At 37.2% G+C, this 141,893-nt stretch overlaps 13 protein-coding genes and 2 long non-coding RNA genes across 27 annotated transcripts; 9 read left to right on the top strand and 6 right to left on the bottom strand.

Moving 5' to 3' along the window:
* Positions 1-9,651: 9,651 nt before the first annotated feature.
* On the bottom strand, positions 9,652-10,008 carry LOC140861791 (uncharacterized). The gene has a single exon (XM_073264797.1). It carries the CDS (start codon positions 10,006-10,008, stop codon positions 9,652-9,654), a length of 357 nt encoding a protein of 118 aa, XP_073120898.1.
* Positions 10,009-13,579: 3,571 nt separating this feature from the next.
* On the bottom strand, positions 13,580-17,242 carry LOC140866196 (uncharacterized). 2 transcript variants are annotated; one of them, XM_073271109.1, is made up of 5 exons: positions 17,112-17,242; positions 15,989-16,167; positions 14,270-15,158; positions 13,931-14,052; positions 13,580-13,830 (listed from the first exon to the last, which is right to left on the bottom strand). In XM_073271109.1, exons 2-5 carry the CDS (start codon positions 16,120-16,122, stop codon positions 13,722-13,724), a joined length of 1,254 nt encoding a protein of 417 aa, XP_073127210.1. In that variant the 5' UTR covers positions 16,123-16,167; positions 17,112-17,242; the 3' UTR covers positions 13,580-13,721. The 2 variants fall into 2 exon arrangements, with proteins under 2 accessions (XP_073127210.1, XP_073127211.1); XM_073271110.1 differs by having other exon boundaries at positions 15,989-16,125; positions 17,112-17,163.
* A 977-nt stretch (positions 17,243-18,219) lies between these two features.
* On the top strand, positions 18,220-19,261 carry LOC140867441 (uncharacterized). Its single transcript, XM_073272513.1, has 2 exons — positions 18,220-18,613; positions 18,696-19,261. The coding sequence occupies exons 1-2, from the start codon at positions 18,421-18,423 to the stop codon at positions 19,205-19,207; spliced, it is 705 nt and encodes a 234-aa protein (XP_073128614.1). The 5' UTR covers positions 18,220-18,420; the 3' UTR covers positions 19,208-19,261.
* A 16,287-nt stretch (positions 19,262-35,548) lies between these two features.
* Positions 35,549-41,417, top strand: LOC140863422 (glucosamine inositolphosphorylceramide transferase 1-like). The gene is made up of 4 exons (XM_073266850.1): positions 35,549-36,261; positions 36,714-36,836; positions 39,080-39,247; positions 39,447-41,417. Exons 1-4 carry the CDS (start codon positions 35,863-35,865, stop codon positions 41,127-41,129), a joined length of 2,373 nt encoding a protein of 790 aa, XP_073122951.1. The 5' UTR covers positions 35,549-35,862; the 3' UTR covers positions 41,130-41,417.
* Positions 41,418-42,323: 906 nt separating this feature from the next.
* On the top strand, positions 42,324-53,142 carry LOC140860054 (uncharacterized). 4 transcript variants are annotated; one of them, XM_073262816.1, is made up of 22 exons: positions 42,324-42,572; positions 42,676-42,719; positions 42,820-42,883; positions 42,992-43,106; positions 43,185-43,252; positions 43,355-43,452; positions 44,007-44,178; positions 44,688-44,910; positions 45,332-45,458; positions 46,510-46,616; positions 46,760-46,840; positions 47,269-47,400; positions 47,551-47,684; positions 48,631-48,711; positions 48,798-48,871; positions 49,830-49,905; positions 50,023-50,094; positions 50,872-50,911; positions 51,529-51,809; positions 51,930-52,107; positions 52,188-52,396; positions 52,741-53,142. In XM_073262816.1, exons 1-22 carry the CDS (start codon positions 42,513-42,515, stop codon positions 53,035-53,037), a joined length of 2,733 nt encoding a protein of 910 aa, XP_073118917.1. In that variant the 5' UTR covers positions 42,324-42,512; the 3' UTR covers positions 53,038-53,142. The 4 variants fall into 4 exon arrangements, with proteins under 4 accessions (XP_073118917.1, XP_073118916.1, XP_073118918.1 ...); XM_073262815.1 differs by having other exon boundaries at positions 48,631-48,717; XM_073262817.1 differs by lacking the exons at positions 42,324-42,572; positions 42,676-42,719; positions 42,820-42,883; positions 42,992-43,106; positions 43,185-43,252 and having other exon boundaries at positions 43,357-43,445; positions 48,631-48,717.
* Positions 53,143-54,483: 1,341 nt separating this feature from the next.
* On the top strand, positions 54,484-65,119 carry LOC140894611 (dihydrolipoyllysine-residue acetyltransferase component 1 of pyruvate dehydrogenase complex, mitochondrial). The gene is made up of 23 exons (XM_073303172.1): positions 54,484-54,723; positions 56,211-56,258; positions 56,881-56,932; positions 57,007-57,040; positions 57,913-57,962; positions 58,061-58,105; positions 58,267-58,340; positions 58,682-58,751; positions 59,624-59,812; positions 59,890-59,934; positions 60,050-60,123; positions 60,198-60,267; positions 60,395-60,793; positions 61,086-61,146; positions 61,230-61,274; positions 61,359-61,442; positions 62,596-62,672; positions 62,750-62,812; positions 63,451-63,521; positions 63,597-63,657; positions 63,897-63,957; positions 64,047-64,127; positions 64,672-65,119. Exons 1-23 carry the CDS (start codon positions 54,623-54,625, stop codon positions 64,728-64,730), a joined length of 1,914 nt encoding a protein of 637 aa, XP_073159273.1. The 5' UTR covers positions 54,484-54,622; the 3' UTR covers positions 64,731-65,119.
* A 514-nt stretch (positions 65,120-65,633) lies between these two features.
* On the top strand, positions 65,634-70,227 carry LOC140864538 (mRNA cap guanine-N(7) methyltransferase 2). Of its 3 annotated transcripts, XR_012144270.1 has the most exons (12): positions 65,634-65,824; positions 65,910-65,988; positions 66,119-66,213; positions 66,890-66,961; positions 67,061-67,170; positions 67,528-67,650; positions 67,749-67,841; positions 68,707-68,775; positions 69,167-69,255; positions 69,343-69,440; positions 69,670-70,069; positions 70,171-70,227. XR_012144270.1 is itself a non-coding variant. In XM_073268784.1 (11 exons), the coding sequence occupies exons 1-11, from the start codon at positions 65,717-65,719 to the stop codon at positions 69,808-69,810; spliced, it is 1,077 nt and encodes a 358-aa protein (XP_073124885.1). In that variant the 5' UTR covers positions 65,634-65,716; the 3' UTR covers positions 69,811-70,202. The 3 variants fall into 3 exon arrangements, 2 of the variants coding, with proteins under 2 accessions (XP_073124885.1, XP_073124884.1); XM_073268784.1 differs by having other exon boundaries at positions 69,343-69,444; positions 69,674-70,202; XM_073268783.1 differs by having other exon boundaries at positions 69,670-70,197.
* A 568-nt stretch (positions 70,228-70,795) lies between these two features.
* Positions 70,796-74,080, bottom strand: LOC140863712 (uncharacterized). Its single transcript, XM_073267326.1, has 2 exons — positions 73,862-74,080; positions 70,796-72,997 (listed from the first exon to the last, which is right to left on the bottom strand). Exon 2 carries the CDS (start codon positions 72,909-72,911, stop codon positions 71,127-71,129), a length of 1,785 nt encoding a protein of 594 aa, XP_073123427.1. The 5' UTR covers positions 72,912-72,997; positions 73,862-74,080; the 3' UTR covers positions 70,796-71,126.
* An 18,648-nt stretch (positions 74,081-92,728) lies between these two features.
* Positions 92,729-94,563, bottom strand: LOC140861790 (uncharacterized). The gene is made up of 2 exons (XM_073264796.1): positions 94,047-94,563; positions 92,729-93,924 (listed from the first exon to the last, which is right to left on the bottom strand). The coding sequence occupies exons 1-2, from the start codon at positions 94,561-94,563 to the stop codon at positions 92,729-92,731; spliced, it is 1,713 nt and encodes a 570-aa protein (XP_073120897.1).
* A 3,346-nt stretch (positions 94,564-97,909) lies between these two features.
* LOC140863616 (uncharacterized) lies at positions 97,910-102,396 on the top strand. Of its 2 annotated transcripts, XM_073267154.1 has the most exons (6): positions 97,910-98,396; positions 98,890-99,525; positions 99,638-99,726; positions 99,966-100,065; positions 101,094-101,319; positions 102,019-102,396. In XM_073267154.1, exons 1-5 carry the CDS (start codon positions 98,238-98,240, stop codon positions 101,259-101,261), a joined length of 1,152 nt encoding a protein of 383 aa, XP_073123255.1. In that variant the 5' UTR covers positions 97,910-98,237; the 3' UTR covers positions 101,262-101,319; positions 102,019-102,396. The 2 variants fall into 2 exon arrangements, with proteins under 2 accessions (XP_073123255.1, XP_073123256.1); XM_073267155.1 differs by lacking the exon at positions 102,019-102,396 and having other exon boundaries at positions 97,911-98,396; positions 99,638-99,682; positions 101,094-101,232.
* A 4,427-nt stretch (positions 102,397-106,823) lies between these two features.
* On the top strand, positions 106,824-117,167 carry LOC140865460 (transcriptional activator DEMETER). Of its 2 annotated transcripts, XM_073270116.1 has the most exons (22): positions 107,273-107,342; positions 107,444-107,500; positions 107,663-108,546; positions 108,881-110,671; positions 110,751-111,113; positions 111,862-111,952; positions 112,031-113,055; positions 113,126-113,445; positions 113,530-113,609; positions 113,723-113,807; positions 113,885-113,976; positions 114,048-114,116; positions 114,212-114,248; positions 114,362-114,444; positions 114,569-114,997; positions 115,378-115,414; positions 115,497-115,554; positions 115,857-115,996; positions 116,101-116,166; positions 116,343-116,457; positions 116,537-116,575; positions 116,690-117,167. In XM_073270116.1, exons 3-22 carry the CDS (start codon positions 107,742-107,744, stop codon positions 116,797-116,799), a joined length of 5,835 nt encoding a protein of 1,944 aa, XP_073126217.1. In that variant the 5' UTR covers positions 107,273-107,342; positions 107,444-107,500; positions 107,663-107,741; the 3' UTR covers positions 116,800-117,167. The 2 variants fall into 2 exon arrangements, with proteins under 2 accessions (XP_073126216.1, XP_073126217.1); XM_073270115.1 differs by lacking the exons at positions 107,273-107,342; positions 107,444-107,500 and adding an exon at positions 106,824-107,031.
* LOC140865463 (uncharacterized) lies at positions 114,842-116,233 on the bottom strand. The gene is made up of 3 exons (XR_012144595.1): positions 116,105-116,233; positions 115,833-116,006; positions 114,842-114,977 (listed from the first exon to the last, which is right to left on the bottom strand). It is a non-coding gene; the product is annotated as an uncharacterized lncRNA (long non-coding RNA).
* On the bottom strand, positions 116,307-117,029 carry LOC140865462 (uncharacterized). The gene is made up of 3 exons (XR_012144594.1): positions 116,913-117,029; positions 116,514-116,761; positions 116,307-116,436 (listed from the first exon to the last, which is right to left on the bottom strand). It is a non-coding gene; the product is annotated as an uncharacterized lncRNA (long non-coding RNA).
* An 11,743-nt stretch (positions 117,168-128,910) lies between the features above and the next one.
* LOC140864132 (uncharacterized) lies at positions 128,911-130,726 on the top strand. The gene has a single exon (XM_073268079.1). It carries the CDS (start codon positions 128,916-128,918, stop codon positions 130,224-130,226), a length of 1,311 nt encoding a protein of 436 aa, XP_073124180.1. The 5' UTR covers positions 128,911-128,915; the 3' UTR covers positions 130,227-130,726.
* Positions 130,727-134,457: 3,731 nt separating this feature from the next.
* On the top strand, positions 134,458-137,171 carry LOC140866198 (uncharacterized RNA-binding protein C1827.05c). 5 transcript variants are annotated; one of them, XM_073271115.1, is made up of 10 exons: positions 134,458-134,573; positions 134,878-134,964; positions 135,254-135,388; positions 135,476-135,590; positions 135,699-135,754; positions 135,953-136,000; positions 136,091-136,188; positions 136,481-136,550; positions 136,679-136,789; positions 136,925-137,171. In XM_073271115.1, exons 3-10 carry the CDS (start codon positions 135,293-135,295, stop codon positions 136,973-136,975), a joined length of 645 nt encoding a protein of 214 aa, XP_073127216.1. In that variant the 5' UTR covers positions 134,458-134,573; positions 134,878-134,964; positions 135,254-135,292; the 3' UTR covers positions 136,976-137,171. The 5 variants fall into 5 exon arrangements, with proteins under 5 accessions (XP_073127216.1, XP_073127212.1, XP_073127213.1 ...); XM_073271111.1 differs by having other exon boundaries at positions 134,473-134,573; positions 134,820-134,964; XM_073271112.1 differs by having other exon boundaries at positions 134,540-134,656; positions 134,820-134,964.
* Positions 137,172-141,893: the final 4,722 nt, after the last annotated feature.

The raw sequence follows: 141,893 nt of genomic DNA, 5'->3' as shown, positions 1-141,893 counted from the left end.
GAGATGCTCAGATGTTTGATTCGAAGACCCAACGTTTAGCTCGTCTAGCTAACGAGGGTAGCTCGTCTGGATTTCATTATCAGTCAGATGGCTTTCTGTGTTTGTCTGGTAGGCTTGTGATTCCACATGATGAATAGTTGCGAGAGGAGATTTTGTCTCAGGCACATCGCACTAAGTTGAGTATTCATCCTGGGAGCAACAAGATGTACAAGGATCTCCGTACTCGTTTCTGGTGGAAGGGAATGAAACGCAGTGTTTATCAGTTTGTTTCGAGATGTTTGGTGTGTCAACAGGTCAAGGCAGAGCACCGACGACCTGGAGGATTGCTTCACAGTCTGCCTATTCCTGAATGGAAATGGGAGTTTATCACAATGGACTTTGTGACCCATTTGCCGGTATCCCCGAGGAACTGTGATGCTATATGGGTTGTGGTGGACCGACTCACCAAGTCAGCGCATTTCATTGCCTAAAGCCGAGAGTACTCTGTGGATCGTATGGCACGGATGTACATTCAGGAGATCGTCCGACTTCATGGAGTGCCTGTGAGCATTGTCAGCGATCGGGACCCCAGGTTTACTTCTAGATTCTGGGGGAGTGTTCAGCGTGCGATGGGTACTACTCTCAGTTTGAGTACAGCCTATCATCCGGAGACTGATGGTCAGTCAGAGCGCACTATCCGTACCCTAGAGGATATGCTTAGAGCGTGCGTCATGGATTTTGGTTCAGCCTGGCAGGATCATTTGCCGTTGATCGAGTTCGCTTACAACAACAGCTATCATACTAGTATTGGGATGGCACCTTTTGAGGCGTTGTATGGGCGACGTTGTCGTACTCCACTCTTCTGGGAAGAAGTGGGGGAGAGACAGGCTGAAGGACCGGAGTTTATCCAGCAGGCGATAGACATTGTTGATCAGATCAAGAAACGGATTAAGACTGCACAGGATCGTCAGGATTTTGGTTCAGCCTGGCAGGATCATTTGCCGTTGATCGAGTTCGCTTACAACAACAGCTATCATACTAGTATTGGGATGGCACCTTTTGAGGCGTTGTATGGGCGACGTTGTCGTACTCCACTCTTCTGGGAAGAAGTGGGGGAGAGACAGGCTGAAGGACCGAAGTTTATCCAGCAGGCGATAGACATTGTTGATCAGATCAAGAAACGGATTAAGACTGCACAGGATCGTCAGGCCAGTTATGCTAATATCAAGCGTAGGCCCTTGCAGTTCGAGGTCGGGGAGAAAGTGTTTCTGAGAGTGTCACCTTTCCGCAAGATTCTCAGATTTGGCCTTAAGGGCAAGTTGTCTCCCAGATTTATCGGTCCGTTTGAGATCTTGGAGAGCATTGGCGATTTGGCTTATCGACTAGCTTTGCCACCGCATCTATCCAGTATTCACGACGTGTTCCACGTATCTCTGTTGCGACGGTATGTGGCGGATGAATCTCATATTCTGCAGCGGTCTGAGGTTTAGGTAGATAAGGATTTGACTTATGTTGAGAAACCTCTTCGTATCCTGGATTAGAAGGATAAGGTCTTACGGAACAAAGTCATTCCTTTGGTTTTAGTTCAGTGGCAGCGCAGAGGCACTGAGGAAGCTACTTGGGAGCTTGAGGACAGGATGCGTAAAGACCATCCTGAGTTGTTTTGATTTCATTCTTTAAGTTGTATTCAGTTGCAAACTCTGTAAACGTTTGATTTGAATAAAGAATGTTTCTGATTTCTGTATTTGCATTCGGTACTTAAGATCTGTTTTCGAGGACGAAATATCTTAAGTGGGGGAGAATGTAGTAGCCCGTACCCTAATTGAGTAATTAAAGGGATTAATCATAATTACTTGGGTAGAGTTCGGAAGCTCCGATCAGGATCGAAAGCTCCGAACAGGATCGGAAGCTCCGATCGGTATTACGTCAGGCATGACGTGTGGTTGGATCGGAAGCTCCGATCAGGACCGGAGGCTCCGATCACCCATATCCGGATTCAACAAGTGATATTTTGACACGTGGCAGATCAGGATCTTCGGAAGCTCCGATGGCAGGATCGGACGTTCCGATCGAGGTTCGGACGTTCCGATCAAGGATCGGAAGTTCCGATCGTTGTCTATAAATAGAAGGCCGAGGCTTCACTTTCATTTGCCAATTCCGAGTTCTCCTTTCCTTTCTAGTCCTTTTGGAGCTGTTCTAGTCTTCTTAGGCTTGGTCCGGAGGTCGGCGAGGCGTTCGGTAGTCGTAGCGGAGTTGTGCCCAAGTTCTGGAGGCATCGACATCAAAGGGCTAACGACGGACGAAGGTATAGCTTTTGCTTCCTATAAATATTTAGGAGTATGCAATAGCTTAGTTAAGGCTTTTAGAGCACTTTAATGATAGTAGTATCATTTGGCAGTGTAGAGCAGACTATAGGCGTGGACCTAGAGTTGGTAGAGCTTGCACTGTTTTGAGGTACGAAAGTACTGTTCGAGATATCCTGACTGAGTATGCATGTATTATGTGACCGCATGATTTTTATGCCATGATATTATTCTGCATTCATTTGCATCTTGCTGTATCTCCTTCGAGATGTCTGTTAGTAGGGTTGTACCGTATCCTGTTAGTGGATGGACTTCCATCAATTTGGGTCCGGCGTTTCCACGGTTATCTTGGTATGGGAGCCACCTCCTGAAGCGACGGCACAGCGTGCTACATACCAGGGCCCGGTCTGTCTCTGTTATCTGATCCTTGACCTCGAGTCTATAGGGAGTTCACTTTGCATGCATGTATACTCATACTCTCGCACTGAGCGTTTTATGCTCACGTCTCGTACTCTGTATTTTCTGAACACCCTATTCCATGGGGCAGGTTTGCGATTGGACGAGGAGGGTGGATCCAGGAGGGGCTAGTCAGTGGTTGGCCAGCTGGAGCTTCGCTTAGGTTTTATTACTGTTTTTTGGGTTTATACAGCTAATCGATTTGGTTGTATATTATTGGATAAGTTACAGATTCCTTTACTTGGGATTGTATAATGTTTATGGTTTCCGCAGTTTTATTCTGATATCTGTTTTATTAAGTTAATTGCATGCCTAAGTTCTGTTTAGTAGGTGATCCGGGTAAGGGTCACTACATTAGCCCAAATAACTTAACTAAACTTAACTGGGCCTAAATCAAAATATTTAAGTTCATTAACTTAAATAAACCCAATAAGACACTAGACTGGCCCAAAAATCCTCTGACTGACCCAAAATTTCCCATGGGCTCCCAAGCCCATAAAAATCATTGGGCTAACTTAAATAAATTATTTAAAGCCCAAAATAAAATTATTTGGAAGTTCAAATAATTTTATTTCTAATTAATTGACCCAAAAACCAATTAAAACCTTAAACACTTAAAAATTAAAAATACTCAATCCCGGCCCACCTAACCCGGACCCGAACCGACCTGAACCGACCCACAAATTACCAGACCCGATCCAGGCCCCAAAACCCGACCCGAACCTGCCCAAAACCCTAAACCCGTTTCCCTCTTGTTCCTTACTCTCGGCTGCGACCAGCTTTTGTTCAGAGGCATCGGCCGCCCTACTCCAGCCACCAAATGGCCGGAGCACCACCACCTACACCTAGAAGACTTCAAGAAGTTTCCAGAAAGCTAAAAAACATCCCAAACGGAGTCCTAACGAAGGAGAACGAACCAAAACAAAATCTGTCTAATTTTTGCTCGCGCGCTGCGCGCGACGCCGGAATTCCGGTCGTTCGGCCGCCCAATTCCGACCATCACTGGCTAGAGAACTACCTGAGATAACTTCCTTTATGTCTTGGGGTTCTAACCCAATTGGAATCACCCTCAAACCTGTCCTATACAGTGCACACGAACCATTCTCCCAAAACCGCTCAAACTGCGACCTTCTATGTAACCAGAAGATATTGTTTTGGTTCAGACCAACCTTGGCTCAAACCACTCAAACCACTCGACCCTAAGGCACCCTAGGACACCCCTTGACAAGCCCCAGCCTCTGGACCATACCATGCTTGGCAAAAACGTGAGTCATGACCAATCAAGCAAGAACATGCATCAATACAAGGCATACAAGCATAAACTCGAAATTTCCATGAAAAATCTGAAATAAAACACATCATGCAAGAGTAATATCTTATATGGTGGCCAAATAAAAGTTTTAGACATGCCTTTTAATCTTTGAATGGAGATTGATGCGTTTACGAGATTCCGGGACGACAAACGGACCAAAAATCTACGAAGATCAAGCTTGGTCGGCTATGGCGATTGTGAAATCTGAAAAAAAACATGAAGAAGAGAATGAAGAGAAGGATGGAGTCGGCTGATTGAGTTTAGGGTAGGGTAGGCTTTAGTTTTTTAAATTTTGATAATTAGGATTAATTTAGGATAATAATTAATATAAATTAATGAGGTAGATAATATAACATAAATATAAGATTTTAAACTTTTAAAAATACCTACTAATCTTATATATAATAATAAATCCCGAAATATAATATTAAAGGATTTTTAAAGATCAATAAAAGTCATTAAAATGACTTATTTTGGCCAAAAATCAATTCTTAAATAAATATATAAGTAAATACTAAAATTTTCTTGACAAAATACCTTAAAATATTATTTTAAGGCTCATAAAACTCATAAAATATTTTTGGCTAAGAATTTTGGTATCTCGTTCGTCCGCGGTCCCGTCTACGCGATCAAAATATTAAATTCCTTAAAAATCTAGAATTTTCATAATTATGGGTTAAATACTAAAATAAATTAAATCATGCATATAAATCACATAATATCACATAAATACTTTTAACCCTTAATTAAAAAATTAATTTCTCCTAATTATGCATGCGGATTTACGTTTTAAAATTTTCGGGTGTTACAAGTACAGCACCACCTTGGTCACGCCTCCTTGGCCCCTGACCTCGGCTCAGTTCAGCACCACCTTGGTCACGCCTCTTTGGCTTCTGACCTCGGCTCAGTTCAGCACCACCTTGGTCACGCCGCTTTGGCCCATGACCTCGGCTCAGTACAGCACCACCTTGGTCACGCCTCCTTGGCCCCTGACCTCGGCTCAGTTCAGCACCACCTTGGTCACGCCGCTTTGGCCCCTGACCTCGGCTCAGTACAGCACCACCTTGGTCACGCCTCCTTGGCCCCTGACCTCGGCTCAGTTCAGCACCACCTTGGTCACGCCGCTTTGGCCCCTGACCTCTGTTCAGTTCAGCACCACCTTGGTCACGCCTCCTTGGCCCCTGACCTCGGCTCAGTACAGCACCACCTTGGTCACGCCTCCTTGGCCCCTGACCTCGGCTCAGTTCAGCACCACCTTGGTCACGTTGCTTTGGCCCCCAACCTCGGCTCAGTACAGCACCACCTTGGTCACGCCTCCTTGGCCCCTGACCTCGGCTCAGTTCAGCACCACCTTGGTCACGCCGCTTTGGCCCCTGACCTCAGCTCAGTTCAGCACCACCTTGGTCACGCCGCTTTTTCCCATGACCTCGGCTCAAAACAGCACCACCTTGGTCACGCCTCCTTGGCCCCTGACATCGGCTCAGTTCAGCACCACCTTGGTCACGCCGCTTTGTCCCCTGACCTCTATTCAGTTCAGCACCACCTTGGTCACGCCGCTTTGGCCCCTGACCTTAGTTCAGTTTACCACCTTGGTCACGCCGCTTTGGCCCCTGACCTTAGTTCAGTTTACCACCTTGGCCCCTGACCTCGGCTCAATTCAGCACCTTGGTCACGCCTCCTTGGCCCCTTACCTCAGTTCAGTTCAGCACCTGGTCATGCCGCCTTGGCCCCTGACATCGACTCAGTTCAGCACCACCTTGGGCACGCCGCCTTGGACCTTGACTTTGGCTCAGTTCAGCACCTTGGTTACGCCGCTTTGGCCCCTGACCTAGGCCCAGTTCAACAGGCTTGAGCATCTCAAGAAGTACGTTGGTCACGCCACCTTAGCCCCTGATCTTGGTTCAGTTAAGAAGTCTTGATCGCATCAAGAATCACCAGCTCAGCTCGGTTAATACTTAACAAATATGACATGCTACTTCATCTTGAGTTCACCAACTCAGCACTGTTCATACTTGACAAATCTGAGCTCGCCAAACCAGTTCATGCTTTTGCAGGGGTGACGAACTACTTTATATATCAATCTCAGGTTAAACTTGGAGCTCGGCCAAGCTCCCTCACCATATTTGTGAGGTCGGTCTAGGGAGCTCGGAAGTTAATCTTGTTTCAGTTATTATGCTTCCCTTAGGGAGCTCAGTTCATCTACGAGTGTTGCATTATTTTCAGTGCTCATTATGTTCCCCTTTGGGAGCTCAGTTCACTTACGAGGAATAACACTATTTTTAGTGCTCATTGTGCTCCTCTTGGAAGCTCAGCTCATATTCGAATGGCTTATTATGTTTTGCTCGAAACCCCGGCTCATTCTCAAGTAGGCGGCTCACATCATCTAGAATTCGAAAAATTTAACGTTGCATGTAATGATGGCATGTTTTGTCAAAGTAACTACTAAACTCCCAAGCAAACCTTAGCTCGGAATTGCTTAGGGTCATCTCGAAACAAAAACTTGGCGAACTTCGAGTCTTTGACCTCAGTTCGACTTCTAAGAGGGGGACTTGTGATATCCCGGGAGGAGACTAGCTCAGCTCATCGATGACCTTAAGCTCGAAGGCCCTCACTATATTTTGTGAGGTCGGCTCGGGAGCTCAGCCTTGGGAGCTCGGCCAAGCTCCCTCACCATATTTGGCAGGTCGGGTCGGGAGCTCGGCCAAGGAACCTCGCTGGCCATGGGAGCTCAGCCTTGGGAGCTCGGCCAAGCTCCCTCACCATATTTGGCAGGTCGGGTCGGGAGCTCGGCCAAGGACCCTCGCTGGCCATGGGAGCTCGGCCAAGTCCCTCGCCGTCCATGGGAACTCGGCCAATGACCCTTGCTGGCCATGGGAGCTCGGCCAAGTTCCTCGCCATCCATGGGAGCTCGGCCATGGAAGCTCAGCCATGAGAGCTCGGCCAAGGACTCTCGCTAGCCATGGGAGCTCGGGAGCTCGTCCATGGTAGCTCGGCCAAGTCCGTCGCCGTCCATGGGAGCTCAGCCATTGAAGCTCGGCCATGGGAGCTCGGCCAAGGACCCTCGCTGGCCATGGGAGCTCGGCCAAGCTCCCTCACCATCCATGGGAGCTCGGGAGCTCGGCCATGGGAGCTCGGCCAAGGACCCTCGCTGGCCATGGGAGCTCAGCCATGGGACCTCTGGAGCTCGGCCAAGTCCTTCACCATCCATGGGAGCTCGGCCATGGGAGTTCTGGAGCTCGACCATGGGAGCTCGGCCAAGGACCCTCGCTGGCCATGGGAGCTCGGCCATGGAATCTCGGCTATGGGAGCTCGGCCAAGGACCCTCGCTGGCCATGGGAGCTCGGCCAAGTCCCTCACCGTCCATGGGAGCTCGGCCATGGAAGCTCGGCCATGGGAGCTCGGCCAAGCTCCCTCGTCCCCGATGAGTTCAGGGCATCAGTTTTGAGATTGGTTCGGTGACTTAAAAGGTCGGGAAGCTCAGCAAGGCTCTTCCATTCTTGCTTTAGCAGAGGTTAGCTTAGAAAGTTAGTGCAACAACTTCAATAGGCTAACTAAGATGTTAGGATCAGTTATTTATGGTGAGCTAAGGAGTTCAGCCATAGCTCGCTCACCACTTTCTCTATTAGTCCTTAGAGGACGTCAACTAAGTGTCCTCATGATGGCAGTTCAACTCAGATTAAGTGTATTATTATTTTCTTTGTCAGACAAGATTCGGGCGAGATCTCAGTGTAGATATTAGGGATTGTGATCCCGGGATTCTCGGGTTCTTGATAAAGAAGGTAAGCGCTAAATCCGAAGCTCTTTCCTATAAATATCAGGTTCACTTTCATTATTTGTATTCAATCTTTACTTGTGCGCACACACCACTCTCTATATTTCGCTATCCTATTATCTGACTTGAGCGTCGAAGGGGATACGCCGGAATACCTTTCGACCCCCTTTAACACTTTTGTTCGTGGTTTCAGGTCAGCAACAGCTCATCACTTATTGGAGGCGTTTTGTTAGCGCGGCTAATTAGCTCATCCAAAGAGATCATTTTATTGTGGTATACCACACTATATACATATTAGTACATCATATATATGTACATGTAACCAAACAACGAACATAAATATGTAAGTCACCTTTTAAGTTTGTTTTGCTTCATTGGGTCAAAATATAGGATGCTCTGTTTGGCTTATGATTTAAGCTCTATACAAGAGGGAAAAGGGGGGTTTATTCTGATTCCTTGGTCATATATGACTGATCTTAATTACTTTAATCACAAGTTATCTACTTTTTTAATATATAATTATTAACCATTACTAATCTTGTGATTAGGACACGTGACGATGAAGCTAATTAAGGTCTTACGCAATAAATTTTCATCGATCTAGCTGAACTTACTACTGTTATATATGGCATTTTTTGTTTCATTTTGGAGATATTATTATATCCACATGATAATAATAAATAAAAACATAAAATTAAAGAGCTAGCAAGTATGGGGACGACAGATGTGAAATAAAATCATATATTGATTATACCATGTGTCACTTAATTTTGGCAGCATGTTATTAAATAATCTTGATTACTCATAGTACAGTTACAGAAAGCTGGCGGGAATTTTCTGTTTCTGTTTTTGCATAGAAAAACCATCGAATTAAATACTTTCCCTAATTGTATATTTGCTTAGCGATTTTTTTAAAGGAATCGAATCAAAATATTATAAACATATTATATATAATTATCTTCGTTGCTTCCATGATAATCATACAATCAATATCCCGTTTAATATAATTACACCGTCACATGTTTCATTTTCAGTGAGTGCGAAAATAGAAGTAATTCCCAAGTCATTAAAACCCCATTGTGTAATGGTAGCTAACATGTTATATAAAAAATCATATTTGTTAATCGAGCGATTGAGACACATAATACTTAAAATTATATACGATCTAAAATATTAGAATTCGATTATTACTGTATATAATATATATATATATATATATATATAATTTAATTTTGGTTAATTAATTCAAATTAATATACTAATCATCACCAATAAATCAAAAAACCAAGCTTATCAATCATAATGCCGTGTCAATCACTCTTGATGTAATGTCAAACTTTAAGCAGATCAACAACCGGTGGAGAAATTTTCATGAGACACCCATTTTTACTTATGCCAATCCAATAAATTAATATTTGTATAATATATAGAAGGCGATAATATAGTTTAATTATTTTTGTGAAAATTATGTTATATTTTATAGCTCATGTTATGTATGGCTCTATAATAATTAAATGGAGAACTTATTGAAAAATTGATGATCGATAACATGAAAATAAACTATGAAATCGATACTCGAACGGGGAAAAAGGATCATATAAATCAAATTACAAAGGAATAACTAATAATCATACAAAAATATTCAGTAATAATGATAATAATAAATCATACAAATGATATTGTCCGTTGATATAAACTATATATAAATTCCAGACAACATTTCGATCTGAATTAATCAAACGTGTAAAATATTCGGAAGAAGAAGAAAAAAAATTAATAAAAATAAATAAATACACAATAATCACGAATCAAACCCGTGTAAAAAATCTTCACATGAAACACAGTTTCCTCTTGGTGGATCCGCCGTGGACGATCGTATAACCGACTTCGACTGTTCGGAAAAACGATTCGATCTCTTCTCCGGCGACGGTCTCGAAGAACCGGAAGTCACGCAGTTTCCTCCTGCATGAATCCTCCACCACCCGCCGCGGCTTCTTCGGCGGCGGCGGACAGCTGAGCGTCGCCGGGATCGTGTGGCGAGGAGATCTCGGCGTGCGGTATTCTTCTTCAGCCACGACGCCGCTTTGAGCTGTGGTGGTTTCGCCATTTTCAGAAGAAGAATTGCGATCGGAAATCTGCGGGTGGTTGATTTTGATGACGAGCGGCAATTCAAGATCTGTAGACATGGCTGATTCTCTGGTCAGTTAAACGGAGAAGAAGATGGTAAAATGCGGGTGTATGTGTATATATATATATATATATATAATAGGGAGGGAGGGAGGAGGGGTGGATACTGCAATTAAATATTATTTTCGGATTGAATTTGAAATATTAATTAGAATTATATAGAAAGAAATCATGCATAATTGAGAAGTCTAATGGCAAATTAAAAAATGTTTTTTTTTTTCATGCATAATTGAGAAGTCTAATGGCAAATTAAAAAATGTTTTTTTTAAAAAAAAAAAAATTATTTTGGGGAGAGTGGCGTGCAATGGAAGGTAATCGAGAGAGAGTGAAGAAAAAGGGAGTGAGTGAGTTTGATCTTTTCTATCTTTCTTTAATTTTACAACAAATGGACAAACTTTTGTAACATGATCATTCCTATCACTGCATCTATTTCTGTGCTTTTCCACCTTAATTTCACAAATTATTTGGCTTTTTATTGCCTACCATTTTCTTCTTCTTTTTCTCAACATAATAATTAACTAGCTAGGTTACTTTGAAAGCCAGCTAAAATTATTTCGATTATGGTCATCATCATCATGCATGTTCATTTCAGCTGTTAAAATGATGATCCATCTCCAAATTTATTTATTCCATACATTATATGTCTTTTCAGCTGCGAGCATCTGGAAATATTAATTAATGAACTTCATATTTCATGAGACATTAATTAATTTACGAGTCTTATTGTATGTGAATTTATATATATATATATAAGTAGCTAAGATGCATTGGATTCAGCCAAAAAGATAGTTATCAATATTATTCTGATTATTCTCTATGTTTCTTAAAAGCAATTAAGTTAATATTGAATACATGAATGAGTTGTCACATTTATTCCACACACCTAAGATATATATTCATTCATAACTACCCATTTATTTATAGCCCCAAAATAATGCTCTACCTGTGACAAAACCTTCCATTTTTTTAAAATATTTATTTTTATTATTAAAAATTAATAAAAATTAAATATATGTGTGTGTTGTGTGTGTATATATATATATATATATATATATATATATATATATATTTTTGTGTGTGTGTGTGTGTTGGGTTGGGGGGGGGGGAAGGTGTTACTGGGATCCACAGGGGACAAGAGCTTTTGCAGGCCGTTATGCGATTTATTCACTTTTGGGGATTTGTTAAGTGAGCAAGTTTAGAACTTACGATTTTCCAAAAACTAAAAGCGCTAAATTAAGTATGGTCACCCACCACCACCGTCACACGCGCTTTATGCAGTGTGTCAATACGTACTATTTATTATTTTTCTACATTAATTAATTTTATTTCACTTAATTATGATTAATCAAACTGCCTAATCAATAACTATGATGCTGAAATATTTTCATACCATCGGGAACGATTTGGTACATGAGATGAGATTATATAAAAATGATAAAATATTTAACATGTTTTATGGTCTGATTGGACACGTACGTCTCATTTATCTCATTTCATATATATTGATGAATAAGTCAAATACTCGATACAACTTTATAAATTATAGATGGAAACTAGTACTTAATAATAGTTTCTTCCATGAGGAAATATTCGTTTTTTCCTCGATTGGCTGTTGAAGGCAAAGGCCGTAGAAGTAGAACATCATTTTGGACCATTTAGTCACGCTTCTCCTACAATGTAACGGGACCATAATTTTTCATCCTCACGTTTTGTGGTCACAAGTGCAAACATTGATCATAATGTCAAACACACGACACACATTATAAACTCCAATATGTCGTGAAAAGAAAGAGGCGGGACGGATCGAGACGGGCTCAAAAATATATATCTTATCGTGATGATATGATACATTTTTGGAATGTCGAATTTCAAGATAAATTAAAAATTGTGATATCTAAGTAAAATTAGATTTATAGAAATTTCGTGGTAATCTCCAAATGAAGTATATATGACGTAGAGTGTGGATCGGAACATGGCTAACAACCAAATCTCACCACTAAATGCATAAAAATAGTGTATAGTTTTTTGTTTGGTTTACCAAATGTCCAACCACCATCCCTCTCCAAATGAATCTTTTCACGTGAACTGTCTCTTAATCCATTTTCATTATTTTACATCAAATTCGGGCCATACTCAACCACGCCATATATATATATATATATGCCCAATTTTCTATACAATTTTTTTGTTTTTTTGGGGGAAAAAAACAAGTCTATATATATCTAACTAAATATTTTTGTTTCACCTAATTTAATCACTTTAATTCATTCAAAAATCCTGAATATCAATGAATATGTGTGTGTGTGTATAACAAAAATAATATTAATATACATACCGATAGCTTTTGGATAAAGTTATATCATCAGCTTATTTTTTTTTTAATGAATATGTGTAGCTTACTCATTTGACTCGATACAACTCATAATTCACGACTCTGAAAAGTATGTAAGAATAAAAATAGGAATTGTAGATGTAATATTAGCCTTAAACTCATTCAACACACGCAGTAGAAAAAATACTATAACATTACTTAGAAACCTAATATGTAAAAAAAATTAACACTGAATGAGATGTACTTTGAAATGAATTTAGAAGTACCTTTACAAAGTTGAGTTAATATATATAGAGTATATATATATATATATATATATATATATATATATATATATATATATATATATATATATATATATATACCATTAATCATATCACTCATAACATAAAACAATATAATATAACAAAACGTATATGATATCTCAACATTCAAACAAAAAAAAAAATATTTAACACCAAATTTTTTTAATATGTATGGCATGCAAAAAGTCATTAGTATATATTAATTAAACTAACCGTAATGGTGAAATTGATGCAAAATTTCAAGAATTCGATAGCATGGAATCACGTGCAATGATTAATGTGTTGTTTGGGTGATAGAAATGAGCATATGAAAGACAACTAATAAGTAGCACATGATCTCACTTTCTTAACCACCACCTTTATTCCTTATCAAGGTTTGCTTGATCATATTATATATATATAAATCCATCATCATGTATACAAGTATTAATCAGACCATTATCGGGCATCTCACTTGTTTAAAAATATACCAAAGTAGTTGTGTCAAAAGGAAAAATAAAATTTATGATCTCAGATAGAAAATTCGATTAAATGTTATGGCAGATTTTATTAATTTTAAGTCGTTTTGGAAGATTGTTCTGTACTCTTGCTAAGATATCGAGGGGGGGAAAACTTGCACATTTGAGTATCAATGCAATTTAAGAGTCAACTCTCTTCAAGTCTAATTCATGGGTTGGGGATATGAGAACCAATTCGATAATACCTTTTTTTTTATCGATGTCGCCGGGGCAATCACACCGGCGTGAGCCACCCGGCTTGGGGGCCAGTTTTATGCTAACCGGGCAAGACTTCACCGGATTCACACCCTCGTATCATGGACCCGAGTTTTCGCAATGCCGTAATGCTGTCTTCCTGGTAGTTCCCTTTTTTATTTCAGCTTCCCATGATTCGAAGGCATATTCAACAATTCCATGTCAAAACATGTAATAAATATGACTAGGAATAAAACATAGGGGGGAAATTATGGTTAAAAAAAATGGAGCTTATTCGATTTTCTGGGTCACAGAGGGGCAAACAAAAGCATTACACAGAAGAAACCTTGAAACCTATTCTAACAGCTGAAACACAACAAATCTTATTCCGTCCAAAACCTTACAAATGCAGATATAAAGGTCTTTATAAATGCCAGGACCTCGTTATTTTCGCGTTGAATGGGTTTCTCAGATGCCTCTTCCTCAGTCTCACTGCCCATGAATTCAAACTTCGTTAGTTAAGGTTAAAAGCCTAGAAGTCGAATATTTCACACGAATGAGAAGTGAATGCATGCAAATTGCTGAGACATACCTATTGATTCTATCCAGGATCGGGTCACTTGCTGTCTGTAACCTGGTATTTTCGCAATCACTTGACTTTCTTTTGATTGAAGTCCAGTCTTTGGTAATGAAGCTTTCAGTGGAATCAACAGCCTGCAGAATTAAAAGAGTAACAAACACACGGATGCTCATGTAATATGACAAGAAAATTTATCAAGTAAAAAAAAAAGGAGATGATAGTGGATGCAGTAATCAAGATTCAGGAAATTTGATTACTAAAACTTCAAGGCAATATGACTTAAGAGCATGACTACCCCCAAAGATTGAATAAGAAAGTAGATATTAGACTCCCATTTAGATAGAGTCTAACCTTAGTCCCATCAGGCATGGAGGCGTTGTATTCGACATTCTTGACATCAACCGCATTGGTTCCAACTGTAGATGAATTTGAACCTTCCAAAGAAGGGATTTCGAGATTTAGCTCCACTTTCTCCTTCCCATGTTCACGATTCATCAATTCCAAATCTTGATTCTTTTTCATATCCTTCTCAATAACCAGAGAACTCAAACTTTCCACGGATGACATTTTCTCTTGCTCTGTTGCTTTAACTTCCAATGTTTCAGTTGTCTCCAAAACATAACCAGAGTCTCCATCCATATCATGAATTATCGGAAAAATAGGCCTTATTGGAAACTTCTCCACCACAGCATTAGGCTTGATATGAGATGTTATGGCTTGAGATGTTTCTGCTTCATCTCTCTCGTTCTGTCCATCCGGAATCAACATAACTACCGACTCAGTACATGCTCGCTGACTGAACTCTTTGACTTTTTCTCCATTGACTCTCTCATTATCACTATTAACATATTGCTCACTACTATGCTTCTGACTTCCCAGGGAACCATATTTATGGCCGGATGGGAGAGTGGTCTCTTCACTATAGGCTTGATGATGAACCGGAACAGCATCAACAACAACAGGATCAAATTCTTGATTTTTTTCATGCACGTCACTCCCATTGACAGCATTTGCTAATATTGATGAATCACTTTTAGGTTCAATAGATAAAGATCCTAGTGGGTGCTGTTCAATAAAACCAGAATGGTCATGTTCATCCACAAGCACTTTAGGTGGAGCTAATACTCTATTTTCTTGAATAATCTCCCGAACAATTTCTCGTACAGTATAGAAAGAGCCACCAACTTCTTTGTGTGCAAGATTGAGTGACGGAAAATTCCCGTTATTTAATTTTTGATACCTGCAAGTAGTTACAATACAAACTTATAACTAAACGTGACAAACCTAAAAAAATCTAATATAATTACACGAGAAGCATTACTTAGCAATGAAAAATAAATGGCAATCATAGACGTCCATTTTTCCACCACCAAACAAGGAAAAGCATACACATGGAAAATCCCCACCTGATATTAAATTGAGAAAATAGATAGCTGTCGCTTGTCAGTAGATAAAATGAAAATAAAAATTTTGAACCACGAAGAAGAAACATTTATACAACACAAAGCATCTGTTGGAGACAAAATTCAACTTCAGATCGTACAAGGATTATGCATTTACGTGAGCTCTTAGTTCTTAAGTAGGACTGTCAATCAATACAACATCAGATCCGTGCTAACAGCTGTAATATCAGCTCGAGGCAATCCACTTAGCCAAACTGAAAGCATCTATTTCAAGAAAATGCGAACGAAGATCGAATACACGATCCTCTCTCATGCAAGTACAGCTCTTACATGCACTAAGAAATCCACTCTCACTAGTCAATACCAATGAAATATATTATAACGTGTCTGAGCGAAGGGAATTAGCATCATAAAACTCTAAGCCACATTCACATTGAACATATTCCATCCAATTGTTGAGGAAGCCTTGACTGAAGCAAACTTCAAGTTTATATATGACTCTTAAGAAAACTTCTTCTTCCTTGTGTAATATGAAGTGGGATGGGAGAGAGAAAATATAGAAAGAATTGGCTAGTAAATGATGTTTACCCTCTTTCTACGTGTATGAATGCAAATAAGCAGTTGTAGGAACAAGTATTCAAAGAAACAATAAGCACAGAGAGATTACTTCTTTATGTAAGATTCAACCATATCCTTCCGCTCGTCCTTGGAGCGCCTAATCCGAAACTTTTTTCTCCCTGGGTCATTGTTCGTAGCAAGGGCAAATGCCTGCCCAACCCAGCCACCCTTGATTGCATGCATGGCCTATATAAGGTTCAGGCGATTAGCAACGCCAAAGACCTGAATCTACAACATGAAGAAAAATGAGAGCTTCAACAAGAGTTCATCTACCGAGTATGTCTATCTATGCATACATAAACATGGCATATGTGTTGTTGCACAGAATCTCAAACAGAAACCATATAGATATCCTTGATCATGAACAGCCATTCTAACAAACAAATTATAGCTAAATAATTGAGTTAGTTCACAGGGTAAACTTCAAATTAACTGCCTCTTAGAGTACAATTGTTGCAAGAGCATGTCTTAAACAGAATTTATGCCACCGGGACCACTTACATATGTTAGAAAAACAAGTTCAATAAAAAGAGACATTATTATCTCACAGGTAACAATTTTCTACAATAAAGATCAAACAAAAGGACCATAAAGAAATTAGAAGCTAAAAAGTTTCACCATCCAAAATACATTAAGGAACACACTCACATTGCCAAAATCGATTATACTGAATTAGAATATCAAGAAACAGGAGGATGCCAGCAAAGTGTTGCTGACTTGCTGTCATCCAAGATTTGGGAAGTAGGGGATAAGGTCAATTAAGGGTCCATTCATTAGATTTGAGGCCAAATCTCAAATATTTTGGAAAATCCTGCCTTAAAAAAATTACTTCAAAACCGTAAAACATTTCAAAATTTGAATAACTTTAAGATCCCGCTATCCCATTCATAAGGTATATAACGTACAAAAATTAAAAAGGGAGAAAACTGTACAGAAAATTCAAAAGCCACACAGAATCAGAATCTCCTCAATAGCAACCAAAATAAGAACAACAAAGTTAACAAATTTTCCTCGGTATTGTTAATTTCGCCTCATTCTAGCTACCAACAGCAGAAAACTCGAAGCAAAATCAAGAACGACTTCAAACGGATTTACCCTTAGTACAAAATCCACAGTTCAAAGGTCACTCGAAGAAACAAAATCTTAGGGTTCGAAATGGTGGGAAATTTTACCTGAGCAGGGGTTTGCTTGCTGGGGGCTTTCAAATTCGAGTGTCACTGTGTCACAGTGTCAGCGTAAAACCCTACCATTTTCAAATATTATTATAACAAATCCCAATCTTAATTCTCTGTCCCAATTTAATCTAATATAATATCTACTTTAGCTCAAATGTTTAGATTATATTTTGGATCCGTGAGTATTTCATTTTATATATTGAACAAATTTGTAATAGATGAATTCGAGATAATGGATTTTAAAGATCTCAACTTTTTTTTTTTTTAGGTTTCGTTTTAAGGAACACAATTGAAGTGGATTATATATTCATTACATATCAAATTATTTAATTTTAAAAATAATTATAATTGATTCTAAATTAATCTAAATCAAATTTATCAATCCAAACACAATAATAACTTTATCGAAATATATCATTTAATGTCGAAAATAAACATATATATATATTTTTTAAAAAGAAGTACAAATAAATAAATGAATATGATAGATTAATAAAATAAATTCAATTTAAAATAGAAAGTATTGTTTATACATACTTCACGTGCATTTAAATATTTAAAAGGAGAAATTTCATATTAAATTCCCCAGTGTTTCGGGTTCGATCTTCGTGTGAAGCATATTTCCTGAAATATTATGGGATATGCTCTGGGGTTGGTCATGTTGCTTCCTCCCTCAGGTCCCTGCCACTTATGCACATCCTTTAATTTAACCCGCATGAGCCAATGAGCCTCTGATTCATGTGGGATAAAGACCCTCTCGCGTTCAACCCTTTTTTAAATATAAATATTCATGTTTGAATGCACAATGTCAGCAAATAACATCTCAACTTCTTATTTAATATTTTCTTAATTTAGTGATCATATCATTTGAGGGGACTTAAAGTATGCTCTAATGGAAAAATTATTCAATCTAATTATAGTTTTTTTTTTTTTTACTTCTCCATCATATCCAAATATAAAAAAATAACTCTTTTTTCAAAGTGAGAAATAATTAATTTTTTCAATTTATAGACTCTCGCCTTAATTAATTTAGATAACTATTATATATAATAGTTGTGGTACCATCACATGTAATTCTTGAAGATTGAATGCTCTCCACTGAAAAAATGACAAAAAGCTATAGACAAATATGATCCACAAATAAGTAAGAGACCCAAACATGGGGAAAATTTATTACAGAAAATCTACAATTCATGCTCCACGAATCATGATTCATGCATAATTGGAAGAAAAATTGGAAGGCATGCGAATTAATTAGTATTTACTATTCTACGTGCGGATTCTTGAGCAAAGTGTGTGGAGATAGATGGTCATGAAAGGTCTTTGTGTGTCAAATTATTTTGCATTTTCATATGGTTGGAAGAGAGATTCATGCCCCCCACAGAGCTTGTTCAAATGGGATTTTGGCAAAAACAGAAGCCAAAAAGCTGACCCAAAATACTACGATGAAATCGAACTTCCTTTCCCAACTTCACTTGTCTCCAAAACATTCTTGAAAGGTAAACATTCTTCCCCAAATCTTTAAATAATTATGTGTTCGGATATATGACTAATTCTGTCCTATATATGTATCTAAACTAGGCAAGGAACTAAAATGTTGCTACAAGGCCACGATCGATGGATTCAGTGCCACTGAATTTCACAACAAATGTGACTTCAAAGGACCTTGTGTCATCATTGCCTACACGGACAGATCCTTCAAATTTGGAGGATTCAACCCCGAAGGCTACAGAAGCACGGATGACTACTACGACACATTCGACGCCTTTCTCTTTTACTGGTTCGACGACCAGCTGTTTGTTTTGCCTAAAGTTGGTGGTAGTGGTGCAGCCCTGTTCGATTATGCTCGAGGCGGCCCGCAGTTCGGTGCGGATGGGTTGCTCATCGGGCCGCCTCTAGCACCTGTGATGGGCGGGTTTGCCGGGCCGGACACGAATTCGGGGGTCGGGGACTTGAGGCAGGCTAAGTCTAGGTTGGGGCTGTCTTATGCTAAGAGGCCTGATGGGAAGAACTCGTTGTTTGGTGATGAGTCTAAGGCAACAATTGAGGAAGTGGTGGTGTTTTGTAGTCCTCAGATTGCTAGTTTGTATTAACATGATTGAAACCTCATTCATGGAAAATGTGATGTTTATAACGACAGTCACAAATAGATTGTACGACACTTTTGAAAATTTTAAGTTATCCTTGTTAAAATATATTTTTTATTCAGTGTAACGTATAACCGTGTGTATAAGTAACATATCCAACAATGCGTCTTAGCTTATTGTAAACAGTTTCAGTAGCAAATTGTAGCATATGATTTCTTAAATTAAAAAAAAAAAAAAGAGAGAGAGAGAGAGAAATTGTGCGTGACCGCTTTCTTTATTTTGAGTTTACCGTAGATGTCGATTTCAGACATAGATAGGACACCCTATTGAAGTTACGTTTGCGGTCCTCGATGTCCGAATTATATTTTATAATTTATTAATTATTTATTTTTTAAAAAATTATTAATTATGTATAAGAAATTTAATTACCCTTGCTTATTGTAAACAGTTTCAGTAGCAACGTCCCGACTCCGACTCCGACTCCGAGTGACCATGATGCTCTTATAGTGTAGCCCACTTCTTTGATAATTTGGGCTTCTTGGCTAAGAGAGAGAAAAAACAAAAACAAAAAACAAAACAAAATAAAATGCTTTTTCTAGGGCCCTAGGCAATTTACAATGTGCAAAAATGAACCCCAAGGTCAAGCTCACATCTTATATAACTATCAAAAGGCAGAATAAACTTCCACGAGTGGTCCTCAATCATTAAACTCAAGACTAGCACGAAATTTAAAGGAGTTCTTTTCAATAGCTTCTAGTTTTAAGAAATAATAATTAAAGTCATAGATCACGCATAAGTTGAGAAAATTTGTTTGAAATAAAATTGAAAATTGAAAATCAAAAGCAGTCTATGATAAATAAGTAGTTTTAATACTAACTTTTTATCGTGATTACTTTCGTAGAACCCTTCAACATCCATCAAATTCTGTGTTTCAATTAAATTAAACAAAATTAAAATGTCCAATATGTGCAAGAAACACATGAAAATTATTTTTTTAAGCTTTAAATCACTTTGCAGTGATTGCAAAAACTCCTTAAATCATAGACCGATGGATTTTCGAATACCCGTATAACTAACACGGTGTTTTTCTCATCGATCCGAACGAATTCTGAAGTAGACGAGACAATTGTAATCACGTTGACTATATTATATGGATAAAATATACTACTAACGTAGCTATCACAATATTGATAGAATATTAGAATGGGCCAATAATGTGTTAGAAGAGATACAGTAAACAAGAATAAATATTGAACCCCCCAACAATACGTGTTCGCACTTTGAATGGTGTGTAAGCAAAGCCCGGATAGACATTGACCAAGTATGATAGCTATGGATCCATGATGGGACTAAATAATTTCATATCGTATGCAAGTTCTCGAAATACTGAGTTTGAGATGTGTTACAATTATATTCTTACCAAGAAATTATTAGCTAAAAATGATCAACAGGGCCGACGAAATATACATGACGTTTTAGCTACTACGTGAATCGAACATGTTACCATTAATTACAGTCTTGACAAAATAATAAGCATCAAATACATGTCGTTTTGAATTGTTATATTATTTAAAAGATTTTAAGTAATGCAACTATGATTACATAGATATCAATACTATGTTCATCGTGAATGCGAAGTTTAATTCATAAAACTAGACAATTCAAGCATTCGTGCTTCGATCATATCTGATTTCTGAATGCATCGAATCGATTTCAAAATAAACATTCATATGCATCCAAACAATTAAAAATGGAGTTGAAAACTCGATCATCGCCCACACTAGCTAGCCAGAAGTCACGTCACGAAGGATTGGACCCCTCCATGATGGAATTAATTACATCCAAAAGTGTGTTATTTTTGTAATACTTGTGATATTATAATGTTGGTGTTATATTTTAAAGAATCCTTTATTTGAATTAGATACCGACCGTGTCTCACTAATTTAATCCACTTGCTAAAAGAATACTTGGGACAAGTTCAGGGTAAAGAAATGGAGATTTCTCGAATTTCCATTTTTGCATACGGTATATGTCACCTAACGGGTCCACTTGTATTTTTTAAGGGAGAGAGAATGAATTATGCAACAATTAACTGCTACATTCATTTCATAATTAAAGAGTTTAATCAGTCGAATAAAAACACTTAATCGTCTAATTACCATTATCGATAGAATATTCCCCAATTGAGATGATAATAAATGCTCGGTATAATGCGTCCATACAGCTGGCTTTGCCAATTAGAAAAATATTAAATTCTTTTGAATTAATGCTAAAAATTCAACAAATATTCATGAGATCTACTATTATATATGAGATTTTTTATTTAATGTATCATAATAAATAAAATTTTTGTATTGAATTATTTTTTTGTTATAAAAATTGACGTACATTGTACCTGTAGCATTACTCTAAACTTTTAGTTTCGCCATAATTAATGATAATTACTCAAAAAAATTTATAATATAATGGTTCTGAATACGACGCATATGGTTTTTTTTCATGTCGTCGAAAATATTGTATCGCGAGCACACAAAAGAACGAAAACATAGATTTTTCTTGTGTTCATTAATTGGATCAAGCGTTGGGACATTATTCACATGATCTTAGTTGTCATCGTCGACTAAATGCGTGGGATTGGCGATACTAACAACCAATCAATTCATATATTATACATTATTTGATTGCGATTTGCCATGTTGTGAATTTGGCATCGATTTCATCTCCATCAAGCTGTTTTCATGAGAGGATATACTGCTAAGATACTCTACCATATGTATGTGTGTGTATTATATATTTCTTAGTATGTATAAAATAATCATACATCGCTTAGTTTGATGAATCGGGAAATCAAGTACCAAGTGGTACAGATCATTCAAATATATTTATTGTATGTTTGTGTGTTCATTTATTCGTTTTGAGTTCATGAATTCGAGGCAATTTGGTTTTAAAAAATCACAAATTTGTTACGTAGTTTCGGCATTTGGACTTTGGGCGTTTCGATCATATCTCATGGGTATTATCCATGGAATAGTTGGCAATCACTGGTTGGTTCAAATCACGTGAGTTCCACTGAATTATATGGGATCCACATGATTTGAACAAATAAAATACATTCACATGTTCTATGAGAATAATACTCATGGGGTAGGTTAGAATTTTCCGAACTTTGGATACATCTTTTCCATTCGTTGCCTTCAGGGCAGTGCAAGAGTCGGATAACTATCATATCAACTAGTAATTTTATAAAAAAAAAAAGGTCTTATGATACAAATTTTGTGATACAAATTTTTATTTAGGTAACTGATTAAAAATGTTAATTTTTTAAGCAAAAAATTTTATTCTATATTATATATATATTGACGTATTTGATTCGTATCAAAGATAAATATCTATAAAACCGCTAAAAACCTACTTTTAATACGTGTGCAATTTTAAAATGCCGCTATGTACTTGAGAGTACTATACATTCATGTTAAATGCGATGGCTGCGAACAACATATATAAAATTTAGCAATGTGTATGCAAAATAATGGACATGATTTATTGTATTGAATTGACAGTATTTTTATTTTTCTTATTTCTGTTGAACATTTAAATTTATGTTTTTTATTTAATTGTAAATGCATGCGATAGGTATATCTAACAAGGAGTGCATCGAGACAGCTTGAGGATTCATTTGTACGATTAATTTTAAAATATTTTTAGTGTTTTATAAGTGACATAAATTTAAGATGTGTATTCGAACAATTTTTTGTAAAATGTTTTTAATTTTTTTTAAAAAAATGTATTTTTCAAGTATATTTATGTGTGTTCGGACGAATTTTTTGTAAAATGTTTTTTTAATTTTTTTAAAATTATTTTTCTAGTATATTTTTTAAAGGATGATTGAGATGTGCATTTTAATGTTTTTGCAATTAATAGCAATTATGAAAAAACAAAACACACTATTTAAAATTGTAAAAGGTTTTTAATGAATAGTCATTCAAACGTGTATTTATTTTTAAAATAAAATTTTAAAAGATTGTATAAAATTTAATAAAAAACAATTATATGAAATTTTTATAAATATTTATCCAAACGAAATTCTAATATAGGGATTTGTCGACCCTACCCCTCTGCAAATTGTATGTGGCTCAAATGTCCAATCATGACCATTGAAATGCATATGGATATTACCCTCTCTGCAAGTTCGAATTTTTTCCTTAGTATAGATATATATCAATAAAATTACTATAATAACGAAACCGTTTTAAAGACGTCGATTCGACATGACCAGTGAAAAAAAATGCTATTTTATGTCAAAAACATATATTTTTTTATTGTAGATATAGATCGAAGACAAAAACTCATGTGAGATGGATTCACGTATTAATTTTGTAGGACATGTCTATTAGGGTTATCCATAAAAAATATTATTTTTTATGTCAAAAATATTACTTATCATAAATATGAATGAGTAGGATTTCTCACAAAAGACATACTCTAGATCGAATCGACATATCTCATAGATATATCGATGACACTGTCCTACAAAAACACTTGGTATCGACATATCTCATAGATATATCGATGACACTGTCCTACGAAAGCACTTACTATATATATATTTTTGAGTTAGGGAAGAAGATTTTTATTATAATTGAGTCTCGAATTCGAGATTTTGTATGAAACATTTGTGTCAAATGAACAACAAGTCATCGACTACTATATATGGATTATATATGTGTTCGACTGTTCTTCAATAATAGTAGCAATTAAAGACCACCCCGTAAAAACCTCCCCAGGTATATAAGTGATTTCCACAATAAATTATTATTATTTATTATTAGATTAGAGTAATTACAATTTGCGATTTATTATACATTGAATGCATCGATATGGAGCTGTCAGGGGGTCAGGGACTCAGGGCATATGTTTGACTAGTCATAATCATTGTTATAAACTTATAATGATCGAAATTAACAAATCAAGATATCGCCATAGCATTGGAAAGGTACCAAACTGGTACACGAAAAAATGTACCAGTTTTACTTTCAATAACAATAATAAAAATCATGATCATAACAAATATTATTAATAATAATAAATAAATAAATGTAACAGTGTTTGTTTGTTTGTTTAATGGATAAAAGTTGCACATCAGCACATGTCAACCGGCCACATGCTATAATTTAATATAAGCAGATGCTATAAGTTATAATATGTTATAATAAATTTATTTTAAAACATATAATACGTATAACTTTTTTTGGATGTATGGAATTGCATTTCTATCAATTGTTTAAATAAAAATATATTATTCCATCAGTAGAAATGTGTGGAAGAAAAATATCATTTGTTTTCTGTTTTTTTTTTCAAGGTGTTGGTCAATTACGGTCTGAACCCACTAATTTTACGTTTGTTTGCTTGATTTTAATATTTTTTATTGGATTAATGACAAAAAATGTTGATGTGAAATCAAATATTAATGATGACGTATCCGACAATATCACGTCAACATTTCGTCCCAATCCCAAACATATAAATTTATATGGTTTTCGACATAATTAAATTGAAAAAGAATAGTTGGAAAGAAATTTTACAGACAAATTTTATCTATTTTTAATTCACTCAAAAAATATTCTACGTTCTCCGAAAACATAATTATTAGGAATATATCAGTTAAAACAAGGAATGCATGCATGTTACTAATTAAACATATAAACTGGATTATATATTACAATCGAAAAAAAAGTCCATACAATCAGAATGAAGTAAAATATCATATCTTAATGTAATCCGCCATTGGAATCGTTCTTTATTTAAATAATATTTTTGACATATAAAATAATATTTTTCACGATGTTAAAGATTTGTCTCACAAGATTGATTAATGAGACAATTTCTTATAAATTTTTGTGTTAATTAAAACATTTTATAACATACATGTTCCAATTTTGTACGTTCTTTTTTTCAAAAAAACAATACTTAAATTTGAAGTTTTGATACAGTGAGCATTCACTGTGGACATCTATGTGAATATCGGCTGAAAGACATCTCGTAAATCTAATAGGTGAATGTTATTTCAACCGATGCTCACATGAGTACCTATGATATATAAAAACTCCTTAAATATATTTGCACAAAGATTAAATTTTATGAAAACTCACGTGAGACAGTTTCACATGTCAATTTTATCAGATAAATCTCATATTATTTTCTATGTCTTAAGTATTATTTTTATTGTAAATATGAGCATAATTAATCCGTTTGAGGAAAAAAAAATCTGTAAGATAATATCTGTAAGATGGTATCACAATCGACATACTCTAAATATTTATGTTCGTATATCGTAGCATTAAACCGCTACGATAAATGCATGAGCTCTCTAAATTTGCATTAAATAAGAAATTGATTGCATTAATTCAGTGGGGGCATGCTAAACAAACCTAAAACCTAAAAATAATCTTCAGCAAATAGAGTGGATTAATAATTAATTACTACTTTTGTTTGGCAGAATTTGTTAGATATATGGATGCGTGGAAATTATATAAAATCCGTTCAAATCTTTAACATTAAAATTAGAATAAATAAAATAAATACGATTTTCATTATTACAACATACGTTGAGTTGTCAAAAGGTTAATTAATAATGTAAGACCCGGGATTATTTAATTTTAATCCTAGAATATTTAATTTGGGAATATTTAAAGTTTAAAATTAAATTCTAATATTCTTAAATGAATAAGGATTGAAATTGAATTAAATCGCTTTTCCGGGGACTGAATTGCAAATAGCCAAAAGTTCAGGGATTAAACTGCAATTTGGCTATATTTATCTTAATTCCCACTTGTAATATCTGAATTCAACGTGTACTCACCAGAAACAAAAGGGAGAATCGAACAACAGCAAGAAAGACTCCATTTTTATCTCTTAAAAGCTTCGATAATTCGCGCTTCAATTGTCAGAAATTTCAGATAAATATATATCTGCGATCACCGCTCCGAGACCTTCGTTTTGGTACAAATTTTATTGAGCTTTCTCATATTTTATTTTTATGTTGAAGATGAGTTGATATTCTTTTTGGTTATATATGTGATTGAGCTGGTACCAGTTACGTATTCGCAGACGATTCGGAAAAAGACTATCGTTCGGATTTTATATGATTTTATGAAGCAAAATTCGAACCCTACCCTATTTGATGATGATGATTTTCGAGTTATGTGTGATGATATGTTAGAGATAATGAGTTATATGCTTGTTGGATTGAGTTGATTATGGTTTGGATTGCCGATGTTTAGCCGTTATGCCGCCGATTCGCGTATTGTCATGACTTTGCTATATTGACTAAACAAAGTATGATAGGAGTTGAAATTTGATCTTGTGAGATTGTGTACATATCATTTCAGATTTTGTCAAAAGATTTCCGAACTCGAGATCTCCGATTCGAACCGAGAAGGATTTGAAGCAAGGTTTGCTAGCAATTGCACTTGAGCTTGAGTTGAGAAATTGAGCAACCTTTTGATATGATTTATCATTGATGTCATTGAAGATTTAAAGTACTTTCAGACGTGCTATCGAAAGGTATAAATGACAGCGAATCCAGATGGGATAGAACACTCGAAATAGCTATTGTTTCGAGTATTCCCTTGCTTGGTTGATTATGTATTTTATGTGGTTAGATGCTTTGATTTCTTTACATGCTTATGTGATTAGTTGTTCAAGATGTTTTATAGCATTTAATGCATACAAAACATGTTGCATTCATCTTGAACTCCAGCCTGAAAAGCACAGAAGGTTGAAAAGCCTAGAGTGCATATGACGTTTGGAGGGCTGTAGTTGAGTGGCACGGATTGTAGACTTAATTTCAGAGCCAGAAGACTCACTATAGTTGCACCAAAGTCAGAGGAAATAAAGTATTTAACTTCACCTCGATTGGGTGAGTTGGTGTTCGTTAAAGATTTTATTTTCTCGGGATCCCAAAGAACTTATATTCGATTGATATCAGCTTGATAGCCTCTTTTGCCATATGCATTGCATTCACGTTTATTATATCGCGCTTTATGTTGTTTATACTGGGATTTTATTCTCACCGGAGGTATCCGGCTATTGCTTTGTTTTGTATGTGTGCATGGCAATAGGTGGGGCAGGAGCTAGTCAGAAGAGACAGTGATGGCTTGAGATAGAGTTGTAGCATGTGAGGACACGGGTTTTAGCAGCATTACATGTACTTTGAGTTGATGAACCATGTTAGAACAGATACAAGAATGTTGTATAAGTAGTTGAATATGTCTTAGCTTGTGTATGGAAGCTTATTAGATGTTATGAGATAACATGTATCTTATTTGGTAGATTGTACAAGAGATTATGGTTATTGTTTCTACCTTTGACAGCACTTTGTTAGCTGCAGAATTTTTTGAATTTGGAGCCCGCTCGATCGGCTGAAGTTCACCGATCGAGCGAGGCCCTTATTTTGCAAGGCAGAGAAATCAAGTTTTGTGCCCGCTCGATCGGTAGAAATTCACCGATCGAGCGAGGCCAATATCCCTGGACCCGAGAGTTTCAAGTTTGAGCTCGCTCGATCGGGCAACTTTGGCCGATCGAGCGAGACACTGTAGTTTTTTTAAAAAAAATAAAATTTTAAGCTCTTGGTTCTTTATATCCTTTGTGTACTTGATTAATTGTTAATTATAATAAATTGCCCTAAGATCAGATTAGCAACCCGGGTCCCCACAACAGGTGGTATCAGAGCATAAGTTTCTGGAGTTAGATAGAAGTTGATGAGCGGGGTAGATTGAGTCTGTCTGATTGTTTGATATCACATGAGATTACATGTTGTATCTGATTATGTGCACTATATGCTAGCATGCTTTATATTGCAAGATTTATATGATTGCATGATTATGTGCTTTCATTGCTACTGCATGCTATATATGCAATTGTATTCCAGAGTATCCTCAGTCAGAACCTGAATTCTCATGAGAATGCATGAGAATGCTTATCAGAGAAGGATGGAATAAATTGTTGCATATGGTATTGTTTATGCACTAATCTGTTTGACAATCAGATATGCCTCCCCGTAAAGCACCGGCCATTAGACATCCATTAGTGGTTCCTCCAGCTGAACCAGCACCAGTACCACCGCCAGTTGTTGAAACTCAGAATGCACAGGGTAGTACATCTGCTGACCCTATGGATCCTACTGCTACTCCAATGGAGACTTTGTTGAAGCGATTTCAGTCATTCAAACCGCCAAAATTGAAAGGAACAGAAAACTCAGTTGATTGTGAAAATTGGCTTGAAGATATAGAACAGCTGTTTGAATCACTCGACTATACCGATGATCGTCGTATCCGACTGGTAATACATCAACTTCATGAAGTTGCCAAAAGTTGGTGGATTACTACAAAACGGGCATTGGAACAACGAGGTACGATTATCACCTGGACTGTCTTTAAAACTGAGTTCTATCAACGTTTCTTTCCAGCCTCCTACAGGAAGGATAAGGGTGCTGAATTTGCCAATCTAAGGCAAGGTAATTTGAATATTGAAGAATATGTGGCCAAATTTTCAAGTCTTTTGAAGTTTGCACCACATATAGCAGCTACTGATGAAGCAATGGCAGATCAGTTTATCAATGGCCTTAATCCCGATGTGTTTACGTTGGTGAATAGTGGACGACCAAATACTTTTGCTGACGCTTTGAACAAAGCTAAGGGAGTATAAGCAGGTATATTACGACAACGAGAAACACCGTTCATTCCCCAGCCATTTCCACAGCCTGTATCAGCATCAGTTCCACAGAATCCGCCACAGTTTCAGCAACCATCTCCCAGATTTGAGGGAGGAAGCAGTGGCAGAAAGGATTCTCGTTTCAAGCCTAAAGTAAAACAATTTAAGCGGGCAGGTAGTAGTTCTTCTAGTTCTAGTGGACAAAGACAGTTTGGTACAGGTCAGAGAACTGGTGAATCAAGAGTGTTTTGTGGTAAGTGTGGTGGACGACATGCTATCGATCAGTGCAAAGGTGTATCAGGTAATTGCAATATTTGTCGCCAACCAGGTCACTATGCCAAAGTATGCCCCCAACGAGCTATGGGTGAAAGTGCTTCTCGACCAACACCGCAGGCAGAAAGACAATCAGTGCATTCATTCCAGCCTCAGCAACCTCAGCAACAGACCAGAGTAGGAAGAAGCCAGACTGTGACTCAACCTCCTAGACAACAGGCTCGAGTATTTGCACTTACTGAGGAACAGGCTCAGGCAGCACCTGACGATGTCATAGCAGGTAACTGCTCTATTTATGGTTATCCTGCCTATGTTTTGATAGATACAGGTGCATCACATACATTCATCTCTGAAAAATTTGTTATGATGCATTCTTTATCGTCTGAGCCATTGCCTACTGTTGTTTCTATTTCTTCACCTTTGGGTGAAGGAATTATATCTGTACGAATGATTCGAAATTATGCTTTGCAATTTGACGGGAATGTGATTGATATAGATTGTATAGTACTTGGATTATCAGATTTCGATTGTATTGTTGGTATAGACATGTTAACCAAGTACATGGCAACTGTAGATTGTTTCCAGAAAGTGGTTCGCTTTAGACCAGAAATGGCATCTGAATGGAAATTCTACGGTAAGGGTTCTCGAGCCAAAATCCCTTTGATATCTGTATTATCTATGACCCGGTTATTACAGAGAGGTGCAGAAGGATTTCTTATTTATGTAGTCGATGTATTGAAATCCAGTCCAGCAGTAACAGATATTCCAGTTGTACATGAATTTACTGATGTATTTCCTGATGAAATTTCTGGTTTACCTCCAGTCCGAGAGATAGATTTCAGCATTGATTTAATGTCAGGTACGCAACCAATATCCAAAGCTCCTTACAGAATGACACCTATTGAATTGAAGGATTTGAAGGATCAACTGGAAGATTTGTTGGCTAAGGGGTACATTAGGCCAAGCGTTTCACCTTGGGGCGCTCCGGTACTGTTTGTACGAAAGAAAGATGGTTCAATGCGCTTATGCATCGATTATCGTCAATTGAACAAGGTAACCATCAAGAATAAATATCCATTGCCTAGAATAGATGATTTGTTTGACCAGCTACAGGGTTCAGCTATCTATTCTAAGATTGATTTACGATCCGGATATCATCAACTGAGAGTACGAGATGAAGATATTTCTAAAACTGCTTTCAGAACAAGGTATGGACATTATGAATTTATTGTCATGCCTTTTGATTTAACCAATGCTCCTGCAGTATTTATGGGATTGATGAATAGGGTATTTCAGAAATACTTGGATGACTTTGTCATTATTTTTATCGATGATATCTTGATCTATTCCAAGAATGTACATGAGCATGCTGAACATCTCAGACTTATTTTACAGACATTGAGAAATGAGAAATTATATGCCAAGTTATCGAAATGTGAATTTTGGTTGCAGAAAGTTGTGTTTCTTGGGCATATTATTTCAGGTGATGGGATTTCAGTGGATCCAAGCAAGGTCGAGGCTGTCTTGAATTGGCCTAGACCTACATCAGTGCCAGAAATACGGAGTTTTATGGGCTTGGCAGGGTATTATAGACGTTTTATCAGAGATTTTTCCAGCATAGCAAAGCCTATTACGCAATTGACTCAGAAAAATAAGCCGTATGTTTGGACTGAAGCCTGTGAAACTAGTTTCTTGGAATTAAAGAAAAGGCTTACAAGTGCAACTGTCTTGACAATTCCATCAGGTACGGGTGATTTTGTTGTATATTGTGATGCTTCTCACAAGGGTTTGGGTTGTGTGCTTATGCAGCAAGGGCATGTTATTACTTATGCTTCGAGACAATTGAAGCCACACGAGACTCGATATCTTATCCATGATTTGGAGCTTGCCGCTATTGTCTTTGCATTGAAGATATGGCGACATTATCTTTATGGTGAGAAGTTTGACATCTTTTCGGATCACAAAAGTTTGAAATATCTGTTTTCGCAATCAGAATTGAATATGAGACAGCGTAGATGGCTTGATTTACTGAAAGATTTTGATTGCGAGATTAAATATTATCTAGGAAAATCTAATGCAGCTGCAGACGCCTTAAGTAGAAAGGTATGTTCTTTATCCTTGTCTACGATAGGTGTATCTCAATTGGTGGAAGATTGTTGTATTTCTGAATTAATATTTGAGACAGATATGCGACCTATTTGTGTTTGTGCTATAAGAGCTGAGCCAGAACTGTTAATGAGAATCAAAGAAGCACAGAAAAAGGATCAGAATATTCAGAATTCTATTGCTATGGTCAGATCTGGTCATCAATCTGAATATCAGGTCAGTGCTGATGATGTTTTATATGTGAATAACAGACTTGTTGTTCCAGATGTTTTAGACTTGAAATAGCAGATATTGAAAGAGGCTCACAGCAGTCGATTCAGTATTCATCCGGGTGGCAGGAAAATGTATAATGATATGAAGACACAGTATTGGTGGAAACAGATGAAAGCAAATGTCACAGATTTTGTGTCTAAATGTTTGAATTGCCAACAGGTAAAAGCAGAAAGAAAAAAACCAGGTGGTCTATTGCAGAGTCTATCAGTTCCAGAATGGAAATGGGATCACATTTCCATGGATTTCGTTACATAGCTACCACGTTCATCCAGAGGGTGCGATGCCATTTGGGTGATTATCGATCGTTTGACGAAATCAGCATGTTTTATTCCGTACAGAATGACGTACAGACATGATCAGATGGCAGAAATCTACGTCAGAGAAGTGGTAAGATTACATGGTGTGCCTAAATCTATCGTTTCAGATCGAGACCCTAGATTTACATCACACTTTTGGCATAGCTTGCAACAAGCTCTTGGTACTCAATTGCATCTGAGTACAGCTTATCATCCTCAAACAGATGGACAGTCAGAGCGGACTATCCAAACACTTGAGGATATGTTGAGAGCTGTAGTACTAGATTTTGGTACTAGTTGGCAAGATTCATTACCACTTGCAGAATTTTCTTATAATAATAGTTATCAGACGAGCATTGAAATGACTCCTTTTGAAGCATTGTACGGAAAGAAATGCAGATCACCGTTGTATTGGGATGATATTTCAGACGTACCAGATGTTGGGCCAGATATGATCCGAGAAATGACTGAAAAGGTGAAGCTTATTCAGAAAAGAATGAAAACAGCTCAGGACAGACAAGCAAAGTATGCAAATATCAGACGACGACCTCTATCTTTTGATCAGGGAGACAGAGTTTTCTTGAAGATTTCCCCGTTTAGAGGTACAGTCAGATTTGTCAAGAGAGGAAAGTTATCTCCACGTTTTATTGGTCCATATGAGATTATCGAGAAGATAGGCGATCTTGCTTATCGACTCGCTCTTCCTCCATCTTTGTCTGGTATTCATGACGTATTCCATGTCTCTATGCTGCGAAAGTATCAGCCTGATCCTTCCCATATTCTTCAGCCTGATGAAGCTGAATTTGACGAGACTCTCAGTTATTTTGAGCAGCCTATTCAGATTCTTGATCGCAAAGATAAACAGCTCAGAAATAAGACAATTCAGCTAGTCAAAGTTCAGTGGAGTCGACATGGCACTGAAGAAGCGACTTGGGAGACTGAGTCAGATATGAGACAGAGATTTCCAGAGTTGTTTCTTTGATGTGAGTTCTTATTCTGCTTTATGTTATTTCATTCTCTTATGTGTATACAGATTGTCTATACAGCTTGCTTATGATTTCGAGGACGAACTCATGTCTTAGTGGGGGAGAAATGTAAGGCCCGGGATTATTTAATTTTAATCCGAGAATATTTAATTTGGGAATATTTAGAGTTTAGAATTAAATTTTAATATTCTTAAATGAATAAGGATTGAAATTGAATTAAATCGCTTTTCCGGGGACTGAATTGCAAATAGCCAAAAGTTCAGGGACTAAACTGCAATGTGGCTATATTTATCTTAATTCCCACTTTTAATATCTGAATTCAACGTGTACTCAGCAGAAACAAAAGGGAGAATCGAACAGCATCAAGAAAGACTCCATTTTTATCTCTTAAAAGCTTCGATAACTCGCGCTCCGGTTGTCAGAAATTTCAGATAAATATATATCTACGATCACCGCTCCGAGACCTTCGTTTTGGTACAAATTTTATTGAGCTTTCTCATATTTTATTTTTATGTTGAAGATGGGTTGATATTCTTTTTGGTTATATATGTGATTGAGCTGGTACCAGTTACGTATTCGCAGACGATTCGGAAAAAAGACTATCGTTCGGATTTTATATGATTTTATGAAGCAAAATTCGAACCCTACCCTATTTGATGATGATGATTTTTGAGTTATGTGTGATGATATGTTAGAGATAATGAGTTATATGCTTGTTGGATTGAGTTGATTATGGTTTGGATTGCCGATGTTTAGCCGTTACGCCGCCGATTCGCGTATTGTCATGACTTTGCTATATTGACTAAACAAAGTATGATATGAGTTGAAATCTGATCTTGTGAGATTGTGTACATATCATTTCAGATTTTGTCAAAAGATTTTCGAACTCGAGATCTCCGATTCGAACCGAGAAGGATTTGAAGCAAGGTTTACTAGCAATTGCACTTGAGCTTGAGTTGAGAAATTGAGCAACCTTTTGATATGATTTATCATTGATGTCATTGCAGATTTAAATTACTTTCAGACGTGCTATCGAAAGGTATAAATGACAGCGAATCCAGATGGGATAGAACACTCGAAATAGCAATTGTTTCGAGTATTCCCTTGCTTGGTTGATTATGTATTTTATGTGGTTAGATGCTTTGATTTCTTTACATGCTTATGTGATTAGTTGTTCAAGATGTTTTATAGCATTTAATGCATACATAACATGTTGCATTCATCTTGAACTCCAGCCTGAAAAGCACAGAGGGTTGAAAAGCCTAGAGTGCATATGACGTTTGGAGGGCTGTAGTTGAGTGTCACGGATTGTAGACTTACTTTCAGAGCCAGAAGACTCACTATAGTTGCACCAAAGTCAGAGGAAATAAAGTATTTAACTTCACCTCGATTGGGTGAGTTGGTGTTCGTTAAAGATTTTATTTTCTCGGGATCCCAAAGAACTTATATTCGATTGATATCAGCTTGATAGCCTCTTTTGCCATATGCATTGCATTCACATTTATTATCTCGCGCTTTATGTTGTTTATACTGGGATTTTATTCTCACCGGAGGTATCCGACTATTGCTTTGTTTTGTATGTGTGTATGGCAATAGGTGAGGCAGGAGCTAGTCAGAAGAGACAATGATGGCTTGAGATAGAGTTGTAGCATGTGAGGACACGGGTGTTAGCAGCATTACATGTACTTTGAGTTGATGAACCATGTTAGAACAGATACAAGAATGTTGTATAAGTAGTTGAATATGTCTTAGCTTGTGTATGGAAGCTTATTAGATGTTATGAGATATCATGTATCTTATTTGGTAGATTGTACAAGAGATTATGGTTACTGTTTCTACCTTTGATAGCACTTTGTTACCAGCAGAATTTTCTGAATTTGGAGCTCGCTCGATCGGCTGAAGTTCATCGATCGAGCGAGGCCCTTATTTTGCAAGGCATAGAAATCAAGTTTTGTGCCCGCTCGATCGGTAGAAATTCACCGATCGAGCGAGGCCAAGATCCCTGAACCCGAGAGTTTCAAGTTTGAGCTCGCTCGATCGGGCAACTTTGGCCGATCGAGCGAGACACTGTAGTTTTTTTAAAAAAAATAAAATTTTAAGCTCTTGGTTTTTTATATCCTTTGTGTACTTGATTAATTGTTAATTATAATAAATTGCCCTAAGATCAAATTAGCAACCCGGGTCCCCACAAATAATTTCCCTCTTCCTCCGCTAAAATTCTCTGTTTGGTTCAAAAACATTCTTTTGAGTTATGAGTTAGTTATTCCAAGAAAGCATTTTAAAAATATACATAACTCACCGTAAAAAAAAAAAAAAATAAACCCATAACTCAAATCGATCGAATCAACTTTCGATGCCATCTTTTTCTTTTTTCATTTTCATTTTATTTCATGTCACACTTTAAAATATTTTTTATATGGTACTTTATATTCAATATTTCTTACAGTTAGATATTTTACCTGAGAACTTGTCTTAAAAGAGATTTTATGTCATCAGCAGAATATTTTATTTTCATTTAAATCCAACATGTAATTTAATGACGTTATCAATTCAATATAATAAGGGGAAATTCAGATAAATTTTTTTATAATAAAAATAAAAAAAATATATTAAAAATTTGGGTTTACACCTCTGTCTGTATGCGTATGTATGTTGTGAAACTGAAAAACCGAGAAAGTGGCCACAACGTTAATTTCTTCTTGGTTTCCTTCGAACACGTCCGCTGGCTGGCCCCGTTGTCACCTTCCCCAAGTCTTCGTCTCCTCTTCTACTATATATTAAACTTCCAATGATTTTATTATTTCCACAGAGAAAGCCAATGATCCACTGTTAGAGCCTCTGCTCTGCTGCTTCTCTCTACCTCTGTTTTTTTCGTGGGTCTGATCGAGCGGCCATTTCTGGATTTGTTCTTGCATGCAAAGAGTCGGCGGCGAGGATTTTATGTAGGCGGTGAACGCCTATTCTCGCTTGCGGCTGGTCCAGGATTGTTTTTTTTAATTCTGGATTAATTGAAGTAATGGGTTCGAGTCCAGTCGTGAGTTCAGGGTCCTGTACTAGCGGCGGTCCCGGTGGTGGCGGGTGGTTCAGGTGGCGGTGGAATGGAGGGATTGGAGGTGGGAAGAGCTGCAACAGCTTTGTTAATCGGAATGGAAACTGTGTCATTCACAGTAGTAATAATAACAATAGTCACATTAATACTAGTGAACATTGTGTTCTCTCGTCTTGTCTTGCGTTTCTCTTGGTCTCGGTTGTCGTTTTGGGGTCGATAGGGAGTTTGTATGGGAGGTTCATGCTCACGCCTAATGTGCGATCGGAGATCAACGCGCCGCCCGGCTGCGTCTCCGACAATGAGGGTTCGTGGGCCATCGGCGTTTACTATGGTGATTCACCCTTTTCTCTTAAGCCAATTGAAGCCGTGAGTTTCTTCTTCTTCTTCTTCTTTTTCATGGATGCACGTTTAAGCAGGAAAGATTGAATCTTTTTGGTTGTTTGTTTGGTTTTCCGTTTTAATTTTTCTTGTTTATTGTTTATGAATCACAAATGATCAATTTGTTTTTGAATGGGATTGAAGTGAAAATTCTTGATGCTCATCAGTTTCTGGGTTTTTGTGATATTTAAGCCTTGCAACAAATTATTTCTTCTTCTTTCTTTTTTCCCCTCATTTAAATTAAATTTCTTGATTTTTAAAGAAGAAAATCTCGATTTTTGGGTTTTTTTCCTCCCTTTTGAGTTCTTTATATACACAAAACGCACATGTCAATTCATTCAAAAGATGTCTTTGATAGTTTGAAGTTCGATTGATTAGGGATTAACCCGAAATTCTGGTTTTCGAGAAAATTGATAATGTCTTGATAAAATGATCTGCAGATGAATGTTTGGAGGGATGAGAGTGCAGCATGGCCTGTAGCCAATCCTGTTCTTACTTGTGCTTCGCCTTCTGATTCTGGCTTTCCCAGTAATTTTGTTGCCGACCCTTTTCTTTATGTACAGGTAAAAATTTTTTTTGGGCTTCGTACTGTTTAATCCAAAACATGTTCTTAGTTTGTCTGGTTTGCCAACACGACTTGAGTGAATCGGCAACGCACTTTCCTTTATCCAGATATCACCCCCTGCCATGATCATATGAAAAAGAATATTTGTTTGGTCCCTGGTCATGGTCTCTAGTCAGATTCATCCTCGATTACTTGACCTGTTTTTATATAAGAAATTTACCGTTTGAGAGGGTAGAGAACAGATTGCATGTGCATTGTTTAAGTTTCTGTCATAGTTTTCGATCGGTCGCTTGATTCCAGGAATGACGTGGATAGGATTTGCAACCTTCAATGAACATGGTCAAAGAGTGATTGGAGACAATTGTTTATATACTGCTTCTTTGTGTTTGTATTAGTATTTTATTAGCCAATGGATTGGAATCTTCTTTCTATATTATTATCCTGCTGGAGAGGAGGCCAACAGGGTTATAGTAGAAAACTTTTTTAAAATTAGAGCAAAGGGGTTAATTGTAAACTAGTCGAGGAGGGAAAAAGTGAATGTTTCCATTTCTCGTAGAGCACTCTTTATCGCATTTTGAATATGTTGTTTTATGTTTACTAAGCGCTTTCTCTTTCTCTGGAAAAACGCAAAAGCCAGCAACGTAACTACTCCGCTTGAAAAAAGAGGAAATGAATTATTACTGGCGAATTGGAGAAGGGAGCCATTATTTCTTTTTCGATTTTTTAATCTGACTTCGGTGGACTTACCTAAAAGTAGACTTAATCAGAATGTCTAAATCGGAACCTTGGACTTCCTAGCTTATGTGGTACTAGTTTAGCAACTAATTTTCTGAAAAACTCGAGCTTATAGGAAGTGATATTTATACTTTGGAGGATTATGGTTGGACTCTTAATAGGGAAAATCATTATAATTTTCGTGGAAATTTGAGAGGTGAAGATACAAAACACAGGGTACGCTGTCACGAGTGAATTGTTCATCAACTAGAAATCACTCTGTAATGTTTCCTAGTGAAATATAAGTACCACAAGAAAAAGGTCAGACAACTTTGAATGCATGCGGTTGCAATTGGTGGTGTGCGAACTAGAAATTTGAAGCATCGTTGAAATCCTTTTATCAAAAGATAATCTATAAAGATGACCACAGTGGCCTGTATTTTGCATTATATTTTGTGGTTTAAGTCTACTTGGGGTGAGTTCGGATTCCTTCCACTAACTTTTAAAAAAATATTTGTTTAAAGTTTCACTAGAAAATCTAGAAATGGATTTATCTTTAGATATAATTGTGAGAAAAAACTTTTATCTTATTTTTAAGGAAATTAGATGTCACATCTTCCGGTCTATCGACTTCGGCAGGTTCGGCTGTTTGAGCATTTCTTTTAAAAATAAAGTTCCACCAAACTTCACTTTTTTTCCCCAAAAAAGAAGTGTTTGCTTTAAAATAACTTTCTATACAAACACACTCGTTGAGTTTGTATCGATGCTTAATGATTTAGTTTCTTCTTCCTTTTTTTATGCTTCATGATTTCTGAGAAGAGAACCACGAATAAAAGTCCAAAATCACATGTATCAGCACATTAATGAGCTCATATACGTTTACATGTTCATAGATGTGCTGGACTGGTGGGGTTTCACTCCACATCATTGAGATACCCCTCACATCACTCGCAGAATAAAGACATTTAAATACATCCCATTTATTTTGTGGGGGAATAAAAAAGAAGATTACTTTATGGAAAATAATTATAATCGGAATGGATTAGTCACGATCCGCCTTTTTTTTTTAAAGGAATGAGAGTATGAGCTAATGAAGAATGGATGAGGATGATCCTTCAAAAGTGGTAAAAATTCTTCGTTCAAAAGAGTGGATGAGGATGACAAATATGTTTGCCGTAATAAACAAATATAAAATTGATTTTCGACATGGTATTTTGTTCCTAATATTAGTGGCCGTATTCTTTAGTAAGAATTTGTGTTAAGCGTGGCTTTGGTTGTTGCTCGAAGAAATCTTTTGCTACCTTTTATTGCTAATTGCCTACCCCGACCTTTATATTCCTTAACCTTAGCTTATATTTGATTCGGTGCACTCAATTTGGAGGGTTTTTGCCACCTAAGAATGTGTTGTGTTTTCCATGGTTGTGTCACTGAATCGGATAACAGGGAACCATCAAATTAACTGAACTTTAACATAAATCATTTCTTGAATAAATTTTCGTTTTAACGTATGTTTATGTCATGATGCAGGGAGATACTCTTTATCTGTTTTACGAAACAAAAAATTCCGTTACGATGCAAGGAGATATAGGAGTTGCACGAAGTGTAGATAAGGGAGCAACATGGAAGCATTTGGGTATTGCACTAGATGAAGATTGGCATCTCTCATATCCCTATGTCTTTGAATACAACGGAAACGTAAGGCGCTTTTAACTTATTAAATAAAATTGGTATGCTGGATTATACTAGATCGAGCAAATTAACTATCTTCTTGATTTTGGATTTTTCTATTGCTACACCTAAATTTGTAAATCAGGTACATTAATGACGAATATTGGGATATGGTATGTTATGTATATGAATTTTGATGATTTTGCACATCTTTTATTTTGTACAGATATATATGATGCCAGAGAGCAGTAAAAAAGGGGATCTTCGTCTTTATCGTGCCATAAACTTCCCTTTGACATGGACAATGGATAAGATAATTATGAAAAAGCCTCTTGTAGATGCTTTTATAATACCTCATCAGGGCTTGTTTTGGCTTTTCGGTTCTGACCACAGTGGGATTGGCGCCAAAAAGAATGGACAACTAGAGATCTGGTATGGCAATTCTCCTCTTGGTCCTTGGAAACCTCATAAGAGGAACCCTGTACATAATACAGACAAGAGCATGGGAGCTCGGAATGGAGGCAGGCCATTTGTATACAACGGAAATCTTTATCGCATCGGTCAAGACTCTGGCGAGACATATGGAAAGCGGGTACGGGTTTTCAAGATTGGAGTTTTGACCACTGATGAGTTCAGAGAAGTCGAGGTTCCGTTGGGAGTCGAGGAGTCCAATAAGGGCCGGAATGCATGGAATGGTGCTCGTGGCCATCACGTCGATGCTCAACAGCTCAGTTCTGGCGAGTGGATCGCATTTCTTGACGGGGATCGTGTTCCATCAGGAGATGCACTTCGACGCTTTATATTTGGGTTAGCTTCGTTTCTAGCCGTGTTTGTTTTCGTCATGCTTGTGGGATTTTTACTTGGGGTTGTGAAGTATATCGTCCCATTAAGTTGGTGCCCACACAATATGGGGAAGAGGAGTGACACTTTCTCATCTTGGGAGAAGCCAAATGTGTTATCTGCGAAGCTGAGGCTATTCTGCAGTCGCCTGAACCGAGCAAGCTCTACTCTGCGTGCCAGAATAAGGCCAAGCAGTTGCAGCGGAATCATCATCCTGACTTTCGTGATTGTGGTGGCTATGACGCTGACATGTTGCGGGGTCAATTATATCTACGGTGGAAATGGTGGACAGGAACCATACCCACTTAGTGGTCACTACTCCGAGTTCACTTTATTAACCATGACCTACGACGCTCGACTTTGGAATCTGAAAATGTACGTGGAACATTACTCGAGATGCTCCTCGGTGCGTGAGATAGTTGTGGTGTGGAACAAAGGAACGCCACCGCCATTAAGCGACTTTGACTCAGCGGTTCCCGTAAGGATAAGGATAGAGGAACACAACTCGTTGAACAACCGCTTCAAGCTTGATCCATTGATAAAGACTCGAGCAGTTCTTGAGCTCGACGATGATATCATGATGGCTTGTGATGACATCGAACGAGGGTTCAGAGTCTGGCGTGAACATCCAGAACGAATAGTGGGGTTTTATCCGCGCCTTGTTAACGGCCCCCCCTTAAAGTATAAAGGCGAGAAACATGCCCGAAAACACGACGGGTACAACATGATTTTGACGGGGGCTGCTTTCATCGACAGCACAGTGGCATTTGAGAGATATTGGAGCACGTACGCGGTGAAAGGCCGGGAGATGGTGGACAGTTTCTTTAACTGCGAAGACATATTGATGAACTATTTATACGCAAATAAAAGCTCGAACAAGGTGGTAGAGTACATCAAACCCGCGTGGGCGATTGATACGTCGAAATTTTCTAATGTGGCTATCAGCAGGAATACACAGGCTCATTATGGGGTCCGAAGCAACTGCTTGACGAAGTTTTCGGACATGTATGGAAGTTTAACTGACCGGAAGGTTGAGTTCAGCAGACGAACAGATGGTTGGGATGTATAGCTGGGAAAAAAGGAAAATTTAGCCTTTTTTTTTTTTTAGCATAAACAGTTGTTACTCTATACAATCTGCGTCCCCTTCTGTGAATTTCGTTGGGGAGGGTGTTTTACCATCCGTATATCAGGTGAAATTGTACATTATTTTGTGGTGTTTATATCCTTTTTTTTTCTTTTGAAGTGAAAAATTGTAATATGGAAGCACAGCCAACTTCGACTATTCTGTATCCAAATTTGATAGAAACTTGCTTCAAATTTTGGTGTTTTATTTTATAGACTCATTTTATTATTGTTATTATTTTGTTCTTTTATGAGAATGGAAGCTGCGGTTGCTGGCAAAATTTTTCGATAAATCTTATGTAATATATATATATATATATATATATATATTTAAATTGAGAGAGGAAAATCTCCACTCTCTCAAACAAGATTAAAGAAAGGGAAAGAAATAATAAAAGAGACAATCAAATGTATTTACGGATCGAACAACTAGCATATTATTTAAGTTCCCATAAAAATATAAGAGTATATTCAATAAATCAATAAAATACTAGAATATAAGAATGAAATGTCACTTGGTTCGAAAACTTAAAAATAAAAAGAAAAGTAAAAAATTTGGTAAAATAAATTTTTAAAAAAACCAAAGCAACGACTAGTTTGATGAATTATATTTGTAGTTTCTGTTTTGTTGATTTTTCATATTTTTCTACATTGAATGAATGTTTTACATTTACCTTACATTAAATAATTTTGCGAGAAAAATTATTTTAGGAACTGGTCATTATTAATAAATTTAGTCAAAGTATAATAAGAAACATGGTACAATCATTAAAAACTTACAAACAAGTGTATATTTTCACACAGATTAAGAAAATATTTAGAAAAATAAATTTTAAAAACCAATCTCTCATTTTTATTCTTATTTAACCAAGATTTTAATGGAAAGAAATAATTATACGAATAATTAATGATATTAATTTAATAAGAGTAAATCAGTAAAAATATGAAAACTAAATTATATATTTGAGGTGAATGAAAAAATAAATGTAATGGATATAAAACTATTTAACAAATTAATTATTAATTATTAATTAAAATAAAAAAGATAAAAATATTAGTCCTAAAACTATTTAACAAATTAATTATTAATTATTAATTAAAATAAAAAAGATAAAAATATTAGTCCTAATCCGATCAACACTTCACCTTGAATCCTCGTTCCGGTGTCCATTCTGTTACCCGAACGTAAAAGAAGATTCGGATCCCCCTACACAAATCTTCAGATAGGCAGAATTTGTTCAGGTCGCAAAACTCCTTGAAATCCTGCAAAGGTCACTTTCGGATCTCGAAGAACTCGATTCGTGACTTGATTTATCCAATTTTTTTGTACATGGCGTCAACCAGCAATTCGAAACGCATTATGGAGGATGGTGATGATGAAGAAAAGGAGGCACGACCTATGTTCCCTTCCATTCATGTTGAGTGTGTTTATGTTTACATATATGCTCCGTTTGATGAGTTGCATTCCTTTTTCTGTTCACGTTTGTTTGCAGTTTGAGCATTTTGATGACTTTACTCTCGCATCTTCATGGGAAAGGTACGAATGTTTAGTCTGGCATTGCATTTTGTGTCACCTATAATGAACAAGATAGACCACATTTATGCAATGCTACTCTCACCAGTTGCTTATTTTATAGGTTCATTTCTGAAATAGAAGCTGTGTGTAGACAGTGGTTGGCTGATGGCCCAAAGAATCTTTTGGTATGCCGAGTTTACTTGCGTAGCTGATTTTCATCTGAAATTAACTATATTAACTGTTATTATGATCCGAGCTTTTTCGTTTCTCTGACAATTGGATGTTGACTGTAGATAAAGGATGCTGTTCAAACCGATATTTTGAAGGATTTGTACAAGGTTAAATCCGAGTTCAAGTATGCTATGAAAAGCTATTGCATGGAGTACTATTTCGAAACAAGTAATAATGGTAATGCCCTGTTCCTAGCATAAATTATTAGTTAGTCTTTCTAGCTTCCTCTCTTAACTGTGATCATCTTTGATTCAGGTAAAGTCACTGACTGGAATCAACCTTTACATGATTTGCAACTATCATTTGGGGTGAAGGAGTTTTTGGTCGGTATTTATCTCTATTTTCCCCTAATTCATTGGCCTCATAGTATCTGGTTTTGTTTCATTTATTGTTGCCTTTTCACCCTTGTAGTCTGCACTATGTAGGTGATTGCTCCGCAAAGTGCAAGTGGGGTGGTTCTTGATGCACCAGAGGCCAGCAAACTTTTGAGTGCAGTTGCCATTGCTTTGTCCAATTGTTCGTGGTTTGGCTGCTAATAACATCATAGATCCACCCTTTTTGTCTTAACTTTTCCCTTTTTTATGGAGAAATAGTTCATTAATTTTCTAGTTATATTAGTATTATAGCCCTAATTGCAACGAATCGCGTCCAGTATTGTGGTGTGAATACTATAAGCTTGTGATCGATCTTTTCTAGCAACTTGGAGTAATATTTTGCAAAGAAAGGATAAGTATGATATAAACATCAGTGAATTTATTGGCATTAAGGTCTTGCTTATGGTTCCTACAATGTGGCTCAGACCATGAATAAATTGTATCAAAGTGGACCCTTCATTGTCGGACAAAGCTTAGCCCGATGTGCATTGAACAATAGAGCAGCGAGGATGTTGAGTGTTCAACAGTGGTTACATTTTTTTTGGACGTCAATGCTGATTTTGTTCGTTTCTTCTCTTGGTATTCTGGTGATAGTTTCTGTTGTTGGACATTATGCATATGTACATGTTGCTTTTCTGCTTTTGGTTGAGGACAAAAAGTGTGCAAAAAATGTGTCGACCTGTTTTGCATTTCTTCTTTGCAGTCTGTGGCCTGCATTTGTTCCAGTTCACGATCCTTCACGCAAAGCCTACATTGGTATTCAAAATATGGGAACAGTTTTTACTAGAAGATTTGAAGCTGACCGCATTGGTAGCCAAGTTCCAATAAAGCTTATGCATTTGGAAGGATTATATGAGCTATTCATATCTAAATTTGTGAGTCCTTGCCGTTCTCAGTTTTGGAAAAACACCCTCGAGCTTGTTATCTAATGACTTTGAATTTGTTTTCGCATTTGGTACTTAGTTTTAGCTTCAAAGGCTCTTGCATCTATTGGAAACCATGTAGTGTGTTCTGGATACTTCTTTGCATGCCATTTTCTTTGATTCTTAATTTTTTTATCCATCTTTTGGTGAACTGGAAACTCTTACACAGAATTGACTGTAACGTTTCTATGAGTATTTTTGTTTAAACAAAGGTCTGTCACATTTCTCCCTCTCCCATCATTGTATTTATAGCCAGGAACTTTGTCCTTGGGACTAATACTTTTTGAGCAGTCATGCTTGTGACGCTCATTTATGTATGACTGACTATGTTAACTTGCCCTATTGTACTCAATACTAATTGGTTTAAATAGGTTATTTTGTAGATTTTTGAGTTGCATGTGCAAATATATTATCATCGCATACTGATATGATAGTCCATCTTTCCATACACATTCCCGAAGGCCTATACTGCTGTGGACTTGTCAATGCATCATTTTGAAGTCCAATTTAAGATGCAGTTAACCTACAGAACCCCTATTTACAATGAGGAAGATGAAGTGCAAGAATCTGAAGCCGAAGGCACAGAATCCGGTGAAAGTCTTAAGAGTGACAACCATGGAAAAACTCAATGGGATGATGATTGTCCTTGGAGTCAGTGGTACTCGGCGGAGGACCCAGTCAAAGGTAGATATGCTGTCCCATGTGATTGCATAATTATTATCATTATTATTTTTGATTGCTTCTAGTGCTCTTCCAGATTGTATCTGTCTTTTGGAATTCAATGTTGAGTGGCTATAATTATGTTTTAAGCTACTTCATTCTACATCATGGAAAACCTATGTGCACAAACAATCTCCATTGAAGTGTGAAGAAAAGATATTTCAAATCAATCCTGGGATTATTCAGATGCGGACCTTTTCATTTTCTAGGAAAGAGTAAATTGTAGCATATTTGTGAATACATGCGACAAATATATTTGGAGTAACTCATTATTGACTTGGTCCCTCCTCTGAGTAAACTTTTTGAATTTTTTTTTTTTGCTTCATTAAGTCTCAAAGCCGCAAAAATTATCTCTCTTTTTATCTGTGTGGAGTTTCCGTTTCAGGATTTCAGCTGCTTGCAATATGGTCTGAGATAACAGCCGAAAGTTCTTTGGATATGGCTGAATTGGAAAATGCATCTCCTTTGGAAGCTGATAAGTGGTTCTTGAATCCAAATCTTTCCCCAAATCTGTAAGATTAGTGTTATCATATGCGTGATGTTAATGTTTATTCTCCTTATGCATGAGAATGCATAACATGCTTTTGATCAACATGTACTTATGTCAAGTTTGAGCTACCTTGTTGGAGTCCTTGTCAATTAGGAAAGTGACGAATTTGCAACGCTGACCAAGAAGAGTAAAATATGGGACTTGCATTTTTATATGCCATTCTACAAGTTAGTATTTGTACGACAAGTCAATATAGAAGGACATCCCCTCATAGAGTGGTCAGACAATATCTATTTCAACAATTTGAATCTCTTTCATCATTTGATTTGGCCAACACCTGAGGATATCAATTATGAAATTTATTCCAGTGCTTTTAACTTAAAGTATTCCTGTGAGAAACCTCTGATGCTAAATCCTGATCAGCATCTGTCCAAACGTCAGTTCACACACCTTCAAATTTGCATGTTTTGCTTGATACGCCATTTCTTTTTTATATTGTTCTCAAATCTTCTGGAAAATGAAATGCATTCGCCAGGCTTAATAAGTACACTGGTAATCGAAGATTGAATCATGAAATGCTAGTCAAAACACATTATCATTTGATACTCTGAGTAATCACGGATGCATGTTATTCATCTTATTTCCAAATATAGCATGCATAGGTGTATCTCTAGGTTACATGCACCGTCCTCTGCATCAACTTGTACAGCTATGTCCTCAAAATCGTTGTTAATAGCAACATTTGATGTGACCCTTAACATTGTGTTCAAGATGGGCTACAAGGTAATCCAGTGGTGGTTGCTGTGCTGGTCCTTGATTGGAGTCAACCCAATCCTTTAGCACGTTTACCTAATCTAATCATAACATGCACATCCACCAATCTTTGTCTATAACTTTTGCTGAGCAGCTTTGAGTATTGTTGTGTTATGTTCACTTTTGTTCTTTGATTGACCAATCTTATTTCGAAGGAACTTGCTTTATTTTATAATTGATTATGGATCTTAAATTATGGTGAATTCGATTATTTTTAACCGTTGTTTGAAGTGATTGAGTCATGTGCTCTTGTTCAACAGTGGTGTTTCTGGTGAAAATACCATTGGATTTGCATCACAGCTGCGCCTTCTGGCTAGGGCATTGGAAATGTCATTGGATGCTCAATTTGTGGAAGATTTTGTGTCAGGTTTAAAAATCTTTATGTAGATGATATTTATGTGCCAGATATCAAGAATAATTTATTTTTAATTTATAATTTTTTCCTTATAAATTTGTTTGGGTTATTTTTACTATTCAATTCTTTCTATTAATTAGCAGCTGAATACTCAGGTTCTGAAACTTTGAAGTCATCAGAAGTTGTGCCTCCACCAACAGTTCTTGATCGCGTGCTAAAAGATCTATTTCACGAAGGTACAAAGTTCTGTCCATTTTCTGGTAGCTTATCAACTTTTCATTATGCTTGTGATGTCATAACTGCACTTGCTTTCTAAACCACCCTTGGTTGATTTTTTTTTTCTACAAGTCAAAATCCCTGCTTTTCTGTATAATACTCTTATTTTATTATTTACATTTCAACATAAGTAAGTGCTATTCTTTGGCATGCATGAAAGAAGGGAAAGACGGAAGAAAGAGGTTATGGCATTAGCTCAATTCTATTGAATTAACAATAGAGTTATATTCACTTAAAGGGTTTATTGTTGCTTCAGATGGTATATAGGTCATTAATGAGAACACTATAAAGTACAAAGAGGCAATGTGACTGGTGTTTATGTGTTGTAGTTGCTCTTGGTTTTAAGTTGATGGCACTTGATGCTTACTGACATACCTTTTCCACTCAGTTGCGGGAGCTCAATTGGATTTCTCTTTGGGGGAGCATAGAAATTCACGAGCTGTGAAAGGCGCTGCTCTTGAATCACTATTTGCACAGTTCTGTTTACATGCCCTTTGGTTTGGCAATTGTAGTATACGTGGTACTTCTCTTGAGATTTGTTTTAGCAAGATAATCTCTTTACTCTTAAGGAGTTTATTAAGCAAATGTGGCATCTTTTTATTTCCGTTTTCTCTTTTAACTGTCATTTACACTATTCTCACTGTAGTCAGTTTGCTGCTCATTTGATTAGCAATTGCTGTACTCTGGATAGAGTTTGTAAGGGAGGTTCGGTGGTGTTGGGAAGAATCACAGCCACTTCCAAGAATGCCAGTCAGTGGCACAATCGACTTATCTACCTGCTTGATTAATCAGAAATTGCACATGGTTGGTTTTTGTTACACAAATCATGTACTTCTGGATATCATAGCACCTCTGCTAAATTTGTAGAATCACGTCCCTCTTCTCTCTCTTTCTGTGTGTAGCATTTGTTTTCCCCTTCCCCTTTGATCATCATCTTGTTTCTTCACTGAATTGTTATTGCCAAACAATCACACTTTACTGGAGTGGGAGGTGAAACAATTTTACTGTGGCTATTGATCCACTTTTCTTCATAATCGTCGCGATACCTTCTCTTATTAAGATCAGACTGAAACATTAGTTGGGGATGCTGAGATAATATGAAGCTGGGGAGTGACCACCCCGTTCTGCCTATTTTCCTCTTATAAGCTTGCTACAAGTGTGTAAATTGATGAAATCTCTACTGATTAAGTAAGAAATATCTAGTGCCTTGGACTCTTGATTAATATCTTGTTGTCAAAGTTGACAATATGTATTCAAGGATTTTTCTCCTTTCAGTGACAAAGTTATGCCCTAGTTATGTTATGAAATAAAGGTTCACGAAAATATTGGAATATGAAAATGTGTTGTGAGGTCACTAAATCTGTTGCAGTGAGGAGAAGCATTAACTCAAACAGCATTGGAAGACTGGTTATGTTAGTTTCTGATAGTACATAATTACACAGCGTCACAGACCATGTTTGAACTTCAGCCTAACCAATGTACCTGAATAATCAGTGAAGAAATTAATACTTTTTCCAAAACATCACATACTGAGGATCTTCTGTAAGTTTTCCACGTATGATTTGTTTATGGTCACACAATGTTACGGACACTGATTGATTTGAATGTGATGAAGAATGACATCTCTCTGTCTCTCTCTTCGAAGAAGAATATCTAAAACGATTAAAGTCTTATTTATACCTTTATGCCGTATGAATCAAATTACTCCTGGGCAAAATTAACAGATAGTTCTTATACATTAATTTTTCAGCTTGCGGTATGCATCAATAAGAAATGTGAACAAGATAAAGGCAATGATGTTGGTGGAAGTGGTGATTCTGATACAGCTCATGTATGGGTAGATTTCTATTTTGATCCTTGTGGTAGTTGTACCTCATTATTTTTAGCCTCTGTCATTGAGTGCATATTTGACTGCAGGAAGATATTTTGGTTCCTAGGGTTTTTTCTTCTTCTCCTGATGTTGGTGAAGGCTTGGAGAGGAAACAAGACAGGTAAAAAGCAAGTGACAACTATGTTTTTCTATCATCTCAACCTAGACTTTGTAGGCTTGCCAAAAATATTTGGTTGACATTGCTGTCGTTTTCCGTCAACTTCAGACAAGAAGCTGAGGAAGTTAACATATAGATCACTTCACACTGATTCTGTGATTTTTTTATATTATCCTTTATAGCTTCAATTATAGAATTCTCTGAAAGATATGGATTGGTTGGAGAAATTGAAAGTAAATCTGTTGATCCAAGAATCTCATTCATTATTTGGAAGGTCTTTTAATTGGAATAATCTATGTCTAGTTTGATTCACTTTCAAACAAATATAAAAAAGCATCGCAACTGGTTTAAACCTCAGGTATCTTTTTATATGACCACTCTTCTTTTCTTTTGTTTTCTTTCTTTTTTCTTTTTCTTTCTTTTAAAAAAGAGCCCCCTACACTTACGAGCCCAACTGGAATTTTTTCAATGGCATTTTCCCAGATCATTTTATGCGGACGGCGGAGTATGTGTGTGATATACATGATGGTAAAGATAGAAACATGGTTTGTGTTATGAGTCGTGATTTTGGATAAACTTTTCTAACTTGTCCTTTTATCTATCTACTTATACGCCAGTTTGGCAAAACATGATGCGCACGCTGACATAGTTATTCTAATAGCCTCTGCTTCCTTAATATAATAACATAATATTCTGAAATACTTATTTGCTGAGATTGATTTTTGGGAGAGAGATTTAATTTTATTTCATTTCTTGCTACAAGTTCAACACGTTGTTCCTGTGCTTTCACAATTAAATGATGCTATGCCCTTGCGATATTTGGTCTATATCTCTCTTGACGTTATTCATTGTAAAATTTGTGAACCTCATATATTTTGCTTGGCTCTGGAAGCATGTGCTTGCTAGTCTAGGTATGATTATGTTTCTACACCTGTTTAAATATGCCTTCTTAATGTGTCAGAAAGCATTCAAGTGGAGGTCCTGTGAATATGATGCTTTTGAAATCACGCAAGAGTATGCATGCTCCAATAATACAGGTTGGTTGCTAAATTGGCTGGCTGTTTAAAGCTTGTTCCTCTCTTCCCATACAACATTGGACCTGCTCATATAACACAGAAGGGAGTAACATGCATTCCCCTTTAATGATTATGTAGGATCCACCTCCAATGACTGAAGATATGCATGAAGAACGACTACAGGCGGCTCAAGCCTTGGGTAATTCATTTGTAAGTTTAAACCATTAGTGGATATAATATTTTCCTCCTAATTATAATTTTTCATGTCAAGTTAGAATTTTGAGCCTCATTTTTTAGTTGGAAAATATTGATTTTTCCAATTGAATTTCCACCAGATTTTGATGCTATGTTGTACTTTTACTCCACTCTTGATTCACAGTTATTAAGGGCTGTCAAACTTCTTTCATTTAGTATTTTTCATTTCATTCACATGATATAGTCAAGGATACATGATAGCATGTGCAAGTTTTCAATGTTAATAAGGGAAAATAGTTTTTTTGATCCATTAACTTGTCCATTTTTTGTTTTGGTCAATTAACTTTTCAAGGATTGAATTTGGTACTCTAACTTTTAGTTTTCGGCTATTTTGGTTAAATTGCTGATGTGAGACCGGAAAATGATGATGTGATATCGGAAAATGCTGACGACATAATCGAAAATTAAAAGTTAGTGTAGTAAATTTTGAAAAGTTAATGGACCAAAACCAAATAAATGGACAAGTTAATGGACCAAATTTTTTTTAATAATGGTAAATTTGACTGGATCTAGCTTGAGAAGCCCCTTCTGAGACATTTTTTTGTGACTGATTATTTGGTGTCAATAATTATTGGCTAAAACTTTTGAAGACCATTTCTTTCGTTGGGTTAAATATATGTATGCTATCGAGATTATGACAGACATTGGATCTGATTTTATTATGACACTATCTTCTTGTACAAAATTTAACATATAGCAGGCAATTATCTTCCGCCTTAATTTTTTTTTCAGAATTTCTCTGCTCAACTTGAGAAAGATATCCTGGCATCGGGTAACGGAATTTCTTTCATCACGCCTATACTTTTGCTAATCGCTTTCCGTAATTTTTTTTACCATTGTAGAAGAAAATGTCCTTTCTGCAGAGCTAGTATTTAGTATTTTGTTGTAGAACTGTGGAAATTAGATATCAGCATCTGAATTTTGTTTGTTTGTTTGTTTTTTTTTTTGTTTTCTTTTTTTTTTTTTTTTAAGTTTTGCGATATCTTAAAGAACTTGGGTGTCATTCAGCAGATGAATGGAAATTTGAGAATTTGTTTGGAGATCTCACTGTTCAAATTATTGTGTTGTTGCAACAGTTGAGCTCATCTAGTCATCTATGTTAATGCTTTCCAAGAACATAGCATGCTTGACACGAAATCAACAGTGTGGTAGGCCAGCACGCGGCCAATGTGCTGTTTCTTTCGTCAGGATAGCCTTCTTTCAAATATTGTGATATGATGCTTGTTAGTAATTTTTTCCTTCCTCTCTTTCAATGGATGGGACCCAGGATGCAAAATAGATAGTTTTATGCGAATGATGTATAATTCTGATTGGTTCTGATAAGAAGCTTATGTTGACCTGTTATATTTTTCTCAATCTTCATGGGGATCACTTAATTCTTGGCTGCAGACATGTCTGCATTCAAGGCTGCTAATCCAGATGCCGTCTTTGAAGATTTCATTCGGTGGCATTCACCTAAAGATTGGGAAAATGATGGTAGTATTGAACATAATCAAGTGTCTCAAAGTAATGCGAATCAAGGGTCAGCAGGCGAGTGGCCTCCTCGTGGAAGACTATCAGAGCGAATGTCAGATCATGGAAACTTGTGGAGAAAGATCTGGAATGAAGCTCTGCCTTTAAATGCTTCCGAACAAAAGCCTCTTCTAGATCCAAATAGAGAAGGAGAAAAGGTATTCCTGATTTTCAGGTTAAAGTTTGGTTCTTCTTTTCTCATAGATTTGCTCCATTATTTCACAGTCATTGGTTTTTAGTTATTTATTTTTAATTTTTTAACAGTCATCTCATGCTAGGTTCTTCATTATTTGGAGACGCTGAAACCGCACCAACTGCTGCAACAAATAATCTGTACTGCCTTCAGAGCAGCAGCTGACACTCTTAATCAGACTTCATTTGGTGACTTGAAGCACATGACCACAAAAATTGGACAGTTGTACATTACCATGGGATCAATGCTAAAATATTTACAAAGTAATGTTGTCAATATCTTGAAAATTATTTTACTGAGAAAGTGCTTTCCAGATTTTACTAATACTCTGTTTCTAAAACAGCGCATGATATAATTGGTGATGATGTCATAGAAGACCTCACACGATTGTGTACGACCTTTGAACACATTGAGAAGTTAATTTTACTAGCAGCATCTCTTCACCAAAAATTCCTGCAATCCCCACACCTTGCACAAGCAATTTTCGATGATTACTACAATTACTACCTCCCTAAAATGGGAACTGGCTCTGCACAAGATGGTTCCAAGAAGGTACTAAACTCTTACTGTGCTACTTCTTGCAACTGTTCGCCAATCGATGGGATAATGCCTTGCTCGAATGTCTCAAACAATTTTTGGTTAAACTCATTCTCGGGAATGTCATAATTTTAATCAAATCTCTGTGGAGTTATTTTGTATTTAGGCCTAACCTGATGGGAAATTTATCTTTTTTCTTTTTTTACTCGGAACTCGGAAGAGTACATGGGTGATGGGTGCACCTTATTCGAATATGTTTTCCAGATATATCTGTCGAACCCCATTTGATCTAAAATTATACCTCCTCGTATAACACATCTTTCTTCATGCTATTATCTGGATTGTTCTCCCCATGTTAGGATTTTGACAAGAAGCAACAAATAAGATCACCCGATAGAAATGTGGTCGTCAACATGTTCCCTCCACCAACTGCAAACCAGTCGTGGAGGAAAGTTTTGAGCTTGGGAAATCTCCTCAATGGCCACGAACCGATCTTGAGGGAGATAATCTTTTCGAAACGCGATCGCGTAGAGGGAAGCTACTATGCCGCAGGTACACCCAAGGTTTATCAACAAGAAGTTGAGACATACAGAATGTACGTATGTGCAACCTCAAATGATCTTGGGGTAGCTCTTGCTGTTGCCTCTTGTGACTAAAATTGGCTGTACATTATAATTATTTTTATACGCAATCATCGATCCCCGATTCTTTACTGATTATTTATGCATCAAGTTTGTTATCTAATGAAAACAATTTGAGAAGCGTTAGAAATTCTTGAACTGGAATCGACTTTATGTATATATCATATTTGAAATCATCTAAATTCCAATTTCTAAAAATAATTTGGTGACTGAAGTCCCTCAAAATTTTGTGGACCCACATATTGAAATTAAAATTGGATATAGCGTAAGATATTACTTTATGCTAACATCTCATCATGAATTGAAGTAATAGATCCAAATAATGTTTAAAATTGGAAATACTATGGTCATTATTAAATATATTAGGTGTGACAAAGATAATTTGCCTACGAATACCTAGAACAACCCAAGGGCCAAGGTCAACACAGCCAGCCACGTACTGAACACATCTGATGCTTTGATTCGATTTTTTTTTTTCTTTTTTCAATTTGGTAGTTTTATTTATTATATTATTGAATAGAAGATGTAGTCGTTAAAATTTCTTTTTATTTTTTTTCATTTATATCTCCTATGTACTTCCTCCGTCCCAATTATATTGTCCACGTTTTCTTTTTTGTTTATCCCAAATATATAGTCATATACCATATTTAGTAATATTTTTTTACACTTCTTTACTAATATACCCCTATTAACTACACATTGAAAATTGTGCAATCATTTTTTAATACATTGAATAGAGATAAAATAGGAATTTTATATAAAATTTGCTTTTCCAACACATTTTTTTTAATATGTGTGAAAATCCAAAGAGAACAATATATATGTGACGGATGGAGTATAATTCAATTATCTAATTTCAATACAGAATATAATATTATTTAGATTAGAAGTTATGAGAAACAATCTTTCTTCATAGAACTTTTGTTTTGATTCTAATTTTTCAAAACTTTCATGTTATATTTTTTAAAAGCCATATATATATAGAGAGAAATTTTCAACTGTTTAACCAATGCTGCTCAACTCGTCCCGACAACTAAAACCAGATATCGTGTTTTAGTGATACAAAAAATTAAAAAAAACAACTAAAACTCGATACCGGATTTTAGTGATCGAGGACGAAGTGGGCAGGAATGGTTGAGCAGCTGAGATTTACTATATATATATTTACTTATATCTATATCACAATATAAGTAATTTATTTGATTTCTTTATTGAAAGCAATATCAAACTCGAATGATTGATTATTATATAATGTATATGTTTATCTTTTTTTTTTGACTTACTTATTTTGGATAAAAAAATTACTTAAATTTATCTAAATAAATTAAGAAAATTAACCGCAATAAACAGTAATACACAAAAGCCATCGAGTTGACCAATCTCATAAACCTATTCAATATAATAATGTTTTAATTGAATATAAATATTGTATCTATTACGTTTTAATAAATAAATAAAAAGGAAAAAAGGTATAGGAAAAAGAGATGCAAAATTCCTCGTATTGCTCTCGTCGTTGTTCTGTACGTGAAATTAGCATTTCCAACTGCGAGCAGAAGAAATAACAAGGAATTGAAGAAGGGCGAAGCGCATTAGATGATATATGGCATTATCCAGGCTTAGAAATCCGGCGATCTGCCGAGCTCCTTCTATCTTCAGGGCTCGTTTTATCTCCGTTTCCTCCACCCATCCATCGCTCAATCGGTAACTTCTCCGTCTATGTATATTTGGATCAATTTAGTGCACTTGTTTCGACGGTCTTGTGAAGTTTGATCTGATTCAGAATTGAACTACTTGTTTATATATTGAATGTTCAAGTCCTGGTGGCCGGATGAATGGTAAAAAAAAAAAAAAAAAAAAATCAACGAGATGCTGGTGTACTTAGAGAAGTATGTATGAAACAGGGTGACCTTGTGGTGGGCTATGTCAGTCTCTATCTAAAGAAAAAACGATTAAATTTTGTGTAGTATTGCCAGGAATGCAAGTTTCGAACCTAGTACGCATTAAATTGCCCACCGATCACATTCATGGTCCGGTACCTCTTTTCGAAGACACCACTGGCCACCTAGCTTGGTCTTGGTATTGATATTATCTACTTTTTAAACAGACATTTTCTATGATGGCGAACACTAGAGATCTGTTTTTTGTGGAACCAACAACGTGAAGAAACTCTTGTTTTTTCGGTTTTGTACTAAAATACCACAATATTTGTGGATATTGGAGAAATATTAATCTGAATCTTAAGTTGTGCTTCCTTTCATTGAGAAATTGGATCTCTCGAAGTCGAAGGAGAAATTAGTTGGTGTCTTTTATTCTACTAAACTCCCAGCAAGCTCAGAAAATTTTGATGCGTCCAGGACAAGGGGTCTTGTTCCTGTTCACAAATCCTTTGTGGGTCATGGGGCCTCAGGCTGTCTTTGTCCTCCATTCTGACAAGTTACTCTACGAAAATGGAATCGCCAAACATCAAGTTCATCCCGCAAGTTTCACTCCTTTTTACAGTTCCTTGTTTATGAGAAAATGCTACTGTGAGCTATCCCATTGCATTAAATCTTTGGACTTTGCGATATAAATTCACTCTTATGTAATTACTCGCAAACACTAAAATGCTTGTGATTTCGTGTGGTTGCTGTTGTAATGACACAGACCTGAATCTCACTATGTTTGAAAAATTTCTATTGCTTCTCTCTTTTATTCTTTTGCTTGGGCCTGATTTCATTTCATCTTGTGTTGTTTGATAAAAGCTAATTAATGAACTGAAAAATTAATCGATGATTAAGGGTATTACATATTAGAAATTATTTTGGATTACAAGTAGTATACTCACAGAGACTGGGCATTTCACGAACTCTCAACACTTACCAGGAGTTCCCGCTTCCATGACTATGGTTTGTCATACATGGTTAGTTACACTATTTGGACCATCTAATTCTATGTCCATTCTTTGTAGATTAATAATTTATGAGATGTAAAAGGAAAATCCATTTTTAGTATTTGCCTATTTGTGAAACCTGGTGAACGACTAGATTACTTTGCAAGGGTCCTTCGATATGCGATTTCTCTTCTCACTTAAAGTCGTGTGATGTAATTTCCAATGTCTATGTTCTAGTTATTTCGTGATTTTATTTTTCATGGATCGATCAATTTGATCTTTTTAAATCTTATCTCATTTGAAACTACTTATGATGCAGTTGTAGGGGGTTAAATCAACGTATTGATGCCGAGACCACTTACTCGAGGTTTGCATCTACATACCTCTCATATTTATTTATTTTGGTTTCAGTTGTTATCAATGCTATAACCCAATCTATGACCTGTAAATTTTATTTATTAGTATTTTCCCCTTTGTTAAATGGGTAATCTGATACCTGGAGTTTAATTTTTGAAAAAACAGCTGAGTTGTTAAGATTTTGCAACTTGATTCTTATGTTCCATTGGCATATTAACCATATAACAAAATGTGATAAATTGATTATCTGGTGTGATAATCTATGACATCTAAATGGTTATCCCATGGTTAGTTCACTCTTTTTGTATGCCTATCATGGCACATCTTCAGCCAATCAGCACTTTGTTTTCGACTTAATCCAAATGGACGTTTGAGGTCTATCTCAGAGAGGCTTACTAGCACCATAAGCTACAATAATGAAAAGTTCTGTATCAAAACAGTTGGGTTACTAACACCTCCATTTTGCCCCTAACTTCCATCCATTACCCCATCTACCTTAAATAGTAAAATCGATTGGGGAATACACTGTGATCGAACAGTTTTCTTGGGTAGTATTGATCAATAATTGAACAATGGCATATATATCTGTTGCATACATGTTGCTTCTATTCACTCATGATGAAACTCAACAGGCCACCTTTTTCACTGGGCAACGGGGTTCATGATATGTCTTCTGACCTTAAGGTTCGTTCTAAAACTAGTACTTACATACATGTTGCACCTGCATGTTCTTTTCTTATAATATGGGGATTTTACAGCTACAAGTTGGTGTCAGATATTATTCATCGTCAGGTACTTTTCTATCCAGCATCAAACCTCGCCATATCTTTTTCTTTTTGAAATTTTTTAAGTGAGAAATGGCTTGTTTGCATTTTGATTTGCTCATTTTTGTGATAGACTGTGTGTTCTACTTATCGTTTTCTATTACATCATAATTTCATGTCAAAAATATACTGTCCATATTTTGTACATGTTCTTTGTATATTTATGTTCTTGAACTTTTTTAACTTATTACTTATAGTTTTTCAACAACTGGAACACTTGGGATTGGCGCAAAAATTGATATTTGAACTTGAAAGGGGAAAGATGTCCGTACTTCCTTTTCTTCTCATGCTTCTTTGTGCATGCCAAGTGTCTCGTTTTTTTTTTTTGACGGTCCAAGTGTCTCGTTTAAAGTTTCTTGGCTGTGGGCATGCGGACTTGCTTTATATTAAAAATATCCTTTTAAATGGTATTTTTGTGGTGCAAATACATTTGGTACGTCTTGTCCTTTGATTGTTGACCAGAGTTTCAACTGTGTGTTGAAAGGCACATATAATATTACGCCTTATGAATCTTGGCATTTCATCACGTGTTTGAGATGGTCAACTGAGGAGTGGTTGGACTTTCTCTTATAGCTGCTCCCTTGTGACGTGAAACTGGAAAAAAAAGGAGATTAGGTAGCATCATGGAGATGAAGTAGCAGAAAATTTATTTGAAGCTCATCAAAGTCATTTCAGGGCGTATTTCTACATTTAGTTAGTTGTACAGTACTTTGGGACTTGGGAGCCATCAACCTGTAAAGCACGTAGAGGAAAAATGTTGGACTTGCTTGAGTTTTGTTACTACTTGATATGAAATTTTTTTTGCGAGCAGTTTGGTAAGAAGTTTTGTTATTATTGCAGAGGTTCCTGATCATATTGTGCTTCAGATGCCAGCTTTGTCGCCTACAATGGTGAATTAACGCCGAGGCAGCTAAAATTTAATTTCTGACTTTTCACATAAAAATATTTGGTATTTTTAGATCTCACATGCATATCCATGTTATTTCAGAGCCAAGGTAACATCGCAAAGTGGAGGAAGAAAGAGGGAGATAAGGTCAGTTTTATTAAGAAACTCTATTAGGAGGGACGGTTTGTTTATCTGAACTTATAATGTCGCACATATATAATAAGAATGCTTTGATGGAATGAAGGCTTTTCTGTGGATGACATTCAAGTAAATATAAATGTCAATAACTTTGTTATGTGATCCTACAGGTAGAAGTGGGTGATGTGATTTGTGAAATAGAAACAGACAAAGCTACCGTGGAGTTTGAAAGTCTTGAAGAAGGGTAAATTAAATAATTTACTTTATTTTCCCCTTATGATAGGATGTTAGTTCAATTGACGACATGCTTTTGATATTAGATTAATTGATCTCAAGTATGTTCTCTTGAAAATTCTCTTGTTCTAGCAACACGTATCAGGATTTTATGGATGACTAAGCATGATTTATTTATATTTTGCTGTTATATGCGTACACTGTGATACCTTTCTCATGCAAACTAAGCTGTTGATTCTATTTTGCTGTTTGCAAGTATTCTTATTATGGAAGTCATGTATGATAGAACATTTAGCTGCTTTGTGGATATCATGGTTCTCATGCGGTGCCATGTTGGAAAATGACTTACAGGTTTCTAGCTAAGATACTGGTTCCTGAGGGCACAAAAGATGTTCCAGTGGGACAACCTATAGCAATTACGGTAAGTTTTTGACCTATTCTGTGCAGAATAGAATCGAAGATTTTCATTCTCCTGTCATTTTTCATAGTAATTTTCTGTTAAAGACTATGTAGCATGGACACAGCAAATTTTTTTTTTTTTTGGAAGTGTCGGACACGGACACGGCACGCAAATGCGGACACGCAAAAACCGTGTCGTTGATTTTTTAAAAGTTTGACCGGTCGGACACTCGGACACGTTTGGGCTGAATTGCAAAAAATTAAAAGTTTCAAGGGTTAAATTGAAAAAAAATAAATTTCTGAGAACTAATTAATAAACAAATTAAATGAATTGGGCCTAAAAAAGCCCTGCATCAGTCATTCTTTCTTCAGTCTTTCTCGTTCCCGTTTCTTTCCTGATCTCGTTCTCTCATCATCGATGAAATATGGTTTTCTATTCTAGGATTTAAAATTTTAATACTAAATTTATAAATATATATATATATATATAACATTTTTATAGTTTTTAATAATCACCGTATCCTAGCCGTATCGTTTTTTATATTTTAAAAATTTTCCGTGTCGCCGTATCAGTGTCGTATCCGATACGATACGATACCCGTACTCGTATCCATGCAACATAGGTTAAAGACAGTATATTATTGTTGAGCTTACCTCGTCTAAGAAGTTTATCAGTGTGGATCCTTTCTCTCCAATTGACGCCAGCAAAAGTTCATTTTTGAAGTTTTGTTGTCAATCTTCTGGTGATGAAGATTCTTAGTGGTCAAATAGTCTTCCTAGACTATTTCCTTAAGATATAACTACACTTATATTCCCTACTTTCCTTGATCATTTTGATTTCTTACCAATGTCATCGGCATCATCTAGTGTGATGAATTTGAGTTGGATGACTAGGTTGAGGTTCCAGATGCTATAGCAAATATTCCTGCAACTGTTGGTGGGTCAAAAATTCAAGATGAAACATCTAGTGAACAAAATTTGACGCCTGGAGACAACACACAGGAATCGAGCTCTGTTAGCATCAACCCTTCTGAACTTCCTCCTCACATTGTGCTTGAAATGCCAGCATTGTCACCAACCATGGTAGGAAGTCAAATGTCTATATATTGTATCGGTTTGCTCTTTTCATCATTGCTGAAGAGTTTTTGGTTGCTTTACAGAACCAGGGCAATATTGCGAAATGGAGGAAAAAAGAAGGTGATAAGGTCAGGTTGCATTTTTATGGCGACGTATTAATTTCTCTTTGGGAAACCGTTTTACAATATATAATATTTACATGCATCTGTTTTTCGGTTGCTTTTATACTTTTGCTCATTGCAGATTGAGGTTGGTGATGTTATTTGTGAAATAGAAACAGACAAAGCAACCCTCGAATTTGAAAGTCTTGAAGAAGGGTAATGAAAATGTTGACTTGAATACAATCAAGTTAATCAATGATTTCATTTTCAGTTGACTGTGTTGGATGCAGGTTCCTGGCCAAAATATTGGTTGCAGAAGGATCAAAAGATGTTGCTGTGGGCCAGCCTATTGCAGTAACTGTAAGTTCTATATTAATGAACTCGGACCAATCTCTCTTTTTTCCCTCAACATAAGCCATGTAATATGTTTCTTAGTGTGTCGTTAGCGAATTATTTTAGTTCTCATAAGAATTGCTTAATTGTGTAGGTTGAGGATCCAAATGATATTGAAGCTGTAAAGACATCTGTTACTAGTGGTTCTGGTGGCAAAGATGAAAAACCTGTTCAAAAAAGTACTCCAAAGGACGTCAAAACGAGGAAAACAAGTTTTAAAAGGATTAGTCCTGCTGCAAAGATACTAATTGCAGAGCATGGGCTCGATACATCATCAATAACAGCATCTGGTCCTCGTGGTACTTTGTTGAAGGGTGACGTTTTGGCTGCAATGAAATCTGGCAAAGGATCTACCAAAATTTCTGAATCCCAGAAAAGTTCTCCATCACCTACAACTCAACCTCAAACTTCTTCCTCCTCGTCAGTTGGATCAAAATCCATCGGACAGCAGGCAGATGCTTATGAAGATTTTCCAAATAGTCAAATTCGCAAGGTACTTATGATATTATGTGTCTCACGTTGGTGATTTTTGGTTCTGTGCAGGATCTAGTAAATGTGATAAACATCCAAGTTCTTGTTGCACATTATGTCATAAACTTTGATGTTGTAAATAAATGAATTTATGTGATAACCTCTTCATAACTTAATATGAAAGCTTTTCTTTACAGGATTTTTTTTCTTCTAATTCTCATCGTTTTCTCAGATTGCAAACATAAATACTACTAATTTTATTTGTAACATTCTTTTGCTGATATCACAAAAACATGTTCTCTTCTGTCACGCAGGTGATAGCAACACGTTTATTGGAATCTAAACAATCCACGCCCCATTTATATTTATCAACAGGTTTCGAACTTCCAAGATATATGTGCATTCATCTTTATTTATTACAGTACAGTTGTGATGCTTACCTTTGATTGTTGCTTTAGATGTTATTCTGGATCCTCTTCTCTCCTTCAGAAAGGAGCTTAAAGGTAGATACTTCTATCTCTTTTAGTCCTCTACCTCGTGAAAGACACCATTGGAGTTTGAGTTATCTGATTTACAATGTGCTGCAGCAAAATATGATGTTAAAGTTTCAGTGAACGATATTGTGATCAAAGCGGTTGCAGTTGCATTGAAAAATGTTCCGGAAGCAAATGGTATGATTTTTCATGTTTATAAACTGGTTCAAGTTTTATCTGTTGTCTCGAAGATAATTGGTCAACTGAAGCAAGCTTTGGCTACCTATAGCCGTAATGAAGCATTGCTACTAGCCTTTAGCAATTTAAAAATAAAAATGAATACTTTCTCTAGGCTTGTGCTAAAAATAATTTGATTACAAAACCTTTTACCATTTCAAATCTATTAAAACAGTGCACAATTGGGGTAATTCTGATTTCATTTGTATGTCCCAAATTGTCTAGTAGCCGGGGGGGGGGGGGGGGGGGGGGTTGAGTAATATACCGAGCACACTGTCTTTTGAAATCCTATTACGGGTGAGTACCAGTTCTATAGATATGAAACCCGATGTCAAGGAAGCAACAAACTGAGTTATGAAATTGTGATTATGTTCAGTCGCTAGCTGGCCAATGCCAGCTCTGTAGCGCAACCCCTTCTGGCCTTCTTGGAATTTGCATTGACCTATTCGGTTATACTAGCTGCGAATATTACAGGTTCAAATTTGACGTTAGTTTTCATTTGCTTAAGTTTAAATTGCTCACTTATCGATTGAAAAAGATTAAACCAAGAATTTTTTCACGAGCTCAGATCCGAATCATCTCCCATTCACCTATAAAACTTCTCCCATCATTCTCATACCCTTACCTCATTGGATTAGAGTAGATACACAACAAAATAGAGTACCTGATGGTCACATAATTTTAAATTGTGAGCTCATATGACTGATGATTGAACAAACAAAATACATGTTGCACTCTCTTTTTTAATGTCTGCCAGCTGCCTCTCTCATCATAGGTCAATGCATTCAATTGTTCTGTCGATTGTTGTCATTTACTGACACAAATCCTCTAATAGTCATCTTTAAAAAAACTGGTCTAGTTTAGTCTTAATTTGAGTTAGTTTGGATGTAATAATATTATACTAGGATCAAATATCAATTATGAATCAATTTGTTTGGATAATTCTATTGACATAACCATACAAGTTTGAGTAATTGAGTAAGGGTATGGATGTGAATAAACTTTACCTATTTTGTTTCTTTGTGTGCAAGGATAAAAGTTATCATTAAAAATTGAGTATGTTCTTTGTAGTTCTACTTTTAGTTCACCTTCAGATTATGTGCTCAACATGCAGCTTACTGGGATGCTGGGAAAGGCGAAATAATTTTACGTGATTCAGTTGATATTTCTATTGCAGTAGCTACAGAGAAGGTAATCTGTTCAACATCATTCTCTTTTTTTTCTCTATTATGGAAACCTTGGTCTCATTATATTTTCACGAATTCCAGGGCTTGATGACTCCAATCGTTAGGAATGCTGATCAAAAGTCTATATCATCCATTTCCTCAGAGGTATCCAATTTCATATGTCACTTGTTTCATATATATATATATATATATATATATATATATATATTTTGGATAAGAGTCACTTGTTTCAATTTCAAATGTCAGTGAAAGGATGACTTGCTGCAATTGGTCTAGATGGCATTATTTTGCTTTCTGATGGATAAGATTACATTGAATCAGACGGATACTGTCAATATGTGTTGTTTGTGATGCCGTACTACGAAGTTCAGTTGTTTGATATCGTTCAGTTGCTTTATTTGATTCAAGTCAATTCTCTCAGCATTTTGCTTTGTGTTAAACTGATTGGTCATTTCTTATAAATGGTTACCCCAAGATTTAGGTAATAATTTTGCTACTGCTTGCTCTTCCTACTTTTGTTCTACGAGATTCATTCATATAGTTTCTCCTCTTATGAATATGCATTATTACAACTTGCTGATGAAGTGGGGAGCTGGAGTTGAGGATTCATTGATTTTGTTTTTTTAACTTTCATGGCTTTCACATGATTAAATTTATAATATTCCAAAATTCTATGTCTTTAGGAATTAAATGACTTGTCATTCCATTAAATACTTTAATTTGTGATTTTATTGTTTTCTATACTACGTAACTTTTTTCTCTATTTTTAATTGTGTCTAAAGGTCAAAGAACTTGCTGAAAAAGCAAGAACAGGAAAGCTTAAGCCCAATGAGTTTCAAGGTGGCACTTTCAGGTGGCTTCATCTTATCCTTGTTCATATAACCATTTTTTGTTTCTTTCTTGATGTTGTTTTCCCTTCTTCATGCAGCATCTCAAATTTGGGGATGTTTCCTGTAGATAACTTTTGCGCGATCATAAACCCTCCACAGGTTCACTCTCTCCTCTCTCTCTCTCACATACTGACATACACATACATCCCTCTGCACACTCTGATGTCCTGGCAATCACAAAAGAGAAACTTGCCTGAACTATAAGCCCAAATAAGAATGACGTCAATCAGATTGTAAATTTGGGACTAAAAGTTTATATACCTCTTCCGTTAGCTCTTGGAATTATCAAATAATTTTGTGCAAGTGCTGGTGTAACCTGACTAATTTCCTTCTTGAAGGCTGGCATTCTTGCTGTCGGTAGGGGCAATCAAGTTGTTGAACCAGTTATTGGAGATGATGGTAATCTGTCTGTGTGTTAATGTCTAACATGTGCTATTTTAACTTACCACCACTGGCTAGCTTTCAACTTCGGTTTACTTCGCTTTCAGGGACTGAGAAGCCTGCTGTTGTGACAAAAATGAATCTGACATTGTCTGCTGACCATCGTGTTTTTGATGGAAAAGTTGGAGGTGCTTTAAATAGAGCCGATTAAACTCCATTTTATTTTGTGATATGCCTTGATTGTGTTTCTCTACTTCAAATTTTTAAATATCAGCTAGATCTCTCCTGTGCGCCTTGCTCCGCTCACCTATTCTCATTCTTCCTTAGGGAACCCCCCTCCCTCCCCCACGTTCTTCAAATCTCTTTCCCAACCATACATATTAGAAAGATTCAAAAAGTTAGCACTCAGATGAATTATGAATATTTTGGTGCATTTAAGTAGCTTTGAAATAGATTGCAATGCCTTCCACTCTTCGAGAAAATGCCTAAACACACTAAACTAATCGCGTGTAATCATTCGTCGAAGAACATTTGGACTAAGGCCTTTTTTTCTGCTTGTTCTCTGCTTTTCTGGAATCATTATTCTTTCATTTAGTGGCGGCTCAGGTACTGGCCAAAAAGTGTAACTTCAATGAAGTCTGTCATTTATAATTCTCTTCCAGTGTGGGTTTCTATTTTGTTTGTTCTGGATTCCAAGGGAAATGGCTTATTGCAAATAATCTGTTATTACAGGCACCTTCCTGACAGAACTACGGTCGAATTTCAGCGATATTAGAAGACTTCTTTTGTGATGGCGTCCACGTTATCTCCACACAACGGATCTCCATACAACTGAACATTTTTAACGAAGTTCAAGATCATTTCCTAGTGCCTGACATTGTTGTTATTGTTGTGCCATTTTTCTTTACCAGAGATTTGATTTTCATTCAGAAGGTCCCATTTTTTGGAGACTTGCTGCACTAGAAGAGTAATAAAGTGAGATTTGATCCCGAGTTTGGTTTGTTCAACGAAGCCCAAACTCAATGTATCGGCTGTCAAGAAATAATAATGATCACGGAAAGATACTTGCAGAAACAACATTTCTCTCTTATTGCAGAGATTGTGGATAAATCTATGTATTTCTAATTTAGTTTTCTTAAATTTAGCAAGCTGTAAAATTTTATCAAGTAAAGGGCATATTTACAAGAAAATATCGTTTATTGAAACGCGAAGTAATAAATTAATAATTATGACTTAGGAGATAACAAAAAATTTTGTAAAGCCAAAATTCAATTCATATATACGTATCTTGTGGCTGTGAGGGACATGCGTGAGATGGATTTATCTGTGATTTATATGCAAAGTAAACATTAATATTTTTTACATAATTATCTTATTTATACACAGGTAAAAATTAATATTTCGTAATATTTCTTTTACATAAAAATTAGTTTTTTTGGTTCAGTAGGAAATCCAAAATTACCATCACAGTGAGACAGGCTGTGTGATAGATAATTTTGTTGAAATACGTCTTAAATTCCTTGTAAGAAGGAAAATGGTCGTAGAAATATATGATTCAAACAATTAGAGCGAATTATACGGGTCAATTTATTTATATTTATAATAATTAATAAATAAAAAAAAAATTTAATATAAAATATATATATATATATATAACCGGAGCCAACCAGAGTGTCACAAACTATTTGTATTCCTGCAATTTATTTTTACTTTCCATTGCAAAAGCCGCTTTGATAGTGTTGGCCTGTTGGGGTTTTGGGAGGTTTTAAGGATACTGATGATGAATTCCCATCACACCCATCGTCCCACCGAATCAACTCACCACCGTCTTATCGAGTTCGCTAAAATCGCTCTGATAAACATTTTCGTCTCCCCTTACGCAACTGTATGCTTCTTTCTAATTATGGATTTCATTGTTTTCTTGATTTTTTAAGTGTTTACGTTCCTTTTCATTTGGCCAATATGGTTAGGTGTGTGATTTGTTTTGTGGGCAAGTGCCCGACGAGGAGAAGTGGGATGATGCTCAAATTGGTCACTACATTGGCATTGGTAACTTTGAGATTCATCATTTTGTTTTGAATGACCTGTTCGTATAAATGATTGACCTTTTTGTTAAATTTTGCGTGGATGTGCTTGGTGGTGATGATTCCTGTGTGAGACGTGGGATTTTTTTGTGCAGATGTGGTGACAACTGGAGTGAGTGAAGTGAGGGAAGCATGGGAGAGTCGACGCAAGACTTACACCTTTGAGTTTCTGGAGCTTGATCCTTGTGTAGTGAGATTCTTGAACACGTCTCTGTATTATTTTTGTTTTCACTCATTGATTCTTATTGAATGCATCTGTCCAGAAATGCTTACTGCACAATTGTGCATGTGATATTACTCGGATTTTAGTATTCCACTTGGGAATTACTTCATGTTTAATTCTAGTTTGCGATGATCAGAAGGACTAAGCAGACATAAAATAAAAGTAGTGGTATTCTTTTATTGGGTAACAGTTATTTTTCGATTTGTTCTGTTGTAAAAGAAAGAATAGATGAACAGTTTACCCTCTTACAAGGATCTTGTTAGTAGGGGACAGAACCTCAAGTAAATCCTTTCAAAGCGTTAGCATTATGGCAATATGTGCTGTTTTGTTAGAACGACTATTTTTTCCCTATTTTTTAAAAAGGAATCAGTTGGCAAGTTAAAATTTACTTAAACCATTATTTGTTTTCATCTATTTCCTTTCTCCATCTATATAGTGTGCAAATACTGTTCGATTTGCTTTTAGATTACTCGGCTTTTTTCATCCTTTTCAATTCTTATTGCCACCGAGATAGAACAACCTGACTGTTTTCCGACCTGTGCTAGTTGCCACTTGCCAGCATATCATTGTTTCATTGCTTCTTTATCTTTTGTAGATTATGTGCCAGTTATTTTTCGTTGATTTTGCTCCCATGTTTATACAGGGAGATGTAGAGTTGCACTGGAAGGACAAGGAAAAGCAGGCTGATATTGTTTTCTGTATGCAGCATTTACCGGTAGGACTTTGCATCTCTGCTCAATAATGTTTCTCAATGTCTCTATATATATCCTTAAAGAAATCTGAAAATATAAACTTCGTACCTGAACGGTGGCAGTTATGCTTTGAAACAGAGGAGAAAGTGAGAAGATTGTTGCACAATGTCTCATCTTTGTTGAGACCAGGAGGTTATTTCCTTGGTTTAACTCCTGATTCATCTACTATATGGTATGAACAAAACTTTTGAAATTTATTATTTTGTTTCATATGCATTTTTTTAGCTGTCAATCCTGATGTTGGGCTTTCTCAAATTTTCCCAGCATGATAGTAGGAAGTAGTTCTCTCGTCTATCTAGCACTAACCACCCCCCCCCCCCCCCACCCCCAAACAGTTTCATAAATCCATTTCTTTCTGTACTTCATCAAGGAATGGCGAGGAGGAAAAATGGCGTGTGAAATCAGCATCTTCATGGAAATTGTTTTTGGGAATTGATCTACTCAATATATTCGTCCTTGTTCATCAAGAAGGGTCTGAATATTCTAACTTTTGCAGTGTTCTGCACTAACATGTCCACACATTTTGCAGGGCTAAATACCAGAAAAATGTTGAAGCATACCACAATAGGAGTGGTGGTATGAAGCCCAACATTGTTCCCAACTGCATTCGATCTGAGAGCTATATGATCACTTTTGAAGTTGAGGAAGAGAAGTATATCTCCAACATATGATCTTCTCATGTTTTCCTTTTCTTTTCGAATCTTTTTATGACATTTTATTGTCTCTAATGTATGTTCAGCTGATTTCCAGATTCCCATTTTTTGGTAAGAAATACCAGTTGAAATTTGCAAATGATGTCTCCATGGAAACTCATTGTTTAGTTCATTTCCCAAGCTTGATCAGGTTAATTTTTCTGTTAAGATTTTAAAGCATCTCCCTCTTATGAATGTTGACTTTGTTGATGTTCATTTTTGTGTAAATACCTCTTTGAATCCATCAATTTGTCGGCTTAAAGCTTCTTGACTGAGGGGTATGTAACTTGTGGTATTTACTTGCCTCTGAGCATTCATTATTGTATGATAAGATTCTAGAGAAATTTCTATTCATGAGCCAAATATTCACGTCAAACGTGTTTTAGACCAGCGTTTTTGTGCACTCTTGGTATGAACCTTACACTTGGTATGTCTTTTCTAAGATTTTTAACAAAACCTTGTAAAAGGTGTCTAACAACCTTCTTCAACAATCATCTTAAAAAAAAGAAAAGAAAGAAAGAAAGAAACACAGCATCACTCACTAAGCTCAAAAGTGTTTTCCTGCGTTCTCGCAGATTCTCGTATTGCTCTCTTGAATCTAGGACTATATCAATAGACTGATATCTTCTTTTGAAGTGGGGTGTTGGGTAAGGAAGCACTTTTGAAATGTCGAAGAAGGGAAAGGAAGTTGGAATTCTCATGTATAGGCCCATGCCCTGTGTCCAATGGGTTAGGACCCAATTAATGGGTGTGAACACTTGTTTATTAGAGCAATTGTCCATGCACTTGTTCCATGGATCCATTATGCACTTGTTTGTACTTGATTTGTTGTGCAAAATTGGTTGCAATCTTCTCTGGTAAATATTTGCTTAGTTACTTCAGTTCTTAATGTGTCGCACTGAAGTGATGTAGATGGCTGCAAACTGACATATAATCAATAATCATGGCCTGAAATTTCTTACCTGCCAGTTCCTCTATTATATTTCTTGTTTCATTGTTGATAATTCTGACGACAGGTTGGCTAGAGAGGCTGGTCTTGAGTATGTAGAAATACAAAACCTGACTGAATTTTACGACGACAACAGGTGAAATGTTTGTCTCAACTTTGTCATCTTTGTTTTGTTTCTCTATGCGCTTGTATGATTATGGGAGGTCACACAAAAGCGGGAAGTGCCTCACAATTTTGACAAATATGGATTGCGTTTATCCTGTGGAATCATTGATACGTTAATATAAGTTTGAATATCCAGTGCTTGTAAAACACATTTGTTTCCTGTAGCTCAGCAAATCTAGGATGTTCAACGAGGAAGGATGAAAAATATGCATGGATTTTTTTCTTGTATTTTTATCATCTTTACTTCTGGCATGATGTGTTCCAAGCAGATATTCTATCTTCGGTTTTGAAACTATTAGTTGAATTATCTCGGATGTATTGTTTTGGTTAGATACTGACGTCGCCAAAATTTGGCTTGTCAGAGCACAATTGGCAGGGTTGCTAATGGATTCTGGTCCAAACCTCACTGATCCAAGGGGAAGGCTTCTTCCAAGATCATATGACATTTTGGGTGATTGTATCGCTCCACTAGATTATTACCTCGGAAGTGAGCTTTCTATGTCTTATTGGAACTCATTTGTGAATCCTCTATTTACAGGCCTATATACCACATTCATCTTTCAAAAGCCTGATCCAGATATTGCCCCTCCTCTCATGACTCCGTTGTTGGAAGATGGAAACCACAACCCGGATGAGGCGAGTTTCTAACATTAAGAAATATAAATAAGAGTGGCTCTCTGCAGAAATTGCTTGTAGCACCTAGGATTATTAATCCATGCGCCTTCAGCTTCATTTTAGCAAATATTTGCTAAAAAGTGGGCTCCTCTAGTTGAGCCTGGGGCCGAAATCTTTTGATGCATACTATGGAGTATGGACGCCCAGAATTTTTTTTTCATGCTGACAATGGTTATTTTCAATGGCGTAGAGAGACTGGCAAGTGATTGGTTGGCGAGAGGAAGAAAAGATTGTGCAGACCGAATCAACTTCAGGACTGGGCAAGATTTCCGAGCAGAAAGGCATTCTCGGTCCTGGTCCAGCAGAGCTGCGCTTTCCGGAGGCGCTATGAAACTTTTAGGGGAAGAAAACAAGTTTTCATGTCGTTTTAACACATTGGGAATGTTCTCATACGCTTCTTGCATACTTACATTTGATGTACATTATCATGTATCTCACCAACGTCTTATATTTAGGGCCTCGATGATCGATTTTAGCGTGCTCTTTGCAATGCCCTTCTAATTGTCTCCTGCGTTCATGAATGACAACGGCCTCTGTTGCGGTTTTTCGTCAGCACGTAAAACTTCTTGTATTGGAAAGTTGAGAAAACGGTGTATTTTCTCTTCTTTTTTTTTTTTTTTGTTTCTAAAATTAATTTATATTTATTTTGCTGATCATGCATATTAATCATTTGATCTTCTTTGAATTGCAGTACAACAACATAGTGCCTGTGAACATATTTTCAATATAAAGTTTAGCAGTTTAAAATGAAATGATATTATAAACATTATCGACTTTAGTTTTTTCCTTTTCTTTATTTTTTTGGTCAAAATTCGGTTCAAATGCACTTGCTTCTGCGGGGGGCCACACACACACACACACACACACACAAAAAAAAAACGATAAAGCAAGTGAAACCTGTTCAATCAAACCTAAACCACAAGACATACATTAACGATGAGAATGGAGCCGTTGGATCCGATACACTCATTTCATGCTATGTTACATATTAGTTACACATATCTCGCACACAATTTATAATTATAAAAATTTATAATTTTTCAACCAATACATTTATTAAAAATGTTTAGGATCAATTTATACCCAAACAAAATGTTTCAAATTACACATCGGTTAAATCACCCCAAGCAACCACAATTATGGACAACAGTGAGCATAAATATCATCACTTAAAAAAGGTAATAAAATTCAGATTTTGGATTTTGTCCCAAGAAAAAAGGTTTATGGCAAAGTAAAAAATATTTCAAGCCAAACAGCAAGCAGCATGACATTCTTTTTAATTTGATGAGAAGCTCCTAAGATTGGAAAACCACACCTTTACCAGGATAAAATTTTCACGATTCAGATTGACAATTTACAATACTTCAAGTGCAAGTTACGGCTATCGATGACCGTTTAAAAACGGCATCATGTGGATTCTGAATCACAAACCTCAAACAAAAGTTGTAACCAGAAAAATGTTGTGATCCAACTACTGCGGGAACAAGGATATGCGCCCTCTTGGCATCCAAGAATCCGACGAGAAGGTTTCACCAAAGACTCAAGGAATCATTTCATGGACATCGACTTTTGGGGCGAATGGATTAGGAACCTTTGACACTAAGAATGATCCTTCAGCAAAACGATGAGCATATGAAAGTGATGCGGCTATGAATCCATGTATTCATCAACCTTTCTGGCACTAGCAAACTCAGATAGTGAATTTGCATTGATTTCTCGACCAAACCTCCATATATAGTTCAGTCCAATAAGAAGCTCGGTTATGGCTGTTTCTGTTTTCACTTGATTCGCAAGAAAAAGGGTTTGAACTAGAAGCACATTTGTTCTGGAAACTAAACTCTGGTGCTCAATGCTCCGCTCCGATTGCCATCTTATCATGTTATGAGCAAGTGGGGCTAGCCATTCGAGTGTTACTGACATTGCATTCGTCCACTCTCCCGCAAGAACCGTGTCATACACTGATGAAGTCAGGATATTGGCAAACGGCTTCAGTTTTGCCCTTAGGGATGATCTGATGCTAGAAGGTAGCATGTTGTATAAATCATCTCTTGCGTCATTGCCAATCAGATGAGGAGATGCCACTAATTTCTCGATAAATATGATAACATTTGCATAGTGAAGAGCTAACGCGGCAGCACCGAGAGTCTCGGGAGGAGGCGCATTCAACAGCTTGTTCTTGGGACCAACTGATTGGTTTCCTTGAATCGAGTTGCCATATGTATGCTCGGCTCTGTTGGAATCCTTAGTTCTGTTTAGAACTCCGGAATAGACATTCCCAGAAAAATCGTTTGTGGGAGTACAATTCTCACTGACCATGCCCCTCGTAAAAGGCATCGAGGTGGTTAGTTGATCAGATTGCTGATGTGGAATCTTCTCCCTTACGTTCTGAGATTTATCACGGAATTGCCACATTCGAATCGCCTTTCGCAAAGGGCCGGATTTCGTTGTTGACCTTGCAAGGGGACCCGAATAAAAGTTAGCACCATTATGTGAACCAGGAATCGGGCTTGACGAGTTCACAGAATTTTGAAGAGAACCTGAGTGGAAATTGTCAATATTGCTTGTTCTTGAAATTGGACCCGAAAAGGATATAATCTTGCCCACAGAGCCAGAAGAATACCTCGGAACCCAATTTTCAGATGGGTAAACTGATGATTGCGTGAATACAGTTGAGTGGCTCTTTCGGCTATTATTTGAATCTATAAGTCTAGAATCTTTAATCCCCAAGTCAGCCACGTCGTTAGCTCCAAACACATGCCCAATCCTACCATATATAGTAAATATAGATCTTGCTAGAAGAAGAACTGTGTAATCATAAGTTCGATTCCAAAGAGAATTCTCCTTAAGATGCCTCACCTCTTGTCGTTTCCACGCAACTTTTTTTTCATATTCGACCAAGATTATGCTATCTGCATTATCACTTCCCATCATTCTTCGCAAACATTGTTCAAAATCAGCAAGTGTCTCCATTTCCTGAAACAAATTATTATTCACGATAATAAACCGTTCCAATTTCTTGGCTTTCCTGTCCATCTTCTTCCATGAAAATTGCCAACCATAGGTATCAGTGGACAAGTTAATCAAATCACTAAAGGCTTGCTCAAAACTCTTTAACAAAGGATCACTACATTTCTTTGATACTCTTGCAACAGCTCTTGCAACATTCGCCAAGTTTTCGGTCATTTCTGCACATATCATCTTTCCGATATAATCATCGTTTTCCGAGACAAGCTTCTTGATACCTGTGGAATTTGCTATTTCCTCCCTCAACCTTGCGATTTGCTTCTCGGTCAATGATTGCCAGAGATGAAGCAGCTTAGACATCAAACTCGCCACTTCAAAAGCCAGAACCCCGATATGCAACTTTCCAGCTTGAAAGTCATGCTTTTTTGAAGGCTTCCATAAACTACGGAACCATGATTCAGCAACCATTTCCAGCGATGTCCCGAGTTCACAACAATTATGATCTCAAAATCAAACTTCACCACTAACTTTCTTGACTCTGAAGTAAAGAGAACCTGTACAAAAACAGAAGCTGCTTAAAACCAGTTCAAATCATGTGCTTGAAAAGACTAACAAGTAAAAAATGGCAGTTTATCCAAATGACTTTTATTTGCACATCAGATAACATCAAGGTGAAAGGAAAAAACTCAAGATCAACTGTTCACGATTTAAAAAAAAAAGTGCACCGAGAATTTGAAACCAACAAAAAAAATTGAAGGATAGGTAATTCCGTTACGATCTAACACTCATTTTCACGTATCCGAAGATATAGAATCAGAAAACGAAACAAAATAAGACTTTGTTAATCCGAAAATAATTTTCTCCTTCCCAAGATTCCAACTTTCTACTTCTGCTTTACTTTGGCCTTTTCATTTGGCACTCAGAAGATCTCTTGAAACCATGTGAATGATAAAGCAACTTTAAATTTGAAGAGATTATACGTTATAAATTGAACTAAGAACCACAAAAATCGATCGACCATTTATTTCACTTGGAATTCGATATCCCACCACCACAAAATAATTAGAAATTCTTTAAAAAAAATCACAAAATACAGGAAACATAAATAATCCCAGATCAAATCAGTACGAAGAATCAAACCGATACCAGATTTAATAAAAACACAAAAAAAAAAAGGATTCTTTCAAATATCAAGCAAAAAAAACGCTTCAAAACTTGCTTAAACTGCTGCCAACTTCAAAATCTTCTCAACAAACTATTTTCCTTTGCTTATTGAAAGCTCGACAAGAACTATCAACTATAAAACACTATAATATCCGTCGCAAAACCAAGACATCACAAGAACAAGAACAAGACACAGTAAAATCAAGCAGGAAACAAAAAACAAAGATCGGTAAAAACCCATATCAGAAACTCACAGATTATCTGCAACAGACAAAAAATGGACCGTATCTACCAGGGAACAACGGGAGGCGTATATTTTCTAGTGACGAGAGAGGGACAAGTCTTTTTTTTTTTTTTATAAAAGGGAAGAAGGGCAGAGGGTGAGCCACATGCACGAAATTAGCAGAAAAATTGGCGAGAGTTGAGAAACCGAGTGGAATTTATGGGAACATTTATTGCATTACAGGGCCAACACCACCCCTCGAGCTTTCTCTTCCTTCCGTAATTCCCCTTAAAACTCAATATTTCATGCCTTTTTTATACTTCTTTTCTTTCCATCTTTTTTCAAATTTTATTGGAGTATAAAATGATACGCTCTTGCATGTTCAATATCTAGTTTTTAAGTAGAATTCGTTGATACACCTTGATATGTTACCATTTTAATCTATCACCCAAAAAAAAAAACACACAATGTGACGCGTTCTCATTATTCAACTTTGTGATATGGATTTTCGATCCGACTCTACTAATGAAAAAATTATTATTTTTTACATTAGCATTATTATTTTACACTATTGATATGGACCAATCGACTTGTTTGACAACTATTGATTTGTGTACTATCTCGTAAGTGACGAATTCTTCATCTATAGAGATTAAAAAATGTTTAAAAATCTTTCAAATTACTTTTCGACGGTCTTATTTCTGCCGTTTTGGGAAAAACATGGTGTTGGTGTTTTATTTTGATAATTACTGTCAAATCGTTGAAAAATTAGTTCGATTTCAATTAATTCATGTGGGGAAAACATTGTTTGTCTTTTCAATATAGAAACTAACAAAAATTTATAAACTCGAGCAAAATGAGGAGGTAGAAAACCAACAAAATAGAAATTCTTGGGGGGTTTCTCTAAATAGAGAAAAATACAAGGGTTGATGTGAAATTACAATAGACATACATATGTCACAATCATTAGAGGCGACCACGCGGAGAAATGTATATTTACCTTTTTGACCCTACCATCAATTTGAATGACCGGTTCAAAGCTGCCCCACTAAAAGCTGCCCAAGCCGGTCCGCCCGGTCCTTTCACTCGTTGACTATTTACGATTTAGTTCAGATAATCTCTCGGAAATAATTTTGTCAACAAAAAAGTTGTTAATTGTTGAAAAACATGATATTGATTTCGAATCGACTTAGACATGTGTATCTTTTTTTTTTGTCTAATCGCATAGAGAATATGTTCCGAAAACAAATTACTTTTGCTTTCGGATGTAATGATCTAAAATTCGTGTATTTCAAAATGTCAATTTATCGTTAAGAGAAATAATATCATAAATTTGAAATCCACTCTTACACATTATCATAATTCATCTTAATTAAGATGAATTTCATGTCTACCCAATAATTATTTCATTTGAAATCGTTCAAATATATATAATTAATTTGTAAGTAAATGTAAGATATTGTTTCGTTATTAACAATAAATCTATAATCAAATCCATAAATTTCAAATCTATGTATCCAAACGCAACTTTAAATAAAATCCATTATTTATTACTATTATATTTCATGTAATGTAGTATGGGCATGTAGTATACATTTCGAAATAATTTTATATAAAATACGATAAATATTCCAAAAGGAAAAATATCAAAATTGATGTGCCGACCAATTGAATTGGCACCCAATTCCGATTGACCACCCATGGTTGCTCTAGTGGAATTGAATTTATATATATATATATATATATATATATATATATATATATATAGAGTTCTTTTATGGTGCCCAACTCATATGTCCAACTCCATGCCCACCATGTACAATATGTGAGTTGACCAACACAATTGATGAGTTGACTTATCACATATTGTACATGGTGGGCATGGAGTTGGGCATATAGAGTTGGGCACCATAAAAGAACTCTATATATATATATATATATATAAAAGTTTCTTTCAAGTGCCCACCTACCATGCCCATCACCATGTTCACCAATGATGTGGCACTATTTTATTGGATGTGATAAAAGATGTGATAAATTGTAAGTCCAATAAAATAGTGCCACATCATTGGTGAGCATGGTAGGTGGACACTTGAAAGAAACTCATATATATATATATATATATATATATATATATATAGTTATTTTATGGTGCCCAACACTATATGCCCACTTCATACCCACCATGTACAATAAATGAGTTGACCGGTACAATAGATGAGTTGACTTGTACATGGTGGACATGAAGTGGGCATATAATGTTGGACATCATAAAAAAACTCTCTCTCTCTCTCTTTATATATATATATATATATATATAATTTTGATACCCTGCACCGGCATCGCTTACGTGGCGATTCATGATTGATCAGCCGTTTTTTGTAAAAAAAAATAAAAAATTTTGTATGGTTGTGGGTGCGCCACGTTGGCAAGCGCCCACAAGTGTGCAGGGCAAGGATGTGCAGTGTATCATTTCTTTATATATATATAATAATAATAATAATAATAATAATTAATGATGGAGGATATGGGCCCACGTGTGGGATTAAAGATTGACTTTTGTTTCAAGTTGAATATTATTATTGATAAATAAATATGTGATTAGTTTATATTCAAATAATTGTGGATGTCTTTACTTTCTTTTACCGAAAGGATTATTGTAATTATAATCACATTTATAAATTCTTCAGTAATCTAGTTAGCAAGGATGAAGCAAACCAATAATATATATAATATAAATATAAACATGCAAAATAAATCAACAAAAAAGTTAACCTGATTGTTTTATCAAATTTAGTTGAGAATCATCATAATATGAAAACATAACCAATCAAGTATGAATAAGTCTCATATGAGATAGTCTCACGCATATTCATCATTCGTAAGATGGGTCGAATTGATTCATATATATGGAGAGAAATATAATATATTTGCATAAATGGTAATGAAATACCTCAATAAAGTGATCTCCTTGGATGAGCTGAAGAAGCTCCTCCAAATAAAAGGTGAACTGCTGCTGACCTGAAACCACTAACAAGAGTGTTAAGGGGGGCCGGAAGGTGTTCCGGCGTATTCCCTCCGACGCTCAAGTCAGATGCTAGGATAGCGAAAATATAGAGAGTGGTGTGTGTATACGAGTGAAAAATTAGGATCCAAATAATGAAAGTGAACCTGTTATTTATAGGAGAGAGCTCCGGATTTAGCGCCTACCTTCCTTATCAAGAATCCGCGAATCTCGGGATCATAATCCCAAATATTTAGGCTGAGATCTCGCCCGAATCTTGTCTGACAAAGGAAATAACAATACACTTAATTTGAGCTGAACTGTCATCATGAGGACGCTATACTGCTGCTCTCCCTGAGATCATATATGGAAAAGGGGTGAGTGAGTTATTGCTGAACCCCTGAACTCAACCTGAACACTGATCCTAACATCTTAGCTAGCTCATCAAGGTTGTCCAATCCCTCAAGGCTGAGATGAACTCCAGAGCTCCCAACCCAAGCTGGAGATGATGGTGGAGGAGTTTGGCTGAGCTCCTGAGCTCCCGAGCTGAGCTCCCGACCCGAGCTGGATGATGGTGGAGGAGCTTGGCTGAGCTCCTGAGCTCCCGAGCTGAGCTCCCGACCCGAGCTGGAATAAGGTGAAGGAGCTTGGCTGAGCTCCCGAGCTCCCGAGCTCCCGAGCTGAGCTCCCGACCCGAGCTGGAGGCAATGGTGATGGAGCTTGACTGAGCTCCCGAGCTGAGCTCCCGACCCGAGCTGGAGATGAGCTCTTGAACTAAGCTGGTCATTATGATGGAGGAGCTCGGCCGAGCTCCCGAGCTCCCAAACTCCCTACCCGAGCTGACCCCTGGACGATTCTGGCTAGCTAAGGATTGATCTTTACCTTAGGGTCGTCTATGAGCTGAGGTGATTTCCTCTTTCGGGTATCACAAGTCCCTCCCATAAAAGTCGAATTGAGGTCAAAGACTCGAAATTCGTTTTTATGCTGAGATGACCCTAAGTGGATGCTGAGCTGAGGTGCCTCACCAAGCCCAGCTGTCATTCTGGCAAGTACTATGTAACGGTAACTTTTTGAATTCTACTCGATCTGAGCCGTCCACCTATCCCAAGATCAACGACCTGGATTGATCCGAGCTTTCTATAAATAGGCCTCACTGTAAAAATTTCATTTTCACTTTCTCCGCCTCTTGTTTTTGTGAATTCTCTTTTGAATTCCTTTTTTCCGATCTCCTTTGCTTTCCTTCCTTTCCTAAAGTTTCCGAGCTCCCTAAGTAAGTGAACACTCCTTATGGCTACTTCTTCCTGAGCTCACTCTGGGAGCCCAGACGAAGTATTTGCTGAGGTGGATCGATTTGATTCCCTCACTCTTACTGCAGGAGAGCCTATAGGCCAGGACCCTACTTTCGCATCATCCCCTGCTCAGGATGATGACCTGGGCTACGACCCTGAAACCCCTGCGGTGCCGTGGTATGAGCAATATCCCTCCGAGCTAGATGCTTCGGATGAGGACAAGATAAGAGCTCTATCTCACGCCCCTAAAAATTACGAGTTTATCATTCCTGACCCAGAAGACCGAGCTGACCGTCCCCCACAAGGATATTACACTTTTTACTTGGACCAGCTAGAAGCTGGCCTCCGGTTCCCCCTCCCCCTCATTTTCCAACAACTTAGCCATTATTACGAGCTTCATTTAGGGAAGTTCACTCCTAACTCCTTCCGAACCCTGTGCAGCTTCATAGTTCTTTTTAGAACCTTAGGTTTTGAAGTAAACTGCTTTACTATCTGTAACTTTTTACTCCCCAAACGTTCTGAGGAGGGCCCTTTCTACCTTTCTTGCCGACCTAACTATAAATTCTTTAAGGGCTCTCCCAGTTCAAACAAAAATTGGAAAAATTCATTCTTTTTTGTCCATCCCTCTGAGGCTTGGGATATATGCTCCACTTGGAAGGAAGTCCTCCCTTTTTGCCTGTTCCTGCCCCAGGCTTTCGACAGGGGGAGTTATTCACAGGAGCTCAGAGGGTTATAGGGGGAAGGTGCTTTAATATTGCTGCCCTGATGGCAGAGGATTTGCTCTGCCATCATGGGCTTAGCTCGGCCGATGTTTCTGTTCCAGGAAACTTAGGTACGGCCCTCACCCTCTCTAGCTCCGTTGCTGTTTTTTTTTTTTTTTTTTTTTTGTTGACCTCCTTCTTGTCTGCCCAGAAAAAAGAGTGATGAATGCTGCAATGAAAAGGATGTTTGAGAAGAAGAAAACAACAGCTCAGCCCGGGAGCAAGGCTGAAGCTTCCTCGGGCAAATCCAAAATTGCTTCACCCCGAGCTGCCGCCGCCTCTGAGCCCTCCACTGCCCCTTCTAAAGGATCCAAGAGGCGTGCTACCTCCAGCCCCCACCCTGAGGTAGTAGAGCTGGATTCGGGTAAATCTACCATTCCCGAGGTAGCGCCCCTTCGACAGTTCAGGTCTGACAAACCCCAAACCCCCGTGATTCGATGTCGCTCCAATTTCTTCGATATGTATCATGACGAGCTTCGGATAGTGGGGGTAGGCCCCACCCCAACAGCAGGCTCAGTCCTTTGGGACATGCTCTCTCAAGCCGATGCTGATTTTGTGAAGAGTCTTACCTGGACTGACCTCCTACACCGTTCCAACACAGCTTCTGCCGAGGTAGCTTACTCTCTTGTCTCCTTTATGTTTAACCCCTTATTCCTATTCCATTCAGGAACATTTTTTATTTTATTACTTTCATGCTAGGCCGCCTCCCTTAACGCCGAGGTGTCTCTCCGAGCTTCCATTGCTCGGAAGCAACTTCTCAAGGAGACCCGAAGCTTCGAAGCTCATGTAGCCGATCTCAATCAGGCAGCTGAGGATGTGAAGCTGGTCTCCGAAAGAGAGATAGCCAATCTCCGAGCTCAAATGGAGGAAATGAGGGCGGGCTTTCAAGCTGATCGGCTGAAGCTACTGAATGACTTCAGGGTCTCTGAGGTGCAAAAGGAAGCTCTGCGGAGTAAACTCAAGGGCTCCCAGGATCAACTAGTTCAAGCCATGCAAGAGCTGGATGGGGCCCGAGCTGATCTGGCGAAGGGAGCTGAGGGCTTCAAAGAGGCATTCCTGAAGTCCGATGACTTCATGGATGAGGTAGCTACCCAAGCTTACAGCTACCTAGCTAAAGGGTTTGAAGGGTGTACCCAGCAGTTCAGGGCAGCGGGTTACCCTCCCGAAGGGACCCCTGTAGATTTCCTGGACCCTGAGGGGTTTGCCCTTTCCCTCACATCAGCAGAGGCAGTGAAGGAGGATGAGGGAGAGGCTGTGCAGGGTGAGGGTGAGGGAGAAAATGATCATTAATTTTTGTTTTTGCAAATGTAAACATTTTCTCATTTTTTTTTCTTTTTTTTTTATGCTATGCAAGCTTAGTTCGGTTATTATTCTCTTATGTTATCATGATTTGAGTTTCGATTACTGACATCCTAAAATGAGCTTAGCTCAATTTTAGGTGACCAAACTGATCTCCTGTAAGGGAGGTAAAATTAACACTTAAAAATAAACTAACACCCGAAGGGATTGAGTTGAGCTGAGCTGATCTGCTGAAGGGAGGCAAGATAAATACTTAAAAATTTACTAACTCCCAAAGGTGAGCTGAGCTGAGCTGCTGAAGGGAGGCAAGATAAATACTTAAAAATTTACCAACTCCCAAGGTGAGCTGGGCTAAGCTCCTAAAGGGAGGCAAGATAAATACTTAAAAATTTACCAACTCCCAAAGGTGAGCTGAGCTGAGCTGAGCTGAGCTCCTGAATGCCGAGCTGAGCTTCCGAATGGCTGAGCTGAGCTCCAGAGCCGAATTTCCAAATATTCTGGGGAGCCTTGCCGAGCTCTCGGGCTCCCGACCTGACCTGGATTATGTGACCCGAAAGCTTGAATGGACTCCCGAGCTCCTGACCTGACCTGGATTATGCGACCCGAAAGCTTGAATGGACTCCCGAGCTCCTGAACTGACCTGGATTATGTGACCCAAAATGTAGTGACCCTTACCCGGATCACCTACTAAACAGAACTTAGGCATGCAATTAACTTAATTTAACAGATATCAGAATAAAACTGCGGAAACCATAAACATTATACAATCTCAAGTAAAGGAATCTGTAATTTATTCAAATAATATACAACCAAATCGAATAGCTGTATCAACCTCAAAACAACAGAAATAAAACCTAGACGAAGCTCCAGCTGGTCAACCACTGACTAGCCCCTCCTGGATCCACCCTCCTCGTCCAATCGCAAACCTGCCCCATGGAATAGGGTGTCCAGAAACACAGAGTACGAGACGTGAGCATAAAACGATCAGTACGAGAGTATGAGTATACATGCATGCAAAGTGAACTCCCTATAAACTCGAGGTCAAGGATCAAATAACAGAGACAGACCGGGTCCTGGTATGTAGCACGCTGTGCCGTCGCTTCAGGAGGTGGCTCCCATACCATAATACCAGTGGATATGCCGGACCCAAATCGATGGAAGTCCAACCACTAACAGGATAGGGAAAAACCCTACTAACAGACATCTCGAAGAAGATAGCTCAGTATGCAAATGAATGCAGCATAAATCAATGACATATAAACCATGCAGTCATATAATACATGCATACTTAGTCAGGATATCTCGAACAGTACTTTCGTACCTCAAAACAGTGCAAGCTCTACCAACTCTAGGTCCACGCCTATAGTCTGCTCTACACTGCCAAATGATACTACTATCATTAAAGTGCTCTAAAAGCCTTAACTAAGCTATTGCATACTTCTAAATATTTATAGGAAGCAAAAGCTATACCTTCGTCCGTCGTTAGCCCTTTGATGTCGATGCCTCCAAAACTTGGGCACAACTCCGCTACGACTACCGAACGCCTCGCCAACTGCCGGGTCAAGCCTAGGAAGGCTAGAACAACTCGAATAGACTAGAAAGGAGAGGGAAACACTCGGAATTGGCAATTGGAAATGAAGCCTCGGCCCTCTATTTATAGACAACGATCGGAACTTCCGATCCTCGATCGGAACGTCCGAACCTCGATCGGAACGTCCGATCCTGCCATCGGAGCTTTCGAAGATCCTGATCTGCCACGTGTCAAAATATCACTTGTTGAATCCGGATAGGGGTGATCGGAGCTTCCGGTCCTGATCGGAGCTTCCGATCTAACCACACGTCATGGATGACGTAATATCATCGGTGCCTCCGATCGCTCATCGGAGCTTCCGATCCTGTTCGGAGCTTCCGATCGTGCCTTAGAAGCTTCCGATCCGTCCGATACCCAATTTATTTAATTAGCATTAATCCTTTAATTACTCAATTAGGGTACGGGCTACTACATTCTCCCCCACTTAAGATATTTCGTCCTCGAAATCAGATCTTAAGTACTGAATGTAATACAGAAATCAGAAACATTCTTTATTCAAATCAAACGTTTACAGAGTTTGCAACTGAATACAACTTAAGAATGAAATCTGAATACACGTCGTGAATACTGTATAGATGCGGTGGCAAAGCTAGTCTATAAGCCAAATCGCCAATGCTCTCCAAGATCTCAAACGGACCGATAAACCTGGGAGACAACTTGCCCTTAAGGCCAAATCTAAGAATCTTGCGGAAAGGTGACACTCTCAGAAACACTTTCTCCCCGACATCGAACTGCAAAGGCCTAAGCTTGATATTAGCATAGCTGGCCTGACGATCCTGTGCAGTCTTAATCCGTTTCTTGATCTGATCAACAATGTCTATCGCCTGTTGGATAAACTCCGGTCCCTCAGCCTGTCTCTCCCCCACTTCTTCCCAGAAGAGTGGAGTACGACAACGTCGCCCGTACAACGCCTCAAAAGGTGCCATCCCAATAATAGTATGATAGTTGTTGTACGCGAACTCGATCAACGGCAAATGATCCTGTCAGGCTGAACCAAAATCCATGACGCACGCTCTAAGCATATCCTCCAAAGTACGGATAGTGCGCTCTGACTGACCATCAGTCTCCGGATGATAGGCACTACTCAAACTAAGAGTAGTACCCATCGCACGCTGAACACTCTCCCAGAATCTAGAAGTGAACCTGGGGTCCCGATCGCTGACAATGCTCACAGGCACTCCATGAAGTCGAACGATCTCCTGAATGTACATCCGTGCCATGAGATCCACAGAGTACTCTCGGATATAGGCAATGAAATGCGCTGACTTGGTGAGTCGGTCCACCACAACCCAGATAGCATCACAGTTCCTTGGGGATACCGGAAAATGGGTCACAAAGTCCATTGTGATAAACTCCCATTTCCATTCAGGAATAGGCAGACTGTGAAGCAATCCTCCAGGTCGTCGGTGCTCTGCCTTGACCTGTTGACACACCAAACATCTCGAAACAAACTGATAAACACTGCGTTTCATTCCTTTCCACCAGAAACGAGTACGTAGATGCTTGTACATCTTGTTGCTCCCAGGATGAGTACTCAACTTAGTGCGATGTGCCTGAGACAAAATCTCCTCTCGCAACTCTTCATCCTGTGGAATCACAAGCCTACCAGACAAACACAGAAATCCATCTGACTGATAATAAAATCCAGACGAGCTACCCTCGTTAGCTAGACGAGCTAAACGCTGGGTCTTCGAATCAGACATCTGAGCATCTCGGATCCGCGAATACAAAGCTGGCTCAGATAATATCGCAAACATCTGGATACTCTGCATACTTTCTTATGCTTGAAGGTATAACCTGAAGTACAACAGTCACTGATCGCACTAGACATCGAACAAGTCTAAAGTGCGGATAGTCGCACCTTGCGACTCAAAGCATCAGCGGTGAGATTAGCAGCTCCCGGATGGTACTTTATCTCGCAATCATAGTCCTTAAGCAAGTCCATCCAACGTCTCTGCCTCATGTTCAACTCCGCCTGAGTGAACAAATACTTGAGACTCTTATGGTCGGTGAAGATCTCAAATTTCTCGTCATACAGATAATGACGCCAGATCTTCAAAGCGAACACAATGGCTGCCAATTCCAAATCATGGACTGGATAGTTGTCCTCGTGAAGCTTCAGCTGTCTAGAAGCGTATGCGATCACATGCCCATTCTGAGTCAGGACACAACCTAACCCCTGAAGAGAAGCATCAGTGTATACCACATACCCTCCAGATCCTGACGGTAATGCCAACACCGACGCAGAAGTCAACCACCGTCGAAGCTCACAGAAATTCTCCTCACACTCGGAGGACCACTCGAAATCCACACCCTTGCGGGTAAGCTGCGTCAACGGTCGAGCTAACTGAGAGAAGTTCAGAATGAAGCGACGATAATACCCTGCTAGACCCAAAAAACTACGGATCTCAGCAACTGTCGTCGGACGCGACCAATTAAGTACCGCTTCAATCTTGCTAGGATCAACAGAAATCCCCTCCCTGGATATGATATGGCCAAGAAAGACCACTCTATCCATCCAGAACTCACACTTGCTCAGCTTGGTGTACAACTGCTCATCTCGAAGAGTCTGCAGTACCAACCGCAAGTGAGAAACATTCTCTTCCGTATTACGCGAATACATCAAGATGTCATCAATGAATACCAAGACAAACTTGTCCAAATACTCCCTGAAAACACGGTTCATCAGATCCATGAATATAGCCGGCGCATTAGTCAAACCAAATGGCATTACTAGAAACTCGTAATGCCCATAGCGAGTACGAAATGCAGTCTTGGCTACGTCCTGATCACGGACTCTCAACTGATGATACCCATATCTCAAGTCAATCTTGGAGTAAACTGACGTGCCCTGCAGCTGATCAAACAAGTCATCAATACGAGGCAACGGATACTTGTTCTTCACAGTGACTCGATTCAGCTGCCGATAGTCAATACACAGCCGCATCGACCCATCCTTTTTCTTTACAAAAAGAACAGGAGCTCCTCAAGGAGATACACTAGGACGAATGTACCCCTTGTCCAAAAGATTCTGTAGCTGATTCTTCAATTCACGCATCTCTGACGGAGCTAGATGATACGGTGCTCGAGAAATAGGTGAAGTACCCGGCATCAACTCTATGTCAAACTCGACTTCCCTAACAGGAGGAAAACCCGGAATCTCATCAGGAAATATATCTGGAAATTCATCCACAACAGGAATGCTCTCTATCCCAATACTCTCAGCGGACAAATCAACTGCATAGATAAGGTAGCCTTCCCCGCCAGACTCTAGAGCTCGACAGGCTCTCAAATCTGATACCAAAGGCATCAGGGGTCGCGCTCCCTCACCATAGAAAAACCAGCTCTCACTCCCCTCCGGATGAAAGCGTACTAATCTCTGATAGCAGTCCACTGAATCTCGATAGGTAGTCAACATATCTATTCCCAGAATGCAATCAAAGTCGTCCATCGCCAGGACCATGAGATTCGCTAACAGAATGTTCCCTTCGAACTCTAAAGGGAAACCCATCACTAGACGCTTAGCCAAAGCAGATTGGCCCGTCGGAGTAGAAACAGACATCACTACGTCTAGTGCAATGCATGGTAACTTATGTCTCTTAACAAAACGTGCAGAAATGAAGGAATGAGATGCACCAGTGTCAATAAGTACAAGATCAGGTATACCATAAAGCAGAAATGTACCTGCGATGACTTTTTCATTCTCCTCCACAGCCTGATCATGCCTCAAGGAAAACACCTGGCCAGAAGCTCGTGGCCTCAAATGAGAACTCCCAGCAGGCTGTCCCTGCGACCTCTGCTGAACGGTGGCCTGAGAACCCGATCCTGAACCAGAACCAGAACCGCCTCCCCCAAACAGTGGACAATCCCTCCGGATATGACCAGTCTCTCCACAACGGAAACAAGCTCCAGAAGCTCTACGGCACTTGTCGGATGGATGGTTCTTCCCACAGTGATCACACTTGTCCTTCTTACCGTAACGGACAACACCAGCAGAGCCAGAGGAAGAAGAAGTAGATCCAGACTTCTTGAAAGTTTGGGCACGGGGACCCAAAGAACTAGCAGGCCTCGACTGAGGAAAAGACATGTTCCGCCGAATGCTGTCCTCCGCCTGGTGACAACGGCTCACCAAACCCTCGTAGGACATGTCGTCGCCAACTGCCACACGGTCATGGATCTCAGGGTTAAGGCCCTGAAGGAACAGATTATACTTCATCTCTGAGCTATCAGCAATCTCGGGGCAATAGGATAGCAGATCAAAGAATCTCTGCTGATACTCATCAATAGACATGGCTCCATGTCGCAGACTCAGTAGCTCGCCTGCCTTCGACTGACGGAGTGCAGGAGGAAAGTATCGCTTTTGGAAAGCTGTGCGAAACTCGGCCCAGGTGGCCACTCCTCTCGCCGCAATAAAGGGTGCAGAAGTAAACCTCCACCACCTACGGGCTCGCCCATCCAGAAGATAGCCAAGGGTCTCCATCTTATGCTCCTCGGTGCAGTGAAAAGTCTGAAAAGTCGTCTCCATGCGGTCTAACCAATTTTCCGCATCCTCCGGAGACTCACCTCCAACTAAGGGCTTAGGACCCATAGCTAAGAATCGACGCACAGTGAAACGCTCGTTGTCATGATGACGATGACGCCGTTCTCGACGAGGCTCTCGGTCGGCATCATCCCAACGCCCACCAATACTGCCATGAGAACTCCGGTCGTCACGATCTGCCATCTACAAAAATACCTCACGGTTACCTTATGCAGAGTCTAAATCCCAAGAATACTATGCATGCTCTGATACCATAAATGTAGTGACCCTTACCCGGATCACCTACTAAACAGAACTTAGGCATGCAATTAACTTAATTAAATAGATATCAGAATAAAACTGCGGAAACCATAAACATTATACAATCCCAAGTAAAGGAATCTGTAATTTATCCAAATAATATACAACCAAATCGAATAGTTGTATCAACCTCAAAACAACAGAAATAAAACCTAGACGAAGCTCCAGCTGGTCAACCACTGACTAGCCCCTCCTGGATCCACCCTCCTCGTCCAATCGCAAACCTGCCCCATGGAATAGGGTGTCCAGAAACATAGAGTACGAGACGTGAGCATAAAACGCTCAGTACGAGAGTATGAGTATGCATGCATGCAAAGTGAACTCCCTATAAACTCGAGGTCAAGGATCAGATAACAGAGACAGACCGGGCCCTGGTATGTAGCACGCTGTGCCGTCGCTTCAGGAGGTGGCTCCCATACCATAATACCAGTGGATATGCCGGACCCAAATTGATGGAAGTCCAACCACTAACAGGATAGGGAAAAACCCTACTAACAGACATCTCGAAGAAGATAGCTCAGTATGCAAATGAATGCAGCATAAATCAATGACATATAAACCATGCAGTCACATAATACATGCATACTCAGTCAGGATATCTCGAACAGTACTTCCGTACCTCAAAACAGTGCAAGTTCTACCAACTCTAGGTCCACGCCTATAGTCTGCTCTACACTGCCAAATGATACTACTATCATTAAAGTGCTCTAAAAGCCTTAACTAAGCTATTGCATACTCCTAAATATTTATAGGAAGCAAAAGCTATACCTTCGTCCGTTGTTAGCCCTTTGATGTCGATGCCTCCAGAACTTGGGCACAACTCCGCTACGACTATCGAACGCCTCGCCGACCGCCGGGTCAAGCCTAGGAAGGCTAGAACAACTCAAATAGACTAGAAAGGAGAGTGAAACACTCGGAATTGGCAATTGGAAATGAAGCCTCGGCCCTCTATTTATAGACAACGATCGGAACTTTCAATCCTCGATCGAAACGTCCGATCCTGCCATCGGAGCTTCCGAAGATCCTGATCTGCCACGTGTCAAAATATCACTTGTTGACTCCGGATAGGGGTGATCGGAGCTTCCGGTCCTGATCGGAGCTTCCGATCTAACCACACGTCATGGATGACGTAATATCATCGGTGCCTCCGATCGCTCATCGGAGCTTCCGATCCTGTTCGGAGCTTCCGATCATGCCTTCGGAGCTTCCGATCCGTCCGATATCCAATTTATTTAATTAGCATTAATCCTTTAATTACTCAATTAGGGTACGGGCTACTACACGAAAGCTTGAATGGACTCCCGAGCTCCTGACCTGAACTGGATTATGCGACCCGAAAGCTTGAATGGACTCCCGAGCTCCTGACCTGACCTGGATTATGCGACCCGAAAGCTTGAATGGATTCCCGAGTTCCTGCTCTGATCGGGATTATGTGACCCGAAAGCTTGAATGGACTCCCGAGCTGACCTGGCTGATGCTATCCGAAAGCTTGTATGAGCTCCCGACCTGACCTGGTTTGTGTGACCTGAAAGCTTGAATGGATTCCCGAGCTCCTGCTCTGACCGGGATTATGTGACCCGAAAGCTTGAATGGACTCCCAAGCTGACCTGGCTGATGTTATCCGAAAGCTTGTCCCGCCTGACCTGGTTTGTATGACCCGAGAGCTCGAATGAACTCCCGACCTGAACTGGGAATTATGGTGGGGAGCTTTCCCGAGCTCCCGAGCTCCAAGCCAAATTGTCTTGCCTACCAGCTCATCTAAATGAGAGCAATGTGAAGTGACTCATCATAATTACCAAGTGCGTGTTTAAATATCCTGCTAACACCATTTGTATTTGAGTATCTAAACTGAGCTAAGGGCTAAAATCAAAGGGCTGTAACTGAGCTGATCCCAAAAATCAGGGTCGAGGTGACGTGATTGAGGTAGAGAGCTGAACCAAAGTCAGGGGCCTAGGAGGCGTGACTAAGGTGATGAGCTGAACCAAAGTCAGGGGCTTAAGAAGCGTGACTAAGGTGATGAGCTGAACCAAAGTCAGGGGCCTAAGAAGCGTGACTAAGGTGATGATCTGAACCAAAGTCAGGGACCTAAGAGGCGTGACTAAGGTGATTAGCTGAACCAAAGTCAGGGGCCTAAGAGGTGTGACTAAGGTGATGAGCTGAACCAAAGTCAGGGGCCTAAGAGGCGTGACTAAGGTGATGAGCTGAACCAAAGTCAGGGGCCTAAAAGGCGTGACTAAGGTGATGAGCTAAACCAAAGTCCGGGGCCTAAAAGGCGTGACTAAGGTGATGAGCTAAACAAAAGTCAGGGGCTTAAGAAGCGTGACCAAGGTGATGAGCTGAACCAAAGTCAGGGGCCTAAGAGGCGTGACTAAGGTGATGAGCTGAACCAAAGTCAGGGGCCTAAAAGGCGTGACTAAGGTGATGAGCTGAACCAAAGTCAGGGGCCTAAGAGGCGTGACTAAGGTGATGAGCTGAACCAAAGTCAGGGGCCTAAGAGGCGTGACTAAGGTGATGAGCTGAACCAAAGTCAGGGGCCTAAAAGGCGTGACTAAGGTGATGAGCTAAACCAAAGTCAGGGGCTTAAGAAGCGTGACCAAGGTGATGAGCTGAACCAAAGTCAGGGGCCTAAGAGGCGTGACTAAGGTGATGAGCTGAACCAAAGTCAGGGGCCTAAGAGGCGTGACTAAGGTGATGAGCTGAACCAAAGTCAGGGGCCTAAAAGGCATGACTAAGGTGATGAGCTGAGGCATGTCTACATCAATATTTTCAAAAGAGCAACTGCTTATAGATAAAAGTAAAATGTAGCCTGCATGAATTACAACTGAAAGAAAAATTGTTCTTGCAACATTTAAGAATAATATTTGCGTAAATTGTAAGCACTCCAAGGTCTCTTCAGCATCTTCCCCTTTGAATTTTCCAAGTAGTAAGCATCCGAACTGAGCCTCATCACCACCTTGTACGGTCCTTCCCATTTAGGGTCAAGCTTCCCTATAGCCCCCTCCTGAATTTTTCTCAGCACCAAATCTCCTACCTGGAAGCCCTTCCTGCGCACCCGACGATTATAGGATCGAGCTACCCTGTTCTTGTATGCCTCCATTCTGATGGCAGCAGCTTATCTCTTCTCCTCCATAAAGTCTAAGTCTTCCATTCTCTTTTCTCCATTCTTCTCATCGTAGAAAATGATCCGAGCTGACTCTTCTCCAATTTCTGCTGGCAAGACCGCTTCATTTCCATAAACCAGACTAAATGGAGTCTCTCCTGTCCCAATTCTGGGTGTGGTACGATATGACCATAACACACTAGGGTGTTCCTCCACCCAATTTCCTTGGGCTTTTCCTAATCGGTTCTTCAAGCTTTGCACCAAAGATCTGTTAGTGACCTCCACCTGACCATTGCTTTGAGGATAATGGACAGATGTGAAGTGTTGTTGAATTTTCATCTCTTTGCACCAATCTTGCACCCGGGCTCCTTGAAACTGCCTCCCATTGTCGGAGATAATCTTCCGCGGTACTCCAAACCTACACACAATATTCTTCCACAAAAATTTCAGAACTTCTCCTTCAGTAATTCGTGCCAAGGCCTCCGCCTCCACCCATTTAGAGAAGTAATCTATAGCGATCAACAAGAATTTCTTCTGAGCTGGGGCTAGAGGAAAAGGACCCACAATATCCATTCCCCACTGATCGAAAGGACACGCTGCCACGATTCCTTTCATTAATGCCGCTGGCTGATGCTGAAGTCTGCTATGTCGCTGACAACTGTCACAAGAAGTCACCAAAGCTATGGCACCTTTCAAAATAGTAGGCCAAAAATATCCTGCTAAAAGAACCTTACGGGCTAGAGAATAAGATCCCAAGTGATTGCCACAACACCCCTCGTGTATCTCCTTCAGGACATAATAAGCTTCCTTAGGACCCAAACACTTGAGAAGAGGTCCAAAAAATGACTTCTTATAAAGAACTCCCTCCACCATCACAAAGCGGAGACTCCTCTGTTTCAACCGATATGCCTTCTTTGGATCCTTTGGTAACTCGCCCTTCTCCATGTATTCCAAGAGCTCTTTTCTCCAGTCACTCTCTTTCGGAGCTAATGGTGTGAGCTCCGTAGAAGGTGTTAATTCCACTTGTACGACTATCTCTCTATTTTTCCAGTTATGAAGTGAGCTAGCCATCTTGGCCAGAACATCCGCCTTTTCGTTGCTCTCTCTAGGGATCTGCTCAAACATTACCTCATCAAAGAGGCCCCGAGCTTCCTCTATTGCCTTCATGTACTCTTTTAACTTCTCACTTTTCACCTCGTAAGACCCATTCAATTGCTGAGCTACCAATTGCGAATCAGAATAGAGATGTATCTGGGCTGCCCCAACTTGCTTAGCTGCCCGAAGGCCAATTAACACGGCCTCATATTCTGCCTCATTATTGGAAGCTCAAAAATCCAACCTGACTGCCAATCGGATCTCATCTCCTTGAGGGGATATCAGAAGCACCCCCACTCCACATCCTTCGCTGTTAGAAGAACCATCAACATACACTTTCCATAAGCCCTGCTCTTCCATATGTTTTGTTTCGGCTAAAAAATCAGCCAATGCTTGAGCTTTAATCGCTGCTCTTGGTTCATACTGAATATCATACTCACTGAGTTCAGTAGTCCACTTCACCAATCGTCCCAAAATGTCAGCGTGAGTTAATATCCTTCCCATGGGACTATTGGTTAACACCACAATAGGATGTGATAGAAAATAAGGTCTGAGCTTCCGGGCCGTCATAACAAGTGCAAGTGCCAACTTCTCGACCTCTGAATACCGGAGCTCAGCACCCTTGAGAGCATGTGAGAAAAAGTAGATAGGATGTTGAGCCGCTCCCTCCTGCCTAATGAGTACCGAACTGACCGCCCCCTCCAAAGCTGAGAGGTAGATGTATAACGGTTCACCCGGAACTGCCTTAGCCAATACAGGAAGTTCGGCTAAATAATTCTTTAAGTCCTCGAACGCCTTCCCACATTCAGCATCCCACTTAAACTTCTTAGCTTTTCGAAGAACCTTAAAGAAAGGTAAACTTCTATGAGCTGATCTGGATATGAACCGAGACAGAGCTGCTATCCTTCCTGCCAACCTCTGAACTTCCTGCAGATTTCGAGGATGAGACATGGATCGGATAGCTTGCACTTTCTCGGGGTTAGCTTCAATCCCTCTCTCAGTCATCATGTATCCCAAAAACTCGCCTCCTCTTACTCCAAACACACATTTTTCAGGATTGAGCTTTATTCCATAGGACCTGAGCGTGGCAAAGGTCTCCCCCAAGTCGGTCATCAAACCTGCATCATCCTGGGATTTTACCAGGATATCATCCACATAAACCTCCACATTTCGGCCAATCTGGGAAGCAAACACCCTATCCATGAGCCTCTGATAAGTATCCCCTGCATTTTTCAAACCAAAAGGCATCACTCTGTAACATAAAGTTCCATGAGAGGTAGTGAAACTTACTTTATCCTGATCTTCCTCTGCCAACGGAATTTGATGGTACCCTTGATAGGCATCCATGAAACACAAATACTGATGACCTGCCGTAGAATCAACCAACTGATCGATTCGAGGCAGTGGATAGCAATCTTTTGGGCATGCCTTATTTAAGTCTCGAAAATCAACACACATCCTCCATTTGCCTGAACTCTTAGGGACAAGGACCACATTTTACAACCAAGTAGGAAACTAGACTTCCCTAATATGACCTGGCTTAAGGAGTTCATTCACCTCTTTCTTAATAATCTTATCCTTTTCAGGCCCAAAGTGTCTCTTTTTCTGTTTTACCTGCTTCGCTCCCGCAAAAATATTGAGCCGATGAACCATAACGTCTGCACTAACCCCTGTGATCTCTGAAACAGACCAAGCAAAAACATCTTTGTTCTCCTTCAAGCAATCAATCAAGCTCTGCCTCATTGAAGAACTGAGATCAGCGGCTAACTTTACCATCTGAGCTCCAGGACTTAGCTCTACTTTCTCATGATCTTCTTCAGACATTAAAAATACCTTTTGACCCAACACCCTTGGTGCTCGACCTATCAAAACCATTCCTACTTCCCTCCTACTTCTCTTTGCATCAACCTTCACTTCATTCACATAACACAAGCCTTTTGATCACCCCTAACAACCCCCACTTCTTTTCCACTTGGGAACTTCAATTTCTGGTGGTAGGTGGAAGCCACAGCTCGGAAATCACCCAGGGCAGGACGTCCCAATATTCCATTGAAAGAAGATGGAGCATCCACCACTGTAAAGCAAATCATTTTGGTTACTCTCTGCTCTCCACTCCCAAGGGACAAGGGGAGCACTATCTGTCCCAACGGTTGCAGAGCATGACCCATGAACCCATACAACTCTGTGGTGATGGGATCCAACTCAAATCCTTCCAATTTCATTTGGTCCAGAGTTTCTTTAAAGATAATGTTTACTGAACTCCCAGTATCCACAAAGATACGAGTCACGTCATAATTGGCTATGGTTAAGGTGACCAGTAGGGGATCATTATGAGGTAGCACCACATCCTTTAAATCTTCCCTTCCAAAACTGATGTTCGGATTAGTGGGACAGCTGAGCTGAGAATTTACCTCAAAATTTTCCAACCTACGCCCGTGAGCTTTGCGAGCCCTTCCCGAATCTTTATCCGTACTACCCCCTGAGATCATATGGATAACACCCCGATTGGGATGATTTGCAATTTGCTGTACCCTATCTCCTTGCCCGTTTTGAGGAGCTCTTCCTTGATGATCACCTTGATTCTCTCTAACTTCATTCCTTTGATTCCTCCATTGGGGAGCTCGGCCTTGGCGAGGAGGATTTGCCCTTCGAGTAAGCTCAGCTCTGATTCGAGGGTCATCATACATGATCCTTTGAACCTCCTCACCTAGCCTCTGACAATCATTGGTGATATGCCCATACTCTTGATGAAAATCGCAAAACTTGTCAGATGGCGGTAACCGCGGGCCTTTCTCAGCATTACGGGGCCTCACAAGTGCTCGCCTATCCTCACATACTTGCATTGCCTTCTCCAGGCTTACCGAGAGTGGTACATAGGGGTAGGGTCCTTTGACCTTGTTCATCTCTTCTGTAACCCTCTTCCTTCCTCCTTCTGTCTTCCCCTCTGCCTTTGCTCCCACCTTGGCACTGGGCTTACTCCCAGACGTTCCTTCCTGTCTCCTCTGCCTCTGTGCATCCTCCAAATTCACGTACTTCTCAGCTCGACTAAGAAGCTCATCATAAGTCAAAGGAGGCTTCTTGACCAAGGATCTGAAAAACTCTCCTCCTCTCAACCCTTGAGTGAAAGAGTTGACCAAGTGTCAGCAGTGGCAGCAGGTACTTCCAGAGCTGCTGTATTGAAGCGATGAACATACTCCCGCAACGGTTCCACCTCAGATTGCTTCATATTGAACAAACTGAGAGAAGTCTTCAAATATCTCTTGCTACTCGCATATTGGTGTAGAAAAGCTGAGCTGAAGTCATTGAAACTCTGAATACTACCAGGCTGTAAAAGGTTGAACCATTGCTGGGCTGACCTTACTAGAGTAGTGAGGAAGACCCGACATTTAATTGCATCTGAATATCTATGCAACAAGGCTGCATTTTCAAATCTCCCCAAATGTTCCTCCGGATCTGAGCTCCCGTCATATTCCCCTAAAGTAGGCTGCTTAAAATTTGCAGGGAGTTCTTCATCTAGAATAGCCCGAGCAAAAGGACTTTCCCTCTGTATAGGCCCAGGCCGACCTCCGACTTGCCGACCTAGTCTCTTGATCTCTTCCCACACCGCATCCATTGGGTTTGGCTGACCCACGGGAGGAGGTGGTGGATTTTGACCCATGGCCGCTTGCACCGTTTGAGTGATGAACTGGCTGAGCTGATCTACAGTCATATCCGCCACATTTCCTCTTCCCCTTCCTCTTCCTCTTCCTGCCATATCTACGTCCTAGCTCGAATTTCCCACAGACGGCGCCAATTGAAATACCTCAATAAAGTGATCTCCTTGGATGAGCTGAAGAAGCTCCTCCAAATAAAAGGTGAACTGCTGCTGACCTGAAACCACTAACAAGAGTGTTAAAGGGGGCCGGAAGGTGTTCCGGCGTATCCCCTCCGACGCTCAAGTCAGATGCTAGGATAGCAAAAATATAGAGAGTGGTGTGTGCACACGAGTGAAAAATTAGGATCCAAATAATGAAAGTAAACCTGTTATTTATAGGAGAGAGCTCCGGATTTAGCGCCTACCTTCCTTATCAAGAATCCGCGAATCTCGGGATCATAATCCCGAATATTTAGGCTGAGATCTCGCCCGAATCTTGTCTGACAAAGGAAATAATAATACACTTAATTTGAGCTGAACTGTCATCATGAGGACGCTATACTGCTGCTCTCCCTGAGATCATATATGGAAAAGGGGTGAGTGAGTTATTGCTGAACCCCTGAACTCAACCTGAACACTGATCCTAACATCTTAGCTAGCTCATCAAGGTTGTCCAATCCCTCTACTAAGCTAACTCCATACTGACATCAAGGCTGAGATGAACTCCAGAGCTCCCAACCCAAGCTGGAGATGATGGTGGAGGAGTTTGGCTGAGCTCCTGAGCTCCCGAGCTGAGCTCCCGACCCGAGCTGGATGATGGTGGAGGAGCTTGGCTGAGCTCCTGAGCTCCCGAGCTGAGCTCCTGACCCGAGCTGGACTAAGGTGGAGGAGCTTGGCTGAGCTCCCGAGCCGAGCTCCCGACCCGAGCTGGAGGCAATGGTAATGGAGCTTGACTGAGCTCCCGAGCTGGAGATGAGCTCTTGAACTAAGCTGGTCATTATGATGGAGGAGCTCGGCCGAGCTCCCGAGCTCCCAAACTCCCTACCCGAGCTGACCCCTGGACGATTCTGGCTAGCTAAGGATTGATCTTTACCTTAGGGTCGTCTATGAGCTGAGGTGATTTTTTCTTCTGGGTATCAGGTAACATTTTTTTATAGATTGGGTCGTACAAGAAGTCGGTCTCACAAAATTAATTATTGATATATGTTCACTAGAGTTTTTGTGATCACACACGGATACATATAATAACATAATATGTGCCGATGACGTATAATTCATCTGGCACCAAAGTTTCTAATATGGGATGAGGTCTCGAGTTCGAAACCTAATTATGACAATCTCATCCCCACTCAAAAAAATAACATAATATGTTCACACGGATGTATTATTATATCTTTCAAAGTTCACATTAGTTTTTGCCCAAATAATAAAGAAAAGGAAGCGTGTAAATTTTTTTCACCATTTTTCTAAAGTTAGAAATTATACTTTCAAAACCGCCCTCATATTCTTTTTCTAATAGCAATTAGTTTTCGAACCAAACATGTAGAGTCCCAATCGGCAAATATTGCTATACATAGAAAATACAGGTGAGGAGACAGACGGAAGATCAATATCAGTGAGTTGATTGCTGAGTATGCACACCTTGTAGTGCGATCCAATTAGCAAGAAGTCACAAATTGGATCTTCCATCACGGATCAATCGACGTCGCATCGAGATAAATATTTTCGATAACATGAGAGTCACTGAATTTTTTAGATCTCGCAGAAATTCATGGGAGACACATTTGTTATTTAGTAGATCCGATGATTTAGGTTTCAAACGATAAAACACTCCTGGAAAAGTCTACGTGTCCTTGGGGTGGCGTGACAATCCGTGATTGGTTAAAATTAGTGGGCCCCACGTGGGGCCACTGATTTTAACCAATCATACTCTGTCACGTCATCCCAAGGGCACGTGGGGCCACTGATTTTAACCAATCATACTCTGCCACGTCATTCCAATGACAGTGCCCTTGGGTAACATAGACTTTCCCCGATAAAACATTGATCAAAACTTCAGATGCATGAATCCATGACGGCTTTATCAACTCATGACTACTGCATAATTCTTTTGCGGGTGACGAATTTGTATCGGGTCTTGGTTCCACGTACGCAACGAAATTCTAACTTTGCCATCCGCTGGTTTTTGACATTATTCTATTTAATTAATTGCTGCTTTTTTACCCAATATGCACGCCATAATATATGTCATATGACTCAAATTTGACTTATATATATTCAATTAATGGTAAAGATAATTCATTTTGGCCGACACATAATCGCAGTGAAAAATACCTTTTGGTACAAATTGCGACGGAGTGCGTCCGCCACTCATGGTGATTGATCGTCATACTGCTCATACACGCTTGCCCATTATGGTAAGTTTGTTGGTTTTATATACTATATGTTCTTTCCGTCTCAAATATACACGTTTTTTTTTTTTTGTTTGACTCAAATATATAATTCAGTTTTTTTTTTTAAATTTAGTAGCATTATTTTTTTGTTTTTATTAATACATCTCTATTAATTAAATTTTAGAAAACATAAAACTATTTTTTTGAATAAGTTAAATAAATATAAGAAATTATTTTTTAATTATTTTTTCCAGTAATTTTCTTAACTTGTATGAAAAAACAAACAATCATGTGTATTTGAGATGAATGTATATTTTTTTATAGTAACAAAATTAATATCAAGAAACATAGCTATTATTTAATTTCAATAATCGTCAAATTTGGCGAGGTGATATAAAACGACTCCAAAATTGTCAGCATATAAGCTTCACTATGTTGCGCAAGGAGTCATCAATTTTTTTATGCATCCAATGTTCGATTTATAGGATACAGAAGTACTGTTATATTTTCGATCAACTATAAATAAATCTAGGTATAAATTCAATTTATCTCAAGTAATTTTAATCTGCTATTTGTGATTTCACCTGTGCGGCAGTGCCAATTGTAAAGAAAATGACAACTTATAAGTTTTAGGTCTTACTAATCAATTTACTTTTCAAAGCAATGGAATTAATTATTACAGGTTAGGGAGACAGTTGTCTGCACAAGTCACGCAAGTCAATGCGCTCGTGAGTTGGTATTTTCAAACAAATTTATTGCTTTAGAACTAGTAACAGTATTCAGTCTGTTCTCCATATCTTCCAAATATAAATCATATTGTATTTTATTCAAATAATAAAAACACAGTTTACTTCTAACACATTTTATTTCATATTTCACATGTAGAGGTCTATGTAAATTATCACTTGTGTAGAACCAATGACTTGCCGTTTTATCAATAGTTATTACTGATGTTAGTTCAAGGGTCACGTTTCGATCATCTTTTCCAAATAAAAACAATTATCACATTCAACAATTCGTCGCAAATATATTAAGTTTAAATTTTAAAAAGATATATGAAATTCGAAATTCAGTTATAACATATGCTATAGGTTACTTATCGAAGACCAATGCACCACGTGCAAACTACGGTGAAACTAATTAGGTAAGTCCAGTATGCGTTGACCATCCATGGATTCTTTTTTCTATGTTATTGATAAGTCTAAAGTAAAAGTACTACGAACAAGCGCAACCCTAAGCCCAATTTGTTCAAAGCCCACCAAACCCTATTACCGTAGGAAATGACAAAAAAACCCACGGCGTGCCTCGAAATACCAAATATAGCCTCAGTATCATAAAACCCATATATTGATGGGCTGAAGTGCAGAAACCGCCTCGTTCATTGGCTCGCAGCCTTCAGAAATGGGAAGAAGTGATGATTCGATAAGCAGGAGGAGGAACAAAAAGAGCAGAAAAAAGCAAGACGACACGACAGATTCATCCTCTAAGGTTTCTGCTCGCGTCGCCGCTATTATCGCATTCAAAAACCGCCGCAAATCAGGCAAACGCCGCCTCTGCCAGGTGACTTGAGATTGTGAAGACCTGTCTTCGTTAATTGTTTGTTTTTTTTCCTATGGTGTATGTTGTTTTCGCAGACGGTGTGTTTCTGTCATAGAATGTTAATTGTTATCTCGAAGTAAAGATTTTGCCTTTTTTCCCCCTTGAAGTAGAAGTGTAGAACCATGGATTTAAAATTTTTGTTGTTTGTTAGGTGCGCTGTGCAATCTGGTTCTGATTTGCTTCAAATTATTTTCGGATTCCCCAAATAAAATTTTCAAAATTGTGTCTTTGATGTGAAAAATAGTAAGTTTCACTACGGAGTAATTTTCTTGTCCGGCGTGGATGTAGTTGAATATGAATCTGTTATTTGGATTCTAATATTTGTTTGACACTTCTTCTGATTAACTTTTGATGTAGTACCGGTTAACCATTAAGGTACTGATGCTACATCATTGATGTGACTGTTGTTCATGATTTTTAATATCCTGTTTTTCTTTTGTTGTTGCTTTTGCAGGGCATGTGCTTTAGCCTTCCATCTCCCGAGGACCCTTTTAATGATAACCATGGGAAAATTGATCATACGAAAAAAAGGAAGAGAAGTTCTAAAGCAAAGAAGCCTGGGGAGAAGAAAGCCAGAATGCTAGAGAAAGTGACCAAATGCAGGGATGATTCTGATGTAGATCCCCAAGCGCATGAAGTGAGTGGTGGACACTCAGAATCTGTTGAGCCTTTTAGTTTTATGGGTCCAGAAATTGCAATCAATGTTGGGAAACCAACTTGCCAGATCATTAATAGGAACATGCTCGACCATGCTCCGAAACAAAACCGTTTTGAAAACAAAACTGAGTGTCCGTCGAAATTTTTGATCACATGCCTGAATTCAATTCAGACTGCTTTGGAGCATGGTGAAGGTTATGTTAGTGAAGGAGACAAACCTTTCTTTGCCTATGCATGGGGAATTGAGTTCTGGAATTGTTATTCCAACAGAAAAGATGTCCTGGAAACAGATAGAGCTTATTCGACAATGGAGCAAATCGCTTGGATCGCATCAACGGCTGCTGATACCATTTCAATGAAGGAGAAAGAAGGGTTGTCATTTACCAGTCCTTTTCTTCTATATCTCGTGCCGACACGAGAGAAAGCTTCTAAGGTCTGCCAGCTACAATAATCATTTTTTGATCAACCATACAACCAGTCTTATAGATCTGTTGAGTCAAAATCGACTCATTGGCTTACTTGTCTCCCTGTTGCATCATACTCAGGTGCGTGAAGTATGCAAGCCTTTGAAGGCCCTTGGAATACATACTGTGAGTATTCATTCAGGTGCTTCGATTGATCATCAAGTTAATGGGTTAGCATCTCCCTTCAGTCTTATTCATATGATATAATTTTGCTAGTGAGAGACAAATATAGCTAAAAGCGAGGCAAATATAGTATTTTCATTTGGGAGGTGGGATAGTTGACCCTCAAATTTGTTGTGCATCACAATGTCTGTTTTCTACTTTGCTTTGAGAACTTGAAGTAATCCCATGCATATTTATTACCGCGTTGTCTCTGTTTAAACGTTGATCTTTCCATCTTTTCTGACAGTTTGAAGAGCTGTGAACCGGAGTTCATTGTCTCTACACCGGAGAGACTTTTGGAGCTTCTTTCCCTGAAGGCTTTTGATACATCTGGGATTTCGCTACTGGTAATATCGAACTTTTCATTCCCCTGAAGAGTTGTCATTCACTAGTTGCAATGTATGTTCTTTTCCGTCTGATATGATATTCTTATGTATTTGATTTTCTTTTAGTAGTAACGGGAAAAGACAATTAAAATAAAACACACACTGCTGTAAAATTTAAAAAAAAAAAAACTACAAAAATCCCTGCATAGAGAGTTCCCAAGAAATAGAATTCACCCCAATATTTGTAATTTGATGGTGAAATGAACGCTGCATTACCCTCATGAAAGTGTTTATATTCAGCTGTACGGGCACAGAAGTTGAGTGTATCAGCACTTGCATATTAAACCCCTAGTCTAAGCATTAAGAAGTTAGGGGGTGTGCAATGGAACCAATTGCTAAAAAACGATTAAATCGAATTACTTTTCATCACACCATACTGATCGATCTGATCTGATTTAAATCAGTTGTTTCAGTCGATCAACCAAGGTAACCGATTTTTTCTTAGATGACAAAACAAAGGATAAATTAAATGAACCAACTTTTTTTTTATAAATAAATAAATGATGACATGTATTGAAAACCAGAATTTGTCTAATAAATAATCATAAAAATAAATTAGACCCATTCAAAATTATTATAATCACTTGATACCAAAATAGGTCAACCTAAAAAAATATTTCTACATCATATGAAAGATGTTTGATTTTTAAAAGTTTGGTTGGTTTGGTTTAGCAAGTCTTTTAAAAATATTATTTTATGAAACCAATTAAACCGATATTTTTCAGTATTAAAGCCAAATCATTAATCACTGGATAAGCTTAATTGAACTTCTGATGTATATAGATTCGGCATGTTATTTTGGAATTTTGCTCGCCTCACACCTATCTGAAAGTCTAATTTCTACCTTTTATGTTATTACTCCATGGTAGTTGTTATTTAATTTCTCCAAGGCATTTATCCTTCAATATATTGTTGAAATGTGTTTACTTCATTAACAGCTTGGTGTCTAAGTCGCTGTCTGTCTTTTCCGATTTTGATCATGATTGTAGGTTATTGATGGACTAGAATACCCTTTTAATGGTGCATACTTCGATGCAATCAAATCCATAAGACAAGTCATATCCGGAAATCCACAGAATGTAGTGTTCTGTGATTGCTTGAAAAATTCATCTGCATCCGTGGTGCAAAAACCGTCTAAAGGATCCGTCTGCAGATGATTTATTGGTGCATGCATAGCCTATTGAAAGAGTTGTTAAGTGAATAAAATTGAAAAAGGTATACGTGATTCTGTCGTTGGAATCGTACTTTGTAATTATATATCATAATCTGATTCATGGGAAATTTCGACATTGTGATGGCTGTGTTAGATTTTCTAAATTCTGTTTCTTTTTTAGTATCATCAGAATGGAAGCAGTGAAAATTGGCGGTTCCATTCCCTTTTTTATTTCAGGATCACTTTTCTTCTGAAATGTGCTTCTTAAAATTGTTCTTTTTATGCACATCCACCATAATCATGGCCCCCTTACCTCTTGTCCTTTTTCTTCTATTATCGTAATTGCTTGCTATTCTATCATAGATCATCTATCCCCTCTTATTAAGTACTGATCGTATTTCGGGCTTTAGTCTCAAAGTTGAGCTCGACTGGCACAGTGAATGTCATTTATGGGGCAGACACTATGGTATTTTGAGATCAATCCTTCAACTTATGTGCATACTTTGAGACTGACTCTCAACCTAGTATAACCATTTTTATTTTAGGCAGAGTCCTGAATTACATAGATGAACATATTTTACTAAAGGCTTTTCGGCTAGCAGTTAATGGAAAATTTTTATCCTGCCTTTGAAGTTTTGCTCAAGCATATTGACTCTTCGCGAATCGCCCGATCAAGTGTTGAACTTGGTTATTACCCGTAGACCATCTGATTCAATAAATATTTTTCTGCTGACATCTTATCCTCTGTAAATATGCTGCAGGCTTTCTAATTTGTGGGTAGAACACGTTGCGATAAACTTTCCCATCTCTCCGTCGACGACTCCATTTTGATCATCTTGTTGGATCATTGGGATAAACATCGTTTCCATTATTGTTACTGCATATCGGCCATCAGATGAGGTGATACTCAGTTTCTCCTGGCGGTCTCAGACCGCTCTTTACTTTCACCATACAGATAATCCAACGGTGCTCCATTAAAGCTCGAGAATTGAGCTTAGTCCCAGCTTGTTTCAGTTGTGTGGTCGTATTGTTTTCCATGTAACTCATCTTCATTTTTGGTGCAATATTTCAATCTGTATTCGGTACTCAATTACTGTTTTTCTGCTCGTTGTAAGTTGCTATTTCTTTTTTGCATGCTTATCTTACCAAATTTCTAGTGTTCAGTTCCCATGGAAAATTGGTAGAATCTCAGGACATTATTTTATTTTTCAAAAAAATAAGTTGAATATCTCCACCAAAACCAGGGCTTACTCAAAACTTTTATATATAAAAATTATTATTTGATTGATTTTAATACTCGATACATCTTTAATTGAATTTTTCCAGTTAACTTTCCATCTGTTTAAATTATTAGAAATTCAAAAAATTAAAATTAAAAATAAATTTCATTTAGAAAAATATGAAAGAGTGAACGAGACGAATAGATGATCATGTATTTTGTCTTAATTATAAGAGGTTTTATATTTGTGTATTATTTTTTAAATTATGCTTTTAAAATTTTAAAAATATGTATAAGCTTTAAAATTTTAATTATGAGTAATTTTAATTTTTTTTAATTATGTACAATTTTATATTATTTTTAAATTAATATTCAAACATCATCTATACAACATCATCTTATTTTTCGCAAAACCATGAATAAAATTATCAAACACATACATCAACATATGATGAAGTTAACCAACATTCTCGTATCATTCAGCGTACTCGAAAGATATTGGTGTCATTTGATTGTGACAAACATGTTAAATCATTACAATGATTTGACTGAAATTTTGTCTTGATGAGATCCTCATTGAACCACGAGAAAAAATATTTTATTATTGTTATTATTATTATTTAATATTTCCTTCGTCCCATATATAATATCTTTTTTGGATTTTCACACAAATTAAGAAAAATATATTGGGAAAGCAAATTTTATATAAATTTTCTATGTTATCTCTATTTAATGTATTAAAAAATGATTGCACAATTTTCAAAGTGTAGTTAATAGGGGTATATTAGTAAAGAAGTGTAAAAAAATATTACTAAATATGGTATATGACTATATATTTGGAAAATAAAAAAAAAATATGGACAATATAATTGAGACGGAAGGTTTATCTATTTTAGATAGTAGTTAAACATATTATTAGATTTCATACGAGAAAAAAAGGAATACTATTTAAATAAATTTTTTAAATAAAAATATATCTATTTTCTCAAAATATGAGCGCTGAGCTCGGGATGTTATAGAATGTATCGATTTATCATTCAAATAGAGGAGAAATTGTGATGGGTATAAATAAAAATAGAATAACGATGAAGATTTTTATTATATATCAGAAGTCATATTTATATCAATTATATCATGTGATTTTTCTATTGAATTTTAAGATTTTATATTTAATATAACATTGTAATTTGGTAAATGAAATTTTTATATTGAATTTCTTGTAACGTAATAATTGATGATATCATTTAAAATATCGAAAATGAATAGTTTTGTTAGTTGACTTATCCTCATTTTTTGACTAGAAAAAATACTAAAGTGGTGGGGCCATACAAGTCATAAGACTTTAAAGAAAAAAATTTGTGAGAATCAACACACTACAAAATAATAATCTAACGCCTACAATTAAATAACCACATCAGTTTTAATTAATTCGAAATCAGATTAACGGGCCTTGACTACTCTATTTCATATAAGTTCCCCTTCTATTTTGTCATTTAATGTTAATTAATACCCGATGTATTCAATTATATTTCTCTGTCATGAGTGTAGCATAAAATAATTCTTGTCACGCTTATTTAGAAATTAAAAAGTATTTGAAAAGATAAATTTTATAAAACAATTTTCTATTTTGTCCTAATGATTTTAATTTAATAAATATTATTGGTAAAAAAAAGTTAATAAAATTAATATTAAATATGAAAATGAAGCTACATAACCGGAATTTGATGGATGAAAAAAATTCAGCTTAAATAAGTGGGACCAAAAAAATACAAATATCACTACACTCGCGCATAACTTTTAATCCTTGAAAAGCATCCATATATATATATAATTATCTATTATACGTGTGTTTGTGTGTATATAGCCTAGGTAGTTTTATTTTATTATTTTAATTCTATAAAATATTTATAAAAAAAAATAATTAAATTTATTGTATGACATTAACCGTGTCAGGTTTACGTTTCTCGAGTTGCGATACATGTGTGGAGCCATGATCCGCACGCTTTTCACGCTACTAAAATTCAGGCAAGAATGGAAATGACAATATTGGCCCTCAATTTAATGCTTAAATTGGTTAACAGGTCATAGTAATTAGTAAGCACAACTTGTCTTACCAAAACTTAAAATTACAATTAATGTTTACTAAGTGATTTTGCTCCTGCCATCTCTACTTTGTCAAGGATTCCTAATCTTTCTATTAATGACCATAATACCCTTGATTAAAGTGAACTAATATATATATATATATATATATATATATAAAGATAAAAGGTCATTATTACAAACTTTGGTGGAAATTTGTTCAATTTTTTTAAAAAAATATATTGTCCCAGTAATTGTAACCCGAATTCAATAATGACAGAATCCACTATCTTTGTGATGAAGAAAAGAATCACATTCATTTTAGTTTTTAATTATATGAAACATCAGTTACTTTCTCTTCGTTCATTTTTGTATAGATTGAATTAAAGTTTTATTTTATTTTAATTTTAATAGATATAAATTTGTATTGGAGGTAGGGGTGTTCATATTTCGGATAAAACCGAAAAAATCGGAAATCCAAACCAAAAAAAAATAAAAACCGAACCGGACCGAAAACCATATTTTGTAATTCGGATATAAATATGAAAACCGAAGTTTATTTGGTTCGGTTTTGGATTATATATGTCAAAACCGAACCGACCGAAAAAACCGAAATTAAATTAAATCAATAATTTTATATAGATTTTTTTATTTATATTATATATCTTATGAGATGATATTTAGTGAATAAATAATCATTTTGAATAATTTTTAGTTGATTTTTGTTTATTAATTCATTGTTGTTGTTTATGTATTTTATAGTTGATTAATTGATTGTTGTTTATGTAATTTTTAGTTGATTGTTGTTTATGTAAGTCATTTAAACTTTATTTTTAAAGTTTTTACTAAAAAATCATGTAAAAAACATATTATATTTTACAATGTATTTATATTATTAATTTTAATATTTGTATCAAAATCGGAATAACCATAAGTCCGTATAAAAATTTATTTTGTTTTTTTAAAAATATTATAAGATTGTGGTTGGATGTTTGTTCTTATATTGTTTGTTATTGTTTTTCTTCATTATATGACTATAACTTTAAGTTGTGTTTTGGGGTATTTAAATTACATGATTGATGAAATTTATGTTTATTTTGTTGTGTTATGTATTATTAATATTGATAAAACCGATCAAACCGAACCGTATAAACCGGTCCACTTTAGTAAAAAAACCGAACCGAACCGAAGTAGAACGGTTTAACTTCGGATTACATTTTTTAGAAACCGAAAACCGAAAACCGAAAAACCGAACCGAAATTAAACAAATTAAAACCGAACCGACCGATGAACACACCTAATTGGAGGTTCTAGACTAGAATGTTTTCTAGTGTTATGCAATAAGTCAATAATTGAAAGTAGTCATTTTTTAAGTTAGGAATTATATATATATATATATACCATGGTTATTTTGTCATTTCACAAAGTGGACTCCAAACTTGCAAAATAGAAAACACCATTAGACGAAGTTTTGAACCAATTGGAGCGGGAGGGTTGGTAAGAATAATTTTATTTATTTCATAGTAAATTTTCATAGAAATTTTCTCCCATATATATATGTGTGTGTTAATATTATCCAGCTTCGCACGTGAGATGAACACAGCTAGAAATACAAAAACACACATACATTTATTCACACAAATATAATCCGAGTTTTATATATTCAAATAAAAATATCAATCCCCATAATATGAGGAAAAACCTTCGTACTTTTTCTTTTATCTTACGAAAGCGACATGAATCTCGTTATTCTCGATAATAAAATACGGAAAACTTTCGTAAATAGTCGTCATTTTCACTAACTCGAGTAATAAAATACGGCAAACTTTTGTAATATAGTCGTCACTATTATGGCAATCGCTACGATTCTCATAATAAAAGCAAAACGAATACCCGAGATTTCACGATTTACAAAACCGACAATCCGCATTACTTTTGATATCGCCTATTCTAAGTCACCGTTTGGTTTGAGTAATATAATGTAAATTAAAAATAAATAAAAAAAATAGTTAATACATTATTTGATTTGATGGATAGATTATAATTTATTTGATTTAATTGATGTAAAATTATTAATTAATAAATAAATAAATAATATGACAAAAATAAGGCGAAATTGATTAAGATAAGTTATACATAGATTAATAATACATCAAACCAAACAATGCTTATATAATCGAGATTTTCACCATTAAAAACCAACATCCCACCTAACATTTTCTCCATCTTATTGCAACCTATAGTGCACAACCCAAAATTTAATTTTGGCCATAAGCAAAGCTCGACTGGCCTGAAAATGAAAATTTCCTCAATCTGCCTAACCACATTTCTTTGTTCTTCTTAAAATAGAGGATACCTCACTGTTCAAGCTTTTGTTGTTTTTTATTACTTTCTCTCTCTACTGTTCTCTTGTCTCTCTCTCTAAAACTCTCCTTGTAACGAAAGCTGACTTGGCTCTCCGGCATTGACTTCGGTAATACACGCACACACACACAAAAACACACACTCACATATATACATACATGGATATACAGAGAGATCGATGGGTTTAATTATATGTAATAAAAATTTATTTTTTTTTCTAAATTATTGTGTCACACATTTTTAATTAAATTTTCGTGCTTTCATATATGGTGTAAAGAAACCAGTATCAGTGTGTGATTGCATTTTTACTCAGAATCACCTGGGATAATTATTACTGAGATTTTATGGATTTTACCACCGTGGTGTGATTTAATTTCGGAATTAAATCTTCCAATTTATTCTTGTTCTCCAATTATGGCGGTATCTGATTTCCTGGTTTTGATCCAATTTTTCTATCTTGAGTTTATGTATTGTTTTTTTGGTATTTTAATTTTAATTTAAACGTGCATTTGCTAATTCAGCTAGCTGGGTCTGTAAAACCCGGAAATTGCATAGACGGAGCATATAGATACACGCATGTAAGAAGCATTTAAAGAGGAAAAGATGTGATTTTTGGAACTGAATTAGATGGCATTTATTAAATTGATCTTGATTTGGGGATATGCATTCTTTTCACATGTGAATCTTCAATAATAGTGGTTTTGCTGCGTGTTCTAGTGATAAATTGGTTTGGATTTCAGGTAGGGCTGCTATATGTGTCACAAATATACAAATCAGATTAGGTAAGTGTCCTCGAAAATCGAGCCAGCAAGTTTGAGTATGAACCAGGGAAGGGGAATGCCAATTCCCCTTGAAAACAAAGTTATGAAAAGTGGGGAGATTTGGGTTCCTCCAACACCAGAAAAGCCAGTTTTGCAGAGATCAAGCCATGTTGCGGCTGAAATGCAGCAGAATCCAGTGGGAGCAGAAAATTGGAGCGATTTGCTGGGAATTTACACAGGGTTCCTGCAGGATGAAATTAGTAATGGGCTGCCTCCAGGATTCAATCCTCCAGGTTTCGATACATTTAGTCATGTAGGCCTAAATCATGGGGAACTTGGTCAACAAGTTGCTCCCAGAGAAACCTGCAATGGGTTGCCCCCGAATTTAAATGCAACCAGTTTTATTGATTTGAATCAGGAGTGCAGCGTGCAAGATCTTACCTTTGTTGAGACTTGTAATAGGATTCCTCAGGAATCGAATCCCACCGGTTTTGTAGGGCAGAAACGATGGGAGCTGGAGCATAGTCTTAGAGATGTTGCACCAGTTGAGAATCTCAGAATCTTGAATCAATATGGTGGAACGGTCGGCTCTTACGCGCAGAATTTAGACGTTCTTCCTCCTCAGAAAGTTGATTCTCTGGCAGAACTAATGGGAACAAATAAACATCCACGCACCACTCTAACAAATGGCCCACCCAACAGACCAGCAAGTATTATAGGCAATTCCACCATTATCAATCAACATTCGCTGGTCAGAAGCAATGGGAAGATGCATGGTTCTACCAGTTCAATGCTCCTGCAAAATCACCTCTTGAATGAAAACTGGCATTTTGGTGGTCACAACCTACAACATATTTCGACCAGTAAGTAAATTATAAGTTGGATGCATGATCTGAGCTTATTCTTTTGTCTGAATCAGATAATCTTAGTCTGACGGTTTATGTTTCCGAACTCTTAGCAAATAACCGTGCATCTGTTTCAAATGACAAGACAATATTTCTTATTAGTTACCCTTACTATATCATCTCTCACTCTACGATTGCGTATGAACTATATATGACCCTCAGCTTCTAATTTCAATTTTTTTAAGCACAAAAAATTGTATCTACTTCGTATAGAAATGTATATTTACTGTTTTTAAGGACTTCAAAAAGTCAAGTTTAACAATTATAAATTTATAATGCTTCATTTTGGCAGATACATTTCCAGTCTCTTACCATGCTGACTGTAACCTGAACTTACCCCAAAGATTAAAAGGGGCATCCTCAAGTGGAACCATGCCCTTTCAGTTCGAGCCAGTAACACCAGATCTGCAAAAGCAGATGAAAAGCATCCAGCCCATGCAAGTACCAAAGTTCTTTGCAAACGATTGCTTGACTCCAGAAAAACATAAGAAAGATGATGCTGTCTGCAGTCAGCCTTCTGAAATAATTGAGGGAAAGCATGATGCATTGGGCAGCAATCCAGGCACATCATCTACGGTCATTTCGACACCACCTAATGAAAAAATTCATTCCAACGGTGGAAATGGAGAAATTGATCTGAACAAGACACCACAGCAAAGACCACCCAAAAGGAAAAAGCATAGACCAAAAGTAATAGTGGAAGGAAAACCCAAAAGAACTCCCAAGTCTGCTGCTTCAAGTAACAAAGCTGCAGATAAACATCCTTCCGAAAAAAGAAAGTATGTGCACAAAAAGGACACCGGAACTTCGACAACTCCATTAACTGATGTTGCAAAGGATGTTGAAAGATCTAAGGTTGGGCCCACTGCAAAATCATGCAGGAGAGCACTGAACTTTGACTTAGAAACTGGGGTAGGAAAGGACAGCCAGGCAACAGAAGTTGGTAGCCAGACACAGAACGAAGAAAGAAGCAAGGTTCCTATAAATTTGAACTCGGATTCTCCTAATACAGAATGGGTTACAGACTTGAACAAGGCAGCCAGATGTACACAACATATAGTAGAGAATTTATACAATCGTGTCCAATCGGTGAATCATATCTCACCTTCAGAGTTGTCGCCGCTTCCGTCTACACCTTCACCACCTGCCTCAAAGGGCCATACATTGAATGCCATAGCGAGGAGTTTGAATGCGCTTAATGCTAATACCAACCAAAATGGTAGCCAAAATAGATACAGTCACTTGCATCAACTTACGAGTGGAGACCTGGTTCAACTTGTCATCGAGGCAAATTCCAATGAACCAAACCTAGACAGAATGAGGCAACCAAATCTTCACACTATGACTCAACTTTTGGAAGATTTGGTGCCTGCCAAAGAGAATCAGGGATGCAAAAGAGATTATTCCCAGACTGTGCTAAGACAACCTCAAACTGTCACCTTGATGGGATCTCAACTGTGGTCTTCAAACACGAGTCATGCTAGCGGTGACAGCAGCAAAATATGTCTAAATGTTTCAGAGACAATGAAAAAGAGGAGGATTGAAGGCATAATTCATGGAACCACATCCAGCATGTCTTCTAGGATTACAACTGTTGAAGATTACACAGGACAAATGGACAGAAAGTGTAAGCGTCATCATGCACAGAGCTCCGCAATTTACCTGAATGATGGATTACCAAATTCTGACATTAAAGGACAGTGCACCTCCGGATTTCAAAACGATGAACTCAACAAGGTCAGTTGCAACCAGTACATGAAGTCCAAAGATTTCGAAGACAAGTTTCAGCAGCAACATACTTCCCCTTATTTTCACGCAAAAGAAAATGCACAGAAAACATCCAATCACGTCACTCAAGCACAAAGCACCAACACTTTTGCTAGTGTCACTAACTGGAATATGGAGTCTGCATCCGAAAGAGATTCTACCACTCGAGGAAATGTAGTAAATTCTCATGCCCATGTGTCAATTAAGAGACAGATTGCTGGACAAACATCTGACAAATTGTCCAGTATAAATAAAGCGTTGCCGCAATTGATCACAGTCTCGAGAGGTCGTGGACGTCCGCCCAAGACACTCACAGGTATCCATCTTTTCATAAGCCATCCCCATAACTAAAGCTGAACATGCTCTTTATATTAAAGCCATATTTTGCTGAGCAGGGTCACAAGAAACGTTGAGAAATTCATCTTCAGTTGATTATATCACAGACCGTATGCAAGGTCTAAACATCAATACCAGTGGCAAGGAAATTGGTCAAGAAGAGCGAAGTGCGCTGGTTCCATATAGAGGAGATGGTGCTATTGTTTCTTATGAGGCATTTGATCTGATCAAAAAGCGCCGGCCCCGACCTAAAGTTGATCTTGATCCAGAGACAAATAGACTGTGGAACCTTTTAATGGGTAAGGAAACAAGTGAAAGTGCGGAAGCAATAGGGGATGATAAACAACAATGGTGGGAGAAAGAAAGAAAAGTCCTCTGTAATCGAGCAGACTCATTCATCGCAAGGATGCATCTAGTTCAAGGTATTAGCTTTCAAACCACTGCATCATTATAATGTTAATGCATAAGTAATATACCATAACATGATTTTGTGTGATTATCAAAACGCTAAAACTCAACAAAAAAATCCAGCTCATATTTATTTTTTTAGACATTCCTTTTTTTAATTTAGGTTTAGAATCACAATTTTTTATAATGAGTATTAAATAGACATATGTGTTGTATTATCTACATTCTACACCAAGAGCATGCATTACTAGAAAAAATAACAAATTACCAACTATTTGGATAGTATGAAAACTAAGAAAGTAGGGTGAAGAGGGGGCAGGTAGTCCAGGTTATCCCTGTTGCATCTGGAGTATAAAATTAATAGTATACATTAGTAACCACCAGTCACGAACCAAAAAAAAACTATATGAAGAACTAATATTATAATAGTCCAATAGAGTAACTGGAATTAGCTCACAATTCCTCTAAGAATCTAGATCACAGTTTCCAAAACCATGTATCAAGAGTTAATGCCTACTCTTGTTGTTTGTGTCTAATGTAAGTTTATGTTTAGGTCTGACAACCATTTTTACGAAGCACAAGAAATATGCCCAACAAAATAAATAGTAAATCGCAAACTAATTAATCTTCAAATTTTATTATGTAAAACAAAATAAAAATTGATAAGAAAGTTACTCTTCAAGGGCCAATATATTGTTGGATTTACCTGATCGGACCGTATGAAGCCGGTGATATAACCTTGAACGAATTACATCTTCACAGGAGACAGGCGATTTTCCAAATGGAAAGGATCGGTAGTTGACTCGGTGATAGGAGTGTTCCTCACACAAAATGTTTCAGATCATCTTTCAAGGTAAAATCAATTTTCTTTCAGAGCCTTAAAAGATAACAGGAGCTAATCACATTTACGTAATGTCTTTCCTGCTTGCAGCTCTGCTTTCATGCATCTAGCAGCCAAGTTCCCAATAAAACCAACAGCCATAAGAGAATCATGCTGCCAAAATGGACAAAGTTCATTGATTGAACGACAAAAAGTTCGTATAACATATCCAGATGGGACGTCTTATGATCATAGAATGTTAAGGGAACCAGTGTATGACCCCAGCTCCGTGACTTCCAGTGAATCATCTGAATGCGGGGCAGAAATTTTCACAACCAGAACCTACATATTAAATGATCAGATCAGAAAAATTGAGGAAGACATGATTTCATCACAAAGTTCTTCGGAATCTGTTATTTTTCAAGCCTCTGAAGATATCAGATCCAGTTCAGGATCAAATTCAGAAGCAGAAGATCAAATAATTGGGGGAAATTTCAGCAGAAACCATGGTCCTTCAAGTTTTTATGAACAGGCTGAAAGAATTGCTGCATTCAAGCAGTGTCAGTTACAAGTCAATGGAAGTTCATTTCCAAGTACAAGACCCATGCCTGGTTGCCAGCAACTTGAAAATCCAATGCACGGACAATTTCCTCAATTGACCAGCGGTGAAAATGTGTGCACTCATCCATTTGCTTCAAATGTGCCGCGTTATCAGAGATCTGTCACCCTACCCACTAGTTCCTGGCCGAACATGTCAAAGGGTTTGGAAAAATTTGAAGGGGATATTCTCGCAATATCTGGAAAAGGAAGCATATCTTCTATGGCCTCAACAGATGCTAATCTTACTAATGGAACAGGTGTAGAAAACAGATATGATGTTTCAGGGCAGAATGTTGTAAAGAATTTTATCGCTCAACAGATCGGAAAACCAAAATTACAGCCATCAACAGCGGACAATGGCATTTTGAATGAACAATTTGAACAGCAAACCTATTTATCAACATGTTTTCAGAGCAGAAAAGACCAACATGTTGTCAATTATAGGAAAGATGGAACCCAGGAGGCCTTTCAGCAAGAACATACATTTCTGACAGACCTCACTAGACCGGCTGAAGTGTCCAGTAAACCGCCAATTGGTAATTTATAGAAACAAATCCACATACTGTCTTTATATGAAAAAACTGATTATGGTGAATTTTGTTGCAGATAATCAAAAGCACTCTGAAAATATAACACCTGACCCATCAGAAGTGAGCCAAGTACATTCCTTGAGCCGTCCTCCATCCAGTAAGATTGGCACCAAAATTTCACATGTAAGCAAGCAAAAGGCTGAGAAGGAAAAGACAGATTCATTTAACTGGGATGCCTTACGAAAGAAGGTGCAATCAGAATATGGAATGAGAGCCAGAAGTGTGGAGACAATGGACTCCATAGATTACGAAGCATTACGAAATGCTGATGTTCGTGAGATATCTGAAACAATCAAGGAAAGGGGAATGAACAACATGCTAGCAGAGCGAATTAAGGTATTTATTGAAATATTAAAAATGATAAACAATAAGGTGCACCTCATACTTCAATGAAATCTGCATTTATTGGACATTCTGCAGGATTTTCTCAATCGACTGGTTCGCGATCATGAAAGAGTTGACCTTGAATGGCTGAGAGATGTTCAACCAGACAAAGTCAAGTAAGTCTCCTCGGAAAAGCTTGTCTGATCACCCATCTCGAAAAATATAAAGCAGAAGGCATGCCAACTTTTTTCTAAAAATAATCATACTCTCACTTGGATTTGTTCTGCAGGGATTATCTATTAAGTATACGAGGATTGGGCTTAAAGAGTGTGGAATGTGTACGCTTATTGACACTTCATAATGTTGCTTTTCCAGTAAGTGCAGTTGCCTGTACAGACCATGCATAGAGGGAAAACAAAAGAAATATTCTTCTGACTATTCGTCTTGTTAGGTTGACACGAATGTTGGACGGATTGCTGTGCGACTTGGTTGGGTTCCTCTCCGACCTCTTCCTGAGTCACTCCAGTTGCATCTCCTTGAACTGTAAGTATGTGTAAAGCAATCAGTGTAAGACCTTGTGAACCGTTGCAGAAACTAAATGTGTTTCTATGCAGATATCCAGTTTTGGAATCTATCCAGAAATATCTTTGGCCCAGACTCTGCCATCTGGATCAAGAGACCTTGTAAGTTTACCAAGTTATTAACTTATTAAACTAGGACTTCATACCTATATTTGGCCACCCAAGATGATCCACTGATTTTTGGTTGTGAATCACAGGTACGAGCTGCATTACCAAATGATAACATTTGGAAAGGTGAGATTCTATCTTTCACAATTGATTGCCAGTCTCACTTGACGATCATAATGCAAACTAACCACATGAAACATGTCTTCATAAAAGATTATTTTCTTAACTCTGGAGTACAGGTTTTCTGCACAAAGAGAGACCCAAACTGTAATGCATGTCCAATGAGGGGCGACTGCCGACATTTTGCGAGTGCTTATGCAAGGTTAGTCATCTAACATTGCTCAAATGTATGCACAATAAATTATTATATGAAGCTTTCCAACTAAAGAAAGCTTATTTTGACTGTTAAACCTTTAAATATTGATTGGCAAACACATTTGGGGCAGTGCAAGACTCGCTCTTCCAGGGACCGAGGGGAGACAAATAGTCCGTTCATCCGCACCACCAAGTGCTAACCAAATGTCTGACATGACAATGAAGTCTATGCCACTTCCTCCACCTGAGGACAATTTGGAGAAAGGGGCGGATTCTACGAGAAACAGTGAACCAATCATCGAGGAACCAACAACCCCGGAGCCACCCACAGAAATGACAGAACGTGACATCGAGGATGCATATTATGAGGATCCTGATGAAATCCCAGTCATAAAGCTCAACATAGAAGAATTTACATCAAATTTGCAGAGCTTTATGCAGGAGCAAAAGGAAATGCAAGGAGACATGTCCAAAGCCTTAGTTGCTCTAAGTCCAGAGTTTGCTTCTATTCCAATGCCCAAACTGAAGAATGTGAGTCGACTGCGGACAGAGCATCAAGTGTAAGTAATAGTCTCTTGCTAAAACATAAGGGACGAAACCATAGGTAATCTAACAGTGGAAAGTTTTATATGATGTGCAAAATTATGTTGAGTTAAAAAATGCGATCTCATGTAATGGTCTGGATAACGCAATTAAAACTTAGCAATCAAAGTAGAAAGAGCTCACTAAGCATTACATAGGTCTTCTTCTTTTAATTAAATATAGTGAGAGGTGACTGATTTATATTTCCAGTTAATCATTTATTAGGCGACAAACTCAGAAAACAGCATAGTCATTGCTCCCTTAAGCATCAGGAGCACACCAAGCATCTTGAGCCCTAGATGTAAATGTGTAACTACAAGGATAAATTTTCAGTTACTAATGATTCATATTCCTGCAGCTATGAACTCCCAGATCAACATCCCATACTTAAAGGGGTTAGTTATTACTTTTCTTGGTTTAATTTTGAAGAACGTGTGCAGCTTGACTCCTGCTGACAATAAATTTTATAATGTTTAGCTGGACAAACGAGAACCTGATGATCCAAGTCCGTACCTTCTTGCTATATGGACACCAGGTACCTAGTATAAAATTAATCACTTAATACAATTCAATCATGCCTGCATGAAACCACAATAAGCATTTCTTTCCACAATGGTATAAGAGGTTAAAAATATATAATTATGTTTTACAATCCTTGTATAATAAAACTATGATCAACTTTTTCCCCTACCTTTCGCCTCTCACCGACGGACAACATAAATGAGCCTCAGCAAAAAAAAAGGACAGAGTCATATTATAGAGACAGAAAAAAATGTAACTCAATTATCTTGCCAACGTAGCTTTTTATCATACCTAAATCAACTTTATCTTAACCAGGTGAGACATCAGACTCAATTAAACCTCCTGAAAGTAAATGCGAATCTCAGGAAGGAGGTGGCATGTGCGACAAGAAGACATGCTTTTCGTGCAGCAACACAAGAGAAGCACAGGCTCAAACGGTCAGGGGCACAATCCTGGTGAGCACAACTGTGAAATAATCATCAATAATGTAACAAAATTATGACCCATTAGGTTCCCTCTTCTTCTGTTTATTTTCACTGAATTGTCTACCTCCTTTTAGATACCTTGCAGGACAGCAATGAGAGGAAGTTTCCCGCTCAATGGTACATATTTCCAGGTCAATGAGGTAACACAAATTCTGATCCTTAAGAGCTTTGTGTATGTGACACTGCACTCCACAGTAACGGAGAAATGTTCCCCATTTGTAAACTGCACAAGAGGTTTCTGCATTTATCTTCGCGACGACGAAAGCGAATTCATTTCTGCAAATTGGGGGATAACATATCCTTAAATTGTACTCAGGTTTTCGCGGATCATGAATCCAGTATGAATCCTATCATTGTTCCAAGAAGTTTGTTGTGGAACCTGCCAAGACGGACAGTGTTCTTTGGGACCTCTGTCACGACCATATTCAAAGGTAAATAAAATTTCAAAAAATTATAAATGAAATATAAAAAAGAAATTTTGGCTTACAGAAATACTATGGTGCTTTCCAGGCCTGACAACTGAAGGTATCCAGTACTGCTTCTGGAAAGGTATTTACTGCATGAAATATCCCACCCATCTCTGCTATAATGATGTCATTGAGCATATCGTTCATAGGTCCATGCAGATAAGTACCCTTATTTTTCCACTAATTTCAATCTCAGGGTTGGTATGCGTCAGAGGTTTTGACCAGAAAACTCGAGCACCGAGACCGCTAAGTTCCAGATTACATCATCCTGCAAGTAAGATGGTTAAGCCTAATGAGCAACGATAGTGTATGCTATGGGGTAAGATACAATAAGAGCAAGTGACCCGTATCTGCCCCAAGAGAAGACATAAAAACCTGATAAAATAGGACTAGAGATGACAGCTAACAAAATTATTTACCCATTCATTTGTTCCTCCTCTCCCCATTAACCTGAGCAGCAAGTTAACATGAGCACTCTGCTGATAGAGGGGGCCATATAAAAGTTTCAGTTTTTCCATAGTTCAGATTTTTTAATGTTACGCTCACAACTGAGCCATTTTTCAAGAATATAAATGTGTTGGCAGAATAGGTAAAGCAATAAAGGATGTAATCTTTGAATGTACTTCAGTGGTATTACATGTATATATTTGTCACAGTTCTTTGGTGCCGAATAAGCCATTGTTTCTTCCTTGAACAATTATGTCTGGATTATGTTATCAAGTCACAAGAAGTACACAATCAAGTCCTTGGGGCTTGGGGGTGATATTTTTTATTTTTTTGGGGGGGAAAAAAAACTCATAGGGAACTAAGGAACATGAGAAGATATTAAGAAATAAAACTGTATTCACAAAAAAGGCACACAATCACACACGGAAACTCGGAGGTCATGTCCTTGCCCCACCCCTAAAGTTCTGGTTGGGGCAATACTCCCGATTCTAAGTTATGCTCTTCCCATGTTAAAACTACTTGAATTCAAATAACCTAAAATTCAAGTTCCAAAACAGCAACAAAATGAGAAATCGAGTGGCTATATCGATTGAAGTTAGTGACTCATAAGATTGAAAGAGGACTTGTTAAACTTGAGGTTACACCAGGATGCAAACCAAACCCTCTTATAAATAGATGGAGATCGACGTAAATTATTTATCTTAAAGGAAAATCTAACAACAATCCTTGCGTTGAACGTAGAAAACTTTATTAAATATTTTATGAGATAAAGGAAAATCTCGTTTCCGTTCTCCCATTAGAGGAGATCTCTCATTGCCTTTTTCTTGTAATCAAAGAAAATCTTATTCTTATCTGTATAATAAAGGAAAAATCTACTTTATTTTTTCACACATGACAGAAAATCTAATTGCACTCGGCATTCACTTTTCAATTTGACTTCCAGGATTCTCTTTCGTTGAAGTTGACTTCCAATACATATACACACACGCATATGATTTTATTATATTATTACTCTTATTAAAGCCACTTGGTCGTATTTTCAAGTGTTTCTACAAAAAATCTAAAAAAAAATCTAAAATACTATGTCGCTTAAATTTATTAGCGTATTTAACAAATCGCATAAGATACATTTCTAAACTATCTGTTTCCATGACTGATTTAAATTTTAACTCGCTGTTATCTTACATTTTATTTTAAGTTGAGTATATAAATTTGGTTTTTCTAACTATTTTCTTTTTAAATATGATAAGTGTGACCATATGGTGTGTACATATTGGCTATAGTGTGTGCGTGTGTTAATACGAAGGCTAAATGTTCTTTACTAGTTATGACCAATGGGTATATAGACTAATGCTTTAGCATTTGAAAGTTTGAATCACATCAACACATTAACGTTTTAGAGACACCAAACACTCCAGTTAATAGAACGAAGTTCACTATTTTAATCAAGAAACTTTGATACTCAGCATAGGAGCGTACTTGTTTAATTAATTATTGGGCTGTGTTATATATGAAGATCTAGTCACGTTACTTGGTCAATTGTGAAGGAAATTTCAGTGAGAGAAAAAAAATCCCAAACCAAACCTGATAAAAGATTGAGGATTATTGTGGATGGACAAACTGATGCATCTAAGATTCTAAAGGGTGTCTTACAACCAGCAACACCGACTCCAGTACCTCTCATGCCAAAACTTGTAACGTTAAAGGAGGTGGTACCTGCAGCTTGATGAAGTCATGCCAAAATGTAATAATCCATGCTTTTATTCCATAATGGAAGTTGAAAGAAGGCGAGGAGCCGAGTAGCCAATCAACTTTCTTACAGTATCGGATCAAAACAATAAGCCAAAAGTGGCAACAGACAACGTTAAATCGAGAGTAATTATATATTCATGTAACAAACAGCACAATGTCGATAATGAGTGGAAAACATAACGATATTAGGCATGCCTTACTGCTTGCACACTAGTTCTGCCAATCAGGAGGCTGGAGACACCTATTTACAAGGCCAAAAGAGAAAAAATGATGGGAACGTGCACTTAGATATGGAAGATGGCATCAAACTCTGAAGTGTGAGCTGCCAGTTTTAAATTCTAGTTGATGATAAATGGTCAAATGAGATTTCAAAAAAAAGGAATTGGTGCAAGGTTTAGACGAACCCCGTTAACTTAATAATTCCGTGAACTCCTTAAACGTGACATCAATTCCTTATACAGGGTTTACAGAAGGATCGTGACATTTTAATGCTTCTTAGAAATCCAAGAGAGTGGATATTTTATTAAAGGCTGGCACCAGTCTCATGATATTATCCAAGAAAGATTATGAGATGTTTCAAACTTCATAGACCCAAGTCAATGATTGAGTGACTCTTGAAATTTATCCATAAAATACAAGAACCCTGCTATAACTTGGTTAAGATACCTCCTTATAAGATTCAAAATCATCTATAGGCAACTCCGGATCAAATAATAGAGATCGAGTGCAACTCATCCAATATTATGAGATGTTTCACACTTCTTATGACATTGTTTGATGAATTTTTATGATATACAACTGTCCAACACCTCTCCTGAGGAGACGCAAAAACCTCATTTTACTTCGGATAAGCCTTCCACATCGTCTCTGTCAGCAACTCGTCACATTACCATGACAACCATGTTCAGTCCTACACACCACCTTAAAAGTTAATACTACCAAGTCCACCGAAAACCAAAACTGTGATTCCTAAAAGTTCTATTTAAGAACAGCATAGCACAGTTACAACTTTTGATGCTACACTGCCCATTCACAATTGTTGAGCTACAGGGTTACCAGTATTCCTTTCATTGTTTATGTGATGATACTGAGATAAAAGAATATTTTGACCAGCATTGCTGATCCCAAGAATTCGCACCCATACAGAATCACAAAGTCTGATTTTTTAATCAAAGTCTAGATAATTTAATTGCATATCCTCATTCTCCCGTAGTACTTGTGAACTAGTACTAATAAAGGAGTTCATTAAATTGAGGCTCCATGGACAGTTACCCCGAGGTAAGAGTTGAGACGCTTGTCTTGGGGACAATTGCCTAAGTTTATGACACTCTAACTATTATAGTGTGTGATGTAAAATAAGGAACAATTTCAAGGTGGGGCATTTTTGTTCAAATAAAGTTAACAAACACAAACTTGAAGAAGCCATTTAATTTTTCTCCTGTTCTTTGATCGCAGTCTATTTTTTTAATTTTTTCACCTCAGTTTCAAATTCGAGCCACGAAAACCTATACCCTTCCAAAGAGCATCCAATCATACCAACTTCAAGGTAATTCCATATATGCTTGTACTTTAGCTTTACTTTGAGTCACAACTTATAGGAAGACTTAGAATGTGTGATTGCTGATCTTGTACTATGAAGACGCGATGTCACATTTTGAAAACTTTTAAGAATTCCAACCAATAATTTATACATGTGTACATCCTACCACCAGTTCAAATAGCGTCCATACACGGAGGTTGCCTTTGGATTGAATGAAGAATTTGAAAGATTCAAAATCCATTGCAATAACTCAAAAAATAACTAGTTGATAAAAGACCATCACCAAATAGACACGAGGGCCTAACAATTTATAATGATTGAGTGTAGTTAGTTTCACTCAAATATATCAAATCTTAGTAGTAACCTTTCTTCCCAAAGTCTAGCAAACCCACAACTGAATTTGAACATAAGAATAATAGAATACATCCACCATTGTCAGAGCATCATAAACAAAGTGAACCGAACTACAAGTCAAGTAAATACCTGCTCGAATTCGTTCTTCCGGTGTCCAGCCCGAGTTCTTATTCAGTGCAAACATGCCTGCGGTATGCATAATAAATTGCTGAACAAATCAAACAGAAAATGTACGCCACACCTGCATCGGAATGACGAAATGGCCGCGGGAAATACGATAAATTTTCCGCGAAGAGTTTCGCTTGTATTCGAGTCTGCCGCCTTTTTCCATTCGTGCTATGCAAGTTTTGCCCCTCTTTACGTCCCGCGGAAACCGTAAAACTTTTCAAATAATTTTATTTTTAATAATAAACAAATGAGAAGGGGGAGAAAGGGTGAGTCGTCCTAAACAATAAGCATTTTGTTTTAGGGTTTGCTCAGTACGATTTATTTCGATAGTAGTGTTTATAAATATTAAGTTTGTTTAATATGATTTACTCGATCAGTGGCGTAGTTTAATATATTAATATCAACTAGTGATTGTGACACGTGATTTTCATTTACTAAACAATTTAATTATTTTTAAAAAATGTAAAAAATTATTACGGTGAAAAAATATGGAAGTTTTGATTTAAAGTAGAGAGAAGTTGTAAAAAATTATGTAGATAATTTAATAAGAATTGAAAAATAATAAAATTTGAAATGAGAAAGAGATAAAATGAGATAAAAATGTTAGAGAAAATTGGGGATAATTTAGTCATTTACAGTGTATTTGGATGTCCAAATAATGGAATTTGGAATTGGATTTTAAAATCCATATAATTGAAATTCCATTTTGTGTTTAGCAAAAAGTTAAAATACATTTTGAAATTTGATAGTATAAATTTTAGATAAATGATATTTTGTAAAAAATTATAAAAAAAAACTTAAAATTTATAAGTAAAGTATATGAATTTATTATTAAAAATAATTTTATTGTTTTATAAACCCAAATCCCGCAAATCCTGTGAAATTCGATCAATTTTGTCAAGATTTCAAGATTTCACTTAACTAATTGAAATCTATGAAATCTCATCAAATAACAATCTCGTTTTGAAATCACAAGTATAAAACATCATTTTTGTTATTTTTTGACATGTTTTAAAAGGCGGCGCCTAGAACCGCTCAGGCACTAGGTGGTTGGTCACCGCCCCGATTTTTAGACAGTTGAAGTTTTTGGGAGTTATTACATTAATTGGTTGTTTAGGTTGCCTAATCATCGCTTAGACGCCTCAAAATCCGCCTAGGTTAACATATAATATTTTATATTTTTAAAATTTTAATTTTTTTAAAAATATTATTTGACATATTTGTCCATCAATTTGTATCGGAGGAAAACGAAAAATATGTCATGTATTTCGAGTTGAATTCGATAACGAGAAATTATTGAATAAATATTATAATGAAAACAATAATTAGATATTTCGACTTGAAAAAACAGCGCTTAGGCAAGTGAATTGGATGAAGAATAATTGTTGGAGAAATATTAAGATGGATCGAACTAGAATAATTAGATATTTAACCTAAAAAACCATATAGACGGCCCACTTAAGCGTTTAGGCGTTAGGCGATGGGTGACCGACACATACCAAATACCACTCGTTAGAACATTGTTTTCCGATAATTTATAGAATTATATTATTTAAATTACTTTGTAGTTCCTAGATAGTATCATTATTTGAAAAAACAATGGGATGAACATGAACTTGTTCGTCTTTCTCTTCGCAAGAATATTAACTTAATTCTAAGTCTTAGCACCGGAAGATATTGATTGAAAAAAAATCATCACAATTATGTTTAGTAAATGGTCATTATCGGAACACGATTTCTTCAAAATATAATAAATATATCGATGACGTGCGGCTCATTTAACATCAAAATTCTGACTCAAAATAATAATACTAATAATAACAATAATAATAAAATTTGTAATATATATTTGTTGTGAAAAAGTAAAAATTTACGGTAAAAAGTAAAAACTCAAAAACTCAAAATTTATCAAATTCTACACTTTATAAAATTTTTCTCTCTTCACAATTGTGTTTTTCTACACAAATGGAGAGACCTATTTATAGATCTCAATTGGAGATTAGTCAAAAATTAATACATCATTAATTACATCATCACACACTAATTTTCAATATTTTACAACTCAATTTTCAACTTTCAACCTTCAACATTCAACAATAAATAATAATATATATTTATATATATTTTCAACACTCCCCCTTGTGATGATGATCATGATAGAATGACTATCTCCATTACGTGTTGTATACTGCCTCGTTAAAAACCTTACTAGGAAAAACCCATTGGGACAAAAACCATAGTAAGGAAAAAAAAGTGCAGCCACGTAAACTCCCCCTGATGTCAACATGAATGATTCTTCACATATTTCGTAGATTGCGCATCCCAATATTATAAATGTGTTTTCTGAATATCGCCGTGGGAAGTGCCTTTGTGAAGAGATCGGATGAGTTCTCACTTGATTGAATGTAACAGATATCAATATCTTTATTCTTCTCCAGCTCTTGAGTGTATGCAAAGAATTTAGGAGGAATATGTTTAGTTCTGTCACTTTTGATGTATCCTTCTTTCATTTGGGCAACACATGCGGCATTATCTTCATACAGTGTGATTGGATTCTTGTCCACTGATAATCCGCAAGAAGTTTGGATATGCCGAGTCATTGATTTAAGCCAGACACATTCACGGCTTGCTTCATGTAGTGCAATAATCTCGGTATGATTTGATGAAGTTGTAACAAGTGTTTGTTTCTGTGATCGCCAAGAGATTGCAGTGCCTCCACGAGTAAATACATATCCGGTTTGGGAACGTGCCTTATGTGGATCAGATAAGTATCCAGCATCAGCATAACCAATTATTCTCTGATTTGTATCTTTTGGATACAAAAGTCCCAAATCCGTCGTTCCTCGTAAATAACGGAATATATGTTTAATTCCGTTCCAGTGCCTCTTCGTTGGACATGAACTGAATCTTGCCAATAAATTTACTGCAAAAGATATGTCTGGTCTAGTGCAATTTGCAAGATACATAAGGGCACCAATGACACTTAGATATGGTACTTCAGGACCAAGAACAACTTCATCATCTTCACATGGACGAAATGGATCCTTTTCTATATTCAATGATCTGACAACCATTGGAGTACTTAAAGGATTTGATTGATCCATATTGAAACGTTTAAGGACCTTCTCTGTATAATTAGACTGGTGAACAAATATTCCACATTCTTTTTGTTCAATTTGTAAACCAAGACAATACTTGGTTTTTCCAAGGTCTTTCATTTCAAATTATTCCTTCAAGTATAACATCACTTCTTGAATTTCTTTATTCGTTCCAATGATGTTTAAATCATCAACATATACAGCAATAATCACGCATCCCGATGTTTTTTTCTTGATGAAAACACAAGGGCATATTGGATCATTTACATATCCCTTTTTCATCAAGTGTTCACTTAGCCGATTATACCACATTCGGCCGGATTGCTTTAATCCATACAATGATCTTTGTAATTTCACAGAATAAAATTCTCTGGGTTCTGAACTTTGTGCTTCTAGCATCTTAAATCCTTCAGGGATTTTCATGTATATATCACTATCAAGTGATCCGTATAAATAAGCTGTAACAACATCCATTAGACGCATGTCCAAGTTTTCAGACACTGCTAAACTGATCAAATACCGAAACGTAATTGCATCCATAACAGGAGAATATGTTTCTTCATAATCAATTCCAGGTCTTTGAGAAAAACCTTGTGCAACAAGTCGAGCTTTATATCTCACTATTTCATTTTTCTCATTTCTCTTTCGAATAAAAACTCATTTGTACCCAACAGGTTTAACACCTTTAGGTGTAAGGACTATAGGTCCAAAAACACTACGTTTATTTAGCGAATTTAATTCAACCTGGATGGCATCTTTCCATTTTGACCAATCCTTTCGAGTTTTGCATTCACCAAAAGATTTTGGTTCATTATCTTCATTTACGATGTCACATGCCACATTGTACGAAAATATCTCATCAATATCTTGTACATTCTTTCGGTTCCATATTTTTCCAGTATTAATATAATTGATAGAGATTTCATGATTCTCGTCAGTTTGTGGTTCTGACAAAATATTTTCATCATCGTGTGTTTCTTCTGGAACACCATTTTCTATTTTTTGATCATCATTTTTCTCTATGTATTTTCTTTTCCGAGGATTTTTATCCTTTGAACCGATTGGCCTTCCACGCTTCAGGCGTTTTATGACATCATGAATGTCTTCATTTTGTTTCTTTGGAATTTCAACTCGAGCAGGGGCATTTACAGCAGGTATATATGATTTTGTTACCCCTTTTGTGTCTGCAAATGCATCTGGCATTTGATTTGCTATTCTTTGCAAATGCACAATTTGCTGTACATCTTTATCACATTGTTTAGTTCTAGGATCCAAATGTAATAATGATGGTACATACCATGTGATTTCTTTTTCGATGTGTTTCTTTTCTCCCCCTAACATTGGGAAGTTATTTTCATCAAAATGACAATCAGCAAACCGTGCTGTAAACACATCGCCTGTCTGAGCCTCAAGATATCTAATGATTGATGGACTATCATAGCCGATATAAATACCATTCTTTCTTTGAGGTCCCATTTTTGTTCTTTGAGGTGGTGCAATAGGCACATACACCATACATCCAAAAATTCTCAAATGAGAAATATCTGGTTCTTTGCCAAATACAAGCTGCAATGGGGAGTGTTTATGATATGCACTTGGCCTGATGCGAATTAATGCAGCAGCATGTAAAATTGCATGTCCCCATATAGAAATAGGGAGTTTCGTTCTCATAATCATTGGTCTAGCAATCAACTGCAGACGTTTAATCAATGATTCAACTAATCCATTTTGTGTATGAACATGAGCTACAGGATGTTCAACAGTAATTCCCATCGACATACAATAGTCGTTAAAAGTCTGGGAAGTAAATTCTCCAGCATTATCAAGTCTTATTTTCTTGATCGTATATTCGGGAAATTGATTCCGCAATTTTATTATTTGAGCCATCAATTTTGCAAATGCCACATTCCGAGTGGACAATAAACATACATGTGACCATCTGCTAGAGGCATCGATCAATACCATAAAGTATCGAAATGGTCCACATGGTGGATGAATTGGCCCACAAATATCACCTTGAATACGTTCAAGAAATATGGGTGATTCCTTTTGGATTTTAGCTGGTGATGGTCTTATAATAAGTTTCCCCAGAGAACATGCCTTACACTGAAACTTATTATTCTGAAAGATCTTCTGGTCTTTCAGTGGATGACCACTTGTATTTTCTATAATCCTTCGCATCATTATTGAACCAGGATGTCCCAATCGATCATGCCAATTTGTTAGTATTGAAGAATTTCCAATAACCATATTTGATTCGATTGGACTTATATGTGTATAATGCAATCCAGTAGGGAGCATTGATAATTTCTCAACTACATATTTCTTTCCTGATTTATATGTAGTAAGACACATATATTTCTCATTTCCTTCGGTTATTGTTTCCGTATCATAACCATGAGAATATATATCATTAAAACTCAACAAATTTCTTTGTGATCGTGGTGAATATAAAGCACTATTTATCAAAAATTTTGTACCATTAGGTAACAAAAATTGTGCTTTGCCACATCCTTCAATCAAGTCTACAGGACCTGATATTGTATTCACCATTGTTTTTGTTGGTTTTAATTCCAAGAAATATTTTTCATTTCTGAGGATAGTGTGCGTTGTACCACTATCTGGTATGCAAACTTCCAGTGCATTATTTCCATCTTTGATCATAGCATTTTCCATAATGATCTTCAAAAACAATATGCAATAAAATGAATTAAGAAAGATACATGCAAACAATACATGCAAAATATAATATGTTTTATAAAATAAAAATTACATTGTTACATTCTTTTCCCACCAGTATATTTAATCAATATCTTCGAAATCATTCAAAAAGTAGGCAACATCTAAATTCATTGAACCACTTGCATGGTCAATGTTTTCAGTAAAATTGGTCTCTTTTTCTTTCCCCTTTATTGAATCTTTATAGAGCTTACACAGATGCTCAGACCAATGTCCTGGAGTGCCACATCTATAACAAACACTCTCAGTTTTTTTTGGATGATTTTCATTTTCACCCGTATTATCATGCTGCCTCTTTTGTGGGTGGTTCGTGACGTTCCTTTGAGATGAGTTATTGAAATAACTATCTCTTTTATTTTCAAATCCACGGCCTCGACCACGACCGCGATCATTTCTACGCCCACGTCCACGCCCACGTCCTCGTCCACGACCTCGACCAAAATCTTGTCTATATCTTTGATTTTGGTTTTCATTTTTACTTACGACATTTGCTTCAGGAAATGCCGTTGAACCAGTAGGTCTGGACTGATGATTTCTCATGAGCAATTCATTATTCTTTTCCGCCACGAGTAAACATGCGATGAGTTCTGAGTATCTTGAAAATCCACGCACTCTATATTGCTGTTGTAGAGTTATATTTGATGCGTGGAATGTGGAAAATGTCTTTTCAAGCATTTCCATCTCAGTAATATTATGCCCACAAAATTTCAGCTGTGAGACAATTCGATACATCGCAGAATTATAATCACTCACCTTTTTAAAATCTTGGAATCTTAAAGTATTCCATTCATCTCGTGCGGTCGGAAGTATAACTTCCCGTATATGCTCAAAACGTTCTTTTAACCCTTTCCACAAAATCATTGAGTCTTTTTCGGTCAAATATTCACATTTCAACCCCTCATCAAGATGTCTGCGTAAAAATATCATCGCTTTTGCTTTATCTTGTGAGGATGATATGTTATTTTCTTTGATAGTTTCGTTAAGACCCAATGACTCGAGATGCATTTCTACATCGAGGGTCCATGGCATATAATTCTTTCCGGTTATATCAAGTGCAATGAATTCGAGTTTCGCCAAGTTCGACATGGTGGTACTAGAAAATAACAATGCATTTTATTAGTTAATTTCCATAAATATGACAATACAAAATAATGGAAGAACGTAAATTACAAGTGCGTATACAAATAGAGAAAAAATATGTGTTGGAAAATCGCTGGTGAGTAAAAGACTCGTGAGCATGATGATCATAGTCGTTATGAAAAATATCCTTATAAATGTCATCATCTCCATCTTCGAAAAAACCGAGGATAAAATATTTTGAGAGAAAGAATGAATTTGGTGTGATTGAAAATGAGTTTGAGTGAACATATTTATAGGGCAAAAACTAGCCGTTTTGTTACCGTTTGTGACCGTTGGGGGTAAAGAAAAAATTGAGTATGTGTTGAATAAAAATTCGTGATAATCATGTAATGCATATAATGATAATCATAATTAAATAATTATGTATATCATATCACATTATTATAAGATCGGTGTCGTAGACAACCTTTTATATAATAACATGAGATTATACAAATATGGTTAGTATATAAATACACAATAATATATATCATATCACGTTATTATAAGGTCAGTGTCATAGACAACCTTTTATATAATAACATGAAATTATATATTAATATAGTTAATATATATACATAATAAATATATATCACGTTATTGTTTAAAAACCTTAGAGGCTTTTATACTTGTCGTATCCCTTACCGGGAGTGTGGGATGTCGTCTTAACATCCTCCCAGGATTTATAACAAGTTTTGAAAAAAAAACTTATTTTTTTTCATAACATGATATTATATATTAATATATACACAAAAAATATATAAACAGTAAAATAAAAATTCTTACTTGTTGAATATTTTTGACTTCTTCTTGTATTTTGGAGCGTCGGAAAATATAGAGAACCTTCGAGCGATCGTGCTGATAACGTGTTGTGAAAAAGTAAAAATTTACGGTAAAAAGTAAAAACTCAAAAACTCAAAATTTATCAAATTCTACACTTTATAAAATTTTTCTCTCTTCACAATTGTGTTTTTCTACACAAATGGAGAGACCTATTTATAGATCTCAATTGGAGATTAGTCAAAAATTAATACATCATTAATTACATCATCACACACTAATTTTCAATATTTTACAACTCAATTTTCAACTTTCAACCTTCAACATTCAACAATAAATAATAATATATATTTATATATATTTTCAACAATATTAACCATTATTAATTTATTATTCCCCCAACATTACAGTAGAAGCAAATCTAAATGAAAATGTCAATTAATCCCTCCGCTTTCGAAACCATTGAACCATCCCGCTACATCACCTTCACAATCCCAATTGGTCCGGCCTCCCGCCGCCATCTTCTCCGCATAGCCGTCCTAGATTCACCCGCCGTGACCGTCGGTGACGCCGCCGCCGCCATGTGGGTGCCACAGGGCCGCGAATCAGATTGGATTTTCTCCACTTTCTCCGGCCACCTCCACCTCCTCCTTTCTTCGCCAACTTCCCCGCCTCTATCCCGTTTGATCTTGATTTCCGATTCAAAACTATACGCGCGACGTCCCCGCCACGCCTCCTCAGTCCGACCAAATGTTGCCCCTCTGCTATTGGCGCTGACCCCAAAATCCGCTTTTCTTGATGACGGTGGAGTTCCGGAGATTCCCTTCTTGGTATACGAAGATGAAGTGGTCACAGGTTCAATCTTGGAGACCTGTGAAGGGCCTTGTGTCGGTGAAATGCTGATAGAGAACGTTGAGTTGAGGAAGGACGATAGCAGCATTGTTCGAGAATTTAGGAGGAGACTGAGGTTTAAGAGAATGCCGAATCTGGTGCAAACCCAGATGAGGATTCGCCCGAAAACCGAGTCTGTATGCGAAGAATTGGACGATATGGAGTTTGAATTAGACGAGGATGTGCTGGTTCATCCATACCTGAGTCCAATGGTGGCTGGCATTTCAGTCATTAGCTCATGTTTGGAAGAGCGAATTCAAGACGGATTTAGGCCGAAAGTTCTGTGCCTGGGGGTGGGAGGAGGGGCATTGATTGGATTCTTGAATAAAAAACTGAATTTCGAGGTTGTAGGAGTGGAAATAGATGTTGTGGTTTCGGAAGTTGCAAAGAGGTATTTTGGACTAGGGAACAATGAGCTGATCCACCTTCACGTAGGCGATGGGATCGAATTTCTTCGTGATCTAGCGACGAAAGCGGATGGAATGTTCGACGTTATAATGGTTGATCTGGATTCATGTGATGCATCAATGGGCAGCTATGCTCCACCAATGGAGTTTGTGCAAAAGCCTGTTCTTTTAGCCGCGAGAGACCTTCTACGCGAGACTGGTGTTCTTGTCACAAACACCATCCCTTCGAGTGAGTCGTTCCACGGGAGGTTGATCAGCGAGTTTCAACAAGTGTTCGAAGAGTTGTATGAGATCGACGTTGAAAACGAGGAAAACCTTGTTCTTGTGGCCACCAAATCAAGAACTGAGTCATGTTTTGATAGCCGGAGTGATGCATTTTTGAACAAGTTGAAGTTGTACATTCCAAGTTCTCACATGGATTCCATGAGGAAGATTTGAAAGACAGGTCGTCCTGTTCCTGTACTCTTAGATACCGATTGATTTCAATGGATAGTATATGACTGATGAATAGAAGTGTAATAAGAACATGATGAAATATGGATAAGTAATACATAGATATGAATATTATGTTGTTTTGTATGTTTTTAATTTTGTAGGATTATTGTGATTAGACGATATTGGGTTAACAAAAAAATCAAAGAAACATAAGATGTGTAAAAATTCTGGAATGGCCAAAGAGGATGGATTGGTTCTTTCGCGCAATGTAACAAAGCAAACGGATCCAAACGAAGGAATGTATCATGGGATTCCAGTTTTGCTTTTGAGGTTTAAGGAGTTTGATTAGCCGGAGGCTCGAAGTGGATAGAGCTGATACACTGGTGAATGTGTTTTGTTGTATGCTCTTCTATTGAAAATGTGATTTTGTAGGCTGTAGCTCCTCCGCTGACGGCTTCTTGGTTGTGTAAAAATTGGAATATCAAAAGTTATCTTTCTTCCAATTCTCTCATTTTAATACTTCCTACTATTATTATTACAGGCACCTCTTTCAATTTAGATTTTACTATTTATTATAGAGTAGGTTTTTGCGAGACGATGTCTTACAACACGTGTTAATTTATATCTATATTTATAATAAAAAATAATATATTTTTTTTTATGAATTACTCAAATAGTTCACTCTCTCCTCGAGTTTTTTTTTCCCAAAGCTTCTAAATTGATCATTATCTGTATGTGTGTTCAGTACATACACAGAACCATGATCTGCCTAACTCCATCACAAATGAATGAAAAAAAGAATTTTACCCAGAATTCATGAGGAATTCTAAGCGATCAATCTCCTTCACTTTTTCATATTTACCCAGTTTGAATTGTTTAATTTTTTAAAAAATATCATTTAGCTGTTTTGAATGCTTTGGAAAAATATATTGCAATCTAGGTGTTGTCTTGTTAGCTTTGTCTTTGACAATTCATGCCCATAAGATGCCGTCATTGCTTTCTTTATCTTAAACCCATTTTTAGAAGGTTGTGTATTCATTGTTGCCTTTATTGTTTGATTTACTTTATGGTAAAATGGCTATTTCTGTGTTTTGGTGCAGTATTTCTTGTATCAAATTCTTCGTGGGTTAAAATACATACATTCGACAAATGTTCTGCACAGGGATTTGAAACTGAGCAATCTTCTCCTCAATGCTAATTGTGACCTAAAGATACGTGATTTTGGATTGGCACGAGCCACGTTTGAAATATATTTTATGACCAAATATGTCGTTACGAGGTGGTAACGACCTCCTAAATTATTGCTTAATTCATCTGGTTTATACCGTTGCTATTGATGTTTGGTCAGTGAGGTGCATCTTCATTGAATTAATGGGGCGTAAGCCCTTATTTCCAGGTAGAGATCATGTGCACCAGTTACGTTTGCTCATGGAGGTATGTTTTTCCTCTATCATCTCTCTTGAATTTAAAAAATCTTATGAGATTTTGAGGCTTTTAATGGCTATGTTTGATTGTACGACTGAGTTTTATTTTTTTTTTCACCATGATATGTTGGTCCACTTTATAAATTAGTTGCCTTTTGTAATAAATCTAATGCAAAGGAGGACCATCTTTCTCAAAATTTTTACACCTTACACACTTTAGATTTACTCTTATATTACTGAAGATATTATACAAAAAAACAAGTGGTAAAACCGATTTGGCTATGGCTAATCCAGTAATCCTGGAGTCTCCAATAGAACACAGCATCCCATAACCATTATTCAATTAAGAAAATGCAGGTCACACATCTTTGTATATCAGTGTATTGTGCAGCCTCCACCCAATATTTGATAATGTGCTCCAAACTAACTAATGAGCTAAATTGTTTAGTTACTTGTTTTCACAAATCACGATTACTATTTTTTATTTGCTTTTGGTAGTGCCCTTATTTAAGATACTATCATTTAGCCAATTTCTAAATTGCAAGTCTCTCAGTATTGTTAAAGCGGGGAAATGGTAATATGATGAATTTATTTGACAATTATTATTTATCAAGATTATGTACAAATTTTGTGTATGTCACTCTGCCTGTCTTAACTGTCACTGTTTTTTATTGCCACAAGGTGTGTTTTGTCATGTGTTTTGTCGTAGGCTCATGCTATCAAAAGTTATATCTAAATTTAAAGAAATCTCCTATTTTACTTGTCTTTTGCTACTTGCAGTTGCAAGATTATAGCACAAGTCCTACGGGAGAATCATGGTCAAATTTTCATTGTCAAATATCACATTACAGCCCATGTTAAGGTCCACGGCTTATATAAGTAAACAACTCTCTACCCCTGCCAATAAAGTTATTGTCATTAATTTGAAGGTTTGTGTTTTTCTTTTCTGATTGTTTAATGTTTAAAAATTATATTTTTGCATTGCATCGCTCAGGATCCTGTTTTAAAAGTAACCTATAAATTGGGCAGATAAAACCCTGATTAGACAAGAGTGTTTGTGCTTCCGCCCATTGAAATGCATGTTGAGTTTAGTCAGTAAGTGTAAGGGATGGTATCTAAATTCTATACTGGATTGGCTAACTGAATTTTTTGTTGCATTGGTTGCATATGGATAAAGGTATTCTCGGTTGGACGATTGCCAGCTTCGGCTAGGTGTACCTTCCTTGCATAACCCAGAGGATGAGAACATTTGATAATGGTTAATTTATAGTATAGTAGATTTTTCTTACATTTTCAAGTCTTTGTTGCGTTTCTTATTTGACTCAATTACATCGTGTCATAACATCGATCTTACCACCAAATTTGCGAGTTTCTGTTGTATGTTTGTGTTTTTTTTTCATTAGTTCAACATCACAACTCACAGCTCTAATAATCACTTCGGATTGTGATGAACATTGTACTGCTTTTCGGGGTTGCCGGAACGCTTCGATCTTTCTTCTTTCTTTTAGATTTGATGTTCTCCGACTCGTGATTTTTTTTAGTTTCAGCTCTTTCTTACAGAGGCTATATAAAATGTTTCAGAATTAAAACCAAAAAAGGAACAAAATTTGTATCTTTGTAAATGCAGTACACAAGGATAAAAATATAGTATGCTTTTTTTTTTCTGTCTCAATAGCCTATACCATATTTTATAATAATATATTGTGAAAGAGATGCGTTACTAACAAAAAAATATTTCTTTTTTTTTAAATAATATTTCATGATTATTTATATAAATTGAAAAGAGTTAATAATATTTTTGCTTATAATTAATCGAGAAACTTTTTTAGATCAAAATTTTGTGTATCCCGTTATTTTCATGTTTTTTTAGAAATTAAATAAATTGGCCAATAATTTTTTATACTCGTGCATACTGGAAATTGGGCATAAAATATAAACGATAATAAATTTAAATTTTAAAATGCATTCTTTGGCATTTCATAAACAAGCAAATAAACCACGATTTCTTCCTTTAACTTTTATCTCAATACAATCTTTTTTCTTTGCAAACAAAATTACTGGTTTGTTATAGTTATCTATTTAAAATGTGCAAAAAGAGAACAATGTTAATGTGAAGTACTGCTCACTGAATATGCTGCCAAAAAATTAATGCAACGTATATAATCTTTAATGTACATTTATTGGCTGCAAAAAAAAATTAATTGAAACTATTTGTTTGAAAAACAACTCTCAAAATTTGATCAGAAACTTTACTTCAAATAAGATTTAGATGGGTTTTACTGCTCAAGTGTTCTTCGACTGACGAAAACAACAACTTATCAAATGTTATAAAAGATCTACTAAAGTTCAGCTTCTGAAAGTCAAAAAAATGTTGAATAATAAAATCTTATATGACAATTTTAAACAGAAGAAAATCGATGTATATATTTCTGAACTATATCTGATGGTCAATACTTATATTTAGTCGGTGATAGTATACCTATTTTCTGTACAACAATAACAATAACAACTTACTTTGTCATTGTTGCAAACCATTAGACGACGACATAAATAATATTCACATCATTTGAACAATTAATTGATCTCACCAAATTTTTTTTGGAGAATTATTATCTTATTAATTTATCGAAATTATTAATTTACTAGATTGACCTATAAAAAATATTTTTTTAAAATGGTTTTTTTTAAAAAAAACATTTTAAAATAATTTAATATATCGAATATTAAATCATTGAAATTATAGTGCTTAGTACGTCAAAAACTCATATTAAAAGCAAACAATTTGGGTCGGGCCAGATGACTTACATTGGGCCAATTCAAAAGATCAGAAATTAAAATTTTCTTTTTTGACCTAATTAGAGCTAAAGAAACCTTGGCTGCAAGCCACAGCAGGAAGGCTTTAACACCGAAAACGGCGTTGTTTGAGGTAAAACCCTAGCATGGTACCCATGTTTTGTTTATGTAAATATATTGCAACATTATCGTGCTCTTCTAGCTGCATCGCATTAGGTTAGCATCATGTTTTTTTTTTAATTATCTGTTCGATTTGTGGTGTAGTTTAGATAGATTATGACTTTTTAATTGAAGTTTTATTTTTCGTTGGCTTTATACTTTTGGATTTGGACTTGGTGATCGTTTGCTTTATTATTATTATATTTTTTTTAAAAAAAAGGAAGACTAAAATAGGTTAATTGTGAACCCTCGCCTTCCTCTTGCGGCCTTGCCCACAGCGTCTACGTCGGCTGTTGGATTATCTGGAGAATCAGAAAATCTCTGGAATCAAGTCGGAAAAGGCTCGCCAAAGGTTGAAGTTTGAGGTAAAATTCGTCAAGTTATATCATAATTTGTTGGTAGTATAAGGTATTTTTTGTTCTTCGTAATTCAAATCCCATCAATTTCTTTCAGTTTTGATTGGACTTCATTTAGTGAAACAAGTTCTCGCCGAGTCCATTCAAATATGAACTATGTGTTCAAATCGTCCTATTATAAACTTAAAGATTATATTTTTATTCCCAAATCTCCTCAAGTCCCGTGAAATATGGGGCCTGTAAACAGAGGGTTGATTATTCTTCCTGTTTATTACGAGCTGCTCGTTTCTTTGCATAGACTCAATCGACAATTATATCCACGCTTGCCTGAAGAAAAATGGTGACAAAAGCTAAGAAGAGAATGATAGCAAAGAATTTGAAGAAGGCCTCTGCTGATATCTCTGCTTCGAAAAAGGAAACACGTGATTTCCTGGTATGCTACTGTCTGTTGCGATATTATAATTGATTAGTAAGTTGGGAGTTGTTAACATGTTTTTGAACTTTTTGTTGGAAAAATTAGCCGCTAGAGGGTGGTCCAGCAAGGGATATTCTGAAAATTGAAGATAAAGAGAACAAAGCAACCGTACTGTATGTTGGGAGAATTCCGCATGGATTTTATGAGAATGAGATGGAAGGTATTGGTTTTCGGTATTTGGCAGATGTATTTGTTGAGTCATTGAACTTAACTCAGCAATGTTTGTTGTTTTGTGTTGCATTCCCCTCAAGTTTGTGTCGATTTTCAGGTTTTTTCAAGCAGTTTGGTTCTGTCAAGCGGCTTAGAATTTCTAGGAATAAAAAGGTATGTTTTTTGTTGCTGTATTTTGTGTTTACTTTTGCGGGTTGTAAACTTTGAGACTTTGAGTCCATTATGATAGTTTTTCATCAGTTTTGGAGCTTTGTTGGTAATGTTGATTCTCATTAATGAGATAGTTTTATGCCCATAGGCTATCAATGATTCGATTCTATAATTGATTTATTTTTATATCTTATATCACAGACAGGAAACTCAAAACATTTTGGATTCATTGAGTTCGAGTCTCCCGAGGTTGGATTTGTGCAAAGATATTGTAATCTTACTTGCTTCGGGATGCGCTTTTCATTCTCCAAGTTTTCATTCTGTTGTTCTAAACTGCAGGTTGCCAAAGTTGTTGCCGATTGCATGCATAATTATTTAATGTATGAGCATTTGCTGCAAGTCAGTCTTGTTCCCCCGGAACGTGTTCATCCACAAATGTGAGTGATAGCTTTTTATCATTGCAATCCCCTTGTTATGCAAATGCTGAGTCATCCCATTTTCTGGTTATAATGATATATATTTGGAAGAAATTTCCTCTGGAAATCATACTTGGGGATATAATGTTTTAACGTGAATTAATGAACAATCAACCCTGGGGTTTATGATAACATAGACATGATTCTTATCTTATGATTTCTCAATACTTAAATGAGACATCGTTTTATTGGTAAAGATGCAAATCTTGAAGGCTCGCTAATATGGTAATGTAATGTGACTCGACTTTTTCAGATGGAGAGGTGTGAGCCGCTCTTACAAACCCTTGGATTGGGTTCAAATCGAGCGGAGGCATCAAGATAAGGTATAAACTTATTTTGAACATATTATGTTCTGTTGAAAGATTGATGTAAGGTTTGTCGAAGCACAGATATCACATAAAATTCAACAAAACTCTGAATCATGTTTTCCTGAATCCTACAACACATCCAGGAGAAAACTTTGGAACAGCAGCAGAAATTGATCACGGGAATACTGAAAAGAGACAAGAAAAGACGAAAGCGGATCGAGGCTGCTGGTATTGATTACGAGTGTCCGGAAATTGTAAGAATTTACTGGCTTGAGAACATATTATAGAATCTTAATGCCTTCGATGCCCTTGTGCTTCACCTCCAACTATTCCCGCAAGTGTTTGATTTCTTGATTGTTAACTGAATGATTTGACTGAACTTTTTTCAGGAGGTTGGCGTCCGAAGTCTTCCGAAGAAGATCAAATTCGACTTCGAATAGGTACTATGAGCGTCTTCTTTAATGCCACCATAACTTTTGTCTGATGCTTTGGAGAATGGGATTTTATCATCTCGTCAAGCAATATGTTGTTTAACTTCATATTTTGTGATTTTTGGATGGAGACAGCTTCATTTGTTTCTTGTAAAACATGATTTTGGAGATGGTAGAATTTCAAACTGCTCATGTTCTATTTGAAGCTTGCATAACTATTTTGTTGGCAAAAACTTCTATGAGACGGTCTCGACGGTCATTTTTTTGAACGCGTCTCTTATATGAGTTATCCATGAAAAAATATTACATTTTATGTCAAGAACATTGCTTATTAGAGTAACACTCCTGTGAGACGGTCTCATCCGTGAGACGGGTCAACCCTACCCATATTTATAATAATAAGTAATATTTTTGGCATAAATTGTAATACTTTTTAATGGATAACCCATACAAGAGATCCGTCTCATAAAAATGACCCTTGAGACCTCTCATAGGAGTTTTTGCCTACTTATTATTATAAATATGGGTAGGGTTGATCCGTCTCACGAATGAGACCATCTCACAGGAGTGTTACTTTGGTTGGTTATGCTTATTTGCTCAATTTTGTAGATGTGGACATGTGGTCGTTTAGCGTTTTAATTTAGATTAGATTTTATTCTGTTATATTTGATACTGTTTTGGGCCTTTGGCTAAAATTGTGATTTTTTTTGGCACGAGAGAGAAATACAGTAAAACATATGTTTTAATTTATTGAGACTGAAATTTTATTAATTTATAGATGTATTAATTAATCGATAAATTAATAATCTATTATTTTAAAAAGTATATTTTTTATCTAAATAATATATAGTAATTAAATTGATGCAATAATAGTTTTCGTATTATTTACTAAAAAAATATTTTAATATTATCTAAGTGAAAATGGATACGTTCGTAATTGCAAAATTTTGAAGAAATTATAACTAATGCAACAGAAATTTACAATTGATGATAAATTGAGGATGATATATACGGTATCTAGTCATGAAAAACAAACATTTTTAGAGAACCCGTCATAATTTTTGGATGAGGATGATATATACGGTATCTAGTCATGCAAAACAAACATTTGTCTTAGTTATATTTTGTAATTTTAAATAATTATTAATTTATGATATTGATAACACCATATAATTTATACAAGAGTCTTTCGAAATATATTATCGATTTAATAAATTGGCTCAAGTCCCCAAAAAACATATTATTTTAAAGAAATTGTTAATTTCATGATTATTAATTTAGAGACGATCGATCGTAATTGTAACTTGTAAGTGGTTCGTTTGTTTTTTGGGATTCCAACCTCCAATTGAAATACACCACTAATTTTTATTTTTTTTTAGTTTTTTTGGGGAAACAAACTTAAATACGCCGCTATTTATCAAGTATTAATAACATTTAACCATTCCTGAACAAAAAACATATTAATCAGATTCCCCGTCAAAAAAAAAAAAATATTAATCACATTCTATTCAATTTTACAAAAATAAAATTTTAAATTTTAAAAAAAGAAAAGGAAAAAAAAGGGGTAAATGGAAAATCAGAGCAGAGTAATGAGAATGAAGATTAGAAGAGCAGCAACGAGTGTATACTTGAGAGCGGCGATCAAGATGGCCGCCGATATCACGAACAGCTGCCAGAGAACCTGCACGCTGGCCCACGTCAGCAGCCCAGTCAATCCAACGGCCACTATGTTGTCCGGATTCGGGTCCAGCAGCAGATCCGCCCACCTGAAATTGAATCTGGGCAGCTCATTCTTCACCTTCCCTTCCTCTCCGTTGCTCGATTTTTCTGTTGGAACCCCATTGTTGCCTTCTTTTTTCTTGCTTCCATTGCCGCCGTTTTGTGCATAAATTCGGAACTGTTTTCTGGTGTTGAGATTTAGGATTTGTGACTTTGGGATTAATGACGATGAAGAATTAGGGATTTGAGGTGGAAGAATCGCGGTTAGAGTATGGAATTTGGAGGGAACGTGGAGGATTGGGGAACATCTGAACCCTAACATTGCTTCATTTAACTGTTTTGCTTGCACCCATCAACCGGAGTATTAGTGCCCGATTATGATGGCCTTATTATTTTTTTAATTAAAAATAATATAAATAAATAATTAAACAAAATTGGGGAAAAAAAATAAAAAAAATTTATAATACATGAGGCCGGGATCTGAGAAGTGAGACCGGGCCCCTCTTTTTATTTTTTTTAAAATTACTTAACTTACTTCTTTTTAATTAATAATAATATATATCAATTTATTTTTTTAAAACAGACACTATTTTTTTTAACATTAAAAAAAAACTCTATTGCTAACTTATACATATCATTCACTTTGTTAAATGAGATGGTGAATTATGCCTGATCAAGAGAGATAGGTTGTGCCTCCTTCATTTGTGATGCATTTATTGTTGGATTTGTGTTAATAAATTGATTTCTTGTTAAAAAAAAAAATCGAATTTGGAATATGCGGAATTTTTTTTTTTATTTATACTTACTAAATAAAATATGCACATATATGCCCATACATACATGCACAGAATAAAAAGATTTAAAATAAATAAATGAATAACTTAAATAAAAAATTGCATTCTTTAAATAAAATAAATATCTGAGTCAAACATTTAATTAAAAATACTGCATAAGAAAAATGATGTAAAATTTGCATGCACTGAAAATATTCAAATAAAATATTCAAAACCACAACCACTGAAAAATAATCAAAAAGTGTAACATGCTGACATAATTAAAACATGCAATGTGACTCAGACATCTATCACGGTCACGGGGTCACTGCATGTCCGCTCATATGTCCTCGCCGCCGGTAGGAGCTACATCCTCCTCTACGAACTCACCTGCACCATACCAGTGTAGTGAGCCTAGAGGCCCAACATGCTAACATAACAAGGGTTTAAAATAATTTAAAACAATTAAATATTAATACATAACATATACATGAATGAGCATGCTTAAAAATATCATGGCATAAACATAACTTAAATTAACTTAAATAACATAATACATACATATTGTTGAGCAGTTAAATTTCTAACATCGCATGGTTGTATCTGTAGTGTAACCTTAAATCATACATTAAATACTGATCAGCGTGAAAACCAAACTACGTGGCGGTGACGAATCACCTCTTAAATTGACAGTAAACTTCCCTTCAATAGTTCACATATGGGGACGAATCCCCCTTAAATTGTCACACTACTTCAACTTCCAACATAAAATATTTTATTATTGCTCAACCTTAAACATTTAATTATGCATAAAATTATTTCATGAATGCATGTACTTAAATAAAATGTGTGTCCTTCATATATATTTAATTTAATTTCTTACTAACATATAAATATTAAAATAACTTCAATGCATAAAAATAATTAAATATATAATCAGGACACATGCAAATTTTTCATGGATTGAACTGGACTGCTGGCCCTAACACTCAAACCCATTTACTTAAATCTGGCCCAATAACATACTTAAGCCCAATAAAATTATTCTAAGCCCAATTAAAATAATTTAAAGTCCATAAAACATTCTAGGCCCAAAAACAACTTAAACTGGCCCAATGGGCCCAAAAGCCCAAAGACTGGCCCAATAACTTTCATGGGCTCAAAAGCCCATAAAATTAATGGACTAACTTAATTAAAATTTTAAAAGCCCAAATAAAATTATTTGGGAGTCCAAATAATTTTATTTCTAATTAATTGGCCCAAAAACAAATTAATTCATAAAATACTTTAAAAATAAAAAGACTCGAACCCGGCCCACCAAACCCGGACCCGAACCAACTTAACCCGACCCCCTAACCTACTGACCCGACCCAATCCCTTCAGACCCGACCCGAATCCCTTCCGAACCCTAAACCCGTCGCCGCTTCCCTGTTTTGCCCGTCCGCGAGCAGCAGCCCTTCTAGGGCTGCTGCCGCCCTGCTCCGGCCGCCCCTGGCCGGAGCCACGCCGCCCAGACGTAGCCCACGTCTGGGCGGTCCTAACCTGCCCAAGAACCCAGCCCCATGCAGTCCCACGCACCGAGCCGAAGCCTCCTTCCCGAGAACCCTAGCCTGCGCGACCATGGTGCCCGATCTGCAACCTCTCAATTTCTGGGCTCTTTTGGCTTGAACCAAACGAGCCAATCGAGCCTAGACTCACCCTAGACACCCTAGGGACCCTTACCAGCAGCTAGAACATCCATGGCTAGGGAAAACGTGGACATGATCAACCCAAAGAAAAGACATGCGCATACAACTACAACAATTTTTTTTCTGAAAATTCTTCAATGTTTTTGATGCATACCCAATACACACACTAATATATCTGATAGGCACGAAAAATATAGAAGGAAATCATGCCTTGCACCGAAGGAATCGATTGAGCAACGTACGTAGAACGTTTCCGGGACGACGGGACGACGATGACACGCTCGGAAGCTTCAAGGTCGTAGCTATGGTGTTCTTCTGTGGAAAGCCGATGAGGATGATGAATGGAGGGGGTGGCGGCTGATGGAGGTGAGTGATCGGGTGAAGGGAGGGTAGATAAGTTTTGATTTTTAATAAAATAGGTTTTTAGGAGATTAAATATATTACTAAGGATTTTAATATATAAATATATGACTTAAAAAAAATCTAATTAAGAAAAGAAATATGATAAATATCTTAAATATATTAAAATCTCGAAATATCAATTTAATGGAATTTTAAAAATATTAAAAAGTCAATATTTTGGCTTATTTTGAATAAAATGGACTCCTAAAATTATATAAAATTAAATACTAAAAATTTTGAGGTAATAAAACTCAAAATAATATTTTAGGGCTCTAAAAATACTCATGAAATAAATTGGCTAGAAAGTTGTCATCTCGTCCGTCCGTGGTCCCGTCTACGCGATCA

The sequence above is a fragment of the Henckelia pumila genome, chromosome 4 (assembly GCF_033568475.1).
Source record: "Henckelia pumila isolate YLH828 chromosome 4, ASM3356847v2, whole genome shotgun sequence".
In the NCBI taxonomy this organism is placed as follows: Eukaryota; Viridiplantae; Streptophyta; class Magnoliopsida; order Lamiales; family Gesneriaceae; genus Henckelia; species Henckelia pumila.
This window is presented reverse-complemented; position numbering and strand designations above follow the sequence as displayed.

Excerpts from the sequence above, each read along its gene's own strand:
- LOC140860054 (XM_073262815.1), top strand. The coding sequence starts at position 42,513 with ATGGCGTCAACCAGCAATTCGAAACGCATTATGGAGGATGGTGATGAT. Across the intron at positions 51,810-51,929 it reads CAAATAGAGAAGGAGAAAAG|GTTCTTCATTATTTGGAGAC; the intron begins GTATTCCTGATT and ends ATCTCATGCTAG. Across the intron at positions 52,108-52,187 it reads AATGCTAAAATATTTACAAA|CGCATGATATAATTGGTGAT; the intron begins GTAATGTTGTCA and ends TTTCTAAAACAG.
- LOC140865460 (XM_073270115.1), top strand. The coding sequence starts at position 107,742 with ATGAACCAGGGAAGGGGAATGCCAATTCCCCTTGAAAACAAAGTTATG. Across the intron at positions 114,998-115,377 it reads CTGCGGACAGAGCATCAAGT|CTATGAACTCCCAGATCAAC; the intron begins GTAAGTAATAGT and ends ATATTCCTGCAG. Across the intron at positions 115,415-115,496 it reads AACATCCCATACTTAAAGGG|CTGGACAAACGAGAACCTGA; the intron begins GTTAGTTATTAC and ends TATAATGTTTAG.
- LOC140864132 (XM_073268079.1), top strand. The coding sequence starts at position 128,916 with ATGAAAATGTCAATTAATCCCTCCGCTTTCGAAACCATTGAACCATCC.
- LOC140867441 (XM_073272513.1), top strand. The coding sequence starts at position 18,421 with ATGGTCATGAAAGGTCTTTGTGTGTCAAATTATTTTGCATTTTCATAT. Across the intron at positions 18,614-18,695 it reads CTCCAAAACATTCTTGAAAG|GCAAGGAACTAAAATGTTGC; the intron begins GTAAACATTCTT and ends TATCTAAACTAG.
- LOC140861790 (XM_073264796.1), bottom strand. The coding sequence starts at position 94,563 with ATGGCAGGAAGAGGAAGAGGAAGGGGAAGAGGAAATGTGGCGGATATG. Across the intron at positions 93,925-94,046 it reads ATATTTGAAGACTTCTCTCA|GGTTGAGAGGAGGAGAGTTT; the intron begins GTTTGTTCAATA and ends CTTTCACTCAAG.
- LOC140866196 (XM_073271109.1), bottom strand. The coding sequence starts at position 16,122 with ATGCATGCAATCAAGGGTGGCTGGGTTGGGCAGGCATTTGCCCTTGCT. Across the intron at positions 15,159-15,988 it reads GTTGAATCTTACATAAAGAA|GTATCAAAAATTAAATAACG; the intron begins GTAATCTCTCTG and ends AACTACTTGCAG. Across the intron at positions 14,053-14,269 it reads CCATGCCTGATGGGACTAAG|GCTGTTGATTCCACTGAAAG; the intron begins GTTAGACTCTAT and ends TTAATTCTGCAG.
- LOC140863712 (XM_073267326.1), bottom strand. The coding sequence starts at position 72,911 with ATGGTTGCTGAATCATGGTTCCGTAGTTTATGGAAGCCTTCAAAAAAG.
- LOC140864538 (XM_073268784.1), top strand. The coding sequence starts at position 65,717 with ATGATGAATTCCCATCACACCCATCGTCCCACCGAATCAACTCACCAC. Across the intron at positions 65,989-66,118 it reads TGGTCACTACATTGGCATTG|ATGTGGTGACAACTGGAGTG; the intron begins GTAACTTTGAGA and ends TTTTTTGTGCAG. Across the intron at positions 66,962-67,060 it reads TCTGTATGCAGCATTTACCG|TTATGCTTTGAAACAGAGGA; the intron begins GTAGGACTTTGC and ends GAACGGTGGCAG.
- LOC140863616 (XM_073267154.1), top strand. The coding sequence starts at position 98,238 with ATGGGAAGAAGTGATGATTCGATAAGCAGGAGGAGGAACAAAAAGAGC. Across the intron at positions 99,526-99,637 it reads CACGAGAGAAAGCTTCTAAG|GTGCGTGAAGTATGCAAGCC; the intron begins GTCTGCCAGCTA and ends CATCATACTCAG. Across the intron at positions 99,727-99,965 it reads ATTGATCATCAAGTTAATGG|TTTGAAGAGCTGTGAACCGG; the intron begins GTTAGCATCTCC and ends CTTTTCTGACAG.
- LOC140866198 (XM_073271115.1), top strand. The coding sequence starts at position 135,293 with ATGGTGACAAAAGCTAAGAAGAGAATGATAGCAAAGAATTTGAAGAAG. Across the intron at positions 135,591-135,698 it reads TTATGAGAATGAGATGGAAG|GTTTTTTCAAGCAGTTTGGT; the intron begins GTATTGGTTTTC and ends GTCGATTTTCAG. Across the intron at positions 136,001-136,090 it reads TTGAGTTCGAGTCTCCCGAG|GTTGCCAAAGTTGTTGCCGA; the intron begins GTTGGATTTGTG and ends TCTAAACTGCAG.
- LOC140894611 (XM_073303172.1), top strand. The coding sequence starts at position 54,623 with ATGGCATTATCCAGGCTTAGAAATCCGGCGATCTGCCGAGCTCCTTCT. Across the intron at positions 60,268-60,394 it reads GCCAGCCTATTGCAGTAACT|GTTGAGGATCCAAATGATAT; the intron begins GTAAGTTCTATA and ends TTAATTGTGTAG. Across the intron at positions 60,794-61,085 it reads CAAATAGTCAAATTCGCAAG|GTGATAGCAACACGTTTATT; the intron begins GTACTTATGATA and ends TCTGTCACGCAG.
- LOC140861791 (XM_073264797.1), bottom strand. The coding sequence starts at position 10,008 with ATGTCTACAGATCTTGAATTGCCGCTCGTCATCAAAATCAACCACCCG.
- LOC140863422 (XM_073266850.1), top strand. The coding sequence starts at position 35,863 with ATGGGTTCGAGTCCAGTCGTGAGTTCAGGGTCCTGTACTAGCGGCGGT. Across the intron at positions 36,837-39,079 it reads ACCCTTTTCTTTATGTACAG|GGAGATACTCTTTATCTGTT; the intron begins GTAAAAATTTTT and ends GTCATGATGCAG. Across the intron at positions 39,248-39,446 it reads TCTTTGAATACAACGGAAAC|ATATATATGATGCCAGAGAG; the intron begins GTAAGGCGCTTT and ends TATTTTGTACAG.